Source organism: Harpia harpyja, chromosome 6 (genome assembly GCF_026419915.1).
Source record: "Harpia harpyja isolate bHarHar1 chromosome 6, bHarHar1 primary haplotype, whole genome shotgun sequence".
Taxonomy (NCBI): Eukaryota; Metazoa; Chordata; class Aves; order Accipitriformes; family Accipitridae; genus Harpia; species Harpia harpyja.
The window spans coordinates 1,209,663-1,332,586 of record NC_068945.1 but is presented as its reverse complement, the minus strand read 5'-3'; the positions used below and the strand labels follow the sequence as shown (position 1 = coordinate 1,332,586).

The window sequence follows — 122,924 nt, the reverse complement described above, 5'->3', positions numbered from 1 at the left end:
CATTATGACATGATACACAGTCACTGTTCAATCCACACAAGATTTTACACACTTTTACACCTCTCGGGCAACTCCATGCTGAGGAGTCCTACTAGTCTCTGTCCTACAGGAGACCAAAACCCACAAACTACAACAAGCTGGAATAAGGCAGGAGTAGGAGAATTCCTTCTTGCTACAGAGGAAGACAAAATCTCCCCACGGTTCCTGCAGATTAGAGTCAGAAGAAAATTTCATTAGCACCAAAAATCTTCTTAAATCACTTAATCCCGAGGATGTATGAACAATACATCCTAACTGGCTGCCTAAAAGGCTTCTTGCATTTCTGAATACACCAGGGAATCCTATTCCGGTTCCTAGGCACAGCCTGTCTCCTTTGCTACAGCAGATGACCAGCCCCCAAAGCCAAAAATATTCTAAGGCCACATTTTTAACAGCCAGGTGTATACACATGCCATTGCCAAACTCAGCCTGTGCAGAGGGCCACCAGCTACCAGGCTGGAGGGGGAACAGCTAGTCTGGCCCAAAAAAACATTTCCTTATAGTAAAGAGTAATAACCTCTGTGACGGTCTATTGTGCACCTACTGCTACGCTGGTGCTCCTTGTTTTAGACAACAAAGTTGCTGTGTGACAGGAATCTGCCTTCTAGGCCCAGAAAGACTGTCCTCAGCCAGCGCTATTCTTTCCTACCCCTTGATTCTGTTGCCTTCTGTGTTACTAGGTGAAATTCATCCAAAGCTGAAAGCCTGGTCAAAGCCCATTCCACATAAGCCATGCTGAAATTCTACCTTTGGATCTCTGGTCCTTGAAGGCATTTCAGTCTTTCTATTAAAATCCATAGGTAGTAAGCTCCTTCCTATTTTGACAACTTGAACTTTCAGGACTCGGCCAAATGTCACCGTAACTCTCTTTATACAAACACAGACACCCCTTGGCCAAGTGCCCCAAATTGTCTCTGGTGAGAATGCCTCGTTTATACAAATGCACTGCAAGTGAAGAACGAAAATACCAGAAAACCAAGAGAGTTATTTTTTTTCTCCCCTCAGCATTCGAATTTGGTAAGCCGCTTCTGCTGAGGTAACTGCTGCAAAGTTAGCATGCTAGCGAGATTTATCATAGTTACGCGGCTGGTAGCCCATTTAGTGATACAAATGTGCAAGACGTGGGGAGGATCTGGATGGCTCCGTTGCAATGGTATTTCAGATCACCAACAGGCTTCCCCTTTTCCTGTAAAGCACCGAGTACCCTCAACGTTAGTTCAAACCAGCCATCGTTGGCCATATACCTTCATGGAAATACCATATATACCACTTCACTGGATCAGTCCGTCACTATGCAGGTGCACATCACGCAGTACTCGAAAGGCCTTGGCCGTCAGCCCCCCGAGAGCCCCCGGGCTGTGCTGAGCACCGCCGTGGCTCCTGGCTCTCCATCCCTGCAGCTTCAGTCGGAGGGATGCCTCAGGGGCCAGCAGCTTTAAGTGGCTTGCCTCAGTAAGAGCCCTCCAAAGCATTAACAGGAAGGAACTGAGGGGAAACTAATCGAGATGAGAAATTTTTGCATGGTTTTGTATACAAAAGGTTTAAGTGTTCATGGCAGTGAAGTTGGGCAGTGAAGAGGAAAGACAAGAAAGCTAATGAGTAACCATTAAAGATTCTCGGCACTTTTGTATAAGCATCGCAACACAACGTGGCACCAATAGTTCTGGCAATAATTATAAAGATTTATAGGCTTGAGTCACCATTATTATAAGCCATTCAGTCTTTCCTGGGTTATAAATAATGCTGCTTGGTAGCTACCAGCAAAGGTTTAGAGGGAGGATTAAGGAACAGCATTTGTCTCTTAGTCAAAAGAGAAAGGCTAAACAGATTCAGCTGAATCAAATAATATTTACAAAAAAATCCCAAATCCAGTGACCACACCCATGGGAAGGACACAGTACAGAAATTATGATATATAATCTCACTACATAATCCATTTGATTTCTTTACCGTAGATCTGCAGACTGCTGTCCTCTAGTGTTTGAATCATAAAACATATGCAGATGAGTATTTTCTGCTACCTGTCATGGTGTATATCACACAGACAGAACAGAAATAATTGCAACCAATAACCAGCTTCATTCTGGCAATGGAAAGAGAGTGTGCGAAAATGAGCACCTTCATTTAAAAATAAAATTTGCACAGATTTTGGCATAATGAGGTTTAGACCTTAAGCGCTGAGTCATACTCAAGTAAAAACTTGTTCTATCTCCAGGGAGGGGCAAGGAAGTCAACAGCACTGATGCCACTCTGCCCCGGTCTCTCTGCATATAAATCACCCCTCTAAAAGATGGGAAAGCGATGGCAAATTCTGCAGGCAGACTGGAACAATGCCTCTTTCTAGCTGTCAGGCTTGGATCATACATAGGCGCATGTAATGTCCAGTGTCCTGAAAGCATCCAAGCTGTGTGGTCTTTAAAAATGAATGGGAGAAAAGTCCACAAAAATGCAGGGCAGTTTTCTGTGCTTTAGTACCCCAACGTGTGGGAATTACTGTTAGCAGCACAGGACTCCTTACCATAAATTGGTTTTAGAAACAGTGAAGCTGTTCACACCAATCAAAGAGAGAAAAGAAAGAAGTCTTCGTACTCCCTGCTAATGCAGGAACCTACATGAGGTTCTTTTGGTGAGCTGTGCTGTGCCAGGATCATTTTTCTGGATTTTGCCACTTCCATCAATGGGTAAAATGGTAAAGCCACGCAACAACTTTTGCCCGAGTTCTCACCATGCACAGATGACAAGCCCTGGCAATGCACGCTAGAGTAGTTTTAGAAGCTACCACCTCCAGCTGTCCATTCTGCCTCTCTGCCAGAAACGGCCACCGTGGAGGACAGACAGCAGAAGCAAATGTGTGCTGGCTCCTCAGCTGCTGTAATTTACAGGCTGACATATTAACTTAAACTGATATGGATGGTGGTTTCAGATAATAGGCTGATTTGTGAACTGCAGCTGCAAGGAGCCAAAGCATGTCCTCGGGTGCTGCCCTGGCTCGGAGGTGATCTCCCAAGACCTTGTCAGAGCTCGTCTGGAAGCGCTCTGCAATCGGCCGAATGCAGTGTCTACTTGGGAACAGTCCGTTTCACATATGGACCAACTTTCACCTGCAAAAGATAGTCTATAAAGGTGAAATTGTGTCCTTCAGCAGGAAGGGGAGACAGATCCACACTGCCACATGGAATGAATTAACCAAACCTGCTTTTGGAAGGAATATTGTTTTGTAGGAGGGAGTGCTGCAATAAGACATGCTGTGTGACAGCATGCAAGATGCAGAAAGAACAGTAACGTAATGGCAGCTGACTGCTCAGACTGATTCCAATCACAATCACTAATATGCCGACTTGCTTGATATGTGTGGTACGAGTGATATTCAAAGTAACTGCCACCCAGACGTTAAATCCACTGTCACCATCTCTGTCACATACTCAGCTTTTGCCAGCACTGAACATAAGATGACAATTTAATCCTCGCATGCAGATAACAGTAGCACAGCTGGTGTAACAGTGTGCTAAGACTTCAGCCCTCGCAGGCCTTACATCTGCTTTCCTACAGCTTTGGAAAAGTCACCCATAAAATATGTGAGAGCTCTAAGAACTCGGCACGAGCGAACTATTTAGAACAAAACAAGAACCAAGGAAAACATTTAGATTTCAAGCTCCACTGGGAAGGCAGTATTTTATTTTTGCCCATACATCACATAATCAAACGGATCAGGCTTAATAAATAATAAAAATTTACCAGAGGAAACAAAGGTGATGATGAATATTGGCTACTCAAAGCTTGCACCACTCCAGATTTTAACTTCTCCCAGGTTATTCATGTACCACTCTTGTTTGCTTCTGGACCTTCATTGTTTCTGCTGCTGTAACCCCTCCAAAAAAGGCAGTTCTAACCCTACTAAACAGATAATCCTGGAAATGCTGCAAAAGATTTTCAGTTCCTGGGAGCGCCACCACTCCATAGTTGGTAGGATTTAAACCCACAGAGGAAGATCCACAGTGGGTTTCCAGTTCCGTTCTTTAACCACCCTGCTTCAGCCACACATGCTTAGGGGTCGGTGTCTCTTAACAGCCAGAGCCTTTTGGACACGTTCATTGTTCCTTCAGTAAATCCTACTGAGATTAGATGGCAAAACTAGTTGTTTTTATTTTTAAAGATCTTGTAAGCCTGTGTATTCTAAACAGGATGAAAAAGGAATATAAATAAAAATTAAGTTATGGGCCAATTCAAGCTTTGGTTTTTAACCATGCAAGTATGGATCATTAGGTTACTTTTTTTACTCAGTAATCTGAAGCAATTTACACGGAGATTTTGAAATGAAGGGAGAATTTAAAAATTATTCTGTTTTTTCTAGCAATAACTGCAACACTACGCACTGCCATTACATTCCTGCAATCTTATATGCTTCTGCTCAAGTGACTGTCTCTGAAGGAGTACAACCGCTGAATTCAAAGGGACCAGGTATGAAAGTTAAGTTACATACACAAATCTTTGCGGGAATCAAAGCTTTAACATGCCCTGCAGGGCATTAGTCCACATCAAGAACTATTGAAATACTGAACTTGTTCATGGACTCTTGAAAATAGAAAGCATTATCAGTTACTTGCTGATGCGTGGCCAGCGTGTCTGGACTGTGCAAGAGACTGTATTTTTTCCAGACAATGGCTACAATATAGTTTTCAACAAGTTTCATTCCATTTATTGAAAAAAAACCAAACCCACCAACAAACAGGAAACAACATCCACACACCCACCCCCCAAAGCTTATGGAAGGCCACAGAATAAGGCTTCTTTTCTCATGTCCAACTGCAATAATTTATGCAGTCCTTTTGGAATCAAAAGGACTCAAATCAAGATGGAAAACGCCCAACCGATACTTCACATGGGTCACCACGCCATGAAAAAGCAGGCGTTCTATACCGAATCGAACCTTAAAGAGCCCGATTCCTCACAGAAACGCTCGGCCCGGCCACGGCCACCGCCACCAGGGCCGCGCCCGGGCGCGATCCCCGCTTCCCGACGTGAGGCTCCGGGCCCGGCGCCCTGGGCCCAGCCTCCTCCCGAGGGCTGGCGGCGGGCCCTGCGCTGTTACCGGCCCACCGCCCGGCAGCCGGGGCTCCGGGGGATGAGCACGACGCGGCTCCGCCGCTCCCGTTACCCCCTCACCCGCCTCCGACGGTCGGCGGCGGCCCGGCCCGCTCCCGCCGGGCCCGCTCCCGCCGGGCCGAGGCCCGGGGACGGCAGGGCGGGGCGGGGCGGGGCGGGGCGGGGCGGGGCGAGCCTCACCGCAAGGCCGGCGCCGCACCCAATAGGCACCTACCTTACTGTTGCCACGCGAACGGCGGCGCCGCCGCCCAATCAGGTGCGAAGGCCGTCGTTACCACGGCAACAGCGTCCCGGCACCAGCGGACCCCGCGAGGTGCGGGACGATGCCGGCACCGGCGGGCCCCGCTCTCCCATCCCGGGCCGCAGGTAACGACCCGGGGCTGGGGAACCCGGTACGCCGACGAAGTTCACTGCGGGGAGGTGGCCGGGAGCAGCGGGGGCCGTCCGGGGAGCCGCGGCCGCGTTGTAGCGGCGAGCGGGGCCTGGCAGGGCGGCGGGAAGGGCCGGTGTTGGCGGCCTTTTCGTGAGGGAAGCCGGCCCCGCCGGGGACCGGCCAGTGGGTCAGCTGCCTCCCTACACGAGCAGAGCGCTTGAATCACTTTAATTAACTTTTCTTTTCCGTCGTCTAACGATGAGCAAAGCCCCAACCAAGGCAGAAAGGGCTGCGGCGTTTGCTTGCACCGGACTGCTCTGGAAATGGGGGTGAGGGACTCTGCGGTGAGCGTGGAGGGAAAGGTGCCTCTCTGTGCTCTGTCAGGGCTGCAGGTTCGGACTGAGGGAAAAGACGGCGTGGCTGTTGAAATCCTCTGCTGTTATGTTCGAGGGGAGGAAAGAAAGAAAAGAAATCCTCTTAGGGGGGAGGCCATCCCTAATTGCCCCTGATAAAGAAGAATCTGGTTGGTGTGTGGTTTATTCCACAGTTCTTTTTGCCAGGAGTTGTTTCACCTTTTCTCTGAAATACCTGAAAGAGAGATGCTTTATAGTTTAGGATCTTTGTGGGCCAGTAGTCTGTCACTGCAGCCAAACTTAGAGCACGTCCTGATAATCAGGATGACCTGCTCACACTGAGGAAGTACAGGGCAGTATAGGAGGCAGCCTGTGTGCTATCGAACTTCCTTATTTGATGTGTTGTAGGTTGGCTTTAACTTCGGGGGAATTTCTGCCTTTGGGACACAAAAGTACACAGTCCCTGAGCTCATAATATATAAAATTCTCATTGCAAAATAAAATGCACATCCTGTAGGTTATCTCAGTCTTTTGCATTACTCATCAGAACTGAATCTTGGAGTGAAAATTTCTGTATTTGCTGAAGAGCCATCATCTGCTGTTGAGAGAAGGTTATCACCACAGATTAGAGTGGTGCCAGGTCCCTGCCTGATCTGTTGGAGGTATGTTTCCAGCTGTACCACCTTGTTTGATAAACATAGGAACAAGTGAACATGCTCAGCCACTTGAATAACATTAGACCTTTTAAGGGGCAGGGGCCTTGGAGGTGGTTTGTCTGTGTGAGAGATACACATGCCAGAACCCAGAAAATGCTGCCTTAGTATGTCATGCAGGGACAGCTTACATGTAGGAGAGGATGTGGTATCTAAGTGATTGTTCGTTCTTTCTTGAGAGAGCTTTCATGTTTATTTGCTTCTGTTTAGCATTTCCCATAAAGCAAGTGCTACTGCTGTTTTCCCTGGGTTGTATGAAGTGAGGAGAAAACTTCTTGGTCATCCTAAGAGTAGGGCAAAATCTGGCTCTAAGTAGCTGATATTCCTAGAATCAGCCTTTCCCCCTCAAGCCATGGAAGGAGAATAGAGAGAAGTAGCAACTGCAGTCTGAGAATATATTAATTAAGGATTTCATAATTGGGGTTAGGGAGGTAAGAAAAGGAAGGCAATGAGAAGACACCATCTTTACAGTGGATAGTCTGTTATTTGCACACCAGAATTTTTCCTACAGCTAACAAACACTGGCAAAGATGCTGCATGCCTTAGAGACAGGGAACTCCAGGAAAAGTTGTGAGGTAACAGCGGCTTCCCAGAAAACCCCTGCTTCACCCATCATTTGGATTTCGGGGTGACTTGCCCTGTGTATTGACCGTAGGTGTCAAGGTGTTGGTAGTGGGGGGCTGCAGGGGGAGCCTCTGTGAGGAGAGGGCAGGAGCTGCCCCTTGCCAGATACAGCTGCTTCCAGCTGGCTCCAACAGATCCACTGCAGGGCACAGATAAGCTCATCAGGTGTGGTGCATCTGTGAAAGCATACTTAAGAAAGGGTAAAAAAAAAAAAAATAAAAATTGCAGCATAGCTGTGTTGAGAGTGGGGGGAGTGAGGGGAAAGAAAGAAGGGTGAGAAACTGTCCTGCAGATACTGAAGTCAGAGAAGGAGGGGAGGAGGAGGTGCTCCAGGCACTGGAGCAGAGATTCCCCTGCAGCCCCTGGAGGAGGCCACGGTAAAGCAGGTATTTCACTGCAGCCCATGGAGATGACCATGCTGGAGCAGATATCCACACTGCAGCCCACAGAGGACCCCACATCAGAGCAGGTGGGTATGCCCTGAAAGAAGCTGCAGCCTGTGGAGTCCCCAGGCTGGAGCAGTTCACGAAGGACTGTAGCCGGTGGAAAGGACCCACACTGGAGCAGGGGAAAAGTGTGAGGAGGAAGGAGTGTCAGAGAGGAGCTGCTATGGACTGACTACCACCCCCCTTCCCCATCCCCCTGCACTGCTCCGGGGGAGGGAGTAGAAGAGTTGGGAATGAAGGAGCGAAGTTGAGCCTGGGAAGAAGGGGAGAGTAGCGGGAAGGTGTTTTAGGGTTTTTGTCTTTGTTTCTCACCATCCTATTCTATTTTTAATTGGCAATAAATTAAATTAATTTTCCCCAGATCGAGTCTGTCTTGCCTGGGTGGTAATTGGTGAGTGTGTTTTCCTGTCTTTACCTCAACCCATGAACTTTTCCATCTTATCTTCTCCCCCTGTCCTGCTGAGGGGAGGGAGTGAGAGAGCAGCTGCGTGGGCATCTGGCAGCCAGTCCAGGTCAAACCACCACACCATGGAAGCCTCTGGTAACCCATTTCAAGTCATGCAGGAGCTTATACTCTGATGTGGTTCTGCTGCCGGTTGTTTGCTATAACCCCATCATGAGAACAACAAATTGTGCTAGAGCCACAAACTGTACACCCTTGATCTGCATGGGGGAATTCATAGCCTTAATTGTTCTCTGACAATTGCAGAGACTGTCACTCTTTCAAGGAGAATAAAACAAAATAAAGGACAAAGTGACAGTGATCCTTTTACATTAGGTTACATAAAATGTGTCAGGCTTTAAAAATAAAAAGAGAACTAAGAGAAAATGAAGGTGAGACTTGCTGTCTGTCTTGCCAAACACAATGCAAAACAGTGAAGCTTTCAGAAACAAATGGAAAAAGCATTCTATTCTAAAGCTTCATTCATCCTTCCAAGAAAAGAAAAGGACGTGGTCCCATGGTTCTGACTGAAACACTGTAACAGATCCTCATTATTCTGCCTGCCTTCTACATTTCTATCTAAACTGGCCAGAAATATGTGTATACCATTTGCAAGATCCATCCATCTTGTAACTATAGTGAAACATGCCTCAGATGCAGGAACTTGGTATGTAGACACTTGGGAAAGTCTTATCAATTAAATTATTGAAATGAGAGGAAATGAGGGCCAAATCCCTTAGTGGCTATAAATGCTGTAATTCTTCTGAAGATAGGAAAGCAAGCAGAGCTATTCTGATTTATGGTAACTGAGGATCTTGCCCTCGCACTAGTAGGAGTGTACTTAAAAATATTAGCAATGGATCTGATTTATGACTTTTTATGCACCAACATGAATTCCAAGTAACATATAAATCAGGAGCTATTCAGTGCAGGTAAGTTATTCTTGATTCATGCACTGATATTTTGCAGGTGTAAAGGCAGTGTAAGTGAGAAGAGAACCAGTCTCAGTATCCGATGAAACTTTAAGTTTGATTGCTCTGTATCTGCAGTCTTTGACTTTCAGTATATAGACTTCTGATGGACAATGGACTATTTCTGAAGGGTCTGTGAAAGATAGCTAAGAAGGGCAAGCTGACTGTTAGTAGACCAGACGGACATATACTTCCACCAGAAAATGTCTAGAGTCCAGAAAATACCAGTTGCGCTTGATTTTTACAGGAATAGTTTAGAGCTCCATCCTGATTTTCTGAAGTCAGAGAGCTTTGCTAATGACTTCAGCAGCAGCAGGATGTGCTTCTACTTACCATATTCTTGTTGCAGCCTAGTTACTGAGCCACATAGCTGTTGCTACCTTAGCTGTTTGAATTTGCTAACAAATTGATTTAAATATGTCCGCTGAACCTGTAAAAAGGGCAGAGTAGTATTGAACGGTCCGCGAATTTCCCTCTGGCTTGGACATGGTACCAATAGCTGGCACAGCCTCTTTAGTTTCAAACCCCCAGTACCTGAGATAGAGCTTGGTGGTGCCTGAGGAGGCAATGGCAGAATCAGCTTGTATTTGTTTGTTTCAAATACACTTATTGTCTGCCTATATTTATGATGGGGTAGATCTCGCAGCCAGAACCCCTTCATTTGAGCTCTTGGCCTCTGAGAAATGGACCCTTCCTGTTTACGGTTTCTAGGGAGCCAAACTTGCATGGGTGCCACTGCAAGTGTATCGGCCAAGAGACTGTAGTAATGATGACACTTAGCCATGTATCAGATGAAGAAGAAAAGGTTGTTTTCCACCTGAACGGTGGAGAAAGAATGCTTGGAGGCTAATTTCTTTTAATGGATGGCTACAGAGCTAGGACATCTGCCAGGGGTTACTGCTGTAGACGGGCTGTGCTAGTAAATTAAGTGTGCTTGTGACTGTTTTTTGGCACTGAGGCTAACTGGCATGGAATAGCCTATGTCCAGACTGTTAAACACTTCTCACCCTCAGAAACAGGACGGCTGTGTGCAAACTGCCCATTGGGAATGGTTCCTGACCAAGCTAACTCCCGAAATGCGCCCAAGAAGCTGTTTGACCCAAGCTTGCGTCAAAACCCAGTAAGAGATTATTCTAACAATTTGAGTGTACAGAGGATGAAGATGCAGTGCCCAGTGACACTACCCAGTAACTGCTTAATTTGCTGCATGTTAAGCAGTGGAGATGGTCTACTCAGATCTACCTAATTTCTGTTTGATAACATGAAGATAAGATCCCTTAAGTTGTCAGAAAGGTGTTGTTTTCTCTTCCTTTCCTTTCCTCCCCCCCGCCCCTTCTCCCTAGTAGTCCAAAGCACTGAGCTACGTAATGAAAACTTGAAGTGCTTGAACCGTGGTGATTTTGTTTATTAATTTTGGATGGTTTTTCGAAGGGAGGCGGGGAGGGGGCAGAAGGGCTTTTCTGCCTGTGTAAAATGCTGCACAGTCCTGCATTTTTGCTAAAGGACTAGTAAGTCTTGCTCTTGTCCCACTGTTTTTCACTTGGCCACGCAATGTCTGCTTTATTTTTACTTCTCGTCTCCATTTACAGAGAATTGACTGACCCTCCTTATATGGCCTTTGTCATTTGTACATAGCATGCTAGATTTTCAGAACTCATAGAACTCCCTGTGCTAACGCTTTCTATACTGTTGTAATTGAGTGGCAGGAGCAAGGTGCTATTGATGGGCACATATCAGAGAGAGGAGGAAATATATTATACTGTCTGACTGCCACTCAGTTTGGGGAGAAACCAAATTTCTAATTTTGAATTACATTTGTAGTAGAGGAAACAAGGCCTTCTAAAAGATTTCCTTTGAAGTGTCTGATTGGGTTAACTACACAAGTATCAATAGAATTACCCTGTGATCCAGTGCATAAGACCGCCAATATTTGAAAGTATTTTTGTGACTAATGACTGTAAAACAGCATGGAAAAGATTGGGTGATAGCACCATCACCTGGATCACCCTTATTTTATTAGCACTCAAAATACATTCCACGTGGGCAAAGACAAATGCCTCATCATACCTGAATAAGCCCCGGAGCGGCATCTCCCAAAGTTTTGAGTGGTAGAGCATCATCCACTCTCCGCATTCCTACCGGGAGCTTGCATAGTGGTGTTTGCAATCGCAGGCGCTGTTCAAGCTGTATGGTTGCACAGAGCAGATGCAGACCGTTTAACATTGCCTAGCGGGTCACCAGTGAGCCACACTTACGAAACTGTTGCATATGCCATGCAATACTATCTCTGTCTGATTGTTATTTTCCCAGTTAGCTCTTCTGTTTATACTTACAGTAGAGTTTGCCTCAGATTTCCTGGTGCGGAAAATTAATAATAGCTCTTCATAAAACAGAGTAATTACTGTAATGAGCTGGTGTCTGGTACATGCATTTTTCTCCTGCAAAAGCCTAAAAGTCTAAATAAACATCTAAGCAACTGTAGTGCTTAATAAAATAGCAGGCTTTCTTAACTAAAAGGTTGTGTTTTTAAAGATTTTTAGAGTACTTTAATGTGCATAGCCGTCAAGATAATGGGCAAAAACATTTCCAGAGGTAATTCTGTGTTATTTGGTAAAGGAGTTAGTCTGCCGCTCTGGTCTCCTACTCTAAGCTGCATATCTGAAAGTGCTGACATAGGAGATAGTTCTTGCTGACTAACAGTGACTAGATGAGAGGAGTTCACAATTTCTGTGTTTGTGCTGGACACTATCTCAGTCAATATTTTTATCAGCAAATTAGATCTCATGTCAAGAAATCAGGTTTTGTCTCGCTTGTTGCTGTTGCCAGCCACAGTGCTTCTTATTCATGTCCTATATTCTGGTGTGTTTAAAACATAATCCTGTTTTAAACCCAGGGGAGACCATGGCCAGAGTGACAACTGCAGAAGACCTCAGTGCCTTGCACCTCTCCTCTCAAGGCATCACATTTACCCCAGGACCTCATTCTACACAAAACAGAGCATCATTGTGTGGCAGCAGGTGGAGCTCAATTAAATCGGCTGCAGATTTGTACCGAAGTCTAAGCGTTCACAGCCTTGGGACTTTAAATCAAAATCCTCCTATTGCTCAGAGGGCAAGCACTGTGTAACTTGCAGGTGGCATCATCCTCTCAGTCCTTTCTGTCCTGTTGTTTGCTTGGGGTTCAGTGGTACCTTTCAGTGTAGCAAGTTGCAGTGGCCAGGGAGCCCTTATGCTACTTAGGGTTTGGGGCACATTTCCCTCACTACTTTGAGAGAAGTTGTCTGTTGCAGATACACCATGTTTGCTGGATCCTGTGGACTGGAGCAAAATCAATCTAGTTCTATTGATGGAGAGAGGGTGGAAGAGGGAGCCATGGCCCTTCTCACCCAACTCTTGTTCCTCCTGTTTGTATGTGAGGAAACAGGGTCTCTATTTTCTTCCCTTCTCTGAAGTCCACTGGAACTTGAGAGAGATGCCTTCTTTGGACCACTGTCTCGCTTCTGTTCTGAAGTCACTACAAGATCACTGTTTCCAATTATGACACATTACCAGGTTTGATATACATCTTGTCCTTTGGGAACTCATTTGAAATGACTATACCCTTACCACAGAAAGCTCATTTTCTGGAGGAGTAAGATTTATAGTTTGTTCCAATCAAGTATGAATTTGCTGTTAATCCCAATGTGGACATTCCTCTTGCAAGTAATTTTTAATTATTATCATGTGAGGCTTCCTCCATCACAGTTCGTGTCACTTTTCCTCCTCTCCTTGCCATGTAGCTTTAGATTTAGGGTCAGATTCATTGTAGGACTAAGCTGTGACAGCTCTATTGATTTCACTGAAGCTGTATCCAGCTGTGAATTTGAATGCTTTCTTTTGTCAGAACGGCTTGAAGTTGAAATGAAATGTGCAAGGTGTCCATGATTGTATACTTTCATTGTAAGGAAGGGATGAGCATAAGAAAAAATTTGGCTCTCGTAAAACTGCAGCAAAGCTGTAAATAACAAAAAGCTGTATTTTGCCATCTTGCTTTCTGTAAACAAAGCTTCTTCTGAAGGCAGTTACATTTTGTTTAAGAGCAGATCCTAGATTAACGTTTGGAAAAACCATAAATGCCTATGAACTAGCCTCAGTGTTCAGATTTGTGTACAAAACCTTCTTTGATTCAAGTAGAAGGTAATTAAATGCTCATACCTGTGGCTGGGTTTGGCTCATTAGGAATCCAAAAGAAACATCAGGGCAAATCTTTTGGTCCTTGTTTAGTTCTTATTCAAGTCTAATGAGAGCCAGAGGTGTCTTAAGTAATATAAGGCATCCCTGTACACTATATTGCACTGTCAGGTACTTCCACTCTCCATTGCTGGCTGTGTTTTTCATGGGAAAGGGGCTGGCATGTGCTACAATACTTACCAGCCATAGACTCCATATACAGACAATGAATGTTGACCCCACTACTACATGATATCTCTACCCAAAGCTCAATACTGAATAAAGTCTCTAAATTTTACAGGGTGGAGAGATGCTCTCTGTAGTTTGAAGTGGGAGGGCTGCTGTCATGGAACACATCTATGCACTGTAACTTTATTGGTTTTTAACTTTTAAAACTTCAGTGTATATTCCAACTTACTGTTTTGGCTGTAGTAGCAGAAAGAGCAACCCCAGAATCTTTTATTTAAATACTTACAATTGTGTTTGGTTATTTATTGCTTTCAAATCAGTAGGCAAACAATAACCAATTTACTTAATATTGCTAGGAATGAACTGATTTGTATCGAATTCTCAGAAAAATATGTGATTTTGCCAGACTTAGGGGTATCTGGTGACTGCCTGATATATTTTACAGTTATGCCTGTGAGCTCTATCCCAGATCCCACATTATTCTCCTGGGATGTCAGGCAGATCTTACTTCAAAAGACAGCTGAAAAAGAAGATGAACTGAAAAAAGCATTTCAGATGCTTGATGTTGGTCAGACTCTGACAGTCACAAAGGGTGAATTCAGGAGAGTGATTGAAACCTTTCTCTTCCGTCTAACAGAAGCCGAATTTGATACTGTGCTGGCAGAGGTATGCTACGTCATTGCTGTTTATAATCATTTAGAGGCTGTTCCTGTTTACATCTAGAGCAAAATTTCAATGGGAGCAGGTTCCAGATCAAAATTATCAAAAAGATGCTAGACATGGTCAAAACCTTTTGTTCAAGTGAAAGCCATAGAAAACTTGCAAAAGCAATGTGAGGTAAATTTGACAATTGGTATGTTTATATGAGGATTTTGTCTGTGTAGTGTGTCTCACTATTTGAAAGAGTTGTAATTTACTAGCAGATTTTTTGATTAAAAAAAAAAATCTCACAGCTTAAATTCATATACATGCAGTGTTATGAATATGCATAGATTAGGTTGTGAACTTTGAGTCAGAGACCAGCTGTTTTTTGTCTGCACAAGGAGTTTCTCAGCTCACTTTTGGTATTTGCTACCTTATAAACCATCGTCAGATTGGACTTGAAGGAACATTGGCTGTTTATATGATATCATGACTGACACTTATCAAAAATAAGGGAGGATTCTGATGCCAATCTGCACCAGCATTACTGTACACTTAAATTTCTGCCCTGAAAGTGTAGGTGACTAATTTTTATATATATTCTTTTTTTCTAATGTACTTGACTCTTGTTTATTTGTTTAATTTGAGTGTACTGATCTATTACATGTGCATTTTAAACTAATCAGCCTGTAATGAGTTAGGCCCATTTCAGCCAAGATTGATGTTAAATCCTTTGCTAATACTACATTGTCTTTAGGGGGACACATATACATCTGAAGCAGAAAAGGCCTTGGCTCTGTGTAAGCACTCCTCAGCAATAAGGAAAACATCTCAGTATTACCAACACTGTTTTCAGCACAAATCCAAAACATAGCCCCATACTAGCTACTATGAAGAAAATTAACTCTATCCTAGCCAAAACCAGCACAACGCATTAAATAGTCTTTTGGAACAAGAGAAGGATGCATCAGTGATGCTGATGAGAATGGATATACTTTCATGTATACATGTGAAAGATCATAGAGCTAGAGAGTTGAGAAATCTTTATCTTACATGATGGAAAGACTGATGGTTGTAACTTGTTTGGGAGGGAATTACCAGATATTAAATTAATGCTCTGCTTAATTCTAGACAAGTTGCTGAGAAGTAATAATCCATAATACACAAAACAAAACCAAAATTATAAGATACGTTTATTTTTGCTGTTTAAGAAAAGAATGAGTAATGCAAATGAAGTATTTAAACAATCTAATATCACTGTAGGACTTATCCACGTATATTGAAATACAGACCCCAAATATTGGCAAAGTTACTGTGCCATATCTCGACTTCCTGTCAAAGTTCACTAAAACTGCCAGAAGTACCAGCATGCTCAAACGGTAAGTGTTCCATATTATGCAGGCAAATTGCTTCTAAATTGTAGTCATGGATCACGTGCGTGTTATCTAGCTCTCAGAGAGGAATCTAGCTGCTAATGTGAGCTTCTAGTGACATAGAGATATGATACACTTTTTTCTAAAATCACTTTTTTCTGTATGGGTAATTGGCGTAGTTGCCATAGGAATGTTACCTGATTGCCAAAGGGAAGGGAATGGTCTGCCAAGCCACTGATCTGCTACTGGGAAAGTATGAACCTTTAAGACTAATCAGTCTGTTCTCTAAATTAACAATGAAAGTTGTTGTGTATGAAAGAAATGATAACTGATTCAGTTTAATAGGGATTTGAAAGCATGCCACTCAGCTTGACACGTCTTTAAGTGAAACATAGAAGCTAAGGCGAGGGACCCAGTAATGGGAAAGTTATAGTGTTTCAGGATTCAATCCTTTAGGAGTAAATAATTCACATTCCTCTTCATTTCCAGTGCAAGTAATTTTTCAATAATAAAGTTGAGAAGACACCAGCTGTGTGTGAACTGGGGTTAAGTTTGGATTCTTACCGTCAATGAAGTAAATGGAAAGTAGAGCTGTACTCGATTAAAAAAAAAATTAAAAAAAAAACCAAACAAACGTAAAAACCCCAAACCCAAATCTGTACTCTCGCAGTAGCTTTCTTAGTGAGTACTAAATATTTTTCACACCACACCCCTCCCCCCCGCCCCCAGTAAAATATAAAGGGTGAAATTCTGCAAGGGGATCTGCAGGGAAATTCCTTTTCCTTCAGTTTGCCCTGCGGGTTTGTATGATCTAGCCTTCAATAAAGAGTTGCTTCAAAAAATATTCTGTAAATTCCAGTCCAGCTTTGTTCCCAGCAAGTGCAAAGCTAAGAAAACTCTCAGATAAAGAGAGAATGAGGGAGTGTAATACTGAGGATACAAAAATGGGATTAGGACTTTGAAAGGAAGCAGGAGGAAGAAGAGGAGCAGCAAAAGAAAAGAAGAAAAAGGGAGGGACCTAAGCCACTTTCTCCCAGAGAAACAGGGGAGCTTAAAAAATTCTAATTAATTAGTGAAAACTAATTAAATAACAAATGAGGGATCTTTCCTGGAATAAAAGGTTAATCTTTTCTTTATTACATGCAATATAATAAAACGGTAAAGCTTTTTGTACGCTTGGGGTTGGATTTTCTTCCGCTGTTCGAGGAGAATATACAAGACGTGACTCTTGATTTCCTTTTAAACTCCCCAAAATGCGGAAAGTAAGGATCAGGCTCAGACGCTCTTGTCTTCTGGCCGGCGAGTTTGCTGGGGAACCGCTCCGCGGTGTGCGGGAGCGGCCCCGGCCGTGGGTCTGCGAGAGCCCCCGGGCACGGACGCCCGTGGTTTGCCCACGGGAGGGCAGCGCCGGGGCTCTTCGCCGGGGGTTTTTCTCGGAGCTGCTTCTCCTCCCCATTGAGAACTCCGGCCGTTCCGCTGGATGCGGAGGCCGAAACGATGGCAGAGCGTGGCTTCTCGGACTTCGCCCCACAAATACAGATATGAATGCAAAAGGGCTTTTCAGGAGCAGTCGGTTAAGGCTGAAGCCAGAGAAGGAGGTGTGGAGAGTGGAATTTGGCACCTGCAGAACCCACCAGCAAAAGTAAACTTGGCTGGTAGTTGACTCTGAAAATGACCCGCTCTGGTGCTTGGTGCGAGTCAATAGGATGAGGAAACAAAAGCAAAAGCAAGTCGATGTATTTTTAATTTTTAAAAGCATTTTAAAAGTTACTGGTGACAAGTGGATCTCAGATTTGTGCTGGGGGAGAAGGGGAGGAGGAGACATGCTGCTTGTTCTCTGAAGAACACTTGACGGGAGCAGAGGAGAGGGGAGAACTGGCACTCTAACTTTCTTGACCTTGGGACTCCCTAGTACTCTGTCATCCCAGGGCCCAGATCAAGCTCCTAATAAGCCTTTGTGTCCCTTACAGCAGCCAAAAAAAAATCCTTCAAGAAAATATATTTTACACTAACAGTCATCACGCGTGTGGTAGAGGAGCAGCTGCCACATCTCCATTCTGCTCAGGGATCCAGATTTGTAGTGATTTTCTCCAAGACCAGTGCAGAGCTGTGAAGAACAGCCACAACAAAGGCAGCGTCAAGCCACTTTCTTGCATTTATAGATGTTCACATGCTAAAATAAAACTCTCCCATTGATGTCCCTACAGTGGTCGGTCTTCAACGGTACTGTGATGCACTTGTGGTTTATGTTCATTGATGCACTTGTGGTTTATGTTCATCTAATCTTTTTTATTATATTTATTTTCAGGTTGAACAGGCACAGTCACCAAACAATAACATTAAGTCAGCTGGAATCCCTGCTCAAGGAGAAAGTATGCTGACCACGGTAATAACAGAAACCACATGCTGGGGTAGTAATTCATTTCAGATAAGTAGATGTTGCTCTTGATGTACCGATATCAATTTAGTAATGTGTTTAAAAGGATGTTGCCCTGTTGTATCATGAAGACGTGGTCATACTTGTATGCTTTTTTGTAGGGTTTTTTGTTGTTGTTTTGCATTTTTTTTATTATGCTGAAGTACTAAGTAGTATTTTAAAAGCCTCTCTGATCCACACTGTGAGTCCCTTTTTAGCATCAAAAACCTAAGCACTCTTCTCTTTCAAGTAGTCTTGCAACAAATCTCTGGTGTAGGACTGGCATAGTCCCACTGTGATTTTATTTCTTAGTTACTAGATGCTTGTGGCTTGAGTAACAATGCTTGACTTATTTAAGAAACTAGATTCTCCACGGCAGTACAATTTCTGTAATTGTTTAGCCCTTTGCAAGACTGATGTAAAACATTTTGTCACATCAGAATAACGGTATTTCATGCATTTTGTACTCTTTTTACTTAGAAGTATCCAGCCACCTGAGAGCTCAGTCTGCTTAAATATCAACACAAATTTGAACTGCACAAACCCGCTTTTTTAAATCGAGGAGAAAGTGGTGGTGTGACTATGGGAAAGCTAGATTTTTATTATTTTATTTTTGCACAAACTGAGCCATGAAAATCTGTTTATCAACATCATAGTATTTTATTATATTTGGGCATTTGCAAGTTAACCTACTGTCACATATCATGCCTAATAATAGTTATTATTTACAAGGACACAGAAGAGTATTCCATGCCTTCTAGAGCACTGTGTGACAGTCTGTTGGCTCTACCCTAAGACTGTTCACAGAAGAAATACATTAAACATAACCTGATGTAAATTCCAAGGAAAATCCAGCCTCCTGCTGTGCTTGGCATGGGCTTGGCCTGTAATTTGGGAGGGAGAAATAAAATCTCTCTGATTTCACAGCTGTTATTGCACCTCAGGGCTGCAGTAGTATTTGCAACCCATTTGCTTCCCTTCCACTGAGTAGGACATCTGAATATATCCTCACTCTAGTCTGAATAAAATATTAACATATCGCAAGGCTGTTAGGACAGATTGTATCCAAGACAATCTTTTCTCGCTGTGGAAAAGCCTATCAATCATAACTTGGTATAGTTGTTATTAATGTCATAGCTTTTATTCATTTGGCTATATGCAGCTAACTGAAGAGTAACGTTTATGTTTTCATGTTAAGCGTTTCCTATCACAAAAGAAACTGCTGAAATATATTCTTTTTACAGAATTTATGAATTGAAAATATCCTCCAAAGTCCTGATTAGAGGTAAATTTAATTTACAAGGTTCTGTGTGGGTTTTTTTTAACAGCATTGTGAAATAGAGCTGTTACGTATATTTTAGTACATTAACAGAAAACATCATTAACTTAAGGCAAGGTTACTGCTACATATATATCCCAGGAACAATTCAGTTAAAGAAGTACTGCAAGATATGTAAATGCATGATGTACACAGATAATTATTCAGATACACTTAAGAGTTCATATACTCTTTTAAGTATTTATCTGTAATTTATCACAGTGGTTATTCCCAAGCCGAACCTTATTCTGCTCCTGTTTGGATGCACATCATCAGTCAAGGATACATTTATATTTGTAAATCTGATTGGGTTTTGAATATGTATGTGCATGTTAAAAAAAAAAAAAAAAAAGAAAAAGTTCTTAATGTCCTTAGTAAAATACAGAATAGTAATTTTCTCCTTGTATAGGCAGAAAGCTGTATTTGGACCACCTACTGCATGTACCTTTATTCAGACATCATAACTAGCATAATGGCCAAGATCAAGTGTGCTGGTTTTGCTGGCATAGAGTTAATTTTCTTTGCAGTAGTTAGTATGAGGCTATGTTTTGGATTTGTGCTGAAAACAGTGTTGATAATACAGAGATGTTTTTGTTATTGCTGAGCAGTGCTTACACAGAGTTAAGGCTTTTTTTGCTTCTCTCACCACCCCATCAGCGAGGAGGCTGGGGGGGCACAAGAAATTGGGAGGGGACACAGCCGGGACAGCTGACCCCAACTGACCCAAGGGATATTCCAGCCCATAGGATGTCACACTCAGTGTATAAAGCTGGGGGAAGGAGGAGGAAGGGGGGACGTTTGGAGTGATGGCGTTCGTCTGCCCAAGTCACCGTCACACGTGATGGAGCCCTGCTTTCCTGGAGATGGCTGAACACCTGCCTGCCGATGGGAAGTGGTGAATGAATTCCTTGTTTTGCTTTGCTTGCGTGTGCAGCTTTTGCTTTACTTATTAAACTGCCTTTATCTCAGCCCACAAGTTTTCTCACTTTTATCCTTCTGATTCTCTCCCCCATCCCACTGTGAGGGAGGTGAGTGAGTGGCTGTGTGGTACTTAGTTGCCGGCTGGGGTTAAACCACAACATCAAGAAAATCAGCAAGTGGTTCAGAGCATCTTCTAGTCAGTGAAAAAACATAGGGGGGAACCAAGACCTGACAGGGGCCTTGGATTTCTCATCACTGTTGTGCACTTAGAAACTCTAGCTATGCTGACAGTTCACTTAATCAAATGATCCAGGGCTGGCCTTGCTCGGTTTTTATGACACCAAAGTTATTGTATTTGTTGGAAGTGAGGCTTAGTGCCTTTGTAGTCATTCTTACTTGCTCAGTAAAGCATAGATAAGCTAGGAAAAGATTTTGAGTATTTCAAATGCCAGGGTAAATCTCTACATTTAGTTTTGACTTTAGGAGTCCTTCTATCATTTCTAGTCAAATGTGGTAAAATATTACTCCTGAAGGTCACTGTCTGGGGAAAAGCAGGTTTAAAGAAAAACCAACCAACCAACCAACCAAAAAACCCCGAACAAACAACAGATCAAGAAAGAAAAGTAACAGCAAATTGTAGGAAAATGGCCACAATGTGTAGGATCCACAGTGCTGCCTCCTAAGAAAAGAACAGCCTCAGAAGGAGGGCCAAATGCTGAACAGATGCGTGCCTGGGAATGTAAATGGTGGTGCATGAAAGAACTCTTTTTCTACTGACTCAGTGAGTGTTCAAGGTAGTAAGGCAGCAATGTAGTTGGGATACTTATGCACTTCTTTATGTGCTATAACAAGAACCAGAACTTTCATACCATACCAGAAGCCCAGACTCTTCTTTTCCATGCTCCTGGCCAGCTGATGCCCTGGCTGTATGCTACTGTCCTGGCTCAGTAGAGACCTCTTCAATAAAGGGCAACTTGTCTTCTAAGAATCCAAATCTGTCGTCTTTTTCTTTATAGAGTGCATTTTCACTGACTTGGCTGCTAGGACTCCAAAAATAGGGACAGGATTTGTTCCCCAGTGATACTTGCAAAAGGACATGGCACCACACAAAGGAGCCTCAGCTTCAATGATGCAGTGTTCCTAAATGTTAAAAAAATAAAACTTTGTTCAAGAAGAGCTTGCAACCTGAAACAGTTTTTTAATGATAGTGAAAGGACTCTCCTGAAGTAAGTCAGCCCCTCCAAATAATAGTCTGCTTAAGAAAGGAATCCAGCAAGTATGAAAAAGAAATAACTAACACTCAGTTTGCTGGAGTGCAAAGATGGCTCTGTACTGCATGCACACATCCATTTTATGTGGAGGTCTTTTACTCATAGCTGGATGGTGGGAGTGGGAATATTGTATTAGCTAAGTTCAGGCCCCAACTGTTTCTCTTTAAAGATTACTGAAATACTGGGATTGATTTGCATTTACAAGCCTGTTCATGTAAAGCAGAATGTAAAGAGAACTGAAAATTGATTTACTTTGTGTACTCATTGCACAAATTTCAAGGTCTCTAAAAATTGCTAATGGGTTGTGAAGGGCTATCAATATGAACAAGCATCAGGCCCATATATTTTCCTCACTCCTCCTACTCTTATGTCCCCTCCCCCATTAATTTTTGATTTTATGTTTATGAGGATCTGAAAATAGTCTAATTCTTTTCTATCTGGTTTGGGCCTATCTTTACCAGCTGGTAAATAGGAAATGTTCACTGTAGGAAGCCAATACTCTGCAGAGTGTAAACAGATGGAATCAATATAAAGTGACAAGTTAGACTGTGCTACTGAGAATACAGAGCCAAAACTAAGAGCATAACAGTCACGATACTTATTTTGTTCCAATTCATTTGGTACTGAATAGCACTTCATATATGCACAGCTGTGTCCTTCCGTTTTTTACTTTCTTTCTTCTGGTTTGATGATGACAATTTCAAAGAAAAACTTTAATTAAAGATTTTACACAAAATGGCCCAAAGTAGAATATAGGGAAAATGAGCGCTGATGTGTTTATAGCAAGAGAAGAAAATTTTTCAGGCATTTATTTTCTTTCTTTCTTTTTTAACAAAACAAACAAAATCTGATGCGTGTATCTCTCTGTGTGTAATATGCTAGATCTTTGCAGACTGAAATATTCCATTTGCCGATAAGGTATATAACCATACCTCTAATAGCTTCCCCATCATCCCCCTCCTTCCCCCGGTGCCTGGACAGCAGGGTGCCATGAAGGGCAAGAAATGGAAGTGTACATCTCTGCGTGGGTGTGCTGGCCGAAGGGAAGGGACCGTCAGGCAGAGAGACTGCTACGGACTGCTGTCAGGCTGTCCGAGACAGGCTGGAAGCAGAGGGACCGAGGGTTTTCCTTTTCCTGCCCTGGAGCCCTTGCCTCACGTGCACCTCCTCCACTCTCGAGAAGGGTGTTTTGGAGACCGTGGATCCGATGCACGGTCCTTTCAGGGACGGTTAGAGGGGTGGTAAGCTTCCAAGCTGTCCTGTGTTGCAGGGTTTGCCTTGAAAGCATATCTGAGCTCTAGTCCTTTTGCCAGAGAGAGTGCCAGGTGTTATAGTACGGGTTTTTCTTTACTAATTTATGCATTTTTGACACATTTTCACAAAAATGGAAGAAGGCAGCATGTTTTACCACTCTGTCCCCAACTTATTCCTTGCAGCATATTTCTTAATGCTGCCATTAAAATTTTGCTATTTTTGCTTTCTTGGCAAATAATAACCCCAGATTTCCCATATGTTGTTTATTAGGGTGACTGTACGGCTTTAATGAGGGGCAGCAACCACAAGTTTGAACACAGATATTTCTTCTGATACTCATGTCAAGGGCAAGCAGCTTTTGTTCCTGCAGAAGAAACACTGGGTCTGTCCCAGTCTCCTCCATGCATATCCCCCTAGGTAGGCAAGCCATCGTAGTGCATCTGTGCACAACTTCTCCTCCTCCCCATCCAGCCAGCTGCCCCCTCCGCAAAGCACAATTCTTCTAACTATAATGCTAGGGGCCTGCTTGTCTCAGGGATTCCCTAAAACCTCTTTCAGACTCATTCAACATCAGAAAGAAGGTGTATGTTATTGTAGGCAGAATTCAGGACTTTGGGGTAACGGGAATGCATGAAAGCCCCTTTCCAGATCTCCTTCCCACCCTTGCCAAATACCCTGAGCCACCAAGCAAGTTCCATAAAGGCTGGGAGAGGGAAGCAACGCATGACGCAGGTGGCACCTTACAAGCCCAGATCCATGGGACACACAATCGCTGAGAAAAATGCCTCGATAAACAGTGATTGGCAATACTTGGGTGGGTAGCAAAATGAACTTCAGTGATTTGTGGCATGAAATTTTCTCACAGTAAGCTGCAGTCTGTGTAAGGGAGGGTCTGGAAGTTCCTCCTGTTGCGATGCCTGTAGAGGATGTGTTTTCAATGGATATCCTTTGTGCTTCTGAAGTATAAGAAAATATTTAAAATAGTCATTGTCTTCCTTCTTCCCAAGGGATCCCCAAGTGCTTTACATGCATAAATGCTGCTGAAATGCAGTCACTGCTGGGGTGGGGAGCAGCAGCCAGCTGGCATGTGTCAGTGACAACAGAGCGCGTTATGCCAAAGACACTATGGCAAGGTCCTGTGGTTGCTAAAAGTGCGGTGATAGCACTAATACTCCAGGGAACAAACAGGAACATTGCTTCTAGTGTCTTTGCTGAAAGATTCTGGTAGCATAAACTGGTTGGTACATAGCTTATCTAACCTGTACGGACAAATGGTCATATCAAGCTGGCAGAAAAATGTACCACCAGTGCCAGGCACCACAGTATCCAAACCTGTGCTTCACTCATTAAATAATACTTTTCAGTTCAATCTGATCACAGGCAGAAATGAATCAAGATTGCTGCGTTTCTTTCTCCATGAAAAGCTTGGAGTTGTGATGGAAATGTTTTGCTGATCATGGCAAGGAAGAGAAATCCTAGCCTGCTCTGGTGAAGTCTAATCCTTTCTTTGAATTTGAATTTTCTTTGTTGTTTTATATATCTATCACTATAGGAAAACACTTTTTTTTTTAGTGAATAAAAACTGGTTTTCCTTCTTCATGTCTTTAGCCAGATAAAAAGCTTCATCCTCTTCCACCCTTTTTTGCCAGGCGGAGTTGCCAAGGAGTAGTCAAATCTGCCTGATTCATAGCTACTTACTTTGGGCAACCTTTGCTTACATCAGTGGATGGTTATAGCCGCAAATAGGCCTATTCATTCTGCATAAATGCTCTGCAGTGGGAGTACTGGACTTGGAATCTCGACTGTCTTGGTGAAAACATACAAGATATGAAATCTTGGTTCCACTGAAGTACTGACTTCACTATCATCAGGATTCCCTCCAAGGACTTTTCTCCTCCTTACTCCTGGTAGCGCTACAGAGCATATGCAGCTGAGCTGGACTTAATTCTGTCTCAGGCAGCTGCATTCGAATGAGTGAGTAAGGAGCAGTGGCAGAATCTTTATTATTGCTGCTATTATGTGAGCCAGAAAGAACACAGCCTGACTCAGCTCCCCAGTTGCATTTTCAGAAATAACAGTGAAAAAGAGTGATATTTTTAAACAAAGCTTTATTCTTGTAAGCTGAACAATTCAACACAGAACAGAGTAAGCATGGAAGCTGTCAATACTACTTTTATTGTCAGTTTTCAGTTTGTAAGCTTACTTTAAGTTCCAGGTTGCTGAGACTTTTAACAGACTTGGAGAAGACAGTTGCAATTGCTAGAATGTTAACATATCTGTCAGTTTGTCCCATGTATACATTTTCTTTCAACCCCTAAATCTTCTTGATTTTGGTAATTTTTGAAGTGAAGGGGGGAAAAAAAGAATGCTTTGGTATATGTAGAACAAATAATTCACTGATATTCTGGAGTTCACTGATACTTACGAAATGTATACCTGCCTTGATCTTTGATATTTGGTTTCCAGCAAATCTCTGGGTTTCAGTCATTGAAGGAAGATCATCCTCTGCCTACTGTTTAAAATACATGAATCGTATCTGAAATTCATTGCTTTGCCTAAAAGAGTTTTGAAGTTTACTAGTGCCATTTGAAGAGGAAATTGCCTTAGACTTGAGTAAATGCAAAATATTCATTTCTCATGGAGCGTTATTGTAAAATTTTCTACTGTGCCAGGGAAGGTTGTCCTGTATTATCAAAATAGGTATAAAATGGCATTTTGTATTATACCTTAGCAAAGCTTTCCAGTGCTTGCATTTGTGTCAGTTGTGTCAGTATTGGTTTCTTGTTCATTGAAATCACCTGTAATTTGTAGATTGCAAAGAATGTGAAAAACATTATCAGGTGCTGCAGACTTTTTAACTACAGCTGTGCAGGGTGGACACAGAGGCACACATTAAGGCAAGTTCTTGAGATTGCCTGTTTTAGGATGAAGGACTCAGAATTTGAAAAGTAAGTAAAGAAACGGCTGTGATTTTTCTGTGAGACTAATAATATGATGTTCTGAATGACAGTGGCTGGGGGCTGCTTGCAGCAGGCTGATTTGCCACTTTATCTTCTGTATGCAAGTTGCAGCCTTCAGCCTTTCTCTGACTAAATGCATGCAGTAGTAGGCAAGGATAAATATGTTGGTAATTCATTCCAAAGGGATGAGTCCTGCATCAGAATTCATCCCAATCAGCTTGATTTTTGGGATGGGGGTTAAGATACTAGAGGGACAATGTGGGACTGCTCTTGCCTGCAGTCTCACGGAGTGACATTGGGGGTGGATGTTCCTGGTCTCAAACCAGGACAGGGCTGAGGAATCTGAATGGAGATGCTGGTGCCTGCTCCAATCTGAAAGCTGAATAGAAGAGATACTGAGAACCCCAGAGGCTTTTCCAGAGGAAGAAGTAGTGGAGAGAGGAAAGGATTTCCTTACTCTGCTTACAAGAGGTGTTAGGACAGCCTTTTGCTTGTCCCCTTCAGTTCCTTTGGCTGACATAGGGTATACATAAGACATTTTTGAAATATTATTCAGCAGAACCAATGTATCAAGAGGACAACGTGTGTGTGCAGGACTTATCTACAGGAGGCAGGAACACCTCCCTTTCACAGCTGAATTGAAATTGTTGGCTTCTGAATGAGAAGGTGTCTTCCCACTCCTGCTGAGACCAGCGAGTGGAGAAAGCCAAGAGCTGTTGCCTCTCACTGGAAGAAAGATCCTGATAGCCAGATGACTAGTGGAATCTTGCCTTTGGGAAAGACAAAAGCTCCGATCAGCTGTTTTGTGCTTCTGCTGAATTCCTGCAGGTAGTTTGAATGTGACTGGTTTTTTGACCATGGGGCACAAGAACGCTGCTGTTTGAAATAAAATGGTACCGTGGCGCATCTTCACATCCTGTGCGGCTTGAGGCAGTGAACAGGGAAATGTTGTATCGTGGGTGCTATGGTCTGCTTCCTCTCCCCTTAGCGTGCTTTTCATGCGAAGTGATATGGTGAAATGGAAACTCAGAGGCTGCCCCCAAGTAAGGTGAACCCAGAAAGCAAGGAGCAGCTTGATTCAGTGACCCAGTCATCTAGGCCAGGCAGTTGGTTCACCAGCAGCCTCAGAAGAAACACTTACCCTTTTAGGGCTGTGGTTTGCACAGCTACGTGAGGGAAAAACGCTTACTTACCTCAGAGGTATGATGTGAGCCTTGATTAATATTTGTGTAGCGTTTGGAAACTAGATTGCTCCATTCGTCAATGGCAGAGCAATGGCTAAGTATTAATATTGGGAGTCCATATGTGCTTCAGGTATGATGGATCCAGCGCCCCTGCTAGTTTGTCCTGACAGAAGCTGTAGCAGAGCCTGCTCTCTCAGAGCAGGGACGTGGGGATGGGAAGTAGCCGGAGCTTTGACGGCAGCAGGACCGGCAGGAAGAATGATGTAGGAGAGTGCGTTCCCAAAGAGCACGTGGAATACTTGCTTAGTATCCTTGCCAACAGGCTGCTGTGAAATTGTGCTTATAAGGCACCGTGATGGAAATATTGAAAGAGATCAAGTGATGACTATGCCTGTGAATTGATGCCAATGACATGCAGGGAGATCAGCTACAAACTGCCTTAAACCAACATGAATCTGATGTTACATGCTCTGTTTCCAAAGAATGCTTAGTGTCTTCTGATTTTGAATGACTTTCTGTGGATTTTGGAGTCTATGAAATCCATCAGGAAATACCACTGGAGATATTCTTTGCTGGACAGGGACTTAAAAGAAAATGAAGCAAATTAGGATGGTACTTTATAGCTTGAGGATTTTTGTTTGGATTTTTTATTTGGATATTTTTTTCATTGTGAACATCTTCCAAAATAATTTTTGTCAGTTCATATTGCCTGGCTACGCTATTTCATTTTGTGTATTTTTTTTCTAGTTGGGATACTTTCCAGAATTAGATATCAACAAACCCAATTAAATAATTTGGTACAGGCAATTATAGAACAGAAGCAATACTCTTCTAAAGCAGGCAATCAAAAAACCAAAACGATACTTTATTTGACAATAAACCTTGTGTTTGGCATTGCAATCTGAAAGGTAATAAATCTATAAAAAATGTTACTACATCTCATAAGTGCTGAATAATAAAAAAGAACACAAATTTTTGTTTGGGGGGTTTAAAGCTCTAAAATGATGAAATTTTATCAGAAAAGCTTCTGAAGCTTAACAAATAAAAGGAAGGGTTACAAGTCACCTCTGTATGAAACAACAGAATATCAGAAATAATACAGAGATTAAATGTAACATTTATTTTATTTTCTTACTGATGGAATATCACACAAACAACTTTTGAAGAAGCCTATTAAATTTGAGAATGTTTAAATATACCCAAATTATACCTGAATTTCTTTTTATGGATGAACCTTAAAGCAACTGAAAGTGTATTCTCTTCTCAAAGCACAAGTTGCAAGATAATTAATGTTAATAATACATTTAAGGAGGGATATTAATGCTCTAGTCAAAGGAACCAAATGTTTTTCTTTTGAAAGTGTGGTTAAAATCATGGGCCAAATTCACTTCTGTGCTGGTAATTTTGCACTGATCCAGTTAAATCTCAAGGACAACATAAAACAAACGAGTATACTCTGCTCCTCTGTCTGCACATATATTAATGTACAAAAGCTACACATCCTGTAGTCATCATGCCCTAAAATAATGTTGTCCATGTGAATGACTTGGGTCATAATGACTGGGTTTATTTTGTCTATATCGTAGGTGGTTGGGGAGGCATGGGCAACCCAAGAAATTTGAGTCTATATGTCCTTGCTATTTCAAGTATGTCCATGCTTCCCTCCGAATTCCTGATAAACTGGGCAAGCGCAATACTTTTTTTTGCACGTTGGGAACCTTATCAAGTCACTTGACTGCTCCAAAAATCTGCACTGCTGACAGTAGCGATAATGGCTGAGAAACTGGAAAAATCCAAAGTGAATAGCAAAAAATTTAACTAAAATGGGTCTCCCATGGAATGTTTAGGTTCTCAAAATCACCATCCATCAAATTCCTTGACAAAAATCAATAGTCCCTTGGCTTCTTAGGTGTTTTTTTTTAACATGTCAAGGGCAGATAAGCAGGCAGGCGAAGTAAATGCTAACAGTCTTTTTAGACTGTTTAGATATATCTACCCCCCTTTATTCCCACTCAGCTCCCTTCCTTGGGCAAAAGATTGGAGTGTTGTATTCCAAACCCAGCAGCCTAAAATGTTGGTTTCATCAGAAAGATATTTTCTTCTCTTTTTGAGGTTCCTGGTGAGATTTCTACATATCTAAAGAGCCTTTGCTTCAAAGCTGTGGGTCCAGGGACGTTCTAGGGCATTGGGTGCTCAATGTTTAGCCGCTAGGCTACGTTTCTTTGATATGACTGTCTATCACATTTCTCTGGACAGTATATCTTTCATAGCATGGACCTGCAGCTGTGACTTTTAGAGAAAATGCATCTTATTTGATAGGGCCTGGGCTCCTGCTGTCCTTCAGGTTTCTAGTTTTGAATTACAATATAATATAATCCACTTAAAATGCTTCTCTCTGCATTGATCTTGAAAAACAACCAACCACCCAATATTGTTCTTTGGACCAAGTTTTGCTGCCACTTTTCTTTCTGCTGTCTCTTCACAGTGTGGTCTCCTGAATTGATTTCTGCTTTTGGACTCTGCAGCTGTTTGTGATTCAAGCCAGAGCCTGCTGAATATTTGCCTTGGATTGATTAACAAATATTTTTTTCCCATAGTCCTGTTATGGTTGTTCTGGGACACAGTGTCGAGACTCTCAATTAACTTTAATGGACTTTGGACCAGTCCTGTAATTATTAACAGGGCTTTTTCTGTCAAGATCCTGACATAAGGCACTGCCCAGACAGATCTTTTGGGCTGGGGACACTTACTATGTAGTCAGGGGAAAATACTCATTTCATCAGAGATGTGTCTTGGATGCACAAACTCTGCCAGAGAGCCCTGTTTGTGCTCATAGCATTTCTTTCAGATAGGCCAGCCCAACTCCAGAGAGACAGAGCAATTGTATTACCTCACCAAAAGGATATTAAAAATTTTTGGGAAAAAAAGCCAGAAGGCTAACAGTTCTGAAACCCAGTCTCTTCTAGGAAGAAGTAAACCCTTTTTGGATGGACCTCCCATCTAAAGATTTACTTGATTATGTGAAAAATATAACTCTCCTTAAGACCAGATCCCAGGACTTCAGCTTTTAGGTTTTCACAGTTGGGCAGTCTTGATCATCTAGTCCTAATGGTCAGGAAAGTTATTTAGATTTCATACCAGGGCTACATTCTCCAGTTTTGTGGGAAAAACCACCCATGAAATACATATATACCTATTTCCTTAACAACCCAATGACATCCTGAATTCATTGCAGCCAGGCAATACAAACCTTCATTGTTAGATAAATGACTGAAAACATAGAAACAAAAGCCATCTATCTGACTTCTTCCTATATGCGATAACTGGATTTAATTTAAAAATCAGAGAAAGAAAAGGGATATGGCAGCAATTTTTAAATATTGAACTTAAAAGCTTTTTCTTAAAAGTCACATGCTCAAGACGAAGCTGTCCCTAGGCACCTTTAATGTACTCATGTGGCAGTTATGCAGCAAATAACTCAAGGTTATTTTCTTTGGCAGCAATTTCAGAGCAAATCTTTGTGTAAAGAATGATTTCTTTTCCTTGAACAGTGGGCTGGATTCATAAAAAGTATAATGGGTACATTTGTTTGTTTTTCAATTTTAACAATTAGGAGGTATTTGTATGTGTGTAAAAATAGAAAGCAGGAAAATAATGAATAGTTCTACTTATAATTAGCATATTTTGATACTTAGGAAACCAGAACCCATTTCTATGCTTATTAAACGTGCATTGTCAGCTTCAGTTTTTTGGAAATTACAAACTAAAAAATAATTTCAGATGAAGTGTTGCTTAAGGAAGATATACTGAAATTAAAAGTAAACCCAGACTTTAAAATGTCTAGAATAATACTTAGCTTTCTTGTGCTTAGAATCATAGAATGGTTTGGGTTGGAAGGAACCTTTAAAGGTCATCTCGTTCAACCCCCCCTGCAATGAGCAGGGACACCTTCAACTAGATCAGGTTGCTCAGAGCCCCGTCCAACCTGACCTTGAGTGTTTCCAGAGATGGGGCATCTACCACCTCTCCAGGCAACCTGCTCCAGTGTTTCACCCCCCTCATCGTAAAAAAATTTCTTATAGCTAGTCTGAGTCTACCCTCCTTTAATTTAAAACCATTACCCCTTGTCCTATTGCTACAGGCCCTGCTAAAAAGTCTGTCCCCATCTTTCTTATAAGATCCATAAGATCTTATAGACTTGTTCCTGTAATAGTCTTATCAGCACTAAGATATGTGCTAGTCTTCTAGCTTTTAAGCAAAACTTGTGCAAAGATTTTCCATTGTGGATCTGGGTAGTCCAGCTATATTCATGGCACTGATTCAAGAATATTATGGCTGCACAAGATGGGATGCTTCAGCCTATCAGAGCCAAAACTAGTGGTAAAGTTAATGTAGTTGGGATCTGTGTGCTCTGAAAGACTGTGTGTTTGCAAGAACAGGGCTTTAGAGAGGATCGGATCCAGAGCCCCTTGAATGTAATGAACATATTTTCATTGTTTTCAACTGGTTTCAATCCAGTCCTTCCATCCTGGGTGTAGAGAGGAAACAGTGATCAAATTTAAGCAGGTATAGAACGTAAGCACTTACTGGAATTTTTTTTTTCAGATTATAATCTGAATATAGATAGGGAAGTCACAGACATAAATAGGGAAATCATTAAATGACAGGAAGGGCAAGGCAATCCAAAGGCTAACTTAAAATACCTGAGGCTTGTTGCCCTTTCTAGTAAGTGAAAAGATATTAGCATATCCAGAGAGCAAGCAGATGAGGACTATAATTTAGGATTTCTGAATCACCCTGTGGTAGTACTTGTTTTCCTCCTTCTCTCCATCAAGAAGGGTAGAAGAGACTGCTGCCAGTGTTTAAAGCTAGTCTTTGGGAATACGTTCCTTGGACAATAAATTTATGAAAGCAAACTAATCATTGTGATGATTAGGACCAATAATTTGTTTTTTTAAGGCATATTAACATAGATGAATCAAGAATGATGCTATGTAATTTGTGTTCTCTTCATATGCCCAGATGAAGGCAATAGCAAGTCTCCTATTGATTTTTTTATAAAGAAAACAGGGTCTGGCCCAATTTTAATGGCTGCTGCAAAGATCAACTCAATCTCCATTCATTACATATCCAGATTGTATCCTGCCCCTTCCGTGAGCATGCGGTTAACAGTGTGCAAAGCACAATGGTGATCCTTGCCTATTCATGGGATCCTGCGTAAGAAGCTGGAGTGTAAAGAACAGCAGGCAGAAGCACAGTTTTGAACCAGTAATTAGTTCTGTATTTCTATTTGTTTATTAAATGGGATTGACTTTCCAGCCTTGATATATGCAGATCCATAATAAGCCATTTTGTTCAAAACAGCAGAAATTGCCCAAGAGTAACAGTAGAAAGTTCCTAGGGGAAGGAATGCAAGTGTTTTCATGTGACAGAAAACAGAGTACCCCATGGGTTGCTGAAAACTGTCACTAATGTAGGATAATGACTGAAGAGTGTTCCTGTTCTGTAGTAAGGCCATGGTAATTTGTGCATGTATCTGTTTTTTGTTGTAGGCTGGGGTTTTTTTCATAGTTCAAAAACTGAGCTGTAAACATGGGAGAATTTCAGACACTCTGAAAATGTGCCAAAGTATCATGACTGATGCTGAGATTTACTATTAACCTGATTTTTCTCACGGTGTTTTCATAAAATAGAACTGTCAATCCCCAAATAATCCAATCACACAAATGTTTTTGAAGTATTCCTTTTATTTTTAATGTATGCATGAAAAGTTTGTTCAAAGTGGAACCAAATCTATCCATTTTATTATGTATGTTTCTACTGCGCTTCACATATGTCAGAGTACTGTCTGTATATTCATTCTGTATTTCCATATGTACAACTCGCAGCTAACATAATCTTAATCCCTTTAAAATTTCCTTGAAAATAAATTCACAGATAATCCTCGCCCTCTAGTAAGACACAAAGAGAAGGCTTGAGGGGAAATAGGATGTGGGAGAATTGCTGGGGGAAAGAAGTGAAGTCCTCCATGAATTATGCATATACCACAGGTGTATGGTTTATTGTGATAACCAGGATAGCCCCATGGGTTGGGCAGGATTATAATTCAATTTTTACAAATGGGAAATCAAGGCAAGAGGCAAGTCAATGGCTTCCCAAGTTTATTAAGTAAATTTAATATTGCGATCGGGAATTCCTGTCTTTCACTAGACCACAGAAGTGGTGGAATTACGACGATCTTAGCAGTTAATCGCTCCTTCACACTTTGCCATACAACCCGAAGAATAGAGAGGAGAACAGGGTATGTTACAGTGCAGCTCTCTTCTTGTTCCAAATGGAATTTGCAGAATGGCTAACTAGGTTCTCTTCTCTTTGTCACCTACATGGTCCCATAAATCGCAAGTTGAATTTGCCCCTCTCTCACCCCCATGTTAATGCAAGTGGTGGGTTATAAATGGGTGGTATTTGTCTTTTTTTTGTAAGATCTTGGCTTCTACTATGTGGCTGTCTGACAGGGTTAATGTTACAAACACGTCTGGAAAAAGTTCTGAGCAGAAATAGGACTTTTATTTTCATATACTGTCAAAGTCAAAAACAGAACACAGCTTCACATGAGGTACTATCATTCCCAGGATGTTGGAAAACTGTAGGAAAAAAAGAAAAAAAAGCCACAATCGTGATTCAAGGGATGGCATGGATGCTTTAGAGCTTATTGTTAGCAGACAATCTGTTTAGCCTTTGAAAAAGGAGTTTAAGAGGTGACTACATTATATGGTGTAGTAGCTTCACTAGATAGACAAATTTAAATGAAAAAATAAGGCAATCAATTCTTCTGAGTCCTTGGAACAAATTTGTAAGGACTAACTAGATGCATTCTTGTCAGACATGCTTTAATCAAGCACAAGTTTTGTTGTATTTAGAGACTAATTATGGGGCTAAATGCAAAGGAAGTTGAGAGAAACTTAGTTGCCTGGCATACACAAGATGTTCTAATGGTACCATTTTAGCTTTAGACTTTATGGATCCTCTTTATGCAACAGAATTTTAATTTTCATTTTAAAAACTACATCTTTCTAGGTTTCATGATTAGGAAGATAAAACATGAGCATGAGTCACAGCACGGTTTTCTGAAGGGGATTGGAGATAAATCCCACAGTGACTTGTGATAAACCGGTCCTGGATTCTCTAACAAACTGTTGTTCTGAAAGGTGAAAAATGCTCATTTTTTCCAAGCATTTGGATGCAATCTGAGGATGGCAAGTGTATACAGTATTAACAACTTTACTGTCAATCAGGGAGAATATCTAGAAAATAAATGCTTGTAATCAAAGATTAATTTCCAAGCTGTAGAAGTTAATACCATGTGGAAATGAATCCTAACTGCAAGGTGAGGTTCCTGTTTAATTCAGATGAAGCTGCTGCAAATTTTCCAGCCTGCTATAAAATTCAGACAACTTGCTACAGAGTTTGGGTATGACTTATAAGTTAAACTGGAATTTGTTTAAGATTATCATAACGTATTATTAGAAGAGAAATATCCTTGTGCAGATATATTCAAATTCATGTTCATGTAGATGGCCAAGAAAATGGCACTGTATGTAGGATTTAAATATTAGGCAGACAACTCGTATACTATAGACAATCTTGGGTAGAGGAAAGAGACCGGAGAAAAATGTAGTGGGAAGGTAGAAAAAAGTAATTCGCTGCTTATGTGTTTTTCACAATTGTTTACATATTGTGTTTCTAAAGATTTCATAAATTTCCTATTTCTTCAATTCACTACAAGTATGATCTAGAATAGCTGTGTTGTCTAAAAAATGGCTTTTTCTCTAGGCTGTAGAACTGTTACTGTGCTAGAGATTCTAATGTGATGGATTATAAAGAATTTCTAGAGAATTTTGGCATAAGTACAGACACAGCTAAAGAAAAAAGCACAGAAAACGAAGTTCCAGGTATGTGCTCAGAAAAGGAGTGGAAACTTGGGTACTTTTCCTCTTTCCAGTTATATCAATAGAAGTATTTCTGTTGGTCTTGATGGATCTGGTTTGCAATTTTGTAGGACATTGGTAGCCTCTGATTCTCAGCAGACACAACTAGGACAGGGAGGAAAACAAAGCCAGGTTCCTCTGGCCTGGGAAATTCTACCAACTGTGTGTGAAAACTGCCTTTAAAATCAAAGGATGACATTACATGGGCCAAAAAATAAAATCACCATTACAAGCTCATAAACTCCAGATAAAGGATTTGTTACTACAGCTTGGAATCTTGTAGCACTTGGGAACCTCAGTTTTCATCCAGTATTCAATCATACTGAATTTTGCAGGTAATCTTTGTAACAAAGAACTTACACGCTAAGACAGTGACAAAATGGTGAACTTGGACAGCTTGGGGAGGTCAAGGTGACAGTAAGACATTTTTTGTCAGCCTGACAGGAGTAGTTTCAAGCATAGCAGCAACTTAACTTATTGGAGTGTTGGGAATGTCTTTGTAGGCATCAACTCAAAGAAGGATGGTTAAGGAGGATTGATGGTCAGTAATTAAGTCAGTTTGTGAATGTGTATAGGCGGGTCCTCTCAGATATAAAGGTCACCATAAGAGTAGATAAAAATATGTATTTGTTTGAAATTGCAAGAACCAGACAGTCCAAGGTGGCACAAGGGGTCGTTCCTGAGTGAAAGGTAATTGCATGGAGGACGGGGGCCGTGGAGACCCTTAAAATGAAGGCATTAGCTTCTGTTTGTTGTCTAGGGAAGGAAGAGTCATTGATAAGAGCAGGATATGGTTGTTTTCCTCAAAGACATAAAAAGTGTGTTTCAGTAATTCAGTTGTTGGATGAATGGAGGCAGTGAAGAGATTTAGCCCTGTAAGTGGATAAAAAAGGTTGTGCTTGAGAGGTTATACAGCAAAAATCTGCCAGATTTACCTGTAATGTGAACGTGAGGATCTATGGAGATGTGAGTTTAAGAAGATAGTGAGAAAGGCCCTTCCAGGACATTTTAAAATAACGTAAATCTGCTTGCATATCTTGAAATTTAATTTTGTGTATTTAACAAGGTATTTTCTCCATCACATATGTACACATATGATATTTTGGCAATAGGATTTTTCATAAGAGTGAGTTTAACTGCTCATTATTTTTTCATTTATTTTTATTTAAAAAGAAGCATTTAAACTTACCTTTGCTGAAGAAAGCCAGTAAAGACTTACCTGTACTTTGCAGGCTAAAGAGCATTAGCTTCAAACATTGTCTTTTCATTTCTACTACTCAAAATTTAGCACTTCATGAAGACAATTCTAGAATTAAAAAAAAAAAAAAAAAAATCTATCCTGGTCTAGAAAAGAGAAGCCAGCACTCCAGAAGCCTGAATTATGATTATCCTGTTCCTGACAAAAAGTCTTCCCTTGGGTGGTAGGAATTATTTTTGAACCAATTTTGAATATATGGCCTGACGTTCAAAAGCCCTGAATACCAACAGTTCACACTGGCTTTAGTAGGATCAGAAGAAGCTGAACTCTTTTGAAATCATGAAGTCAGAACATCTAGTATTTTAATAATACTTTTCTTCTCACCATTTTACACAGCCATGGTGTGTCTATATAGAGGTTTGTAAGTTTGTGCAGTACTATCAAAGATTGTTTTGAAACCATTACTAGAAGTAAATATAACTACCAAAAATAGAGGTTTTTTTTCCTGTATGGGGTACTGAAATTGTGGAGAAATAATCCTACGAATTAAGGCTCCCCCTCCTTCCTAGTACATGCTGTACCTAGCATTGTGCATGATTAACCCTCGTAATTAACCCATCTAGTTAATGGAGCCTGGGACACAACCTCCCCACTCATTCTACCATAGAATGCCTCAGTCATTTGGAGACCTTGCTTGTGGTTCCTGCAGCCCTGCTGGACTGACAGTGTCTTGCATTCACCTCCCGCCCTCCGATTCTCAGTTCCATCTCTTTCACCCACCCACTTTGAGAAGTGGAGCCTTGTCCATGTAAAGTAGATATAAAAAAATTACCGATCAACGTTGGTCTAAAAATAGATTTTAAAATCATCCAGATAAATTAGTGGGAACCTCTGGTGCATTTCTGAAGTGCAAAACTGAGTGCTATTTGTTTAATAACTATTAGTAGTCAGTCGTAACTAAATTGAAATAGGGCAGTTCTAAATGGAATTGAGCATTCACACAAATAATTTTTAAAAGTTTAAGTAATAAAAAGTATAGCTTTAAACAGGAAGGCAAACCCACGCTCAGCAGGCCACTGAGCAGGCAAAGGGAAGAGGGGAGAGCATGCCCTAAGCAAATGAGTATCCTTTTCCATATGGAGCAGCATTTTGTTTCCTATGTAGCCCCACTGGAATAACTTTTGAAAGAGTTTGGTGCACATACTCTTTGTGCATAAGGTTCTCAAAATGCCTGTGTCTTGTCCATCACAGGGTTTGCTGCTATGCTCTGAATCAAGTATAACACATCCATAGAAGAATCGTTATCCCAAAGAGTATACATGCCAACAGCGCATTAAGTAGAGCAGTATACAGCAAACCACCATCACAAAATGAGCTGCTCAGCCCAGCTGTAATAAATATTCCACAGAGTTGGTTTGGGTTTGGTGTTTGGTTTTTTTTGATGGGGAATCATTGAGGAGGGCTGTTTGACTTACAGTAGCTGGAAGCTCTTCCAAGGGCTGTGGGAGCTAAGATGGGACAGTGGACAGGGCTATGTGAAGGAAATGGAAAAGAAAAGAGCCTTTTTGAGGTCAACAGGCATGCTTATTATCAAAGGCCTATAAGGACATTGTCTTCCATTTCCTGAAAAAATATTTTTGGTAGTGGATCATTCTGAAAACATACTGACAAAGAGAGGGAGTTAGTTTCTAGTAGTACCTTCTAATATTAAATGCAATAAAGATACCTGTTAAGTTTGTAAGTTATGTGAATTATATTTTAAAAGAAATATGAAATGAAAAACTACTACAATAAATGCACAGATTAGTTAGCATAATTTTAAACTACTGGTCAAGTTTGAAATACAGGAAAACACAAGAAAGTTTGTATTTTAGGTTTGGTTTAGTCTTTTTGTACATAAAGATTTATCCAAACAGCCTTTAAGAGTTTTTGATGGCTTTATTTCTTTGAAGCTGACAAAGCTGTGGACTTTGCTAAATCAGTTTTCTTAACAGCACTAATCTTCCAGAAAATAGAAGGAACAGAACCAGAAAAAACTTCTTCCACAGTCTTCACCAGCAAAACTTTTCCTACAGCCTTCACCAGCTGGATGCGTTGTGACAGAGTGCAGCCTGGAGAGCACTAAGAGGGCATTTAGAGAAAAGGTACGGGAGTGCCATTAATACCTCGCAATACTTCAACAGGTGGAGAAGCTGAGCCAGGCATCACAAGAAAAGAAAATTGCCAAGCTTTGAGGCCAGTTAATTATACCAACTTCTTTTATGAACAAATTCCATGCACAGGGTTTCTTGTTTGCTTTTAAAGCCAGATAGCAGAAGCAGCAGTTCAGTTTTATTTTGTGTATTCCAGTCTTGCTTATTAGATTCACAGCCTTAAAAACGTATGTATTAGAACTACAAATTCCTTAGGCTAAACCAAAATGAGAGTGCATCGAAGCTTCATGGCTAAGGTGTTTCCTAATGAGAATTGCTAGATTGCTCTGTCAGATCAAAGTAAGTAATGACTTACACTGAGTAATGACTAGTTATCGTTGTCTGACAATTATTTTCTGAGCTGCATGAAATAAATTATATATATATATAAAGTGGATAGGTGCTGCTGCAGAAACACATTTTTTTGATATGTGGTGGCAAGCTTAGAATAGAGAGTGGAGCTGGAATAGACATGGCAAATGACCTCTCCTCGTGCCCTTAGATGTGATAGTAACTGAAGAGGATTGGGGAGTGTGATGGTGGAACGTAACTGTATTCCACCTGCTTTATGGGAAGGTGAAAAGAAACAAAGTTTTCCAACACTCGCTCTTGTGCCTTCATGTAACGAAAATCCTGACTCTCTAAGAAAAGGGAAGCTGATACTGTGCACCAAGACTGCATATTCTACCACAAACTCAATTACACAGACCTGTAACTGTGCTTTCTCAGCCTTCAAAAGACAGGGGAGGAGGGACAAACAAGGCTACAGGGACATTCAACATCTTGACCCTTTTTCATCTTGTATATCTTTGATATGGAGTTCAAGGCCTGGATTGGAAGCACAGTACATCTCACCTTACAATCCTTCCCAGTCCTTGATGTTTATTTTGGGCTTTCCAAAGTCTCTCTATACATTATCTTTACACTGTGTTTTCGGCAGTTTTGAATGAACAATAATCAGCTTAGAAGCAGATGGGGTACTTGTCAAAAAATGGCGGGGGGAGAAAAGCCTCGGGGATGCTGGCAGTATTCAACAACCCAGTGTGAGCTAACATTTCAGAAAAACAAACCAGTCTTCCTATTGTTTCATGAGCCTTATCAAAATCTGCAGTAAGTCAACTTTCAGGCATTTTACAAGTCCCATAAGCAAAAACACATCCACATAGCTCCTTTGCAACAGCCCATGAATTAAAAAAAAAAAAAAAAGCAAAGAAATGAGTGATGTGTTTATACAACAGCTATGTTAACTATTGCATGTCTTCTAACATCTTCCAGTATTCATTGTGCTAATGACCCATTTTAATAAAGGAAACCTTGATACTAGGTTATGCAGTGGATGGTTTTAAAGTTACGTTAAGACAGGTGTTATCAAGCAGGCTGATCCACCAAGTATTTTTAGCTCTGAATTTTGAGGCAGAGTTATTATTTGAGAAACTTGTCTGACTTGTCATTTGAGAGTGTGTGATTGGGAATACTGTTTTGTAGTGAGCTTATTAATTAAACATCTGACGGTCAGAGCATGCCAGGGTAACCTATTTGATCAGTTCACAGAGAAGAATATTTGGAAAGGTCTTGTAAAAAATGCATTATTATTTTAAAAGCTTCATGAACTTGACTTTTCTGAACAAAACACTATAAATTGTATTCATTACAGCTGTGTTCAGCCTATCAGGACATTGAAAAAGCCTTCAGAGCAATTGATGTCAGTCAGAGTGGATTTGTGTCTTTGGATTACTTTAAGTCAGTCATAAATGGCTTTATATTTCCTTTGCCAAATGAAACTTTTCAAGAGCTAATGAATAGGTAAGAATCATGTTATTTTCTTAGGGGACATTTTTTAGCACTGCTGCCTTATAACTTTATTATTGCTTTTTGTGACTACCATCATTAATTCATCTTACTTGTACCTGTATTGCAGTATGTATGGCACAGTATGTAAAAGCTGATGTAGGTGGGTATAAAACCAAGCTTTTTGCAGTAAGGTACATAAGTTTAATGGAGTAGAAGCTCTAAGTTACTGCTTTCTTACTTCTATTTGCTCACAAATTTGTATTTAATTTCCTAAAGGGAGCGTTGTTGTCTTGCATTCAAATGACTAGTGATATGGGATGGTGTGAATTTGCTGGAGGAGCAGCTTCACAACTGTTGGCACCATATTTGCATGGTGATAGTGTGACTCTGCAAGCCTGTCCTTTTATATATGCTGGTTTGGCAAGGAAAAGAAAGGAAGAAGCAAAACTAAAGTCAATGAATGAACTAATGCTGAAAGCTTTCACTCTGTACTGCTCATTGTCAGTCACCGAAAAAGGTAACTGAAGGGACACTTCTGTGCTGCATAGTAAAGCAAATTCATACCTGGAAATCTGAATTTAAAGTAAAATGAGGCAAAAATTTTTTGAACTTAGGTTTTGACATTGTAAATATTTTTATTAAAACTGCTGTGAAGGTTGAGAAATCATGCCAACTACTGGATTCAAGTCAATGTACTATTTTACTTTAACCAGGCATCTTTGTAGTATTATGACTAAAACTCAAATCATCTTGTGGGCAGTATAGTGTACAGAAGATAAATGGATAGAAAACATTTTCCAGCCCAGCTTCAATGATCTCAGCAGAGTTTAGGCCACAGGACATTTTCCAAAATATGATTTCCTGGACGTGATCACTTTAGCTCATGCTAACTAACTTCCTAAACTCATATTTCCTTTTTAAAGCCAAAATATCACAAGAATGGATGTTTTTGTGGCTTTCGGTTAAATCTAGACCAGAATCTCTCATGATTAATCTTTTGTACTCAGAAACCAAAAACTGTGAGAAGAAAACTGCCAGAATATACTTTATACTTGTTGGCAACAGTGCCAAGGGCATATGGCCAGTCAAAGAGAAAGGAAGAACAACTTAACTCTTACACAGCATTTTTACTCCAAATATTACTGAAGCTTTCAACAACAGGACAAGGCATCCAAATCATACCGCGTGAGGAGGTCAGTAACCAGATCATGCATTACTGCTTAATGATTCCGCAATTTATATTTTATCTGTTTAAATTGTTGGAAGAATATAATCATCCATGTAAATAATCGGTTATTTTTTTCTTTACATGCACTAGTTAGCTGTAAAGACCTCAGTGCAGATACACATTTTACAGCAGCAGGTGCTGTATGAGAGTCATCTGCAGTAACCATATTGCTTTGTGCATTCAGCAGATAAATCTGATTTGCTTCTAGTCATTCACAGTGTGATATAACAATGATCAACTATTACTTTGTAAAAAAATTGCTATTATAGTTTTTTTTCAATTCATGTCACTTGCTAGTTTAAATCTTAAAGTAAATCTTGCTCTTAAGAGCAGTTGCATAATGGAAAGATTTCTGCATGTATTCTTCCACTGGAGCTTTCTCTAGCATTTGAAAAATATAGTGACATTTTAATGATGCTGTAAACAGAAATGTTCAAGCCTATGTATGCCATATCTCTTAGGTGATATTTCTCAGATAATGTAATTCAAAAGATCCACCAGGTGAATGGAACAAGAGCAAAAGTTCCTCATAGTCATCTAATTCTAATAATGAAGTAAATTCATTGTAGCTGATAATAAATGTAATAGTAATTGATGGGCAAGGGACATGATTTCAAGGTTTTTAAGATTCTATTTAAATAATATGACATGAGATGTGCCAGGGAGCTGTTTATAAGAAGTAATACATGACAGCATTTTATGGTTGTTTGAGATATTTACATCTCATGGGCTCCTGATATAAAATTCAGGGCCCATTGAAGTTGATGCAGTTTTGCCTTAGACTTCAGCTAGGATTTAATCCTTTACTGGTTTAGGACCAGATTACCCACACACATATCTCTCAGTATATGTCCCCACTGCAGCAAGTTCAAATACATCAGAGGCAGACCATTGAGGTGTACTTCGTTCAAAGGACATCACTCATCTGAGTCCTGAATTCCCTGAATTTCATCACTTCTACTCTTGAAAATTCTTTCACTCGGAAGTAAAACATCGTGAACTTGAGATTATATATAAAGTTGCATAAACTGAAGGAATTAATGTCACAGTATTTCAGCATTCCCAAGTAAGAAATATTTTGGTTGTGTTTTGGAGCTTTGCTGTGGACTGTGTCCCTTCACAGGTTGAGGGGTGTGAGTGAAGGGTATTCTTCTTGACAGTTGGGAGCAAATCATACATGACCAGTATGAAGGCTTTGCCAATGGAGGGCCTAACTTCCAAGACTCTTTTCTGGTGGCTGCCAGGACTTCTAATTGTGACTTTTATTTGTGATATGAGGTAAATCATTGTGCTCATTTGCCCAGGACTTCGGTGAACATATTAGTTAAAAACACAAGGACAGCTTTCAGCAGCAGAGGTAGTTCTAAACTTTTTGTGTTACCCTCATGCTTCCTTCCTTTAACTTATGATTTGCATAAAAGTATCAGATGCTAAGGCACTGATGGTTAAAAATTTCTCACTGGGTAGTATTTTGTAAAGGATCTCTATGAGATGATGTACCACATGACGTTACCAGGTATCCATGTTGTTACAGCTCTAACCGGTCAATTCTTTTGGAAGTATACTCTGTTGTACTTGGACGTAACCATAAGCATACTTCCAAAAAGCCATGCAGAATTTATTTTTATTACTTTAATAAGTTAGCTAGCCTACTATAGTAGTTTTTAAATAAAACCAAAAAAGCCAAAGTCCTTCCTCAGTTTTTATTCCCACTGACTTAGCTTTGCCTAAATAGGGCTAATAGGGCTTTCTTCAATTTGATCCACGAAACTTAATGCTGAGGAGTTCCTCCTCCTCTGCTGCAAGGGCCTGGTTCATCCCTTTCCATGATAAAACCTGCAAGAGAAAAGTGCTGTTGGCCAGCCACAGGCAGAACTGGAAGACTTCCACCATCCATTACCCATCTGTAGAAAGGGGGAAAACCACTGCACCTTGTGGACTGATCAATGGCACCACAAATCATAGCTAGTAACGCCAGACATTCACACATCCGCATTGCTATTTCTTCCTAAGTTCCCTGCAGCTCCCAGGATTTTGGCAATTGTCACTGCCAGAGTCTGAGAGGCAATTGTAGGGCTTCTGAGCAAGGAGGTGGAAGTGGAGAGGTCTGTTGCGCTGATTGACGCAGCTTTGGCTGGTTGCTCACTTTCAGTGCAGAATTGCTCTCTATAGTGTGATTTGAGTGATTTAGTAGTCCATAGACATTTGAGTGTGAAGGGATCTCAGCTGGGGGCTCAAAATAACAGTTGTTATCTTGGCCTTAATTTTAAAGATCATCTGTTATTTCATACTGTTTGTTTCATATTCATTTATCCAAGACAATAATCAGATATGAAATATCTCTCCTTCCCACAGCTTTTTTTTTTTTTTAATAACCCATCCCTCAACAGTATTGTTGGCAAAGCCCCTCCCTGCAGGGAGCGAAAAGGCTCCCATGGTGAAATCCGAACAGCAGCACTGCCTCTGTCTTCACTTACCCTGAGTCTTTGGTGCTTGGTCCTTCCCAGCCCCTCTTCTGGGCTCTGGTGCAATTGTCCTGCTTGTGCGGTGGGAGATGCTCAGCCCTTGAGCCACTGAGCCATGGCACGTGCATGCTACTCGCAGACAGGACCACCGTAAAAAGTCGGGTTCCCTCCCCTCCCATTAAATTCCCCGTGCTGTCAGGTTGCAGCCAGCCAAAGCCTGAATGCTGTGATTCTTGTAGCTTTTGGTTTTAGCGTTGTTGGCTGAGCTCGAGAAACTGCCGGGTAGTCTAAAACCTGGAGGTTTTTTTGTAAAAGATCCAGGAAGTCTTGCATACCTCTGACTGCATTTGGTAATGTTTTAGGTTTGTCCTATGCATCCTGGATTAGCAAATGCTCTAAATACCATCTGCCACCATTTTAAGGAGCATTAGGAGTTTCAAAGGCTTTTCTGAGATGATGACAGTAGCGAGTCAGCACATTTCTGGTAATATGTGAGGGATGTAATTGCCTACAAAGCACCATCTGAAGTAGGAGTGCGTTTAGCCATGAGCATTGGAGCTTTCTGCAGTACCGCTGAAACTGAGTGGGAAATATGCCAATGGTTTGGGGGGGGTCATGGGATTAGGTCCTTATTGATTTCAAAGTAATTATTCATAGAATAAATGATGCTAGGTGACTTCTCAGGATTTTTAACATAGTTTAACACTTCCAGTACTTTTTAAGTTTTCAAATTTGGATATAGTGAACATCATAACATTTTAAAAAACAACATACTATTCCCCTTAATTAGTTTCTCTACTGTTATGTGTAAATAATGAGAAGGGATGCATTAAATACTATCTCATTCTAGACATCTGCAATGTGAATGTCTATGCCTGAACTGCTCCTCCTAGACTCCATTTTATAGTCACTGGAGAGAAACAACGGGCAGGATTCATCTAACCAGTTTTAGATGTCTACTTTAGGATGAGATGAATCCTGTCCTGAAAGTGTCTGTCTCTCCCCAATGACTATAAAGGGAACTTAGAGTGACTCGCTCAGGTGCAGGCGTGTATATTTGGTTAGATGAATTCTCACCTGGGATCTAGTTCTTCCACAGCTAGACATTTGGAATTGAGAAAATAAGTTGGCTCAGTTTGCGTATTTAGTAACAAAGAAAAGCTATGCAAGCTTACTCTAATTATGAATGTTGCACACATTGACATTATAATGATGATGTCATGTTCTAATTCAAAATTCTTCTTGGAACGTAGAGTGTTTTTATAAGGAAATATTTTAAAATTGTTTTCTTTTTTAAAAACCAGATTTGGACTGAAAGCCACAGGTAAAATTGCTTGGCAACAATTTTTAGAAAAATTCCGGGATCCTGGGAGCACCTTTGAAAACAGGCAGAAAATTCCTATGAGAAAAAGAGATAAGTAGGAAGTACCTTTTTTATGTGAGTAACCTCTGGTATACATATTTACTGGAAATCAGAAGCGTATCCACTCAATGGTCACCCTTGATTAAATTCAGTTAAAAAATCTTTTGGCAATGCTTTCTCTAAGCACACTCTTATTTTGAATCCTATCAAACCCTGAGTCTTAATGAGGTGATTTATTCTTCCTGCTCTGAGAAGAACATAGTGAGCAAAAGAGGGTGAGACATGAAAGCATTGAAAAGACTCTCTTTTTTTCCTTTTGCAGAGTAAATCCAGCTAGAGGAGATGAAGCTTTCTCCAGCGACACTGTTCTTCAGAAGCTGCGCAGATGCATCCAAGATGTTTATCCCTTTTTAAAGCAGGCATTCCTTACGCTTGATGAAGTAAGAGCAATTATTTTTAGGTGTTGCCTCGGTTAATTACTCTTACAGCTAAACATTTGTGTCTCATATCTGCTTCAAAGTAATCTGGTGGTTGCCAGTCTTTGTTTTCTGTTACAGCAGCACGCAGAGTCTGTTTTTCAAGTTTCTTTAACATAGATATGTGCAACTGGGGACTAAATAATCTGTAACAACCTCTCTGATAAACAAAAATTATTGACCTCCTACAATTTCACTGGAAGTCATGTTGGCCAGTTCTTTAATCATCCCTGTGGCTGCCTTTGAACTCCTGCTAGTTTTTCTGTATATTTCATGAAATGTTACGATAGAAATGAGAATTGGTGCTTTCATAGAAGTTGCACTGGTACCAGAAAAATAAATAATATAACTTCTCAGATACTGCTAAGTGTTCCCCTGTTTCTACATCCAAGGACTGCCTGAGTCCCTTGTGCCTAACATCGTACTGGCAATTTATTTATGCTTTGATTATATATTATAACCTGCAAATCTTTAAGAGTAACTGCTCCTTATAATTGAGATTCCTCTTCTATTCTGGCATATGTTCTCCATTTCTTATTGTAGGACTTTTATTATAAAGCTTATTCTTTGCTTGTGCTTATTCTTCCCAGTCATGCTGTGTCAGTGGTTTGTTCTCTTCATCATTTTACCATTCCATTTGTCTTTCAGTTATCTATGGTCATCTGATGTTTTAAAGTTTTGGGGTTTTTTTTCCAGGTTATTTGTCCACGTGTGTATGTATATATGTATGTAAATATATATACAGAAAGCAAGCAAGCAGTGTTTACGCTGTTTATACACAGACACACACAGAGACACGTGTATATCTACGTGTGTGCATCAAAAGGATGTATAGCACAGGGCTAAAAATCAGGCCCTGCAAGACCTCATTAGAAACAGACCTACCTGAGAATGGGTTATTATCTACAATTTTACGTGAAGGCTTCTGTTATCTGGTTCTGTTATCTATCACGCTCGTTTGATACCTGCCATTTGCACCTGCAGTGTTCTCATTTCTTAGTCAAAATGTCATGCCACTGGGCGTAAGTAACGTATACCGTTGCCTTGGGCAGCAGACTGCCCCAGGACAGCAGCTCAGGCAGGGTCCCAACGCCTCTTGTGCCTCTGCCAGAGTCCTGGACAGCCCTGTTCGCTGCTACTTCCAAGAGAGGGATCCAGATGTGTTAATTTGCAGCTGTTGACATCCCATGTTGCCTGGTACCATTGGTTACCTCAGTGTTGGGCATTATATCCTGATTATGCAGGTTTCACGGCCAAACCTGGCTCTGCGTTCCCTCTCCACGCTCTTCCTCCTGCTTGGGACTGTCTCTGGGCCCAAGTGGTTTGCCTCCTTTCATTGCCTACCGCAGTCTATCGTCAAGTGTGGTAGCTCCCAGAAAAGCTGATTTCCTTATTGGTAAAATGAAATGCAATACCTACTGGCTTTGACACTTAATGAAGAAGGTATGCTATGAAAAATGTTCAGTATCATGTGATCAACACAAGAAAAGTCATCTCGGATGTCATATTTCCTTTCCACACTAAGATCTGCATAGTAAGATTTAGCAAATACTATTCTCCCAGTCAGCTGCTGTATGTGATGTTCAGCAGAACAGTGATGTAACTAGTGAACTCATTATTAATGTCTAAATATGTGTGAATTTGTAACATTGCTAAATATTTACGTAACTGTGTGAGTGGGTTTTCAGCTATTATGAAAAGCCCATGTAAACCAAGTAAAGACATTTCCTCCTGTCTTAGAGTTAACAAAATTAAGTTCCTTGCTCTCCTTTTTTTTCAGGAGGTAGAAATGGATTTGAACTTGAATGTCTCCTGTTCCAGGACTTAAATACAGTCATGTTCTTATCTAAAAGTTTTTAATAGGTTCATGCAGCATGCTTCTGATTCTTCATCAATCACTGTCCAGCCCTCAAGCAACTGCCTGCTCCCTTTTCTTCCAACTGATTTTTTTTCTGAATTGTTCTTGATGTGTTGGAGTCTGAAATGCTACTGGTCCCTACCTGTTAATCCATATTCTGAAAACAAAATCCCAACCTAGTAGCAGTGCTTTCTAATGTGCAAGCTAGAAATATAATGTTCCCTGTAACTATACTACAAATTTGACTTTAAAATGTTGAATCAGATTGATGTTTTATAAAAGGATGAGCGAAGCACCCTTTGATGTTCTTTTGTTGAGTCTTGCAATATTTTGTGATTTACTTTAAAAGTCAGATCCTGGAAAAAAATAGTTATACAAGTGTTTCAACACCAAAGAATTAATAATAAACAACCTCTCTAGCCTCCTAGAATGTTTTCAGAAAGTTTCTGCATATGTTCTGAAACACAGAAACAAAAAGGCATTAAAAATAATTTGTGTGGGCAATATTCAGTATAAATTAGTTGAGCATTTTTTAAAATTAAATTATTATTATTACTATATATCCTTATTTTTATACATTCCATTATGTGGAGTGCGTTGTTTGATAGTTCTTGATCACATGTGGTGCCTCGGTCACTTAAAGCACTGGCATTTCCGTCATTCGAAGATGTGACATCGTAGTTCTTTCAGAGTCATATTGTTGCATCTCCTGCAAATGTAGAAATTTAGAATTGCAATATCAGGTAGTAATTTTTCACCTGCATTATTTAATTGTTTTTTTCCTAGTCTCTTTTAAGAAGAGATTGTTCATCTCAGGGCAAGGATTTCAAGTAGTATAGGAAAGTCTCCTAACTCAAGTTCTTAATTAAATGCATCAGATGCATAAGAGAAACTAAAATGGTTTTTGTCCTGTGCTGAAACCTGGTTTCAGGTAACCTTCAGAGTGTTCCCAGCATTGCAAAAAGGTTTAAAGGAACATAGTTAATGGCTTTAATACTATATCTTAATACTACGGAACATGAATACCTATTTAACATTATATGCTGTAGGAGACCAATTGGTTGTGATTGACATTTAAATTAAAGATAGGCATTAATATGTACAGGATAAGGCTACACCTTAATCTGAGATACAGCATTTTGGAAAAGAAGAGAGATGTCATAAGTGTGTACATCCAAATACACTGCTTAGCAATGAATATACATCCCCATGGTCCCTGTGCACACAGGAGAAATTACAGACAAGGCAAATCTCTTTTGATGAAGGGATAAAATCAGTATGATAGGTAAAGTTAATGAGAATCAGAACTGTGCAGCAATTATTATAAGCTCATATTATATAATATAAACAGAGTGCGCTATCATGTGTTTGTAAAAGGTTTATATTTGCAGTTTGTCATCTGTCGGGTAGACTGTAACTTATGTGTGACACTGACAATGTTGAGCCTACTGTTGCACAGTTCATTCCTGTTTCAGAAGTAACTTCATCTGACTTTTTCTAGACTTCAGATTACCTTTTCGTGTTTAGTTCTGGAATATGAGCTTTTGATAAAGAACTGTCTATCCTTACCAGCTCCGTGGCCCTCACAATGTACAGAACCATGCTAAAATGCCTCTCTGTCAGTTTTGATGGAATGTCATGATATGTATGTCCCGTGCACCGGCTTGTGTGATCAACCCGTTAGTGGACAAGCTGGATTTTTTTTATTACTTTGATTTGCTACATATTGCACTTCTTAAATTGTAGACTCTGTTTCTGAATTGAATGAGGAAATAATAGACTGAAAAAATTAAAGCTCTCAGTCTGGTTGACACAAGCAAAAGGAGCACTGGGCATATCTTCAGAAGTAGTATTGGCTTTTTTCATTAGATAGTTTTATATAGATGATATATTACAATTCCTTTCTAATATAATTACATAAAACCTGTTCTCTTTAGCTCTGTGGTATTTCATCTATATATAAACATATATATATATATATAACCACAAAAAGAAAGAATTCATCTAGCAATTTATATGAAAGGAAATCGGTTTTATACACTGCAGTAGATAATAGTAACAATGCCTAGAGCATTCAGGCCATGATTCAGTAAGGCACTTTACTACATGATTTTAATTCATTTACTGAACTGGAGCATTACTGAATGAAATTGTTAACAAAGGCAGAGGTATTTGAGGTGGCAGAAAGACGGGCTGAAGAAAGAACTATTTAATCTCCAACATCTAGAGGCTCTCGCAGTGAAAGAAATACATGTAAGAATGGTTTATATTTATACATAACATCATGATTTTTCTGTTGGAATAGACCAGTACATCCCCAGTCACGTCACTGATGCTGGACTGACTTAGATAATGATCTGGGCAATAAGTTAACTCCTTTTAAATAAATAAAATTAAAGTTGCAAGGTGGCCAAATAAGCAAATGCAATCTGCTTAATAAATCCTTTTGTAGTATATCTTAACTTTCCTGTATTATCTAAGGTTTGAACAAAATGTAATTTATTTTTATCGTAACAGATTTTTCATCTTCATGGGTAAGACCTCATCATTCTGCACAATTGTTTCTTGTGAAGTACAAGCTATCTTTGTAGCTTCAGTATCAGATTCCCTAACTTATTTACTGGGGAGGTAGGTATATTATCAGGTTTTGCTTCCATATGATTTAATGCAGTGACAACAGTCTCTAAAGAAAATTCAAATACCAGATAGTAGTTTCACAAGACCATTATCTTTTGATTGCAAAACTTTAAAGTATTTCCCAGACCAACTGATGAAGTAAATAATTGCTCATCCTCTATATTATTACTGCCACCCTGGATCTCTGTGGGGGACTAAAGGGAAACAGAATTTTCTTAGGGTGAATTTTATGAACAAAAAGATATTTGTCTAGTGCTTAGCCAGGAAAACTGAATCACTGAAGGAACTATTTACTCCTAATTTTTCTGCTGTTGTTCCAAAGCCTTTATTCCACTCTTTCTTCTTCTTTCCCCCCATTATCTTTCCACAGGTTTCCTTAGAGAAAACAAAGAAACAATTAAAAAAATAGTAGAAGTTCAGGAACAAATTTAAAATTATAAAATGCAATAGACAGTCATAGAAAAGAGTTGGTATAAACCCATAGTTAAAACTATCCTACATAAATTATGGATATTACTTGTCATGGGAACTGAGATACAAACTATGCCTATTACCTTACAGTCCAAATGAGTATCCATTGGTATGACAATGTGACAGGACATCAGGCCCCAGATAAAGATTCTCCCTGAGAGCTAATTCACCCTCATTAGCCAGGTCAAAAATGCCAATAGACCCAGCCTAGCTGTATAGCTGATTTAAAGGATGCACACTAAGATGCAAAGGAAACATGAGAAAAGAAAGAGGAAGTCCAAGGACAGTAGGTCTCAAACGTTTTGGGTTAACACACCACTGCCAACAGTCAGAATTTCTCAAGGCTCACCATGTACTTCTAATTGCATCTTTAACTGAAATCGCCATAATGACCCAAGTGTTTGCACGGCATTTACTTTGGCCTTATGGACCATCATGGCCATGGACCATATCTGAAAACTGCAGCCCTAGAAAAAGCTGTGCTCAAACATAAAATGTTTAGTTGAGTTTTTGCTTGTTGTTCTGAAGCTAATCATGAAGAAAATCCTGCCACAGATGAGTGAGCACTGATAACTGTAGGCTCACGTGCTGTTTATGAATATGCTGAGAGCTCTATTAGGATCTAACAGACATCACTTGATGGACTTTTGCATGGACTTACGGCAATGGTTGGGGTGTGTCATGGTTTAACCCCAGCCAGCAACTAAACACCACGCAGCTGCTCGCTCACTCCCCCCGCCCCCCCCCCCCCCCGTAGTGGGATGGGCGAGAAAACCAGGAAAAAGAAGTAAAACTCGTGCGTTGAGATAAGAATGGTTTAATAGAACAGAAAAGAAGAAACTGATAATGATAACACTAATAAAATGACAACAGCAATAATGAAAGGATTGGAATGTACAAATGATGCGCAGTGCAATTGCTCACCACCCGCCGACCGACACCCAGCCAGTCCCCGAGCGGCGATTTCCCCCCCCCCACTCCCCCCAGTTTATATACTGGGCATGATGTCCCATGGTATGGAATACCCCATTGGCCGGTTTGGGTCAGGTGCCCTGGCTGTGTCCTGTGCCAACTTCTTGTGCCCCTCCAGCTTTCTCGCTGGCTGGGCATGAGAAGCTGAAAAATCCTTGACTTTAGTCTAAACACTACTGAGCAACAACTGAAAACGTCAGTGTTATCAACATTCTTCACATACTGAACTCAAAACATAGCACTGTACCAGCTACTAGGAAGACGATTAACTCTATCCCAGCTGAAACCAGGACAGGGTACATGATAACAGCAACTTAGATGCAACTTGACTCAACTGAGTCAAGTTCACTCAGATCCAGCAACTATTCAGTCAGACACAACTTTGTGCGAACATTGATTCCAGACAATGTAAGGAATGAAATGCACCTGACCTGAATGTGAGCTGGTCTGTGCAAAGCAAGTTTAAATATCCTTTCACTTGTGGCACAGTTTACCAGCAAACTAAATAATCTATCCCAAGGTAATGGAAAGGTCACTGTAGTTTCATTCCCATAGTTTTAGCCATCCATCAGTAAATATTGCAGTTGCATGTTCACTGGGAACTGGAGTAAAAGTACTAGATTCAGTATACACAAACTACAGCTCTCAGAGCTACAGAGCTCTCAGTTTTTGTAGGTCAGGATGCTCTAGCGGTGTAGAATGGCATTGCTTTAGTAAATGTTCATTTTTTTTTTATGCATGCTTTCTTTTTTTGTCTTAGAAATGAGATGGAAAGACCACAAGAAATGACCTTTGTCACATTTTACGTAACTTGGTATTTCAAATGAAAGGTAAAGACTTCCAGGAGTTAATTGAGATAATTGATCCAGAACAGAGTGGATACCTTAACTACCATGAATTTTTAGACTTGTCTGAAGAAAAACAATCAGTAGTAAGTGTTTACTTTTAATTCTCTAATTATAAATTCTTTTATAATGGCTGTGGCAAAATGCTGGATTGTGTTTTGGTAAAATGTTGTGCTCCGCATACAGTTTTTGTCTAAGTTAGTATGTTCACATTCATTCCAGCAATGGAATAATAATAATCAGCACTTCTAGACTCTTTTTGAAGCATCAATTGGAAAGCAATCTCATGGTTACTGCAGGTTTTTGAAAACTCCAGCAGAATCACTAGCTCACGCATGTGTGTACAGCAGAGGAGGAACAGTAGCAGTACTTCTTAGCTTTCAGTTGTCAGATCTGTTTTGCTGATATTTCGCTGTTTCTTGTTTTATCTATTATTCTTTATAATATACATTGGTTCAAACTATATGCTATATACTACACAGACGTTGCATATTTTCCTGGGTACAGCTTTGACATCTTCTGAGTTTGCAGTCATCTTACAATGTTTTCCTTTAGAACCATTCACCGAAGGTTGAGAGGTTATGTGCTGAAATCCACAGTCAACACTTCCATGCCATATGTCTGTTTCCTTTGACAGAAATAAGTCAATACTTTTTTGCTTACTGAATTATTCTAAGAAATAACCTAAGCTGCATTTGCAAATCTACTTCCTAATACTAAGAAGCTGTTCATAATTTTCAGTATCAACTCTTTTTTAGGTTTGCATTAGTATGTCAACTGACTAGCTCCATATTTAGCAATTTTTTAGGTAGTCTGGCTAGAGTTTTTGAGACAAATCAAAGGAGTGCAGTAGTGTCAAGAGAGATACTAGATGCACAAAAAGAAGGTCCCATTGAACAGCCCTCAGTGGTGTGCATTGCTTTGAAATGCTTGATGTTATGGGCTGAAACAGGCTGCTTTCCACTCTGATGGCTCCAACAATAGCAACATTTGATGCAGCAGCTCGTGTCTTCCAGCTGGTTTTGAGTAGAATAGTGGTCTGGCCGAAATTCTGGGGCAAACTAGTAGCTGTAAAATTAGCATGCTGGGGAAAATGCAAATGCCAACGGTGCCTACATGCACAACTGATGTGCACACTAAGTGGGATTTACAAATTAAGCTGGTTAGACTCAAATTAGAGATGCACACAGATAACTAGCCATTTTTGTCATTTAAAATAAGCATCCCATATGAAGTAAATGCTAGCATGAGGGAAGGCAGGTAAAGGAAAAGTTAAACATCACAGATCATTGTCACCTTGGGATGAAATACCACCAGGGATGACAGTGGCCACACATGACCCTGGTGGCTGTGGTTTCACACTTTGAGAGTGATTCTGCCCTGAGGAGTAGATCTGTTCTGGACTCTGTGGCTGGGTTTGTACCCACATCTTGATGAAAAGCAGCTGCAAGGAAGCCTGAGTGTCTGGAAATCCTTTTGTTTTGTGTCCTGAGTGGTGATGCCACGTCCATCAATGTGGCTTATCCTGTAGAAAAGACAGATTACAGGTTGTACAAATGAAAGAGGACAACTTTTTCAAGAATTCTCTTCATTTTTATCATTTCTCAGAAAGGGTTTGGTCAGAGGAATCTTAAAAGCAGCGATGGGCAGAACTAGGACCTGGAACCAGTCTAGGCCCCCAGCCAGCTAAGATAACCCAAGGGGCATCTCCACCTCCTTCTTTTTACCTGAAATTTTGCATAGTACAGTGCTTGGTCAGATCTGCAATTATGCTGAGATTTTCTGTCAAAATGTGATCCTGTGTTTGTTTCTTCTCAGAACCTTCTGGTTATAATGTACTCAATTTACAAGTGAAAAACTAATTGCCAGTGCTACAGGCAGATCCTAAAGCAGGTTCAGGAAGCCAGATTTTGTCATTATTTTCACCTGTGCAAGCCCATTGTCTTCAAATTATGCCCTGAGTAAGCTGAGTGCCACTTGCAATTCATTCAGTCCAGTGGATTTTGTTTTACAGGACTGAGGGGAGAAACAACAGTAAAAGCTCTGCATTGTTATCAGTCAGTAGACATGCCTCTTCAGTCACTTAAAGGACATCTATGAAGTGAGGTATACGCTTTCTTGCAGTCACTTTTCAGTCAGTTTTCAGAACAAACATTTTCAAGGGTAAATTTGGGGCATGATGTTGCATCATGCTTTGAAATTAGTACACTAATATTGTTTTAGTTGAACAGAACTTTGTTTTAAATCAGATGGTTCACGAATAGCTTAGTGGAACAAACCAAATAAAGAAGCCTGCTCTTGTTCTAGCTTGTAATACTGTAAGTGATAACACAGTTCATTTTGAGTTAAGTGTTGGTCTTCCAACATTAGATTTTTCATTTTAGTACATTTTTTTCATGTGGTAATGCTATCATAGCTTAACCTCAGGGACGCTTTTTTTTCTTTCCTGCATTATTAATTCATTTGATTGTTAAGTGGAGGAGATTCATTTAGGTAAAATCACAGAAAATTGGAAAGATTTTTGTAAGGCTTTGCGGTCCTATCATCCTAAGTGTACTGGCATTATTAACAGAAGTCATCTAAGAAAGTCCTACAGCTGTGTTGTCCCTCTTTGTCAGATCAACAATTTATGAAGTAAGTTGACGATGTGTGAGTTGTAACAGATTTCATGTAATTTCTTTTCTTACCATATATTTCTTCCTGTTTTTTAATATGACAGCTATAGCTGGAGGCATTAAGTATTTTGGTTTGCCTTAAGCATATAGAAGAGAAAAGGTCGGTGGAAGAGATGCCCCATTCCTCATGTGATCAGCTTGTAAATCCCTCATTTATTTTCATAACAATTCCATGTTGGAAACTCTCAGGAGTTTGATGTTATTTCAGCATTTCAAAGATGAGACAAGCCTTTTCTACAAAGGAACAACTGATGTGCTGGAGATCCAAGACGTTATCAAACATTATTTAGTATTTTCAAATACAATGTAATACAAAATTAATTAAATTAATGTTATGTCTTTCCTCAGTAGACTATTGTTGTAAAGAACAAGGAATTGAAATTTAATATTGACAGCAAGAAATCTCATTTTCAATGTGAGCAGGCTCCCCAAAGTGAGGAGTCAAAAGAGCTAGAAGCATGGGGAGCATGGGGTCAAAATATCTATGTCCAAAGAAGAGGGAATTGTATTAGGCATTTTACTGCAATAACATTTCAGTCAGGTTATAATTGGGTCTAATCTACTCTCTCAGGAGCTCTAGTTTTCTCTGCTTACAGCTAGTGACTTTCAGAAAGGTGTGGAATTCTTTCCTGCCTTTGAAAACATAATAGGAAAATCAAAGAAATCAGTTCCAGTCTGACCCTTACAACCCAGTGTCCGGCTGATCATTGCGTGTTGGGAGCAAACACAACAGCATCAATAGGAAATGGCTTTTGGAAAATAATCTTTGATCTTGAAATATGAATGAGCATGAGCATGATCAGTAAAACCAATTCTACTGTATGCATTTTCCTTTCTATAAATGTCTTGGAGAAAACTTCAGGTGCTGTGCGTTGGGTTCATAAAAGTCATGTTCCCAGCACTGTGTTATAACTATATGCTTTCATTATCTGTCAGTTTTATAGCTCTGTGTTTTGTAGCATATAATCAGTGGTCATTGATCATGAACAAGTAATTATCCTTTGAATTACCTGGGACTCAGCAGTTATACAATTTTCTAAATAATGTTTCTACCATTATTTGTGTCAATGAGAGATCTGTACTATAAGAAAAGTCAGGAATTACAGCCACTTTGAATTGGAAAGTGGTCTTTACTTGAAATTCTAAACATTCCCTATAAGAAAATAATACAGAGTAAAGCAATGAGAAGCAAATAGTTAAGGTTTAATACATTCATCATTGTGGTCAACGGCTGTTTTGCTTTTGTTTTAAAAGGATGCAAGATAAGCCTTGTGAGATCAGTCTAGCGAAATGCTGAACACTGAGGTTGTGCTCTAGCAAAGCACAGGAAGAAGTGGGTATAATACTTCTAGGATTTCTGTTACGGTGAACATTGAGCACATTTGTGTATTTTCTTTATTGAACTGTGGCACTGTTGAAACATGCAGATATCTGTGTTTAGCAAAGTGAGATAGATGGGATGAGTTTGGAATCTTTTTATAGAAATAGCATTATACATCTAAAAGATAAGGTTTGGATTCCATTGTCAAAGACATTCAGGGACATATAGTCTTGCATTGGCCATGTCCACTCCATGAAAACAGGGTCTTAGTCACACCATATTATTAATTCTTCTGTAGTAAACATTTCTAAAGGTACTGTTCTTAGCAGTATCATTAATCAGGGTCATGTTCTAGAGAGCTGATGCCCACACTGGAGAAGAAATGTAATTCTTATAATAAGATGAAGAGAGAATTTATACTTAAGAATGCAATAGATGGCCTACTTGATTGGAGAAGTATTTGGTTTTATGATAAAGGAGTAATAATATAGCTGATTAAGTTAGAATGGCTCATCCACAGGTGAGCAGATGTTTGGAAAAATCTCCTTTGTTGTAATCTACTTTTAGAGTTGCCATTCTATGATTTAGCCTGACTCCTTAAAAATATGTTTTGACTCACATCTTTTTACTAATCTGTATTTCTTTGTTTCAAATGTGGCATAAATTTTTATGTTAAATCTTATTTAAGACAATCCTAGGAAATTGTTGTGGATTATGCAGAGAAACAGTGGATGGCACTGTTCATTCGCTGGTCTAAAGTCATACGAAATGCCAGGTTTTAAAAGCTGTATTTTAAAATAATAAGCAAAAAAAAAAAAGTAATTGACTCCTCTAAATGCATACACACTGGGCTTAAGACTATCACATCTGTGCTGGGAATGTCATAACCAGATTGGGGATTTAGCACGGGTGCTTTAAGGGATGTAGGGTTTTTGAGTAAAAGGTGATGAAGTGACTGAATTACATTCTGAATTCCAGTGGTTCAGCTACATCAGTCTTATTTATTTGAAATGATACTTCTGCTTTGGGGGGCTTCTACTATAATTGGACTTTTGCATTGATGTGACTCATCCTGAGGCACTTGAGGACAATACTGCTATCGCTGCAGCAGAATAGCTGGCATGCTTGTCCCAGATGGCTTCCTGTGAGATGACATTCAGACTGGGGAAAAGAAGGAACAATTTTTAAGGGCATTTGGAAGCCTTTTATGGATTACACTCACAAAGCAGATGTTGCTCTGTAGTGTTCACAGCCATTTTCTGTGTGAAGGCTACACTTGTTTTAGCTGAGCAGAGCTTCACAAATACTAGAAAATGGAGACTCTTTCTACTCCCTCTCACCCCCCTGACACTTTCTCCTCTGCAGTGTATATGGTGTGGATTGGATTTCTCAAAAGAATTGAAAGCTTTGATTTCTTTTTCTTTCTCTTTCTTTCTTTCTTTTATTTATTTTTTTTTTCTCTCAGAAGGAAGGCATTGAAGCACTTGATATCTTAAGTTACAAGTGTTTTTTGCCACAGGTATTTTTTTAGTGTCATTCTAAATAGAACAGTTACTTGGGATAAGTGGAGTGCAGAGAATGCCATGCGTCCCCAGCACAAGGACAGGAGCCTTCTGCTTTCACCCAGGAATGCCCCAAAGCTTTATGAACATGAATGAAGTCCTGGAAGGCTGAGCAGCTCAGTGAAGCAGCGACACAGTGATGACAAGGTCTCTGATTCAGGAGCTCTGCTAATTTATACGGCAGTGATTTAAAAGGGTAATTTAACAGGCCCAGGGAACTACCAGCTTGACCTCTTTGCTGGAAGTTACCCTCAGAATAACAGAAGGGGCTGAACAAACAGTGTGTCTGCTCCTGGGCTGCTAAGGTTCACATCCAGGAGTATTAACTTAGGCTGCTAGTGATTTCATGTTACATTCATATGCCAGGCAGCAAGTTAAGGTAAACAAGGGCTTTCATTCATGATTTCTGACAGATTTAGTTGTGCCGTGGCTGCGATCTTAGCTCCCTCTTCCACTAAAGCAGCTGAATTTGACAGGTCAGTGTTGAGTGGGCCAAGTTGCTTCCAAGTGTCCACCATATAATTCAAGCGCTAATTACGCAGGGTATTCATAAAGGGTGACTGTAGGTAGGGGAGGCTTGTGTCCTTAGAGTCAATGGAGCTCTTCCAGGTAACGATACAGTGTTTAAGTTAGGTTCCTGCTTTCTCTGTAGGCTACAGAAGGAGCCTGACAAGGCTAGTTTCCAGTGCCTAAGGATAGCCTTCTGAATAATGCCCTTAGCTGTATATGGAAAGGAAATGTGTTACTTTGATCGTCTTTGCCTTAAGACATTTGTATTATGCATTGTTCTCAACCTCCCAAATTATTTTAAGATCTTATTTTATCCAGGTTATGCTATAAATACAAGGATAACTCTTCTGATGGAATCTTTTACAAGATGTTTTTGGATAACTTAAAAGTTGCTGTTCTTTCTGGTGACTTAAATGGTATCAGCTCACATATATCAAAGGAAAAAACAACAAAGAGAAGAAAAAAGGCAAACAGGGATTTCAAAAAGGTACTGTTATTACAGACAATTTTCTATTTAATGTAAAGAAAAAATATGTATAGAAAGGAGACTTTCAGATAAACTGAGGATATATGCTGTTTTTCTAATGGTAAGTACTGTCCTGGGCTGATCTCTCTCTTCACAGAGATATATTCAAAATTGTGCAACGCTCAAAGCATTGCATCAGGAGAGCAAACACACATGTATCATTTATCAAAGGTCCTAGGATTCAGGTAAAAATGGTTGACCTCACTTTACAGGGTCCACAAGGATTATGGCTCACTGTATCACTCAAAAATTGGGGGTTTGCCCTCTAGATAACGTCTGAAGAGTAAGCCTATGATCCTCTGTAGAATCAGTGCTGCTCATTATTCAGGAACTGGATTTGAACATTCTCAGCAGATCAGGAACTCTGGCACATCTGATGGCTGTGACTACTGCAGGCCACAGCTACAGCCTCCGACTGAACCAGCATCATTGATATTGGCAACCAGGTTAGAAAGACATGTGACCTATTCATTCTCCTCACTTTTTACTGTCAAATACATGTAAATGCCTGTATAATCTGGGGTGGAAACACCAAGCTTTCCCTTGTAATGGGATGAGCTCTCCTTAAAAATATTTTTTTTTATTATATTTGCATGATAATCTACATGTACAGTCAGACCCAGGACACATGTATTTCATTTCACTTGAATCCAGATAATGTTTTACTCTAATATGTCAATGGAGGCGTGCTCACTGCCTGTCTTCCCTCATTTTTAGGCCGGTATTCCATAAAACGGAATGCCCTATGCAAAGCTCACGTTTCTGTCAACAGCTCTCAATACAGGAGTATGCCCTGTCTTGCGCCAGATTCTCCTCAGACTTCTCTGTTTCCTCTTCAACGATCTGACTTTTTTGTGTTTCTTAAGTCCCCATTTGAATCCCCTTCAGAGCAGCTCCAGGGATTGCCTTGTCTGTGTATTCACACGTGGGAACTGGCGGCTTATTCCTATGGCTCAAAAAGCCCATTTCTGTTGTCTCTGTTCTGTTGTCTCAGAGCCTTGCCTCAGGATCTCCACACACTTTTCAAAGGAGGCCAAATGTTGCAGGGACACCAAACGCAGGTATAAAGGCTGGCCTCTCAGCTCTGACCCTGAATACCAATTCCAGTGCCGCTCTTAATGCAGCCTTCAGCAGCGCTCTCACAAAATGGTTTGTAGGCCCACCCGGACCTTCACGTTTCTGTCATGAACACAGAAATCAGCAGTGGATATTTGCCACTTGAACTGGCAATATGAGGATTGGAATGCCAGCTGAAGGGCCCTGCCGAAGTACAGCTTGCGCTCACCGGAATTCACCATCGCTCCTTGCCAAGCTCTGCTGTAGAAAGACAAAGCAGAGGAGGAGCGTGCTATCCATCTTCCGAAGGCCTCTCGGGCACCGGGACATCCTTCTGTCTCTCCTAGCGAGGTCTTGGGAAGATACAAGCCTTCTGGATGTTTTTAAAAAGACCACAATCTCCTTTACCTTCTTGCCAAGGTGACTGTTGGGTATGATGCCTTTGAACTCCTTCATACAGCGTGCTCAGCCACTAGCCACTGGGCAGATGTCAACTGTTTGGAAGTGTTAACCTGACTACCTGCCAGCCGTTCGTGTGAGACGAGGTCTCAGGCACGTGGCTTGAGTCATTTTGCTGTCAGGCCAGCGCAGAAGTGAGTCAGTCCCTTGTGCAGAAAGCTAGGACCGTGCTGCGAACGTACCAAGTCTGACCTTTTATTTATGACGTTGACCAGAACTGTTGGTTTACGCATACTGACAAGTTTAAAACAGAACCTTTGGATGTTCAGTTCCTGAATTGGTCAGTGTCTTGGAGCTATGTCAGATGAGTTGCTCCTTCTGTAAGTATACGCAGCGGTTTACATCTTCCCTTCAGTTCCTCTTGCCCCAGTGATGTTCTGTGGTGGCCAAGTCAATTCTGGTACCAACACCTTTAAGCCTCCTAGCCTGGAGTTGAAGGCTTCTGTCCCTCCTCCTGAAATTGCTAAAATGAAACTTCAGTATCCTTATGAATCTTAACGTTACCTCTTCCCTTGTTATGTAAGGGATGCTGTGTGGCTCTTAGTTGCAAATTATGTCTGCTCCTCAGTTTAGCGAGAATTTGTGACGAGTAATGGAAAAGAAACATTGCCTGAAGTCTCTAGGAAAGCAAGTCTGGCCTCTTTCTTACCAAAGTGGTGATTTTGGACCAATGATCTGCAACAGGTGGGATCTTGATATTTCCACATCTTTCCACCTGTAAGGTCTTTAACAGGTTGGGGTGGTTGAGGTGTCCCTACCTGTGAAAGATCCTGTTCCACAATGGCCTTCATCTTAATCCTCAGGACTTTTAGCGGACTGCCTCTGTCTCTGAAATTTTCCTAATTTGCTTTTGTGAGACATTAGGAAATATCTAAGATCTTATGGTTGGCTCCTTCTATGTAAAGGTTTATGGGAACAGAGTGTTCCTGCAGATGCGTTCCAAGATTGTCCCCAAAGCAGAATATGAGCTGTACTTCAGTCGAGAAATCAACCTGTTTGTCTTCTGCAAGCTGAGTTTGTCCCTCCTGTTCTTGAGGTCAAAAGAGCTTTCTTTTTGTATTGGTAAGAACAGATCTTTCAGAGATTCCCCAAGGTTATTTTTACTGAGCTCCAATGCCATTGCTGCTGATAGACTGTCAAAGCAGAGAGCTGGCAAGATAAAAAAAATGCAGATGACTCACCAACATGGAATACAGTTCTGTCAATAGGACACAGTATGCTAAACTCAAGATAAATCAGTGGCCTCACTAATAAATATCTCTGTCCTTAACTTCCACTGAGCCACCATCTGGAGCTTTACCCATACCTTCAGCAAGCATTCTGGCACCCAGAACTGATGTGTTAGAGTAGACGGTTAGCTCAGGTTTGTCAGGCCTGAATGAAGAACTTTGAGACCCAGCCCCAGTGAGATGGGAACGTGCAGGGAGTAGGGTTTGGTGTCTCACGCGGTTGGTAAATGTACTTGTGGCTTATTACTTGAAGGTGGAAAAAGAACATACTTCTCACTAAGTATTTCAAGCTGGCAGCTGGGCAAGAGAGAGTGCGTGGCTAGCCCAGAGAAGCACATATGCTGATTGCTTGGCTAGCTGCTAACAAATGGAAAAGATAATGTCCCTGCCTTCCCAACTACGAGAATGGAGAGTCTCTCTCCTTTTCATGACTGTCAATTTCACAAAACTTGTAACCGCTGCATCTGAAGACTCCTACCCCTCTCAAGTTTGACTGAAATTGGTAGATGGACTCCAAATTTAGGGGAAGGACTGACAGATGTGGATGAAAAGGCTGATTGCATTATTCTTATTTCCCTAGGAAACCAAGGTAAAAGTGGTGCTGGTTAGAGGGGAGTATAATTTAAAATATAAGCTTGCCTGAAATCAGGGTAGATCTCAAGGATCCCTAGTGGCTCTTGTGTCTCTTAACAGGCTTTGAACTCTTTGTGACTCTGTAATTACTGCCTGAAAGCAGGAATAGATTTCTTAGAAATATGTCAGTAACTCTCCAGTTCTTCTCCTTCCCTCTTTTTAAAGCTAGGTAGTGTGTTTGCTTTTCTGCATAAATTTGGGAGACAATTTTAGCTAGTTCTTTAAGAACCTATATGAATACATAGCAATATTCTGTAATTTGTTCTTTCTTTCTTTGTTATTAGTATTCACTGTTCAAGCAGCCTGCTTATATTTGACTCTTTATTGAAGACCGATACAAAAAGAGGCTTTAAGTGCTTCATCCCCTTAATGCAATCTGCTGGTAGTTTCCTTTCTCTGTTGAATAGAAAGCCAAATATTTTCTTGATCCCTCTCACATTACTGAAGCATTTATAGAGTGAGTTCTCATTACTCTTGATATTTTTTATATTGAATCTCACATTGTGTTGTGGCCTTTCAGATTTTGGTCGTATGTACTCATATTTCTCTCTTATACTGTGATGGCATGTTTCACTGATGCACTGCCAGCTCTCCTTAAATTATTTTCCCTTTAGACCCATTCCTCTTGAGACTTTAGTTCCTTGAGAAGGTAGAAACCTACTTTTTTTCATTATTCTCCCACCTTCCTTTTACAACTGTCATAAACTCTGTCATTCCATCATCATTCCTGCCTAGGCTGTATTTCACCTTTTCAAGCAGTTTCTCTGTGTTAATTAGGATGAAATTCAGAAAGACTTTACCTTCACTAGATTTTGCAGCATCAACAGGATGTCACTGACACATTCTGATAATCTGCTGGACAACCTGTGTTCTGCTGTAATCATTTCCCAAGCAATTACAACCAGCTCTTTTGCCCCGGCTGATTCTGCCTCTTTTTTTCTTTGTCTCAGAAAAAAATCTCCAAATCTCCAAGAGCTTCAAATCAAGTCCTGTTTTCCCTGTTTTGCCTGTTGGTGATGTATTGCAGGCATCCTACCATTGTAGCACTCATAATATCATAGGTTTTTGTCATTAGAACTCTAAATAAGGTTTAATTTACTGAACTGTAAGATTGCAGGATCTTCCAAGAACCATAAGGACTTCTAGGTCCCCTTCTTCATACCACGTTTCTTATATTCGTGTACTGACAACCAGCATGCTTGATCCATTCTGTCTGGTTTTGCCTCTTCTATGACCCTGTCATGTATAACCCTAATCCAAGTAGTTTTAGGTCCTCAGTTAAGTGGCTGTGGTTAATACCATCCTGCGAGGTTTTATGCCAGCTCCTTTCTTCAATCTAGTCTAAGGCTTCCCTACTAGGTTATAAAGGTAGTAGATAAAGAGACCTTTTTGTGAATAAGCCCCTGACAGGGAAGGTGGTTGTTTAGATGACATCCTGCAAGTAATCATTCATTTATTTCCAGGACACATCCAGCCTTTGCCCCAGTCTTGAACTTAAGGAGGAAGGGCATAAAGAACATTTGAATTTACCTTCATCACCTGTCTTGTAATTACTTTTTCATTTTCTCAGGGTCATTCATGGCAAGGCCTACGTTGATAGGCAGCAGAATGTAATAATCAGTGGGATGGGGCAGGTAAAGCTGGTAATGTTTTGGCAACCTCTTGCATTCAGGCAAGATAACAGATACCTCAGAAGACCGGGTGCCTTCAGCAAATGAGTCCATCTGAGATCCTGAGGAGGGAGTCAGCAGTCACTGTCATCTTTTGATCCCTTTTGGGAGGCTTAGAGTTAATCTTCTGTGTGCTGCTCAGATCAAAGTAAAACTCTTTTCATTAGCATATTTTTAGAATAAGAGTTAAAATGTTAAGATTATCTTCAAGTTTAGGGAATACTATAAAACACACTTAATAAATCTATAAAATAAGACTGGTGAATATTTCCGCATTTTGCTTATATGGAAATACATGCTCTAAAATTTAGCAAAAATAATTGTTATACCTTTCCTTTTCATGGGTTACAGTAAATCCATAACAGATGTAAAATAAGTACAAGTGGGACACATTACATACCCTTTAATTTAATTTCTTTTCTGTCTTTAAAAGTTATTAAATATTTAATTGTTATTTATTTTAATGGCTTATTGATGAAGGTTGTGGTATTTCAGGAAGAAGAGTATATAGTCCATATCTATGGACTTTCTTATAGGGCCTGAGAAAGAAAGGTATCCTGGCCATCCCTCCAAAGGGAAAAAGCATGAATGTGATTTACTTGGTATCCTGGAAGAGAGAAAACATCATAAGAGATGTTTTTTCCTTTTAAAATCAATGGAAAGACTTTCATTAACTTCTTTATGTTAGCTTAGCCATCTCATGTTAACTGAGGAGGTATTAAAGGGTAAAGGTGGCTCTGTAGCTGATGTAGAAACTTGGGCTGATTAGAAACTAAGCCTGTGATTTGGAGGTTTAGGATCTCCATTTGCAAAAGAAATACTTCAGAGCAGTATCAGTCAATTTTTGGTTTGGTTTTTTTGTGTTGGTTTTGGTTTTTTGGTTTTTTTTTTTTTTCTGTAAAGCAAGCTATACATAAGAAATGTTTGCACAATACAGGCCTTGGAATCAACGTGTGCTCTAACTTGATCAACCTATCATTTTGGTTTGCATCAAAGAAGCTTCTTCCGTGTCTATGTCTTGTTGTCATTAAAGCAGTCTTGTTCATTATTGCTGAATCAAATGTTTGAAACTACAAAAAATAAGTGACTTGCCTTCATGCACAATCTTTCAATTTTAGAATCAAGCAGATTGAAGATCAAGCTAACAAATATGCCCAGAATAGAACTGTTGGTGAAGTAATTAAAAGGCTGAAGGACAGAGTGATACAACAGGCAGCAGCTATCAAAGACAGCTTTTTTTGCCTACAACAAATAATCACATGGGAAAATTAATAAAGCTCACTTGTGGCAGGTAGGAAAAATGTTAGCTATTTTTCTCTATCCTGTACTTTTCCCAGAAAGATACTTATTGTCTTAGCAATGTGCCTGCTCACACAGCTAGAGTTAAATCCTCCAGGACTGTTTCAGTTACTGATGAGCTAAACAGGTCTCATGCAGGTTATTGTATGAGAAAGAATCTCAACTTGTCTTTAAAGACATAAAATTGTTATCCTGTAGCAGTATTACACCTTGAAATCTTCAACTGCTCCCAGTTGTCAAAAAGAACATGTATGAATTGGGACTGGCAAGACGCAGTTGGGACTTGGAGGTCAAATGTCAACCAACAACACACCTCTTATGAGGAGTGGGCATACCTTAAAGAATCACCTAAGCCTTAATTCCGAATCCTTAAGCCCTCTTTGCAACTCCACAGTGGTAGCTGGTAGGAACTGGATATAGGTAGGTGAAGAATAAGATTCTTAACAGATACAGCATGACGCTGCAGGGACAATGACCTAGGCTAATTTTATACCATCTTTCAGATTTCTGAGCCTCAGCTTCCTCTGAACCAGTCATGGGCTGCAGTGTGGCTTGTAATCACAGTGGGACTGGGGGGGGGGGGGGAACCCTGGGGTCTCTGGCTCTCTTCCTTGCTCACTCTTGCTCCGCTTTCAAAGGAGCCTGCAGTGACTGTGTCAGGGAAATCTCCTCTGGATGTCTAGTAGTATTTCAGGGCAGAGACTGGTCCCCAACAGGAGAGAAGAACCTTTCTGTAGCTCTCCTTCGAATTCAGTGGATTTGATCATGTTGTAAATTTCCAATGTAATTATTTGATGTTGGGTGGCTTTTGTTACTGGGTTAGGTGATTTGGGTACAGCATCTTTGCACTGAGAGGATCTACAATAATACGAATGTATTGAAATTGTATAGTTTTTACTTGCCAAGACTTCCAGTTGAATTTTGTAGGTGTCTTTTTTGAGGTAGGGTTTTCTGTGGTGTTCCCAGGTCCCATTGCAGCCTTGATGGCTTATCTGACTGCATGTTGTGCTTTGGACAGACCTATGAGGTCATGGATTTGGGATTGTAGCTGCGATGCTAATGGCACCCACCTGTACATTTCTTTTGTTTCACATTTCAAAGCAAAATGCTTTGCTGAAAGTTGAGACTGGGCAGAAAAAGAGACATGGTGGCTGTAATATTTCTGTAACCTACCTAGGTTTAAGCAGGAGCTGCTGCTGAATAGTGTTATGACAGTAATGCATGCTCTGCCCTTTGCCTCGGCACTGAGGTAAGGTGAGAGTCAGGAAGGGTCAAGCCAGAACTGTACCTTTGAAAATGGCCTGCATAGCGCCTTGAGAAAGTTTGTCCCAATCTGGTTTTGCTCTGGTTCAGTAATAATCATCTTCCCATCCGTATACCGTGGACTGTACATGTTTTCGCCAGCTACTCTTGCGGGGCCAAATGTACTGACTGTGAGGGGGTGACGAGCTGTTGCCTTCCTTTCTCCTCTTCTCAGCGCAGACTCATGAGGTATGTGCTCCGCCTCATATGATGGGACGAAGGCTGTTACTGTAGAGCCTTCCCCTGCAAACACTGCAGCTGCATTCAGGCACACATCTTCTTACCCTCAGGTGGATATCTTGCTGCAATTGTGTGCAGGCAGTGCAATTGCTTTGAAATGAAGGGGTGGGAAAGAGGGAGGACAAAACACATAAAACATTTTCCATTTTTCTTAATGTTTTCTTGTTAGAAATACACTTATTAAGAATGTGTTAAGCTGCAACCCTTCCTCCTATGCAGATCTGACATCTGTGGCACATACCTTTGGGACATTGGCTTTGGTTGCTGTGATTTGCACTACAACGTGATACCTAAGAGGCTTATATGTTGCCTGCGGCTAATGCAGTAGCGTGCGTTTTGTCACTGTTAGGCAGAACAAACTCATTCTACCTGCTGCTTTTTCTTCTGTGTTGGCTGGCTGTGTGCAACTCACATTTAAGATATTTGTATAGCACCAGAAGCTATTGAACAGTTAGTCTTTGTGATTTCAGTGTTCTTTTATTACACTATGGATGATGCATTTCTCAAGTTTTGGCAATGCACAAAGGATAAAAAATCATCATGTACCTGCAGCCAGGTATATGCATCAGTGCACTGTGATGTTCTTGGACCCTGCAAGCTCAGCAGAGCCCAGCTGGGTGGAATACTGCCCAGGAACTCTGCCCTGCTGCTGCTGCTGCCGATCATTCAAAAGGGGCATGCTTCCCTGCAATAGTCCTGTTCTGCTTTGCCTTGTGCTGAGTGAAATAAGCCTACTCTGGAATGAATGAGGATGAGGGCTCTGTGCGAATAAGGGTGATTAAAAGGGTTTCCTCATCAGAACTGGAGTGACAGACTACCTTATGTCTCTGGGAACAGCCCGGACATGTGTGTTTTCAGGTGAAACGCAGACTGAAACTGATTCTCCATCACTTGTGGCCTTCAAAGGTCTCTACACCTTTTGCAAAAGAAAGGGTTTTTCCACCTCATTGCCTAGGTAGAATTCCAACTGGGAGTTTTCACATTCTTCCTGCTTTAATTTCCCTGACAATTCTGTCAAGATGTTCATCAATCCCTGCCCTGGGAGCACAGCTGCTTTTCATCCCAGAGCTCATGGAGTTTCAGTGGTAGATAAAGAATATCTAGAAATGGCTGTCTAGCACCATTGTAGGCATTACGGGGAACCCTGCCCTGGCCTCCAGCTGCTGCTCCAGAAGGATGTAGTACTCTCTGTATCACATCTGCCAGCTGCATATAGATGTTTTGGATACATTAGGGTATCGCAAATGGTGTAGGCAATATGACATGTCGCAAGGGCATTTAGGTGGGTAGGTTGTGAGGCATTTTGGGGTACCACTGAAGTTAAAGTGATCTACAGTGGTACGCTGTTCTTTGACTGGATCCTGACTCTGGAGCTTGGCAGGTGTGCCAACGCCATTGCCCACCTTATTGGCGCATTTGAAACGGCTACTCTGATCTACAGCTTCATTTAGAGCAGCCAGGCAGCTAGTGCCAGCATTGCTTGTCCTCAGAGGTAGAATAGGTTACTCAAACAGTAATAGCATAGTGTGATACTGGTAAACATAAAAGCATACTTGTTTTCTGATTTGTTATTCAAAGCCAAGCCATAGAAGTGGTGTTTTGGGTTTGCGTGGTGGGGTTTTGGTAGCGGGGTAGGGGCTGCAGGGCCAGCTCCTGTGAGAAGCTGCCAGAAGCTCCCCCGGCTGGGAGCCGGACCCGCCGCTGGCCCAGGCCGAGCCCCTCAGCGACGGCGGTAGCACCTCTGGGAGAACAGATTTCAGAAGGGGAACCCCCAGTGAGTGGGGGAGTGGGATGTGAGAGGAACCCCTCTGCGGGTACCAAGGTCAGGGAAGGAGGAGGGGATGCCCCCGCAGCCCACGGTGAGGCGGCAGGCTGTCCCCCCCAGCCCATGGAGGGGAGCCAGGGAGCAGATATCCACCTGCAGCCCATGGTGGACCCCACACCGGAGCAGGGGAATGCCCCCCAAAATAGCCATGACTCCATGGGAAAGCCTGCGCTGGAGCAGTCTGTGCCTGAAGGACTGCAGCCCGTGGAAGGGACCCGCGCTGGAGCAGTTCATGAAGAACTGCAGTCCATGGGAAGGACTTGTGTCAGAGAGGTTCGTGGAGAACTTCTTCCCACACTGGAGCAGGGGAAGAGTGTGAGGAGTCCTCCCCCTGAAGAGGAAGGAGCAGCAGAGACAATGTGTGATGAACTGACCCCAACCCACATTCCCTGGAGGTACAGAAAATCAAAACTGAGAGTGGAGTTGAGCCCGGGAAGGAGGGAGGGGTGAGGGAAGGTGTTTTAAGATTTGGGTTTACTTCCCATTATCCTGTTTTGATTTGATTGGTAGTAAATGAAATTGATTTTGGTTTTTTTCCCCAGGTTGAGACTGTTTTTTGCCTGTGACCTTGACTGGTAAGTGATCCCTCCCTGTGCTTGTGTTGACCCATGAGCTTTTCTTTAGATTTTCTCCTCCCCATCCGACCAGGATGGGGGAGGAGTGAGCGAGCAGCTTTGTGGTGCTTTGTTGCCAGCTGGGCTTAAACCACGACAAGTAGGCAAAAGCTGTCTGCCCAACTTGGAAATGGATAAGCTCTGTTTATTTGTATAACATTATGTTACAGCAGTATTAAGGGAGTGGGCAGAATGCACCTTTATATTCCTCTGAAGGGTAATTGATCTTGGTATGCCCAAATAACCCAAAAATGCAGACATAAAATCACCAGTTAACCTTTGCAGGGTGATACCAACACTGTCGGTGCTCTGTGTTTTTCTTTCTAGCTTACACCATAAGGACACCTTTTAGCTGCTTGCCTGTGGAGTACCAAAGGTGTGAGGCGGGTTAGTGAAGGGGGATGCCAAACTCCACCACCTTTACCAAAGAGTAGCATAGTTCCTCTGTCTTCACTGGCCTGGATCTCCTAGGAACGGGACAAGTAGGCACAGATGCTGCCTTTGCACCTTTGGACTTGTCAAAATTTTAATATAGTTCAAAATCAGGAAGATGGTAACTGAAGCTCTGTCAGGGGTCCTGGGGTAACGTCAACAATTTGCATGTGTGCCTTCGCTTTTCCGAAGGATTACAATATCTCCTCCCTGCAAGGGTGTCATCAATCCTCTTCCTTTAAATAAGACTTAGAAACTATGCCTTTTGTGAGCCATTCAGCACAGGACAACGACCTAGTTGTACAATTTAATATGACTTAATCTTGCATGCAGTTTTGGTGGAGTTTTATCACTTTTTTTTCTCTAGATGAAAGTGCTAATAGTTGAGACTGTAGTCACCAACATTACTATTGTGACTGATTCTCTCCAGCTTTGATTGGATTTGTGTGGCCAGATTTCCTTATCGCTACTATTAAGCATTTGATCTGATGGTAAATACTTGTTCAACTGAACATAAAATATGCTTGCTTATCCAGAAGCTTTACATTCACAGAAAGGAATGATAATTTGCTAATTATTCTCACTTTTTTAACACTCCTTATGCTGTTCAGCTATTTAATGATTTTTTTCTTTTAATCTGTACAATTAACTGAAATATAATGGCAAGAGTAATCGCTGCAGGAAGACTTGGAAAGTCAGGACAGAGCTGTGCAGGATGGTTATAAAGAAACACACCCAAATTAGCAGTTACAAAGCAGCCAAGGAAATGAAAGATTTTAGAGAAAGCCCTCAGCAGCAGCAGGGGCTGCAACTACAACTCTTCAGGGAAACAGGAGGTGGGAAAAGTAGAAGAAAACCAGGGACCTCTCCACAGTCGTCTGCAAGGTAACGTTAAGAGGGGCGCAATGGGAGACTGCTGCCACTCCGGACTGCTGCATCTCTTAGATGCAGAGAGGTAAAGGGTCTGCCAAAAAAAGGAGAAAGGGGCATGGGAGGCATGTAGGAAGATCAGAAAGTTCCTTGCCAAAATAGATTGCCTAAAATGGATCCCCAAACATGCTTTGAAGAGCAGCAATGCAGAAGGAATGAATCGTGCCTTCCACGTCGCTGCAGCTGTATGTGGTTCAGGGGCCTGAATCCATCCTGCAGCATTTCTTGTCCAGGAGGTAGTTGTCACAGGCTTGTGGGGAAAAGTTGTAGCAGCAAATTCTACAAACGACAGTTTTCCTCCAGTCTGCTAAATGAGCTAACATCATTTCTTCTGGCACTTTTTACTTTCCAGGTGAAGTTTAATCTTAGCCTGTCACTCAGAGCTTTTGCTTAAAATGCCAGTCTCAAAAATACAGTCAAATTTTGCTCTCTGTCTCTTTCTGTATAGAATTGAAGTTGTACAGAGTAGACCTATATTTGACTTACTGTAAATGTAAGGAAGAGAGATCAATTTTCAGAGTAATTTCAAATTGAGCCATAGGATAAAACACCCAGATATTTAGTATTCAAAATGGCATATTAAGCAAGAAAATAGGCCATTATATAACTTATTTGATTTCTCTTCTAACAGGTGTTGGGAGATCATGGCATGCCAATGGATGACAGTCAATTTAATCTACTAACAGAAAAGTTAGGGTTACCAGATGGAGGGTTGAGTTATCTGGATTTTGTGGCAACACTGGCAGGTAAAGGAATTTTAACAGCAATAAAGCATGAAACAAACCTTTCCTGGAAAATCCAGAACTTTTCTCTTTTGAGAAAAGGCTATTGGTGAAATTAGGAAGATATCAGTGATACGATTTTTAGCACACGGATGACCTTCCTGTCTGTAGTTCTTTGACTCCTGATCCAGCTGAGCTGCTGAGTAGCTAATTCAGGACAAGAGGAAAACTGGAACATGTGGGCTGTGAACTAACTAAAGGTCCACAGAGAGGTGCCATGGAGTTGTCACTAACAGATTGCAAAAAATAACTGACTGATTGCTCTGCCTTGAGTAGATCCTTGTCCTCAGCATTTGTAACTCTTATTCACAGTCTTGGAATTATCCTAAATTACAGTGGATGATTTTATAGTAGTGATGTCCAGCAACTTCTTCTATTCTGTGTAAAAAGCCAGAAGACAGTAACTAGTCCTTTCAGGAAAGAAAGATCTGTTAGTAAGCCATTAGTGATGAGTTTTAGTGGCAGTATATACAACTGGAGCTCTGTGGTGTGATCTGGTTATTTATTGGATTATGGTTTTAATTTAAAGTACTGCTTTTGAACGTTAAAGCTCCTAAGGGACATTGCTACTAGAGAATGCTGAAATGTGGTTATCTATAAAGTAATTGATAGTTTTATTAGAGTATCAAGAATCCCAGTGAGAGAGCAAGGTTTACTGTTTGTGCAGATATAGATGTATTGTCCACCTATATAATGAGGATGTGGTCTTCATTGATTTACTGTTGCTGAGGAATGAATACCAGAGGAATATATTTGTAATTTGGGAGCACGTTTTGTCACCTCAGCTACTTGCCTTAACCCGTCAGTAATTTCACTGATTTCAAGGTACTGTAAGAAAGGGTTTTGATTTTCAGCTCTTAAAAATTCAACTGATGGAATCTGAACTCATTTCTTAGGGTGGAACCTTGAGTGCAGACTAAAGCTACTAAGTAATTATTCATTTCTCATTTCTTTTATATTTATGCTGTAAGTCTGGATTTTGTGGGTAAAATTCTGATGCCACTGAAGTCAATGGCAGTTTTTCCCTTGGCTTCAAGGCCTGTTTTAACTTCCGTATTATGCTTCTGTTATTTTTCTCAGAGGTGCGCATTTACTTTTTTCACACTGTTACTATTCTTTTCTGCTGTCATTATTTCTCTTTTAGAACTAAGACAAGAGAGAGAGCTTACTTGTGGCTGGCTGACATGATATTCAGGTTTTTCTTCATTCAGGCCTAGAAGTTTAGAAGTTTGTGAATATAGGCAGCTAACCATCTGTCCACCAAAATATGTGCGCCTTCATCCAGTAGCCTAATAAAACATGTTTGAAACAGGTTCACCTCGGGGAAAATGAGTGTGCCAGCTCTTTGATTTAAATCAAGAATCAACAGTGTTTTGTCTGTATTTAAAGCTTTTGCTTTTGCCAATTATGAGAATCACAACTTTTCTTTCCATACGTTACTACATCTTATAGTTGAAAAAGGAAGCGTGACTCACATTTACCATAAAGTAAGTCTCAGAAACCAGAAGGCAAAGAAAAAACCCTCCTAACTTTTATTTTTCAATGATTTGTGATTCACTGGGGTGGAAGGTGGTCTGTAGTTACAGAAAAAGAGACCTGATTTTCTTCTTATAAGCTTTAGTGGGAAGACAACACAAATATAAATTTTCTTGGCTAGACTTCAGTAGAAACTGGAATTGAAAAAAGGGAAGGATAGTGCATGTCTGTAGGGGGGAGTAGGATTTAAAGGGTAAAATCAGGAGAAGTTAAAATGATGCAGTGAATACTATTTAGTGATTCTTTGGAGTAGTTGTACAGGCTCTTATGTGTCGGTGTATGTAAATCTTTTTAAAAGAAAAGAAACGTTCCTTTAGAACAGACCACTAACTTAGCATTTTTCTTATCAATCAGGAGTAGGGTGTAGTGAAATGTCAGTGAGTACATTTTTGTTTGCAGGTTTCTCCCATTTTAAAATCTGACGTGAATTACTTTACTCCTCTATATGGCTCATATGTTGCAGAAAAATCCTAAAATGTTCAAGAGGCTACAAAAGATGCTTGGTCTCTTATTCCCCAGAAGCAAGGCAAAATAGGTTCCTAGAGTATCACTGCACAATGAGAAGAAGGAATCAGATCTGGAACAGTGACCAAAATAGCTTTTCTATGGCCTAAAAGTAGTTTAGCCCTTCAGGACTGGAAGTACATGGGTGCCCTGCTGGGAAGCTGGCTGTCGCCCTTTCCTGGTCCTGCTGGGCTGTGGTATAATAAACTTCTGACAATATGAAGCTGCTGTTTGTGCAGGACTGAATCTTGCCAGAACAGAACATTAGGTGAAATAGTTTCAGGGATGATGCTTTGTTAAGTCAGGAGTGTTTTGATGGCAGATCTCCTGAAATAGCTCACATCGCTTCAAACGGGAGGAGAGCTTAGCCAGGATAGAATTGCTCCAGGGGAGATGGTCTAGCCTGGCGCGATCGTGCTACACAGTCAAAGATGTAACAAATTACTTTCTCTGACACTCTCTGCAGCTCCTGTGTTCCCTCACTGAGACAGACGGACGATATGACAGCAAGTCACAGCTTTCACAGTGCTCCTTTTCTCCTCCTCCGGTCTGATACCTCCCTTCCTCAAAGCAACCAGGCACCAGAGAAGGCTAACGCAAAAGAAAAAGGCTTTGTCTCAGCTGTGCTTTCTTCAGCTGAGATTATCTTCGCCTCGTGCTGGGAAAACTATAGCAGCTGAGGCCATTACTGTAAATTGGGTGGACATCACTAATGCTTCATACAGCTATTGGACTTAGTCATGTTTGGGGTGTAAAGAATATGGTTGCAGGGTTTCTTGTTTTGTTTATGTTACATTACTGCGCTATTTATCAGATATGTTTAATATAATCTCTTCAATGTTTGCTATAATTTGATTTCGTTATTGCAGATGCCAGATTGAATGGGCCGGGAGCTACATTATGTAACAGTCCAAACCACAGAGTAAATGATGCTAAATATCACTACATGACTGCTGAAGAGTGTCTCAATCAACTTAATGATAAGCTGATGGAAGTCTATGAGATAAACACATTGAGCCATGGTTTGCTTTGGCAGTGAAGCTGGTTGTTATTTTGATGTAAACATTTGTTTTAAAAGTTGGTTTGGAGGAGCTGTCAGGAAAGTGACTCTAAAAATTATGTTGGATTTCATGTCTTCTGTGTTCTCAGAAATGTCCAGTTCAAATACTTTCAGTTTTCAAGGCAAAAACTTTTTTTTTTCTAGTTGTCTTCTGAGCAGCCTCTGCCAGGAAAATAGGATCCGAGTTATTTTTTTCCCATCCTTTTGTGAGCATAGCTATTAAAGATTCTGCAATTAGAAAAGAATAAGTGTACTATTCATTCATGGAACAGTCCATCTAATCATGAGAATGATCTTTCAAGAAGACGTTCTTAGTTCCTAAATCTTGCAACACAGTGGTCTTAATAAAGAGTTGTTTCCCAGCTTTTCTGTGTTTGTTTATTGTTTTCTGTAATTACCATTAGAACGTGCTCCTTGAATTCCCTCCATGGATATGCACAGAGTAAGAGAGGTCACATTTTACAAAGGAAAGAAGCCACAGTCATTACCAGTTCATCCCATCCCATCCCTGTTCCCTGGGAGAAGTGGAAAGATCAGCATTCAGGAAACTGATCTTCTGTTCAAACCAGCTTGGACACACCTAGCAAAGCTCATCATATTGATCATAATTACTTCAGATTTCTGAAGAACTGCACCATTTTAAAGGTGTTTGAACATTTTGCATCTATTTTAATGGGAGAAGCTGGTAGAACAATTGCTGTAAAGTCTCTCTTCATTACAGGTTTTTCTAAGGGTGTGCATGAGTAGAAATGAGGTACTTCTCAGTATAGTACCGATGGAAAGTAGAAGTTAATTTGTAAATTTGTATGGGGGTGGCTTTTTGATGCTCCCTACTTTTGCTCAGTTCTGTACATGCTTGAGATCAAAGCAATAAGACTGCAGTTTACTGCAGACTATACCAAGTGTTTAGTAAGGCAGTACTATATAAATGCTTTGTATTCTCAAACTGCTTTAAAGTATTTGCCTGTTGTCAAAACAAGTCTAGAGCAAACATTTGTTATTTATGTTTAAAAATATGTAGTTGACATGTTAAATATATTTAGTAAAATATTCCTTGTTAGGACACCTATTCTGTCTTCCATGAAACAGACAGTAATCATGACAGTATCATCAACTTGCTTGACTTTTGGCAATTCTTGGACAGCTTTCTGCTTCATCTTAGAGATGAGGAATTCCTGCGCCTGCTTGGTTTGTTGGGAATGAACGTGACCTCCAGGTTAAATTACCAAGTATTCTGTCAACGGTTCCACACCCAAGAAACTAAGGAGGTACCTCCTCAGCTCGTGCCATCTCACAAGTAAGAAAGAAAACATTGTGTGGTACCTACAGTAATCTTATATGTTTACAGAAATGAATATGCTGTGTGAAAATTTATATTGGGTATAATTGAAAAAAGATAGTATTGAAATATGTCTTTATCAAGCCGAAGTTGGGTAGCTTTACCAAATTCTCAGTGATTTATGACTCCATTAAATCAGATATTGAATCCACCACTAGCTTAATATGCCAGAACTACCCCTGGGGACTGCTTAAATCTGTAAGGTCAAACATATATACTGGTGCCTGAGTTGGAGCCTTAGAGGTGAGCTAGCCTCCAAACTGGACGACTTTGCTGCATCTTCCAAGCATGCGGAACTGGGGATATGGTTTGGGAATCAGATGTCATTTTGGATTGAGGAGCAGCCAGGGTATTACCTGTTTGGCACAGTGTCTGTCAGTTCTGAGACTAATATTGTTGTTAGTGTACATTACAGTAGCCTGAAGCGTCCTGCTCCAGACCTTTATGCCACCAGGGCACTGAGAGTAGACAAGATCAGATGAGGTGCACAGAAGCGTTGAGGCACTGTGGAGTGGATGGAGGGTAGGGAGAATAGTGCTGCAACCTCCCTTCCTGCGAGAAGCGATGCTACTTGAAACGTCTGGAATTTTAAAGTTTGAGCTTAACTTTAATGATAATTGGCATTTAGCCACTAAAAAATTCATTCTAAAAACTCAGTGTGAAACTCTGTTTAACTATGCAAACATAGATAAATTCATAAAAATAATGACAAGATACAGCAGGACTGAAAAAGCTCCTGATCAGCAGCTCATCTCTGCTGCGGCAGTGAAGATGTGATATATACACATAGGCTTATTTCCCAGTTTTTATTTGTCTCTCACAGCATTACTGTTGGCTCTGATATTAGTAATATTTATCTGCTTGGTTTTTTTTTTCCTGAGTTGGACAACTGAGTGAATCAAGGACATCACTCTAAAGCAAGAAAGGAAACTGATCGTGATTGAGTCTTGCTAACAGTTGGAGTCGGAGACGGTTACTGTTGTGCTCTCATTTCTGTTTCAGTTTGGACTTTGCTAGAAACTGAAACATTTTGAATTTAGCTCCAGAATTTCCTCGTTTCAAATACTATTACTGTTTCAGAAGTCCAGGAAAGAAAATATAGTGATTGAAAGCCTTAAGAGCACTTGCGTTTTCCCAGCTAAGTATTTAGACCATTTTTGTTGGTCGATTGTTTAGGCTTATGCAATCTTCTCTCAAGCAGTGGGAGTGGGCAAAACTCAGAAGGTTCCCAGGCACCTAAACCAGATTAATGTGGCATTCATGTTTCTGAATCCAAACGGAGCCCTCAGCAAAGGCTGTCAAGGCCCGGAGCCCCAGGAGCTCAGAAGTGGCAGAGTTGACTGTGTTGCAGTTCTCCAGGACTTCAGCTCTGGTGTGCACATACCACGGGTGGTACAGAACTCAGTGGGTAGGTCAGATGTAGTGACCACATCTCACCTGGTCTGCAGACCCAATATTCCTCTCCCTCTTGTTTGAGAATCTTGGTCCAGGGAGCGTATTCCTGGCTCTGAAGCCGTACGTCTGCAGCATTTCCTCACAAAGCAGTAGCCGGAGAAGAAGCAGGTGCTAGGACGCAGCATGAGGTGGGCAGCTGTGTGTTAAGAGAAATGACCAGCCCCTCCTCGGTTTTCTAACTGGAAGTGCTTAGAAAAGCTAAAGAGAACGGGGCACCAAAAGAAGACCCCACTTCTCAGGCGATGGAAGGTGCACTACTTCAAAGAATGGTGAGACATAAGATCCCCTCGATTCTTGGGTACGTGTGTCCTTGCGTAGCACACGGATTTAGTCAGCTTTCTGTGTAGTGCTACGGCTATGCTGGATCCTAATCCGAGGCACCCATATTCCTCTGCATGCTTGGATTCAACCAGGCCCCCAAAAGTTAGGCACTTGTCACGGTGTCTGAATTTGCAAATGTGGGTCTTACTCACCAGAGTTACTAGCCATGCCTTGGCTACTTACAAAGACAGTTTTGATCTACGTTATTGTTGTAAATCAAGGATAATCTTCCTGGAGTCGCTCCAGGATGTAATTGTTTCTGAGATAATTAACATTTCCTTCTATGCGTATAAATGATCCATGCCGGCTCTTGAGTTTGAGGGAGAATTGAACAACATTGGTTTGAAAATAAATAGGGAATTACAAAATTTAAAACATCTTCGCTAACCTGCAGCTAGGGAAATAAGGCAGTATTTAAAGAATTACGTTTACACAGATGTGAAGTAACAGTCTTTAATGGGTGTCTTAGAAACTAGGAAACAAAACCACCACTACCATGAAGAACAATAAAAAGGAAGGAAACTTGTGGAGATTAAAGATCCCAGTAACGTAAAACATAGCTATTCGTTATTCTTTTTTTTTTCTTTGCTGAGAAAAAACCAGATGATAACGGATGCAGAGCTAGCTTGTGATCACGCTCATTACTACCTTGTTATCAAAGCAAGAACCAGATGGCATGACCTAGCAAGGGTAAGAAGAATGTTTTCTTTAAATAAATAAGCAGCACTAATAGATTTCAGAACATTATGCAATGTTGATCTTCTGATTCTATAAATATTCAGAGACCCTTGCAAAATAGCTCATTAATGATAAAAACTTACTATGTGATTAAAAAATCAACAGTTTGAATAATATTCAGTTTTTGTAACACTGATTATGTAGTAGGTGCTATTAAAGTTATTTCTAAAACTTTCTTCGTATTTTACTATTGTTGGTTTTATTTAATGGTTCTGTTGTAAGAGTAGTAATGAGCTTCATCTGAGGCCTGTTTGACTATGTGCTGTACACAAACACACACCTACTCCTGTGCTGACACCCAGTGTTGCCCAACACAGTGAAGCGTTGACTGCGATGCTTACACCATCCAAAGAGACTCTCACAAAACTGTCCTATAAAAATTATTGCCACCTTTTTATCTTAACTTGTTGAATAGTTGCAATATTTGGACAACAGCGTAGCACAAAGAAAAATGAATATAATATTTTCATTAAATGTTTGCGTAAGTCAGACAATAGTACTGCTAGTCTCAGTTTGCAAGATGAATGGTAAAAAACCCAACAAACCCAACCAACCGACCAAAACACAAAGCAAAACCAAATTCATATTGGGTATAGAACAATTTGGGGAGCAAATCTGAGGGTCTGCCATTTTCCAGTGCCTTCATCTTCCACTGGCAAGCTTCAGCAGTGGGCATACCCACAGCTGCAGGCACACATCTCTTGCTCATATCTCCTGTGTTTGCCATCAGTAAGAAACTTTCCACACAGAGTGCATCATCACCTAAACACCTGTAATGTCAATCCTGATTCAAGCTTCTGAGAGTTGCACATCCATAGTGGAAAGTAGGAAACAGTAAAAATCAAATGAAAAAACATTAAAAGGTGAAATTCAGACGTGCATGATTTTCCGTTTCTTTCTCAGTTCCCATTATTCATTAAGCTTATAGAGAGATCAAATATTTTGTCAAACTTGTTGATTCCTGTTAGTGATGATTTCTTTTACATTCCAGAATTTTCAGGAATTTGACAGTGAAGGAAATGGCATTAAACAGCCAAGGGACTTGAAGAAAGTCTTGTTCAGATTTGGCATTCCAATCACCCTGAAAGAATTTAAGCAGCTTTGGGCAAGGTATGACAACTCTAAATGATTAGCTTTTGCAATAATGTATCTTTTATAGGATTACAGAGCCTTTGGTAGTGCAGCAAATGACAGTAGATTACACTGCACAAGAAATCTTTTATTTTGTTACGATTGTGGCCTCAGATCATGACGCTGTGTTAGAGGTGGCTACATCTTATTATACGAAGTTCAAGAATGCAGTTAGGTCCATCAGTTTCCAATGAATTCAAAGATATGACTTTCTCTTGGCTTCAGTATTACCGATCCTTTTAATTTAACGCGAATTTTCTTCTTGGACAGCAGGCACCTTAGGTCACTGGTTAAATTAACTTGGTTTTCATCAATTTTGTTCATACACACAAACGCCTACCTCAGTTTGTGATGGGTGAAAGTCAGTTCCAGGTGTCTCAGGTCAGGTGGGAACTGCAGACAAAGCTTCCACCGAAAAGGTCCGTGGACAGTCGGCATCGCATACCCATCTGAAGGCAGTGCTACCAGCGTCTCCTTTTCAGAGCACTAAATTTACTTGCAATATTTTCTACCCAAATAAAAGTGACTTAGTCAAAAGAAAAATGCTACATACCAAATACATAACAAAAGAAAGTAAGGTAATTTCATGCTGTGTAAAGATGGCAAATAATATCATGAAATGTTTTTGTAGACAAGTAATTTGTTGTGAAGTGGGGGAAAATACTTGTCTGCCTTCAACGAAGAAGAGCTGTACTATAAACTGTGTTTGAAATGGCATAGATGTCAGCTGTATGTGACATTAGATAAAAAGCTACCTTCGTTACAGGTCTATTTAAAAAAATAATCACTCTGTCTAACATATAGAACCTGAGTGTATTGCATTTTGGTTTGAAACTGCATTAACTATATAGACTTTTCTTAGCACTGATTCATCTCTGACTTATTTTCTACTCCATTAGATTTTACTTTCCATTCTTATTCCTTATGGATGCCGCGGCACATTGAAGAGTATCCTTTTCATGCAGTTATCTGCTGCACAACTTCACTCCCATCAGCCACTCCTTTTATAGAATAGCTAAAATCTCTTACGTGCCTGATATGACTGTAACTTGAATAAAGGAATTAGAGTGAAGCTGAGGCTAAATTAGGAATTACCATGCACTGGAGCACTAGCAGGGGGAGAAACTGCAGGGAAAAAGCCTATGGAAGGTTTTATACCTAAGAAAATATGAAAAGTGTTTATGAAGCTAAATCTATGTTTCTAAAGGATGACTACAATGCTGAGCATTTCAGACTTGTGTGACCAGTTTGAGACATTTGAGACTGGAATTTTAGGAGCCCAGCTCTCTGCATCTCAAGCCAGACACTAAAAGGCAGCAGTACGGAGAGCTGGAGAATACTCCTGACAATTTGGTCCTCGGGGTAGTATTTGCAGAATCAACTCTGTGATTACAATGCATAAGCCCTATCTTTCGAGTCTCATATAAAGTCACTCATTCTCAGTGTGGTGTGACACCTCTGTAAGGAAGGGAAGTCAGTGAGATTTAAGCTGTTAAGTCACTTAAGGACATCTGTAATGCCTTTCTGTGAGGAACACATGAATATTTAAAAAGCATTTCTTTTTCAAGGTATGATGCAGATGCAAAAGGATATCTTACTCACCAAGAATTTTTACAGAAACCGGGGATAGAGTTTGCACCCACTGACACAGGGCTCAGCAGACACATCATGGAAGACATCTATGCACATTTACAAGCACATTATAATAATCAACAAAAGAAGCATTCAAAGCTGGAAGAGCAGCAGAAACGGCAAACTAAAGCTCTGCATGTGAGAGAAATTAAAAAGCAGATCAAGTAAGTTAGTTATGAGCTTAGCATATAACTTTCTATGTTTGTGTTTAGTTTGTTAAGATGACACTGTGTACAATACAAATGTAATTTAAAAAAAAAAAAGACTCTGAAAAGGAGTCTCAGAAGGTACTGGACCAAGCTTATCCATAGTGTTATTCTCTTGATTTGCTGGAGATTAGCCTACCTCAGTGTGCACTGTGAGACTTTTTTTACAGATACTCTCCATGGCTTATATTACTTATTTTACAGATTTATGGCAGCATCTATACTGACAAATCAGAATGTCCAGAAACATTCCCAGACTCAGTCATCTATGCTACTGGACTGCCAAAACGGTCCTCGTCATGCTTTGGCCTGTGTCAGTTTTCTCCGATCAGTCCCAGCACTGTTTGGGAGCAAGAATGCTTCAAGGACCATTCCTAACAGGTAGTTTGCAGGCAGCTGCTCCCTTTCGGTGGCTGAGAAGGTTCACGAGCAGAGATGTGCCCGCTGGCCTCTGTGCCCGGAGCACTCCCTGGCCTTTTTATTGGTATCGACTCAGCTTGTGATTCCAGTCCTAACACTACTATCAGCTCAGATTGGGGGAGAAGAGCAAGTGCAGTTTTGCCACCCTGTGGGTCTCTTCTCAGACTGTTTCAGGCAACGTGGACTTAGACCTACCTGATTACGCTCAACAGGGGCTTTTCTTGCAGCTGGACTGAGGGGGCGTGTAGGACACTGTGGTCCCATATCCTACCCTGTCCCTTGGATGAGGGCCAAGTAGCAAACACGGTTGGTTTCACATCCCTCTAGCAGCTAGTTAAATTGTTAGTAAATGGCTTCGTCGATGCAGCAAAAAACAGCCTTGACAAAGATGGACCTTGGCTCCATATGACAGAAATAAGCATCTTGTCTTCAAGCAAGAGGAGTCTCTGCCTCAGAGAAAATCAACACTCGCAGAGTTAATAGGTCATTGCTCCTGAGAAGAGCATTTGACAAACAAATGCCAAAATGATATCCTACTCGGAGTGGAGACTAATGATCCATGCTTGCCCTAGTGAGTCAGCAGCGATTAGCCTGCTGCTGCTGTAGGGTTCCTGCACCTGCCAGCAGATTGAGGCAGCGGGAGAATCCTCTGCCCCAGTACAATGCTGTTAAAACTTTATATTTCCAGGTTGTGGATAGACACCACCTGGATGCTTATCATGTTTTCTGCTTGTGCTTTCATTCTCCTCCTGAACTGTTTGTTTGTTTATTTATTTATTTATTTATTTAGGAGTATAAACCCTCAGGAGCAAAAAACTTGTAAAAATATACCCCCAAGAGCACAGATTTGCTTTCTTTTGTGCTTGGAAAGTGTCTGGAAGTTGTAGGAACTAATAAATTATTATTGATAAGAGTGATAATTCCCCATGACGTTGTTGGTAAAGGTGATACACTCATAAACAAAGAAGAGCAGCCTTGTCTTGCAGATAAAGAGGCAGCTTGGGAAATCATTAGACAAAAAAAAAAAAAAAACAACCCAAAACCAAAAACAGAGAGAGAAGCTTGTAAGCTAAGGCTTTTGCCTTTTCACCCTGCTTTTTTTTAGATTCTGTTTTTCAGCATCCCAAATAAGCTGAAGGAATCAAGGGCAAAATTGTCCTTTCTTTTCAGCATCACAACTCTCCCACCTGCATTGCAGCTTTCTGGCATAAACTGCACTTATGACACCCAAAGGTATCAACAAGCATTCCACCTGTAAAAAATTGCAAAATATACAGCAGAGATGGTTAGGCAGCTGCTGTGTTGTAGGCATTGCTTACTGCTGTATTTGTAACTGTCTGATGTGAAACTTTGGCCCTAACTCTTTCATACTGGGCTCTTCTACTCCATTTGTTGTACCAGCCAGTTGTCTCTAGTCTTAGACTTGGATGAAGAGTTATTTTGGTCAGGGACCTTCTATTTCTTTCCTGTTAGTGCCATGCCAAATGCAAGGCAGCCCTGTCTCCAATGCTATAAATAAGAAGCAGCTCTGCAAGCAGGGAAGATGCTGTGCTGCAAGCAGAAATTATGCAGTGTGGCTCAAAGATGCAAATACTCATCCTGAAGCAGCTGGAGAGTAATTAAATCAATGGGGAAGACATGCCGGGTAAAAATAAAATAGTCATGATGTGACATGCTGGCAGGTCCATATCATTTAGAATTATTTACTTTTGAGAACCTACCACAACAACAACTATGTCTAGAACTATGTATATGGCAACTATACACACAAATACATACAGATAAGTGCATAGCAATTGCTTAACCATAATTTGGAGGAAAACAGAAAGTGGCAGGCTGGGTCAAGTGTAACTGGATTCAGTTATCTGCTAGCAACTGGAGCCAGATGTTTCTGGTTGAGGTGGAGCAGCCTTCTAATAGATGGATGTGGAATATTCTGCCCGCTGCACTGGGTCTGTCTCATCCTGGGAAATGATGGAGTTTGGTTTAAGCCTGCAGATGGGACTTTTAATATCCCTTTCAAAAATGATGTTCTAATTATTTGTTAGATTCTGCCTTCTCTTGAGATAGAGATAGATATATATATATATATAGGACATCCAGTTCTGTTCTCAATCTTTTGAAATATCTGGCATCTGCAGCTTTGTCTGGGAATGAGTTCACAACTTAATCGCTCGTGGTCTGCAAATGTCTTGTTATTGATTATTGCCACCTTTCAGTTCTGCTGAATGTTCTCTTTTTGTCTCCCACACTTTCTCACCCACCTCCTGGCTGGTGGGAGCAGTCCCGCGGCAGCAGTTCCTCCCTGGTTTTCTCTCTCGGAGAGCTGAAAGTGCAAGAGTTGAACCCAGGCCTCTGAACTCCTCAGATTTCACGTAAGGCCCTGGAAAGCCATAAATGACTCTTAAGCCGGAGTCATTGCCAGACGGATGAAATCCATCGGCGCGGTGGCTGTGAAGGCAGTGATCCGGTCGAATGCCAGCCGCCTGCTCCAGGACCGCGTAAGACAGCTGAGATGCGGGAAGCCCGGGTGAGCACCGTGCCCTCCTACCGTAAAGGTGGGTGTAAGGAGAGCTGCTCTTGGTTGGGAAAACAGATGCAGTGGCTGCACAACTTAACCATGGTGATCCACGTGGGTTCCAGCCCCCACTTCATTCTCAGTGAGTTGGAAAACCGATGCCTTTCACCTGTCAAATTTGGACTGGGAGGAGGTATGCCTGAGGTGTGCATTTGCTGGTTATAGGACCCACTTCAGCACCGCTCCCCCTTCTGCAATCTCGCTTAAGCCCTCTCGTTTCCATTTGCACAGTGGCTGCATCCAGCCTGGGTCCTTTCTTCTGGCTTTCTGCAACGGCTGCGAACCTCACCCTAACAGCTTTGGAGCAGTTTCAGTGCCCTGTGATTACACACTGTGAGGCAGACAAAAGCTCTGGACATCTTAACAATTCAAAACATACTGCTGTGCACTTTTTTTTTCCCGTTCTGCTTTTGTTGTAACTCACAGGAACAAATCACCCAAATTAGAAACAGACATTGAACAGTGGCTCTCCAGCTCTTCAAGAAAAATACAAAACATTTGCAAGAAAATATTATTTTTTGGCATTGTAGCTTGATCTATGGTTTTAATCCTCCTTTTCTCCACACACATATTTACTGCTGTGAGTGGAATAATTATGGCTTAGAAATCTTTTATCAGTCCAAAAATGTTGAATGCCTCAATTTTCCAAAAATATGAATCTCAAAAACTGTTTTGATTTTACTTCAGCCTTTACTTTCTTTGGGAAGTTTTAAGTAGAAGATGATAGTGGTGATGAAGAGTGGCACTGAAAGTAACATACAGTTGAAAATGGTTCCAGAATTTTTCTGCAATGAGGGTACTACATGGACCATACCACACCTTCAAAGCACACCCTTGCAAGATGGAAGGAGCAGTGCTAAATAGTCTTCTGGGGCTGGAGATCAATCTCTCACTGAAATCACAAACTGCCCTGAGGGTGGGCAGCTGGTTTTGGCTTTTAGGCTGCTGTATCCTGCTTCTGAGGTGTGACTCTCTTGGTCTCTTGCTGGGCCTCAGCACCCATCCTCCTCCACCACTGCCCCTTTGCAATCGCTGTAAAGCCGTGGTGTTTAAGCTGTGGCACGTTACAGTAACTCAAAAAAAAGCAAACCCTCTGTCAGGAGATTTTAGTTTTGTGTCTCTGCTGGAAAGTCTGTAGGCTTCTGAACATAATAAAAGTTAAAACTCAGAGATGTAATTAGCAGATGTTGGATCTCTAGGGTCTCATATCTAAGAGGAGGTTGAACAAGTCTAAGCTGGTTAATCAGTAATTAGATACATGGAGATTCAAGACAGTAAAGCCACCTTGAATGCAACGCAAGTGCACTCTGACTGATGTGCACCCTCTGCAGCATACTTCTATGCTCTTTCCAATATGAGTCTTGCTTTGAGTGTAAACCAAGTACCACATGGTAACAGGAGCAGACTGTGAAAAAGAGGAAGGAATTAACCAGAAAAAAGAGATTTGAAAGTGAGAGAAAAAGTGATAGCTCTTTAGGGGCTTTTAGAGACTCTAAACCACACTGACAATATTGCCGTTGCCTTGAAAAGATTCACATCATGCTTTGAAACCTATATACAGTGGCTAGATTAATCATAAGGAACCTACAACTATTTTCTGGAATATTACAGGAGTAGGAGCTATCAAAGTTTTTAATGGCATGAAACCAAGCCAGGGTGAAAGGGCAATCCATGCAGCTACGGAAAGTAAGTTGAAGCAATATTGCACTCCCAAAGAAACTTGAACTTTTGAAAGACACAGGTTTCATACGAGAATGCAGAAGGAGGAATCCTTTGAAGAATTTTTGGCTGATCTTAAAAAAATGGATCAGTCAAGTAGCTATGATGTTTTCAGAGATTCCATTTTAAGGGATCAGATAGCAATTGGCATCTAAGATCCAAAGATACAGAAAGATCCTGGGAAGGTGGGATTAAAAAAAAAAAAAAAAAAGAGAAAAATCTGTTTAATTGAACTAGGACAGTCATAAGGGACAGTATGGAAATATTAGAAGGGGAGCAGGACATGTTGTCTGTCAGGAAAGGAAACTACGAGAGTTTTGAAGAGACTCTTCAGAGCTACCTGCAAGAAGTAACCAAAGTGAAATATAAGAAAATTCACAGATTCATATTATGTCCAGGAGTTTAGAAATTCTGCAGCAGCTATAAGAAATACAGTTATTTTGTGAGACCTTGGAACTGGAAAAGCAGAAGCAAAAGAGAATACCCTCCGTATCCCCAGATCTATGTGATGGTGCACAAACCAACTATACAACAAAATACACATAGACATTCTGTGCAAAAGCTGCACAAGGGGGCTGCAGACTAAGCATAAACACCTCTAAATTCAAAACTGGCGCTCAGTCAATGTGTACCTCCAAGCACACTGTAAAAAATCTGGCTCAGGAATCTGAAGCCATATGAAGAAAGACTATTGAAACTGTGGGTGTCTACCAAGAATCTAATTCCTTCTAAAGGATTGTATGAACTAAAATTGAAAAGTGAAGATAAACATAGTAGTTTAAGTTTATAGGCAGAAAGAGATAATATTCGGTCTAAAATATGCCTAGCCCTGGGCTTGGTTAAAGCAGTGAGTCTGATGATGGAACCATAAACACAGGAGATCAGTACCCAGAAATCTTTAGTGTCAGAGATAAAGTAGACACAGAATATAGAGCTGTATTTTCACAGCAACGTGCGCTGCTAGGAACATTCCTCTGGTTGTGAGAGAGAAGCTTGTAAAGGAGCTAGATTATGTAGGAGTAATGGTGGGAAGTTTAAAAATGGAAGAACCAATTAGCAACAACAAGATCAAAAGACAAGTCACTGAGATTGTTCTTACATCCAACAGGGCTAAGTATATGTTTGAGGACAGACACTGTCCTACAAAGGATGTTTTCAGGTGTCGTGGTTTAATCCCAGCCAGCAGCTAAGCACCACGCAGCTGCTCACTCAGTCCCGCCCCTCCTCAGTGGGGTGGGGGAATCAGGAAAAAAAAGTAAAACTCGTGGATTGAGATAAGAACAGTTTAATAGAACAGAAAGGAAGAAAATAATAATAATAACAGTAATAAAATTACAATAATAATAAAAGAATTGGAATATACAAAACAAGTGATGCACAATGCACTTGCTCACCACTCACCGACTGATGCCCAGTTAGTTCCCGAGCAGCAATCCCCACTCCCAGGCCAACTCCCCCCAGTTTATATACTGAGCATGACGTCCCATGGTATGGAATACCCCACTGGCCAGTTTGGGTCAGCCGTCCTGGCTGTGCCCTCTCCCAACTTCTTGTGCCCCCCCCAGCCTTCTTGCTGGCTGGGCACGAGAAGCTGAAAAATCCTTGACTTAGTCTAAACACCACGTAGCAACAACTGAAAACATCAGTGTGTTATCAACATTCTTCTCACACTGAACCCAAAACATAGCACCGTACCAGCTACTAGAAAGAAAATTAACTCTATCCCAGCCAAAAGCAGGGCATCAGGTAAAAGGACTGCATATGTTTTTACAGATATTAATAAATTTTTACAAAAATTACAAATTCAGATTCTTCTGCTGGATCCAAGCAAAATTCCTTGCATGACAGGAGTTTAACAAACACCCTGCATTTTTAGACCACTGTACAGGAGATTCTGCTTTCAAAGACTTCCTTTAGGCTTAAAGTCCATTCTCGAGTTTTCACAGGAAAGTGTAGGAAAAGCCATTCACTTGAAGCAACTGTGGCTACTTAAATAGATACTGAAGATGTCAAGTAGAGAGAAAACCAGTAGGGAATGTGAAAAAAGTATCCAAGAGGGCCTCAGAAGTAGGATTAGACAGAAATGCAAATGTAAGGGCAGAGAAATAACATAAAAGATTAACTGTCACCAAGATAAAACAGAGTCATTACAAATAGGCCATCCACAAAGATAACAAGGGTGTCCAGAGGCCTGTTAGCACGTGAATGTTACATGAGCACTCGTATCGCACAGGCAATCTGTGCAAGTAGCTTTTGAGATACTATACAAAATGGCCATACTGGGCTGTAAATCTGGGAAGAGAATTCCCAAATTAAAGGCATGAATAAAGACAACTCCTGGCCTTACGTATATTGGCACTAGAAGACAGACAAAGTCTTCAAAAGATGGCTTACAGGAAGTATTGTTAAAAAAATAATCAATGGAAATGTGTGGCCTGTGTTTCTAGCGCACTTGTCAACGCCACGATTCGAGGCACAGACCGAGGGAGCAGAGCTCTGGCTCTGCTCTCTGGTTGTAAGAAATGTCACATATTTGTTTATTGATCTGTTATGGTCAGCGCCGAGACAAACCACTTTTTGTAGGCAGAAGAAAGACCAGCTTCCAGAATATAAAAATAGTGTGACTTTTAGGTTGTCTTCTTTTTTTTAAGGTGAAACCATTCAATTTGACAACAAAGTTTAAGTTGGAGAAATAATTACTGATCAAAGACATACTTTCTAGAACATTCAAGGAATCTTGAAATCTCTCTTGAAAACAACAGAGAATGACATAACACCTGGAAATACAGTTTTAAAAAGTATTATTCTACTCCAGAAGAAAGTGGGCTAGGTTTGGGGAGGCTGTACAGAAGAGGATGCAATGCAGAAAGACATGCAGGTTACCACCTGTGGGGTAGCGAGGGCATTGCACACCAAGCCCACACACCCAATCGGATCCGAGTGTTCCGTGTTTGGCAGCACCCGCTTCAGAGGTAACAGCATAGCGGTGTCAATGTGTTATGACCTAACGTGCCTCGCAAAATACGGGACACTCACAAGGCTGCTGAAAAATCTGAAAGAAAAGACCATATGTTGATACATCTGAACCTGTTGGAAGGACCTGACTCGGGCATTAGCCTGAAAATGCATTTGGATTGAATTTAACATCAGAACATGTTATGGCATACTTTGATGCTCTATTTGTTTGGGTATGGAGTCCCAGAAATTTTGTCTAGCAATGGTGCCCTGTTCAGCAGCTCAGACCTGAAACGATTTGTAAGGAATGAAGGATATCCAGATATCCTGAGTACAATGGTGAGCTGAGCTAAAAATGTTAAAAGACGGTTCCAGCAAGCTGTGAAATTGAGAAGTGATCCGTACTTTCACTGAACTTGAGAGAAATGTCATTGAAAAATGGTTTCTTGCCAGCTGAAACTTGGTTAAGCAGAGAGTCACGGTACTCCCAATTTAGTCCCTATAACAGTGGATCGCACGATGGGTCTGAAGCATGTAGTAAATTGCTAACAACCCATGTAAGTCATATCATAATTCACATTTTTTAAGGTAGGTGATGCTGTTTGCATACACAATGGTGTTTCCTGGACCCTGAGGGCTGTGGTGAAATTACTCTTTGTTCATACGAAGTGCAAACTCCAAAAGGACAGATTCTTAGGAGAAACAATTGGCAAGGAAAATGTATTGTTCTTGTAAAGACGGTACTGAACTTACAGCTTCTTGAAAACAAATGGAAAACCAAGGATTCTGCAATGCTGTGTGAGGAAAAGACAGCACCAGTGACTGGAGCTGAGACCAGACACCTCTGAAGGAGTCCATGAGAGTTTGCAGAGCTCTGAAAAGGCTGACTGAGTGTTGCTAAAAACCATATGAATGTAGCATGTCCCGAGTTAGCCTTATAACAACTGATTGCACGGTATTCATACCAAGGGGAAAACGTAAGGCTCGGATGCTGGCTCGTTGACGGTGGCTTAGCAAGGAGCAGAGCGAACTGGTGGGAGCCGTTAGATCCACAGACAGGCTTGGTGAGAGGCATGGCCATGAATCGTGCCTGATTATGTGGGTTACACTGTTCAACTGCGCTATCACTGCAATAAGCCTTTTATACTAAAAATCCTGACTCTCGGGAACCCAGCCTCCACACTCTGTACCCTGGGGCTGTCAGAAAGAGCAAACCCAAAGCAAATGGAGTGCAGCTGGAGGTGTTAGCCCAGAACCAAACTTGTTGGTTTTGCCATAAGGGTAGCATCTTGTAAGTGCTGAATATATGTAGATAATTTATGTATACTTGGTAATCTACATCAAGACATAATTCACAACTATTTTAACTTACATTAATCTTAAGCCGCTTTGCTAGTTGAAGACGTGCAGTAATGAGAGATGTTTGTGCCTGCCTTGTCCTCTTGAGCCAAATTGCGGAGAGGCTTTGGTTGAATCAAGAGGCAGACGCGCATTGCTTGAGTTTCCAAAGTTTGATCAAGAGGTCCCTGATGTCAGTGAAAGGTAAGTGACAACATAAAGTGGGAGGAAGAGTCAAGATTCTGAGGCCTGAATTCAGTCATGTGTAAGAAATGATAAATATCTCAGGTTTTAAGCTGCTGATCTGAAGTCCACATAAGTCAGCAGAGCTCTGAACTTCTTCCCATAGGCATGGATCAGGCCCTGCGCTACTCCAGGTTTTGGTCAAGTCTATCTGGTTTTGTTGAAATAGTTGTTCTTACTATGTCAAAGTTTCAGGAGCCTCAAATTGCAGAAAGTATGCTGCAACCTTTATCATTTTAATGGCTGTATTAAACATTTTGTAACTCTGACCAGGACAGACTTTAAAAGAAAGAACTATGTTTTGTATCTGCAATTCTGAACGGGGAGAGTAGCCAGTTAATCACCCAAGTAGCATTTCTTTACAATGGGAGGCTTGAGCTGTGCAATTCCATGTGCAAATTAAATGGGGGAGGGATGTTGGATTTGAGGTTTATTTGTGAACAACTTGGCAGTCTTTGAATAAATTATATGACCTTACCACACACAAATAAGCTCAAAATCTTTCTCTGCCCCTCCACCCCTATTTTGTATATTTGTTTGTATCCTTTTTATCTGATTTAACAAAGGAGCTAAAATAAACATCTGCTCTCTTTCAGGGATAAATTTAGGGATTACTTCCAAGATTTCAATAAGGCCTTTCATAAAGCGGGTAAAAATAGAGATGGCTATGTAACAGTATGTGACCTGCACAGGATACTACAAGAACTCAACCTTAATCACGATCAGTTCAGCAGTCCTCTAAACAGGTTTGTATGATTATCTCCTAAGGACCTCTTTGGTCACACCCAGAAAAGCCCATAAGCTTCTACTTCGTGTGAGGCATATAACAAGCTCTGTTAAAACTAACGGAGGTACTCACATGCTTAAAACTGTATATGTGTGAAAAATCTTTTTAGGTAAGGTATTGATTCTGCAGGTAATGAGAGTGAAATGGCCTCTTACATAAAAAAAAGTATGCTTTGAGTATGTGTATTTGTTTGCTAGTTTGTTTTATTTATTTAATTTCAATTTAATAGAGCAAGCACGTGAAACAGATCCTGTTCAAAATAGAAATGGAATTAAATCAGGTTATAAAATAGCAATGATTTTCAGATGATCCAACGTTGCTGCTGTGCAAAACTATGCTTTTAATTCTCTGTGTTGATATGAGTAAGACGAAAAATCTCTTTTGTAGAGGCTGAAGAACACAAAGGACCTGCTCCAACATTAGGTACTGTGGTTCTCTGCCCCAAACAGTCCCCCAAAGGTCATATGCCTGTCAGCAGTGCATTTTGTTTTCCAGAGCCTGCCAGACCAGAGTCTTTTTTTGAAATAAAATTAACAAAGTCTTTTCACAGTTCACCTTTAATTGGGTGATCAACTTTTTGTGAATTGAAACCTTAATAGGAATCTGCTGCTTGTTTCTTTCTCAAAGACCTCTTGATGATAAACACCTCCATTGATTGTAATTTTGTGCAGATTATTCCGTTCTTGATCCAAAATAGTCTTTTCTAAATAATACAGAGTAGATTAGCATATGCATTTAGTTTTATTACTAAAATTTTAATGCCCACTTGGCAATTTATTTCTCTGCTGAAATGGTGTTGATTATTTCCTTTTCCACATACTGTCTCCAATATTGGAGCCAGCTTGACATGGGTAGTATGTGGGAGTGCTGTGCAGCTGCAAGATGCAAAATCAGGGCTCTTGAATATTTTTTTTTCTTACTAGCAGATATGGGGTCTATAGTTAATTTCTTTTCCAGCCTGTTTTATAAAGCTTCCTCTTTGTTTTACTGGCTCTCCCCATTAATTAGACATTCTTGTAACTGGATATTCTGGTGATTGGTAGCTGAGGCATTGGTCCCCAGTGATTTACTGTGGAAACAGACGATAAAAGTACGTTACAGTAATTCAGTTTTAAACAAGAAAATCAGGGTTGTGTAGTGGGGCCATCTCCTCTGTCAAGTCTTGGCTCTCTAGGACTTGCCTTGACTATAATTCTCACCAAAAAGCTGAATGCAAGACTCAAAAAAAGTCCAGCCTTTCCCCTGCAGCATAGGAATTGTCTACCTAATACATATATGTAAAGAATCTATAGTTCTGATAATTGGCTATAAAATTATTAAAGCCTATTAAAAACCTCCCCGTAGATGAAAACTCTAAGGTCAGTCTGAAATAATTCCATGGGAGCCAATAGATCTGTATCAAAATCACCTAATGTATATTGTAGCCTGGAGACTCTCTGATTGTCTTTCAGTGGTAGGAAATTCCACAAACTGACTGCACTGGCTTTATATTGGGTAAGTGAGAGCGGAGCAAGCCTCTGCTCTTGTATCCCTTGTGGTGATGAACTCTACAGGCTCATTAGACAGGTTTGAAGTCTTTGTTTAAAATATACCAGCTGTCTTTTCATTAAGTGGTCACAAGTCACAGGACATTGGAGGAAAATAGCTTTTCATGTAATGGTTAGTGTTATTCATCTTGTCTTAATCTTTCATGGTAAATAACTTTTATAGTCACATGTTTTCTGCATATGTGAAGCTTGCCTTAATTCCAGTCTTTTTACAGTAAAACATCTTTGAATAAAAATTAATTTAGTTTGGTAACAAAGTCCTCTGCAAAAAAAATTCCCAAATCATATGCAAGAGCTCATCTTTCCCCACGCTGATATTTGATGCAAAAATATATTCACTCTTGTTACCTGGAGCTATCTGTAGTCAGCTCTGTAACCCACTGAATTTCCGATGTGACAGAACATGAAATTCCCCAGTGTCTGTGATCTAGCAGATGTTTCGGCTGACAGACAGAAATTCGGCACATTGCGGGTGCAGCCTGCAGAGCCCATGGGCTGGGCCACAAGTCATCCGCAGGGAAGCCCTCACGGGACACAGCGTGCCGCGAGTCAACGGCACGGACCAGCCCTCCGTGGACGCACCGAAGGAGGGAGGGCCAGTGCCTGCCACAGTGAGGCTGAGTCCTGCCAAGAACGGGTAAAATAATTCTCTGGTGGCCTGACAAGCTGTGCGAAATGAAGTGCAGGTTGAGGGGGAATGTAAGCCTTTCTATCACAAACGTAAGGAGAAGCATTGTAGGGAACCTGGTTTGGTTTCCTCCCACGCGGTAGAGAAATCATGAGTGAGCATAGACCTGTGCTGGTACATCCATGAAACGTGTCACGGAGCGGTACCGGACGTCCTAGCTCATATCTGGTAACGGCTTACCAGGCTGTACGTGGTTCTGCTTCTTTTTCTCAGAATTGTAATGATCGCGACATATTGGGAGGCTTAAGCAGCACTTCAGCATCTGTGAGGCAAAGGTATTTTTGTAAAGCAGAAAGTCGAGGGAACGTACCAGCACCTAGCACAATGAACATCTACTACTGGACAGAGTCTATTAGACTGTGTTTACGCTGTGACATGAAACGGAGATTCAAGGACAAGGCTGGGAGCCTACGTGTCCTCCGGCCACGTCGGGGATGGTAAACTCAGCAGTAGATTGCGATCAAAATACTGTACTGTGTTTAAAAAGCACAAAGTTAATGCTGATGGACTGGAAGGTTGCACACTTGGGCCCAGGCTAAAGCAGGTCTCTTGAGCATCTGGAGGTTGGCCTAGATCTGTATCTGAGAGTGTGGTCGTATTTAAATGACAGGATTGGTGGCTTAGACCTGAGAAAGAGCTTGGGCTGGAACTAACAGGATTTATACACTGACAGCACAAGCATATCCTGAAGTGCTGCTGCAGTACAGATCATACATCGTAATAATTAATCAGTACAGACAACAGTGAGATAATTATTTAAAATCATTGATATCTCATTTTGTGTTTTTCCTTTAGCTTAGGAATCAGTATTCATGACAGCAAGCTCTCCTATTTTGATTTCCTGAGAGCAATTGATGATGGCAGAGCATCTAAATACCAACAGAGACAAAAGCAGGCTGCACCACCTGCAAGCTTTGCAGCGCTCAGCTTAGAACAGACCCTAATTAAGATAAAAGAAATAGTTGCATCATCTTACGATTTGTTGTACAAGGTAAGTTTCATATGGTCACCGCATCTTATTTAATGTCTATTTTTTTCTGCCTGGCTGGGGACCAACCCAAAGGCTTCAAAACTTTTCTGCTATTAATTGAGTGCTACCAACAACCTTAGCCTATGTAGAAATAGTGTCTTCTGACAACAGCAGACTCCTTAATTGATTGTATTCTGGTAACTCCACAAAACAAGCATATCAAACCAAGCCTAGAGGTTTTCTGAATGTAAGGATTGGAAAGGAAAAAGCAAATAGCAAATTATCAGGACCTTCGTCTCTTCCCCAAACCCCTTTTCCTCCTCCAGTTGTCTGTAAATTGTGTCCCAAGCGTGTAAATATCACACGTCTTTGAAATAGCTCTGTTGACTTTCCTAAGCTGAGACTTATAATAAGTAGATATAATGTGCTACTGCAGGCAGGCATTATGGTTTTATCAGATGAAAGGATCATGTAGCAACTGAGGATAAAGACATTTGATCAGATGTGAGCACATTATAGTGGCTGCAGAAGTTAGCACCTGTCAGCTGGGGCTCTGCAAGTATCTGCATTTATGCTCTTGGCCACTTCTGATTCTGACACAGACAGATAAGGTGCATTAGCTGTCGAGCAGCAAGCTTCCTGGTTTCCCACCTGTAAAATGAGAACAATAAAAATAACCACTTCTCTACAGAATTTTGAAAGCCCTGAATGAAAAAATGCTGTATATTAAGTAGTCTTAGACCGTTGTGTCGGAGCCTACTGAAATGCAGCAGCCTCTAGAGTAAATAATTCTTGATGCCACAGTAAGATTATTTTCAAGCATGGGAAAGAATAATCAAAAAGACCTTGAAGGAAACATTGCCATCACAAAGAACTGTAGACCCATCTCACCTGCACCTGCAGTTTCAGGTCCAGCTTAAGCTCATGGCTTCAGAGGCAGGCTTCTGCCTGCAGAGATGGTCTTGCTACCCCTGTGGCCACAGCAATGTGGTCCTCCCACCCGCCTTGTGCGAAAACCGGTACTTGCCTTCCTGCCCAATGACCCGGGTCAGGGAACTTCAACGCGACAAAAGCCTGACCGGTCGTGTGTCACCACGGGAGAGCTGCTGCCCACACAAGGGAGGGGAAGGAAGAGAGACGTGGCTGGGAAGACGATGCGGGTAGAAATTCCCTGTCATCAGTGGCTGCGTTTCTGAAATCTCGATCTGTGGACTCTGTCCTGCAGTTAAAAATAACACAGGCTTCCAACAAAGACATCACTAGTGATGTCACTGGTACCAGCACCCCAAAAAAGTAGTACCGTGGGTGATGCTGTTTCTTTACAGAAATGTCTTTTCACTCTCTTTGGAGACTCCTGTGACGTGTAAACTTACTGGGGCCACGTTGCCATTTTTGGCCAGATAGACTAACTATTGAACAGGATACTGAAATATTTATATAATCACTTTACATTTTTCATAGTAAGGGGGGGGGGAGAAGATCCTTCCTGTGCTCTGCATTATTGAAATAAGAAATAGATAATGTCAATAGCACAGGTTAGTGTTCATTAAATTTTAATAGAAGACAATATCTGTCCTCTCATCCCTGGGTGTCGTGGGAATGGAGAAGGTCACAGTTTTGTCTGCCGAGGGTATGATTTGAAAATGACTTTTGGCATGAACAAATTGTCCATTTAGTCTTTTAGGATACCATTTGGTGGTTAATATAACCTCAGGGACCGAGGGATTTTCTCCATGGAGAGCCAGACTTTGTCCACCATGCTATGGAAAAGCAGAACTATTTCTCATTTCCCTTACAAGAGAAAACAAGGAAGTTCTCAATTTTCTTCTGAGCCATTTTTTGAGTAATACTTGCTGCCACCTATGTGATGGGGGACTCTAATGACATAAGCTTATAACAAACTATTTTGTTAGAAAGAGGCAGATCTGAAAGCACAGTTCCTAGAGTCCAGCTAGTTGAAAAAGAAAAAAAACCTCATCACATCCCATCCACAACATTTCTACAACTGAATACAGACCTTGGAATTTTCATAACAAATAGTTTAAGAGTTCAGGTGGGTCCTCTCTGTTAGTATAGTAATTTCCCATTCATTTTCACCACTTGGTACAATGCATACTATATACTCAATGTTTTGTTTTTTCCCATAAGACTTTCAGTATGTAAGCAAAGATCAAACTTTCATATTAAGAAGTTACAGAATCCTCTTTAGTGTTCAAAGGATCCCTTTCCAATATCCTTTGGATATGGTAGCACTTGTTTTGCCAGTATGGCATGGTTTACGTACATTAAATACACATTTTTAAGTCCATTATTTAGAACCGTTCTAATGGTAAAACAAAAATTGCTGTATTACACCAATGTGCTATCGTGTTAGCAGACAAATAGGACTTTAACTTGAAGTTTTGAAAGGTGTAATATTCATTCACATTTATGGAACCAGTAATCTATATGTGCAGCGTCATTAATAAGGGGCAGAATAAAACAAGGGGGCACAGTAAGTTAGTAGCAGCCAGGCAGAATGAGAGTGGATGTGACCCACAACATTTCTAGACCTTGCCATTCATTTGAACTACTCTCTTGCATGCTTCCTGCTGCAGCTGTGCTAAACCTAATCTGTTTCCCCTGGGAAACCTTTGGAAAACTCCCACGAAGAATAGGCTGGGCATTTTGCGCAAAGGAGGATGAGAAGAGAGCAAGTAAGCCTTCAAGATGAGCTGAAGCTAATGAGGATGAAGGACTATCAAGCCCTTTACAGAGTAGAAAATAAACTTGCCCCACCAGGGACAATAATTGGGGGGTGGGGGGCAAAAGGCAAATTAAATATGCTCAGGTGAGTTTAATTAAAAATATTTTAATTTAGGTTATTTAAGGCAGCCCTCAAATATTTTTGTTTGTTTCCTCTCTTGTCTTAACCACTACCTTTTCTGGAATGTTTGAATATTTGATATAATGCCTTTTTGCTTTTACTGCAGGTTGTTGTTTATTTCTATATTTATATTTACATATGGCACAGAAATACAGGCTATTTTGGGCTTATTTCAACAATTGCATCTCATTTTTAAAAGAAAGGAAATCTTCAAACTAAGTAAGGTTCTGTGAAATGTGTTTTGTTCCTTCATCTGTAAAATACATGCAAGTAAAAGGCATATGGGTCTCAGGTATTTCCATGTGAACTGCTAAATGGTTGCTGAAAAAGACTTCTCTTTTGGAATGTCTAGGTTCGCTTGAATAATTTGTATTCTTGCTTTTCAGGCATTTTCTCTATTTGGTAAAGAAGACACTGGAGTAATTAAAGCACTGGAATTTTGGCAAGTACTTGACCATTTCTGCTTTAAATTATCAGTCAAGCGGTTCAGACACCTTCTCAAGAACCTTAATCTTTGTGAGGACTTGACAGTAGACTGGAAAGCTTTCCTGAAAAACATAAACCACCTCATAGTGGTAAGAAAAGCTACCAAGCTATAATATATTTCTTTAAAAGGTATGATCTGATGTGTTAGAAGTGAGTGACTGACTAACTATGCATGCAAAATTCACGTATATTTCTGTTGATTCCTGTTGAATTCCATGATGCCCTTATCTCTTTACAAACTGCTTGAAGAAGTTAAGTCTTACATTCATGTAGATTTAGGTCTCTACGTGTAGCAAGCTGAAAACGTGACCGCGGATGCAGACAGATTGCCCCAACTGGACAATGTAGGATGTGGGATATCCAGATATGCTCAGTGATCCCCGACCTGTTGGGATGGACTGGCAGGGGCTGGGCAGAAAAGTGAGTGGAATGGGAAGCCCACCAGGTTCTTGGTGCCAAACAATAATAGCAGCGGAGATGTAGCAGGAAGGTCAAATGCAGAGGTTAGGCAAGTGCAGAGAAAATCTTGACTGCAGTCATGGATAGAGTCTTCTGATGCTCTGAATATGCCTGTTGCAACAACTCAAATTAAACTAGAGTTGCTGTCTCTCTGTGGCAGAGGTTTGTGTCCACATTGCCTCATTTGGAGTCGTTCGCTTGGCGCAGACTGTAGGAAAAGATCCTTTGGTTCATAATCACATCCTTTTATCAGTGCAGCAATCCTTACTATGTTTGTAAATAACAGGAGTATTACGAAAACATGTAAGTAAAAGAAGTCTCTGTCCTATTTTAATTTCAAAGTCCTGCCTTTCCCTCTAGCTTCTCCCCTCTTAGTCTGCCTTAGCCAGCGGGAAGCGGGTGTAAGTAGATCTGAGGGTGCAGGAGTCCAAATGACATTACCGTACAGCTCATTCTGAACTTGGCTAAGGATGGAAAAGCTGGTTACTAGCTGGATAAAAAGCAGTTCTAAAAAAAAGTAAGTATTAACTTGCATCTTACATTCTAAGAAGTAACTATGTTTCATTTTCAAAAGTATATGCTCAAAGCACAAATAAAGTGAGAAAAATAATAATCATCACCCAACGGAAAACCATATAAAAAGCCTACCACTTTATTGCCATGGCGATAATAGAATGTTGTGCTAAACAAATCCATATAGAGCTATACAGTGATTAAATCTTGTGTCATAAAGTAGAAGCTGGAAAACCAGTGAGATCCATCTCAGCCTCTTCGCGTCCCGAGTCAAAGTCTGTCAGGCTTCAAATAATTGCAGGGCTTGAGAGATTCACGAGGGGAGGAAGAGGAAGGACCACGGGTTTTGAATGAAGGAGGACCCATAAACAGCTCCAAACGCTTGTAATGTGTTACAGGCTTTTGTAGCAGGTTAGAGACTTTATCCATAGGTGTCAGTTACCAATAGGCATAGCTTTACCAAAGTGCTTATTGTAAGTGTAGCTTTATTCAAAATTTTATAGGGTTGCTTAAATGTATTTTATTCTCTGAAAATTTAGCATTAATATTTATAGTAGTGCAACTGTTACTTTGTCCTTAGTGGCAGGACTACATTTAATTATAGTTATTTAAAAAATATTTGGGGATTCTAAAATATTTATATTTTCAGCTTATTAAAATGCAATCAACAGATATAATAGATTACATGGTTCTCAAGTGTAAACAGTGGAATACTTTGTATAGGTTAGAAAATGCCGCATTTCCCCCTTTCCTGCTTTTGTGCTGATATAAATTCAGTAAGTTTCAACTGAGTCATACCAGCACAAAGACCAATTGTATGAAATACAACATACCTGCATAATTATTTTAAGAACGTATTTGTGTGCTGTAATATTGACCCACCAGCAAGCTTTCCTGTTAACTTTAGAATATGTAGCTGCTTTTGTTAGGGAAGGTTTTGCTGTAATGTCTTCTCATCCTCAAAGCAGGTGCTAAGCCTCCTTAACAACTTGACAAGCTGCACAGTTCCTGGGGTCTGCAAGAGTCCATGTTTTAAGGTGAAGTCTCTTTAACTGTTAGTCCTCCAAGACCCCAAATACTTTCCACCTCGACTTAGCAAAAAAATAAGCTACCTCCACATCTTTCAGGAGGTACTCAGTCCATGAGAGGGCTGTAGCCCGTACTGCTTTTTTCAATATTGAGCATTCACCTTGAACAGTTTTCTGTGCTGTGTTAGGGGTAGAAGGGATAAATCCATCATTAAAATCTTAAATTAATCCACAAGGGAATGTTTTTGAAAAGACAAAACAAATACGAACCAGATTCACAGTGCTGGTTCACCTTCCAGATGCTCTCAAATCTCATGTTTTCATTTTGGGTTCAACCCAAAATTTCCCACACCTTTGCAATTTCATCCCACCCTGGGTTCACACGTATTCCTGGGCTCCTGTGCAGGTTCTGAGAGAAGGCTGGTTGTTAAATTATTCACTTCATCCAAACACACTACAATTTTGGCCTGTAAAGTATGTATCTAAATTAATGAGGTATGCAATTCATTCAGGCATGTTAGGAAAACTGATCATTACGCTATACAATTTGATCACTGAAGTATATTAAAAAGTAACAAGTAAAGTATGCAGCTTGATCATTAAAGTATGGAAAATTTACTGAACTAGTAAAGTATGAGCCTGGGATGACTTTTGTCTCAAATGGCACCTCATAAATAAAACCCACAACCACAAAGGCAAACATTCACAAACCCAACAAGCCATACAGATTTAAGTTGTATTTTTTCCTAGAAAACAGCTGAATGAGGGGAGATGAAAAAAATCTTGTGGAAATTATTTCTAAACGTTTTATGCATCACGTGGATCTTTTGATGGCTTTGACATATGTTGATGAGCTTTACATCCTGATTAACTCTCTAGAATACACACTACAGCAACTGTATATGAGCAGGATGCCCACTGAAATACAGCTGTGTAGAGCTGTAGGGCTATACTACACAAAAATAGAACTAAAGAAACGTAAAGTATTTTAAGCAATGTGAGTGCAGCTTAATATTCAGATAGGAACAAACCATGGTTATGGCATTTAGCTTGGGTGTTGCCAACCAACTGCGGAAGAGCTGAGAAAGGAGACAGAGAGGACATTGTCTTGGGTGGGATAGTATTAACCACCAGTGGACTCTCTGAGGATATTTGTAAAAGTCAAGACCCCGGAGCTAGGAATACGCATCATGAACTTTTCTTGGCTGGCCTGCCAGTCTTGTGATTAATAAGGCCTGAGTGGAGCTCTTCTGCATTAAAGTAAGTGGCTAATGCAGTCTGGCCTAATGAAAGCTGCAGTTGGGAATCAGGCTCCCCCAAAAGAAAATGTACTCACACGTCCTTCCCCACTGGGAGCTATTTCGGATGTGGAAGGGGAAAAAGTAAAGAACGTGTTAAAAGCAATAGTTCAGGGCGTGCTGGTCAGGTCTAGAACAGCAAGGTGTTCATACAGGATCAGCACAGCTGCCTATAGCGGGGAATATATGGGGAAAGGAGGGATTATGATCAGGGCCAAACAATTTGTTGTTTAGCTTTCCTGGAGCTGACACCGCTGAGTAATTTGCTGCAAGCTTAGTAAAGCTTCACCTGTCAAGTCCAGCAGTGAGGAGAAAGAGGGCAGGCCAGGTTGAGGAGATGACAGAGAAGTGACAGATTACCGCATGTGTCCGTGTTCAAGGGCAGGAACTGAGCTAACTAGGGGTTTGCTGACACGTGTGTCTTTCAGCTCACAAAGGAATTACTGGAATGAGTAGAAACATATTCAACAAAGCTTTTTTTTAAAAAATGCGATTTCATCTAAAATGATGAAATTTGGAAATCGGATTGAATTCCAGGACTTCTTTGCAGACATTTCAATATCAAATCAGGCATTTGAGTTGGCTTTTTCCTGAACTTTCTGTTTCCACACTAAATTCTCCATTTTCATTTGTGTTTAGCTTCCTGTTCTGAGTTTCTCTGCAGTCTGTCTCATGCTGCAGAGTGCCGCCTTCACCAGCTGAGTGCATTTTGTTTTCAGCCAGTTCCATCTAACCAACCTGTCTGCAAAACTGCAGGCTTGTTCGTGCATCCTTGATGTTCTTCCTGCCAGAGAGACCATCCTGCTTTTCCTTGGACCAGTACCCATGAGAGGATTCCCCCCAGTATAGCAAGTTCACATCTCTTCTTGAAGCCTGGCACTGTGAGAACTGTACCTCCAGGTCCCAGCACTGAGGTCCAGGATTAGTTTCTGCTATTCACTAGTGAAAACCATGGGTACATCATCACGGTCTCCATCTTTGTTGGGCATGTTGCTGGTGGAGAGTCTACAGAGCTAAAGCCACTTGCTCTCACACCACATTGCTTTCAGCAGTAGCTGCTACAATCCCTTCCTGTAAAACACAAGCAAAACAGCTTCCTTGTGATCTTGGAAACCATTCTTAAATCAACAGAGGGGACAGCACTGACACAGCTTACCAGCTCCACAAATGGAGAGTGGCTGTGCTGTGACTCCCCAAAGACTGATTTGCCTGCGAGTGATGAAATGCAGCGTGCAACTCTACAGTGTTATCTGTTGTAACCATATCGTTTTGGAGCTCAAAAAAGTCATGCAACAGAGAATTGACATCCTCAGTCTTTCCACAACCTTGCTTCCTAAACTCAGCAGCATTCCTAACCCTGTATTCAGGCGTGGGGAGCTGAAGTTCATTTTGCTGCCATAATCTACCTGTGAAATCGCAGCAGGAATATGTAAGGACCTGCTCTGCAGAGGTGCTGCTTTTTCCTGTCTTGGGGGTGGGAGTTTTACAGGTTTATTCCTTACTCACTGTCCTCATCTGTTGAACCTCTGGGCCTTCCTGTTCTGGGCCACTGATTTGATCAGACACTGTCATCAGTCATGACCCATTGCACCAGCAGCAGAGATTACCAGCCCTGCTGCTTATGTCCCTACCCTCAGCCAGCATGTCCTGGTTTCAGCTGGGATAGAGTTAACTGTCTTCCTAGTAGCTGGTACAGTGCTGTGTTTTGAGTTCAGTATGCGAAGAATGTTGATAACACTGATGGTTTCAGTTGTTGCTCAGTAGTGTTTAGACTGAAGTCAAGGATTTTTCAGCTTCTCATGCCCAGCCAGCGAGAAAGCTGGAGGGGCACAAGAAGTTGGCACAGGACACAGCCAGGGCACCTGACCCAAACTGGCCAACGGGGTATTCCATACCATGGGACATCCCGTTTAGTATAGGAACTGGGAAGGGGGGCAGGGGAATCGCCGCTCGGGGACTAGCTGGGTGTCGGTCGGCGGGTGGTGAGCAATTGCACTGCGCATCATTTGTACATTCCAATCCTTTCATTATTGCTGTTGTCATTTTATTAGTGTTATTATCATTATTAGTTTCTTCTTTTCTGTTCTATTAAACCATTCTTATCTCAACCCACGGGTTTTGCTTCTTTTCCCGATTTTCTCCCCCATCCCACTGGGGGGGGGGGGAGTGAGTGAGCGGCTGCGTGGTGTTTAGTTGCTGGCTGGGGTTAAACCACGACACAGCAGCACCACAAACTTCGTCTGTCCTATGTAGAACAGCTCCAGGGAAATACTCCTTCTGGGATACCTGCATGTTTGCATCTATTTTCCAGTATTACATCTGCTTCAGGCTAAGAAATGTTAAAGTTTTCCTTGCACCATGATCTAACTCCATGTTTCTCTTTATCCATAGCAAAACTGGTTTGAAAATTCCCCTTCCTGGCCTCTGCTCTCCTGTGCAGTTCCCTCCCTATGACTACAATGTGCTGTCCCCCATTGTGCTGGGATATCTGTTTTGGGATCCTTCCCCACTGACAAGCGTGCTAAAGCCATACTTCCCTTTCCTTTTCTGTTCCAAATAATGAAGAAAAGGGTCTAATGGAATTTTAAAATGGCAAATTGTTCCTTGGGATGGAAGCCTTTCACTCTATATTTACTAAGAGCAGAGGAAAAGGAGAAAGTAGGGATAATGGAAAGTAGGGAATGTAGTATTAGACCATCAGGCACAGTGCTGATGGACTAGGCACTGCTGGGGAGACAGAGGAGCAGGGAAGCCTCACTGTGGCTCCTGCTTCTTTACCCGGTTCTACCTAGGCTTAATATTTCATAGTTATTTAATACAATAGTTATTTTTATTACATTTAGAGGAATGTGGCTTTTTTCTAGACAAGGCAGAGATTGGCATGTGGGCTACCTTTGACTCGTTTTGTCAAATCATTTTGTCAAACCATCGTATACCATTACATATTCTAAACACTACCAAGAGTATTTTATCCTGCAAATGTGGCCTCAAAACTTGTATCTGTCTGTTGCAAATAGTTGGTGAAAAGGAAAATGGTACATTACAGAATGACCCTCAATGGCGTTTTCATCTTTTATTTATAATGGAGTTTATTACTGCAAGCTCCTGTTGCACACCAGCTATCAAATCCTCAGCAGGTGTAAATCAGCACTCAGGTTAATGGAGCTAGACTGATCACTGCCAGATGACAATACAGCTCTCCTTGCAACCCAGGGATAAAATACAAGCTTCTCTAGAGTGCTGAGACTCCGAGAGCTAAAACAGGCTGGCTGATGAATTACTGGTTATCTGAACATGAGAAGAAAATGCACTTCCACCCCAATCCGTGGTCAGGCAACTAACTCTGCTGGTTCCACACATCTTTGGGGAAAAGCATTTATGGAAAACAACTTGAAGATACATGCTGTTAGGGTAAAGGAGGGCCCGCTGGCCAAGCACAGAAGCCTCTAAAGCTGTGTAAACTGTCAAAAGGATGATTACTTCTGGCAAAGGTCATTCTCACGTACAAAGAGGAAAATGCGTCCTTTTTCAGGGGAAGATACAAGGGCCTTCTTGTGTAAGCTGTTTCCCAAGACCTTTGCCTTCTGAGCCTCCCCAGAAAGGGATGGAGGTCAGACTTGTGACAGGGCAGGGAACAGGACCAGAGAAATTGTAGTTTATCTTGATGTACCAATTTACTTTCTAATTAAGAATTCCTCTTAATAGAAAAATCTTCCAGAAACAGGGAGCTGCAGGAATGGAGCTTCACTGAGCAGGTGTGGGTGGCAGAGCCTTCTTTTATTACTAATCAGCATAGTTATGCCATTTATAGAAAAGGACATGAGGCTCTGCGAGGAACTTTCTAAAGAGGAAAAATACAGCCCTGCTTTGAACAGCAAGCGAGCTACATCGGGTGGCCCATGAGAAAAGCCTCGTAATAATGCCCTCCTCTCTTGGTGAAAGCAGGAGGTGAAAGTGGATTTACATGGTCCTCCCGAGGTGCTCTCAAATTCTGTTCGGAAGGGCGAGAAAGCCTGTGCAGAGCTGAGCAGAACGGTCAGGTAATCTGGATTTCACATCTTATGGCAGCAGCTGGCGTTTGGCCACGGGCAGGTGCTGCTCAGAGGCCGTGGGGCAGTCTGAGAAGCTACGGAGCAGGAGCCGGCTGCAGGGTCCTGGCCCCTGAATTCTGCAGTGATATACCGACAGAGCCTGATGGGACGAGTGGAGCACGTGGCAGCCAATATCAGGAAATCACTAAAAGAGAAGTAACCCATTTTCTGTGCAATGGAAACTCTTCTGTAAATGATCTGCAAGCACTGCTAGGGCATACGCTGCACAGCTCTGAGGCAGCTTCATTCCTGCGGCTCCCTTTCACTCATGAGGTTCGAGTCAGACACAGCAAAGCTAAGTAATGTACCCACACTGTGTATAAGGTTAGTTTCAGCTGCAGGTTTTCTAGTTTTCAATCTGTGGTTTGCAAGAAGAACAAGCGATTTATTTTTTTTATTGGCTCTCTAACCATTTTAAGATCAAAGTGCATTAGGTCTTATGAAAGAAACAAAAAGCTCTTGAAATTAAATAAATTAGGAAAGCTTGCACTTACAAAATACATTTCTTTAAAAGGTCGCAGGGCAGTAACGCTTTCCCTAAATCTTTGGCTTCGTTAGAATAATTAAAAGCAGCGGTACGGTGCTTTTTAGTTGCAGTAATGTCGGGCAGGCAGAAGGCGCGCCCTGCCGTGGCCCGTGCCCAGCAATCTTCGTTTCCTGACTACGGCACACACTGGCTTCTGCGTCTGCATGCACGATTCCACTTCTCATATTTCTTCTCTTAATAATAATGCAGCCGTAAAGCCTGTCCCACATGTATGTTTTATGTAAAGCATGGTTAATATTGAAAAGTGTTATTTGCATCTGAAGATGGTGGAGTCTTTTCTGATTAGGAGGCAGGTTTCTTGCAGTTCTGTAAGAAACATATTTTCTTTTCCATCCAGTTATAATGATCATGTGAGACGTGACAAGGAAACAGGAGCGCAGGACCAAAAGCCATCTGTTTCTTTTTTGGTATTTCATATTGCATGGAGCAGGAAGGTGGCAGAGCTTATATGCTTAAACATAGGGGTACAAAATATGATAGTAACATTTAACATGCTGTAAAGAAATGTCATTGAACCAAAAACAGATTTATCTTTTTTTGTTGTTTTTATCAGGACCTCTTACCACAGCTATAGTAAAACTGGCTGCCACTTGTGTTTGTGAAAACTTTGCTTTCAAGATATTTTACATATTTAGTTTAGATAGTGCAGTGGGTGGAAAGTCAGCTTCCATTACTGAAAATAAATAGTTTCTTCTTCAAAATTCTGATACTGCTTTTCTTTGTTATTATTATTTCACATTGTGCCATTCCTAAGACTAATTTGTAAGTAAAACTTGGTTTCATTTTAAAAACTGAAGTTTACTGCTAATTCTGGAGGTAGAATGTAATATTGAATAGATTTCATTGATATTTAACTTCATGAAATGTAGCCTTTTGCCTGCACAGTTAGACTTTCAGTGTTCTCAGGTATGTCCATACCAAAGCCTAGCAGTGCTTTACTCTGCAGTTTATTCCAACCAACTGTATTTTGTCCTTTTTATTTCTGTTTGCCATATGACCTTCTACTGTATTTACCCAAAGTGCGGATTTCCACCCTGCAGAATGCATAATGGGAGTTTAGTCAGTAATAAGCTCCAGTGGTAGATTTTAAAAGCCGTACACCGGTGTTAGATTTGAAATCGACACACTGAAAAAAAAGGAGTTTGTGCACATCTTGTGCTAGCATTAACACACTTGTACCCAACCCCTTCTCCATTTTCCCCTTACATATTCTGTACCTTTGCAGCCTTCAACTGCATTGTTTAGCTGCAGTATCCCTACTGTGGGTGACCAGATTAAAAAGTACCGCCGTAAATATACCTGGACCTTAGAAAGGAAAGGGACATAATTGCCCTCTCTTTCATCTCAGAACTGAAGTGCCTTTTTAATGAAAGAGATTTCCACTGCTTGCTAAAGACTATTCAGATGAGAAGAATACATTTGGGATATTTGGGCTAGTTAGCGCTCACTTCCCTTTTTTCTGCATTAACAGAATAGCCCTCTTTGTAAGATCACCCTATTTTTTAGACCTTTGTAAAAGTTTAGGTCCCTCTTGGAATCCTGTGCTTTTGTTGGCCTGTCACCAGTTGGATCACATTTATAGAGAGTCTATTTTTTCCCTTAACTACTTGCATAGCCCCTTTTCTCTTTTGTGGTGCAAGCCAGAATTCCTGGAAGCAGGTTTTACTGCCCGTGGGATCTCTAAGGCCGCCTTCTCCACGGACGTTTCCCTCTTCGACTGGCTGAATGCCACACCATGATTTATAATTTGTTCAGTGGATCCATTACTGAATCTCTGTGTATGTTTTTTTTGTCTAGACTGAGGAAGGGCAAAAAGTCATTCCACCTAAATCTGCTTGGGAGCTGTCAGAGAGAGGCATCCTCTCACAGGTACAAGAACTAGTGACTGCTGGCTTTAAGGCAATTGCACAAGAGTTGAAACATATTGACTCTTCAAAAGATAATACAGTATCAAAAGAAGAGTTCTGGGATATATGTAACTGACATTCTCATCAGCTGACTGAAGAACAAGTAAGAAAACTATATTATTTTGTCGTCTTAATTTAAGTGTACAACTGGGTAAATTGGCTACGGCTAGAGACATGTGTTTGCATACTGCTGTGTATAGGCAAGTAGTTTAAAAATTTGGATGAAATGAAAATGTTTTAAGACTATCATTCCATGAACATTTGTTGCTACATTTGTGGGAGATTATTTTTTCCTTATCTCTGAGTATGGTTATGAACTATAATAATCGCAGGCTTTCTAAAGCAAAGTCACGGAGATGCTATTGCTAATAGCGAAGGTGTGAATTTAAAGCACAGTAGTTCTCTTTCACTAGCTCTTTATCTGTATAGTTGCTATTTTAAAAGTTTCTTCTTTCAATTTTAAATTAATCCACTTCCAGTTGATGGGGAAAAAAGCCTTCTCAGCATGGAATAAAAAGTATTTCCATGAGGAGCTAATGCAAATTCCTTTTTCTCAGTAGCTATTTTGTCCTGTCTTCCTTGGACAAAGACAGGGGCAAACATTTGACTTTCCCGGCCACCTCTCAGCTACTTTTCTGGGTTAAAGATTCCACCAGATTAGTGTTAGCAGAGTTTACGTAACCTTGAATTTAGCTTGAGTGACTGAAGTCGTGGCATGGATCTGGCAGTACAGACCATCTGATTAGCCCAGTGCTAATCTCAAGGGAATCTGAGAGGCCAGTCTTACATAAGATTCTGCTTCTGCTGAATTTAAAATTAAAAGGGCCATTTTTTTATCTTTGCTAATGCTTGTTCAATGTGATTTGTCCTAGTCCAAAGGCTAGGTGAATAATAAAACAGAGGGAACCTTGACTAAAAGATTTCAGATTTTACTTAACAGCACTCTAACCTTCATGCTCACAATTGCATCAATGCCATTTGGCAGCAAACTGAAAGACAAGACACAGAGCCTCCAAACTCATATGCGTGTCTGAACTACAGAAAATTATTTCAGTACTTTGCTGACTACAGATATACCCTCTGAGTTCTTGGCCCAGCATTTTTGACTATAAATTGCTGACAGGAGCAGGGCCTGCTTATAACTACAGCAAAGAGATTGCACAGTCTGCCGTGTTACCAGGTGCTGCTACGCATGCGTAAAGTTACAGGTGAAAGCACTGAAAAAAAAAAAAATATTTTCCACTTCCCCCTTGAAAATAGCAGAAAAAACCCAAATGGCCTATGTGCTCTATTCCTAGTAGCCACAATTCTGGTGAGGTACCAAGTGCAAGTGACAGATCTGAACCTGGAGCCTCAACATCAGGTGAAAGCAAAAGTGAAAATGTGGTGACACTCTTTCCTCATGCCTGTGAACCCCTGTGCAGAAGCATCAGGGTGATCTCGTGGCAGGAGAACACACACCTTCCTGAGCTGTGAAAAAAATCTCATTTTTTTTTCTTTTTTGGAAGCAGTAAGGCAGGCATCTCCAGCTGAAGGGTCCTCCAGACTAGATCCTGTCTACTTTACACTCAAGAAGAAGCGAAGGTACATGGGAGCTATTTTATACTTAAAAGAACCTCAGACAAGTGAAGAAAAAAAATCTTGATAGAAACTGTCATCCATAATAGCAACGAGAAGCAGGCCTGAGGAGCCTCATTTATATAAGCAGCAGCCTCTGTGTGAGTGAGACTCGAGCCCTGTATCTCCAGAGATATTTTGATTTTGACAGGCCTCTCAAAGATATGCCTACGTGTATCTATATGAAGATGCCCCAGGAGAGCCTTGCAATCTGGGTACAGGGTTTGCCACTGCTAATCCAAACCCCTGCCGTGCTGGTTGTTGTTGCTGCTCAGAGTTGTTACAGAAGTGTTACTAATAGTCATAGTCTGGGTGACTTCATAGAAAATGTCTTCTTTTATCCTTTTCTGGATGATGGCCACTTACTGTTTGCTATTAGCAAGGCTCAGCTGGAGTCCGTATTGAATAGTGGATGAAGAATTTCTTCCTGAAGTTTGGCTTCTTGGTCTTCTGAATTTCTGATACTGTGACCTTTTTCATAAAAGGCTAAGGATGGTAAACACGCTGCAAGCAAGGGGTTGATTAATATCTCGCCAACTGACATCTCCTTTTTTATCACAGGCACTTTTCTCGTCTCTGCTTGAACTCCCTTGACTTGCTTGAACTATCTGTAATCTCCCAAATGGCTAAACTTTGTTGGGTGTTGAAATAGTTTCTAACTATAGCTAACCCAGCTCATCAGGGTATTGTTCTATTTAATTGAAGTTTGTAATACACTTTGAGATCCTCGTATGAAGTGTGAAGTACAATCACAAGCGCAAAATAGAATTGTTTATAATTCATAATGTGGTAGCAGCCAGGCCAATGGGGGAAAGTTGAAAGGAAATTCAGAATGTATCCTTTGCCCTTTGAAGTTTGACTGCAACTTGGCACATGCATCAAAGAGGTGACTAGCTTCCTTTAGGGTTTAAGTCTCTGCCGGAAAAGATCAAATCAAAAGCAATCTGAAGTTCCCAATTAGATTTATATTAAAAATCAATAATGAAGACCCTAAAAAGGCATACTGATGACTTTTGAAACACTCACAAAATGAGTACAGCTCATTTAAGGGCAGGCTGTGATAATCCTTGCTTTGATTAGTAGCTTATATCATGAGTAGTCCCATTTAATTCAGTGCAACTACTTACTGAATAAAGTGCTGTTCAGTGGGAAATCAGCCCAGCCTCATCCTTACGGTACCATATGTAGCCCCGAGGGTGGGCTACCTGCCAAGGGTGGGCTACCTGCCCTGCGTTGGGCCACGCAGCCACCCAGACCTCCACAGGCAGCAGAAGCAAGGGTATCAGCAGCCGCCCCCAGGTCTTCTGTAGGCTGGCTGTGCTGTAGAGGTACAGTTCTTGGCCATACGTTGTAACTATATGTGATTCTAAAGGCTGTAAAGATTTCCTGCTGTGTTCTTTCATGCTGATTCATTTTTGCCCTCAGGGTGAAATAATTTGTTGATGCAAATACAATAACTGAGGAACCTTAATGGCCTCCTGAGATGGTGGTATAACTTAGGTGCCCCTGATAGCGTGAGAAATTCGCTTCAATGGTACTTAGCCAGGATACAGGTGCACCATGTATTTGATTTACATCTCATGTTAAAACGTTATTCTTCTATACTGCAGCTCAGTCACTGTGTCTAATCACAGGGTTTAGTAGCTTAAACAGCACACTAAGGGCCCAACTCAATTAAAAAATGTCCTGCAGAAATCCTTTTTTCATTGTTTTCCCAGCCTTGTGCGGGCTTCTGCAGAGAAGCTGTGATTTTTTTTTTAATAAGATGGGCCCTAGGATTCCTTCTGTTCCAGGGCATCCTCTCCCTTTCTTTTTGATATGTTTTGTCATATCCTTAGTACATAAGGGGATTCTCTTGTTGTAAAACTAGCATTTACAAAAGTCATCTTTTGCTTCTTCATTAGTTTGAAAATCTTTGGAACACAGTGGATGTCAGCACTGGTGGACGGTTGAAGTATCAGGACTTTTTGAAGAAGTTCAGCTCAGAACTTGTAACAACGCTGTCCAGCACTCCCAGTGCAACTAGTTCTGCAACTTCTACCAAGCCAGCTACCCATGCCGTGCAGGACCCATGCATGTCTCCTCAGCCTGAACGCCCCAAGACATCATCTTCTCTAGTAGGGCAAAAGAGTGTAAGTGTGGTTATTTTATGAATTTTCTGGATTTTCTTTTCTGTGCATAGGCTGAAAGTAATACCTGTGGGACTCAGTGAAGGTATTCCTATTGATTGCCCATGAAATCAGGCACAACCACCTGTCAATAAGCAAATGAGGTAATTTGCAAAACTGTGTTACGATGACAAAAATTGGGCCAGATGATAGTAACTCCACTAAAGTCCAAGGATATATGTTGATTTATACCAATAGCATTCCCTGCTGTTACCATACGCATATCCGCAGAGCTGTACGGCAAATAAAATTTCTGTGTTCAAGCACAATCAGATTTCTGAGAACAAAGAAAACAGCCCAAATTACAAAGGTCCGATAGCTGCAAAAGCAGCATAAAAAAAAAAAAATAGACGGCTTATCTGTGGTCACCTGACAAAGGTAGGCAGGACTGGCAGTTGCAATTTTCCAATAGGTGTTTGCTGGCCTGTCCTAAAATATTCTGGTGGTCTTGCCTGCTTTCTGGTGGATGCCAAATTACAGCAGTTAATGCCTGACAGTCTGATAGACTTGCCATGAAGGCTAGTGATCCGAGAGAGTTAAGAGAAATGAATTAGGAATGCAGTAGTTCTGCTTCATTTTTGCATCCATACCTATACTTCATGTCAATAATGCACTTTGGTCCTCTCCACTGCCATGCTGGCTTCTTACCTTGGTGCTAGAATTCACAGAAAGGTGGGGAAATCATTACACACAGAAAAATTAAATATCCCCCTTGTGGAGCTGCAGCTACATATTCCACGTTCTTTAGCTACAACCAAACCTACAACAGAAGAATAAAATATTTAGAATTATTCACTGCCTGGAACATGCTTGGATTTTCTGACTACTTCTACATGGAGATGTTTAGCTACTGAAAAAGAAATAACAGATTGAGCAAATTAAAGATGCAAACAACTTGTCAGGGCTGGTAAATCTAAACATTGGCCCATTGCTAGCTCAATTATTGCATTAACTATAGGTTCTTTCTTGAAAAGCCCAGATGATTAGCTACATGCATCCTTTGTGCTTTGATCCAGTTCCCAGAGAAAGCAAAGGAAATTTCCTTCTTACTGTCTGTGGATGCTAGATTTGAAGACAATAGGAAGAGAACTTAAGTCTCCCCAAACTTATGGCTGTTGGAAAGACCCCAGCCAACCTGAACACCAGTCAGGAAGAATGTTCCTGCAGCATTCATTGCATGGAAATGTGTGTGAGGCCTCAGCAAGTCCGCACCAGTGAGACCCTCAAGGGAGCACTGGGAGGTCTCACTAAACATGAGATTATATGTAGGATCTAGAAGCATAAATACCGCTTGTGCATGTATTGTACAGCAGTAGGCTGAGGCTTTGCTTCCAGCTTACCCACAGTACTGCTGAGGCAGTAGCCAAAAAGACACTGAGCACCGGGATCCTCTCACGTTACTCCTTCTGTGGCTCTGCGTAGGACTACTGCAGAACTGAGTCCTCCCAGTAACAACTCAAAGCAATGTTATTTTGTAATTCAGTGACTTTGCACTGGTTTGTGTTTGGTCTAAGATGGTACTACATAGCTTTTTTTGAACACAGTAGCTGTTGTTTAATAAGAAACAGTTTGGAGAAACTATAAGTGACTTACAGATTAAGCTGAATTAAGAAAAAAATAGTCAAGGCCCATTAAATGGTGTTCTTTTGACACTAAGAGTGTTCTCACATCTTTACGTAGAGTTTTGCAGACCAAATTCAAATCAGACTTAGAAGTGGCTCAAATGGTACATTAATCTCAAGGCTGGAAGGCCAGAAACTGGATTTGTCATCTGGTAGTTTATCTACACAACCAGTAAAACTCAATAGAAAAAAAATACCATTATCTCTTGCTTTTAGATAGCAACATCCAGTCATCCTCAGACAACAACAACTTGTTCTGCATCTGTCCTTACCTGCAAAACCATAGACAATAAGATAAGAAAGAACATCCTACATTCCTGGAGAGGCATACTGGAAGCATGCAAATAGAAGGATGTCGGCAAGCTAGGAGAAATCCCAGTGTCAGACTTCTTAGGTTTGTTCCATCTGAAAAGTGCTTTATTCATTCTCAGATGCATTCTGTTTTCTTTCTGCTGTCCCAGCCATAGGAACATCCCGCCTCTAGGAAGTGGCATCCACTGCATGAGTGCTCCAGGTACCACCCTGCTATTGCAGAGCAGAATAGCCTTAGCTGCAATACATTCACATTCCTATTCAGAATTAGCTTAGCTACTCCTTGAAAAAGAAGTGCATGGCTTGCTTGTGGGTACTTATGGCACGTGTACGAGTTTCTCATCACCTTCCCAATACACTACCCTTTCTGTGCCCTGGGGATATTTCAATAAATAGATTCACCAGTCTTTTCCTTGTGGGCTTCTGGTCGCGCTGGTCTCGATGGTTGAATGTCTGCTGAGTTGAAAGGACCCTGGATTTTACTCTGAGAAGAACTGGGCTATGCTGCTCTTCTGTTGCGTTCTCTTCTAGAGAGAGGATTTTCTGTGCCTTTGTTAGGATGTTTGCATGTGTGATAAGACAGTGCGCACCTGTATAATCACATGTAAAGTCCTGGCTGTAAGAACATGTTAGCTTATCAGATCTTCTATCTCAGGTGATGTCAGGGAGTACTTCTTGTGCATTTAAAATCAAAATGACATGTTATCAGTCCCCTGAAACCCTGTAAAATGTGAACTGCCACCCCATAAGTATAGGCATATGCATATACCTGCATATAGCAAGATCTGCATAACACACGCAGCAGTCACGGGAACTGATGACCTGTCAGCATTTACCTGGTAAAACTTGTGAACACAGGACAACGATTGGCTATTTTTAAGAATGACAAAATGAATATTCTTTCTTTGCATTTCAGATATAGCAGAGAAGTCCAATTTGGATTTAAATGAAGGGGAAATTAACCACATAACAACAAAATATGATTTCAAGAAAAATGGAAGATTTGCATACTATGACTTCCTTCAGAGTAGTATCTTGTTGTTAAAACCACAGGAAAGCTCACTGCTACAGAGGGTGATTATACAGAAGCCACAAAAGCCAGTAGGTACAAAGCTTATAAAAAAATCAAAATGACATTTTTTTTTTTTTTTAGTTTCTGCTGTACTGACAGGATATTTCATTGCCTGTCTCTGTAGTCACTTTATGCAGGGACTTTCTTTTCTTTTATTTAATCCCATGATACTAATTGCCTAGTATTCATTTGGTATCTCCTTCAGTTGGAGGATTTAACTCCTCGGATCATGCTCTGTGTATCCAGGTTATATAGTAAATTGGCCAAATTTGCTAAAATTTGGATAATAATTCCAAATAGAAAACACAGGAGCTGACAGTTTAAGAGCTTTTGTTGAACTAAATAAAAATCAAGCTAGAAATAAAAAGTGCATGGGATGTGTCTTAAGATGACCCCGACTTGTCAGCAAGCTGTGCCTCTGCTCCACACCCAGCACTGCAAGAAAAGCCCGGAGGAAGCTCTTCACTTGCACTGCTATTGACGGTCACTAAAAACATCTCGTAGCCAGGACTGGCCAGCACACATTGCGCCCTTGCAGCTCTCCCTGCCACACATACCAGCTCCCCAAGCTACGATGAAGAGGCAAAAGAACCCCAGCAAAACAGCTACACACAGGCTGTTCCCCCCTGCTCACAGTACTGCTCTAGGGCAGAAAAGATCAGAGGAGACACAGAAATCTGGCTCTCATGGCCCAGAAAGGAAGGCATCGGTAATAGCATCCCAATCAAGTTATGTAGTAGGAACAGTGCCAAATTCCAAATCTGCTCATTCAGCAAGCCTGCTACATTTTTAGGCTGTTTCTGACTGTGCCTAATTAGCTTAGATATGGTTAGTAGCAGCATTTTATAGAGAAATTACATTACCAAAGTGTTTTCAGATGTGGAATGAACAGATTGCTACCAAGGTATGAAGAGAGTATCATTAGGAATTATCAAGTATTCACCACCAGTAGGGAGAGTAAGGTGAAACTATTAAGTTTTGCATGAAAGAACTTCATTATCTTACATAAGGTTTCCTTTATACACAAATTTGATGCTGTAAAATTCCATCCCAGTATTCTGGAGTGGATAAAGCAGTAATTTCTAAGTCCCTATGTAGTTGTCTTGAATAATTTTTATTTATTCAGTTCAGAAAAAATGAAGGTCTCAGTCCATGTTCTGAGCATCCTTATATAATGTAATACTCAGAGTGAAATTTCCTCATAGACCTCTCGGTCCATTCCATCTAATAAGCGTACAGATACACATCAAAAGGCACCACAAAAAAAAAACAAATAATTTTTTTTTTTTCCTTTTTGGTGGCACGTACAATTCCTTCTCTTTCTCAAAAGCCTGAGAGAATCAATGGCCTAGGGCTTCATGGAAGCATCCAGGGTCTGAGCTATGAAAATTACCCAAGTTGCAGTCACCATGAAGTGCCCTTTCCCTCCCTTCAGCCCACAAGGGTACTCAGTATTTTGGATGGGAAACTGCATTATTCATGTACTCACTCATTCCTCAGCTACGTAGTCTGAAGGAGAAGTACTCCAAAAGCACAGAAAGAAGGTGCAGCTGGCCCCCCAGGTCTCTTACAACTAGTGTAGGCGCAGCACAGCCTCTGTGTCCACGTAGCAGATGTATAAAGCCGACTGTGCAATTCCTTCCCAAGGAGATGCTTGTAGAGACTCCAGTGACATGCAACCAGCACAAATGGGCACTATCAACTTACCCAATTACAATAATAAATACCAGGAGAAGGTAGGGGAAAGCTGAGATGGAGCCATATTTTAAGAAAATAGTAGAGCAGATCCAGAGCCTGCAGGTGGATTGGGGCTTGCTGATTTTTCCCAAAGTCCCTTACTCATCTCTCCAGTGTTAAAGCTTTGTACAAGTGGAACTAATTTTGCCTTAATGAATAGTTCCGCAGTTCACAGGTGTTCAGGGTACATCAGTGTAACAAGTTTAGCTGGGTTAAACAACAGGCCACAACATGTCCCAAGGAAAATTAATCCTATAGTCCAGCTGTGGAACTGCAGAAAGGTTCAAAAGCTGGTTACAAGGTATTTTATGTACCAGGGAAAGTGTACAGTAGGGTTTGTTTTTTTCTTAAATATTGTACCGCTCCCACAGTTGGCTTGTGCATTCAGTCAAATGTTTCACTCTGAAGCAAAAATTTCACTCTGAAAAATGAACACTGCAGAGAATTAAAAAATGACTGAAAGAGGGAGTTGAAACAAGGACAAGCATAACACATGTGAAGACACCGAGATCTAAGCAGAAGTAACACTGACTTCAGAATCAGTTTCAAATAATAAAAAGTTAGGGCTTTGACAGTGATTAAGTAAATATACCATCTGCACTTTCCAAGAATATCAAAATGTTATAGGTTAAAATAATCTTGTGTAAACAGTATCTTGCAATAATTTGTAAACAAGTATTCAGCAGCCAGTCATAGATTAAGGCAGTATTACAGTCCAACATCTTTTCATTCTGCATTATAGTTCTTCCCAGTTGTGTTCATGATGCTGTTAGTAAATGCAAGTCTTTCTCATCCAACTTTGTTAGCTGAGTCTTGGACCACAAACCACATCATTCCTCAGCGCAATGCTGAGAATTCAGCCCCAGATCCTGCACTGCTGGCGACCAATGAAGCGAACTTTTAAATCCTATGATGAAAGTCATACTGGACTGTTAAATATTGCAGATTTCAGACAAGTAAGTTGCGTTTAGCAAATAAGTCAGAAAATTACAGTTGTGTAATCTAAGCTTTCTGATTGAAAATTTTCTGAAAAATGGTACTGAACTAGAGCGTAGAAACTGGCTCCTCTCTGTGACTTCAGCTCTGACCATTACTCACGGTAATCTTTCTCCACATGTGATTACACTTCCTTGAGGTCTAAGGTCTTGGTGGCATCCTGAATAGATAACACAGAGAAAAACCTTAGTCCCTCTACAAAGTTTAAATGTGCATCTTCTACAAACACATGGGAAGGGACTAGAAGCGTACCTTCTGATAGGTCTCCCTACAGGCACTGCTACAGCTGCAGGATCCTGCCACCCTCCAACTGGTGTGGTCCTTTTGAAAAGTGGAATGGGCTCAAGCAATCCCCATTTGAGAGCCTCTGTTTCTGGTTTCTTTTTGCTTTTCTGTGTGCGGCATAATTTTATACTAGGCAAGGGATTGTATCCTCTGCAAATATTTAGGTATCTTGTATCTCCTCAAACAGCAAATACACACCTGCGTATTCTGGATATCAGTGATTCTTCATCTAGATCCATGGGGAGTTTGATTTTTGCTTAGCTTTACTGATTTCAAAAATCTTTGACATTGTTTTAACTAGGAATAATAATCACTATCTGTTCTGGAGTAATTCTGAATATTTACTATTCAATCGCAAGGAAAAAAAAAATAGAGTGGCGCCCTGAACCCATTTAATGCTGCATGCATTAGGACACCCTTTGGTATTGCTCTTAATTAAAAAAACAACTGATCAGCTAGCAGACAGGATGCTCAGTTGCAGTAAGCAAATGCTTGGCTGCAATAAGCAGTGCTAAGGTGTGCTTCTGACGCTCCCCTTCCCCTGGAGCTGCAGGAAGCCGGCTTGTTGCCTGGTAGATATAAACCTGTTCAATTATACCAGTCACAGAAATGCTCTTTTAAATCTTTACTTATTTAGGACTGATGGGAATGCGATACGTTCTGGCACTGCCACATAGTTGAAACCTGAGTCCCTGTCTGCTCCTCTCCAAAGGCAGAGGAGCAAGATGTATGGATCGATGCGGCCATATCACCTCCCTGCCTGCGGCTCCCCGGCTAGCACTGCCGCTTGCTGACTGCTTGGGCACTGCCTCAGTGGAGCAGGAGTGAAGATCAGGCTCCTTTGCATTTGATTTTAATTTGCCATGTTCCTCTAGGACATGTGATGATTACCATTTATAGTTAAAGTAATGTCAACAACTTTCTCATCAAGCTTCCTAACATGATACGAGCTAAGCAAAAAAAAAAAAAAAAAACCAAAACAACACCAAAACAAAACCAAACCAAACCCACAACAAAAAACTAACTCTTCATGGATCTAGATCAAGAAGCAATCCCTGATTCCAAAATCCTACTACAAAGGTGTTAATCTGCTGTTTGACAAAATATCAAGTGATTTGTGGAGGTACAGATCCCTTTATCTCCTAGGTAACTTAATTTACTGAAACGGGGAAATTAGCTCACTACTAACTTCAGTAACACTGCTATTTATGGCTGTACTATCTGCAAGGGGTCATTAGCGATTTCTGATGCTGAGCTGTTAAGAAGGAAAGGGGCAGACTAATCTGAGTTTGCCAGAAAAACTAATGACAACTGACATCATAGCCCACAAGGACACGCTGTGTTGCTGGTCACTTTCAGGGTTTAAATTCCCAAGTGCATCTAAAACCAGAAGTAATCCTCAGAAATTAATGCTTCCCCCCCCCCCCCATGTCAGGGCATTGAGAACATTTAAAACTGTTGAAGTGCTGAAAAATGCACTGGGTGAAATATTTGAAAGATGCAGGTATCTAACCTGGCTTTTAGCATCGGGTGGACCAGATGCATCCTGTTCAAGCTGGGTTCCCACTGAAGCGTTAGGAAGGCATGCTTACAGGCTGAGCATTTGTCCCACAGAAATTAAAAGCACCGAGTGCATCGTGGGCATTATTATATACATAGGGGTTTGTACAGTTTGAGTGACTGGATTATTCCTTCCGTTTCTCTGGATGCAAAGGCTGCAGATCACCCAAGGAGGATAGAAAGGAAGATATTCCACCTCCATCTCACCTCCAGATGGTACTGAAAGCCTTTTAAACATGTACTTTTTAAAATTAGCTTCTATTCACATGGGTGCTACCCATTTCCCAATGCTCCCTCAGGCAAGTGCTAGTTGGGCTAGTGGACAAAACCCCTGCGTGTGCAGGTTTTCAGATATGCGTCCCAGGGAGCCAGTATTGGCATGGGCAAAATAAAGGAAGGTTTGATTTTCTAATATTCTGAGAAACCTAAGACAGAGTGGAGCTGAATCATCAAGTTATTTTGTAAAGAAATTTTAGCAAGATAAACTAATGTTTTTACTTCTTGCTCACCTAAAGCACTAGAATAAATTTTAAAGTTGTTTGTCTTTTGTAGGTTCTTGGTGAGTACAGCATCACCCTAACTGAAGAGGAGTTATTCAACGTTTTGGAATACTATGATAAAACTTTGTCTTCAAAAATATCCTATAATGATTTTCTCCGGGCATTCGTACAGTAGGATTTGGTCAAATGCAGGAAACTGTAGATAAAGACAGTGACTGATTTATAATTTCAAATTTCAAACTAATAAATTAATTGAGTATGGCTTTTTTGTATCTATTCATTAGAAAACTCAAAATACTTTAAAATTCTGACAGTGGTCCTGTGTTGTGGATTAAATCTACATAGTGAGGGAATTAATTTTGCATAATCCATTTATCAAAAAAGAAAAAGACAACAATTAACACTATCAAAATAATGCTCCCTAAGACGTCTCCAAAAGAAAGTCATTTAAGGAAATTCTTTTTTTAATTTTACGCATTTTATTCATGACATACTCTTAACTTCAGTAAAAAGGTTTACAAGACACACTATTGAATTTCCTCAATTGTCATTTTCCAAATGTATGACTTTTAATACATTAGCCTTCAGTATTAAAAAAGAAATCAACCTATTTCTCGGTGCGTCTTTTTCCTCTACTTGCAGTGCCATATGTGTATTGTCAAAGACATGTTAATATGGACCAGCCATTGAAATCTGAGCAGATGCCAACTGTGTGTGGACACCACACCTTTCTCTGTCAAAGCTGTTCTTCTACATCCTTCAGCACACTTTCGAGAAGAAGCTACTTTACCAATAAGCATTGGCCTCTTAATTGCAGAGAAATATTCCCAGTGTTAACCATGAGGTTTATTTTTTTGAGGATACTACATATATGTATTTATACAACTAAACAGTAAATTGCAAATAAAACCTCTGATTAGATTTCCCAGTTCTAGAAAAATCCTGTTTGAATATCTTGTGAGGTACTTGGATTTGGTGAGGAAATTAAAAGATAATTGTCTGACTGTTGAACTCTTGTGATAGTTAAAGGATCACATGATCATCAGAGCCTGCTTCCTGGTATTACAGCAACAATTAAACACTTACCTGCTCTGAAGAATTGTTAGATAAATATTTCACTGTCTGGTTCCTGAATTAGTTTTCATCGGTACACCGAAGAGCCCTGTCCTCATCACCTGAACTGATTTGGAATCTTCCTTTCTCCCAAGTAACTTGCGAAGATAAGTCAACAAAAATTAATAAAACAAAAAAAGAGAGCAAGTTATGGGTGTACAAACACGCGCACGCACACACACACACATATGTATCAAGGGAATTCTTTGGAATGGGAAAGGGTAGAGGAACATAATCTTGTTTTTCTTATTATTTCTAGTGAACGTGTGAACCACTGCAATGAATCTGAAAGATTCCCAGTGCAGAACACTTTAATGCATGTTTTTTCTGAGAAAATGTTTCTTTGCATTTGGTGCTTTTCAGGAGATATTTTGAAGATTTTGAGTAAAAAGCATTGGGGATGTTTCAGATTGGATGTTCTGTATTGTTTCTTTTAGCTTCTAAGATTTGTGTAATTTGTACTCTACTATAAAATAAATACACTTGGAATTGGATATATTTGAAATAGTAACATAAAAAATACCTGGTAGACTTTTTTCCAAAACTGATGGCTAAGTCCCTGAAATTGCTGCTTAGGTGTTTGATTAACCGAGGAGACTGAAACTACCATTATTTAAGGATGTTCTCCCATACTAAATCAATACAAAAATTCCTAGTTCCATTAACAGTAGTTTTTAAGAATACACGTACACCTGTCAGCAAGCGACTAACAAGGGCTGGTCCTGGTTCAGTTGCCTGAACACAGGCACGAGTTCGCTGTTCCGACCCGGCTGTCCCCGTTAGTCCTGTATTAACGCCGGCCAGGCCCACAGGGATGTCTCCGGGGTCGGAGGGCATCTCAAACTACAATAGGTAACCGTGCTTCAGTAACTGAGCTGAGCCCAAGGGGCATTCTGTTTAGCCCCGCTTAAGATCCAATTAGTCTGGTTTTGTTTAATTTTATCCTTGTAAGTGGTGTGAAGCCTCAAACTGCTCTCTTTGTTAATGGCAACTTCTTTCCTCCTCCCCAGTCAGGTGCAACATGCCTGATTTAATTTCTGTTATTATTTCATACAGTTTATGTACGGAATTAATCCTTCATATTCCTTAAAGACTTAAGTGCTATTTCAGAATACCTAAGATTATAACACAAATATTACATTAATTATTTTTAAAATAGTGGATTTCACTGTACTGATCTAACCAAGGAGAAAAAAAAAAACTAGTTAAGTGATTATTGGTTAGTGTTGTTCGGTTTGGGGTTTGGTTTTTTTTCAGAATCTCTTATACCTCCTGTTTGATAATTGGATCTAATTTGATATCAAATACAATAAGACTTCCATCCCTGGGCTGCTTTCTGGCACAGAGCATGGCTACCATGTTTCACAAAGGGATGCAGGAGTTCCATCCCCTGCTCTGCCATTTTCAAGATACCCACCATCTTCAGGAGAGGCGAGGGGATGGATGTCTCTGTGTTTCCTGACACATCCTGCCAGAGGATTTTTCATTAGTTCGACTGGCAGGAGTATCAAATCCAACAACTCCGAAGGGATTAAAGAACAATCTTTTTGCTGTACAAACAAATCAAATCCTGCTGGTTCTTTTAGTGAGTTCTTAAAGGCAGGGATGGCACTTACCAACTGTTTATCCAACCTCAAAAAAAAAAAAAAAACCAAACTGAATTTCAACTGCCAGCATTTTGAAATAACTGAGGTAATTTTTCATACTAAAATTGCAAACTGCTGGATGGATAAGCTTTGTAATAGAAGGCGGCGCCTTTTTTTTTTTTTTTTTGCAGCCGCTCCCCCTAACCAAGGGTCAGTCAGCCAGCCAGGAGGGGCTGGCAGAGATCCCCCGTGTTTCTACTGTAAGGCGGATAATGTCAGCGGGATTGAGCATTATCCCAGGGTAACGGTCTCCCGCTGCTGTACGTAAACACTGCGGCAAAACTGAGGCGGTTATGAAAATAAGAACATCAATGCACATCTCAGAATTTCAATCCCCAAGCGGAGGACGGCGGTCCCGCGCCTGCTCTGGCGGGATCGCCTTTCCCTCCGCCGTCCCCGGGGGCCGCGGCACAGGTCCCCGGGGCCGCCGCTTCGGGCGGGCGGCGAGGAGCACGGCGCCTGGGAGAGATTTTGGCAGCACGGGCCGCTGCCAGCGCTCCCTGCGAGGGGGCATCTGCCGCCGCCGAGGCGCAGCGTCAGGCGGTGGCGGCCTCCTCCCTGCCCCTCGCCGGCCGTCGAGCCGCA

The 122,924-nt window shown here is 40.9% G+C and overlaps 1 protein-coding gene across 1 annotated transcript; it reads left to right on the top strand.

Annotated features, from left to right (window-relative positions):
- The first annotated feature begins 5,434 nt into the window (after positions 1-5,434).
- Positions 5,435-119,988, top strand: EFCAB6 (EF-hand calcium binding domain 6). The gene is given in 31 exon segments (XM_052789829.1): positions 5,435-5,508; positions 13,907-14,127; positions 15,367-15,482; positions 17,785-17,848; positions 38,035-38,130; positions 39,833-39,981; positions 45,348-45,465; positions 46,746-46,881; positions 52,204-52,370; positions 54,837-54,861; positions 54,864-54,918; positions 63,826-63,889; positions 71,199-71,313; positions 74,259-74,424; positions 75,019-75,148; positions 75,511-75,746; positions 78,158-78,254; positions 79,294-79,412; positions 81,002-81,229; positions 81,476-81,652; positions 91,121-91,270; positions 93,276-93,495; positions 93,760-93,983; positions 94,342-94,537; positions 97,769-97,957; positions 107,602-107,814; positions 111,233-111,460; positions 113,335-113,512; positions 114,347-114,531; positions 117,046-117,195; positions 119,633-119,988. Coding segments are annotated over 31 exon segments (4,578 nt in total). The 5' UTR covers positions 5,435-5,465; the 3' UTR covers positions 119,756-119,988.
- Positions 119,989-122,924: the final 2,936 nt, after the last annotated feature.